Source organism: Stegostoma tigrinum, chromosome 19 (assembly GCF_030684315.1).
Source record: "Stegostoma tigrinum isolate sSteTig4 chromosome 19, sSteTig4.hap1, whole genome shotgun sequence".
NCBI lineage: Eukaryota > Metazoa > Chordata > Chondrichthyes > Orectolobiformes > Stegostomatidae > Stegostoma > Stegostoma tigrinum.
Window position 1 is genome coordinate 883,142 of NC_081372.1, and position 144,179 is coordinate 1,027,320.

General features: G+C 46.6%; 2 protein-coding genes across 3 annotated transcripts in view; both read left to right on the top strand.

The window, feature by feature from the left end:
• The first annotated feature begins 4,520 nt into the window (after positions 1-4,520).
• On the top strand, positions 4,521-95,105 carry mmp24 (matrix metallopeptidase 24). Of its 2 annotated transcripts, none has more exons than XM_059652668.1 (10): positions 4,521-4,781; positions 58,546-58,694; positions 62,879-62,995; positions 64,183-64,487; positions 70,095-70,256; positions 71,154-71,368; positions 74,139-74,277; positions 84,301-84,451; positions 85,323-85,438; positions 89,196-95,105. In XM_059652668.1, the coding sequence occupies exons 1-10, from the start codon at positions 4,641-4,643 to the stop codon at positions 89,531-89,533; spliced, it is 1,833 nt and encodes a 610-aa protein (XP_059508651.1). In that variant the 5' UTR covers positions 4,521-4,640; the 3' UTR covers positions 89,534-95,105. The 2 variants fall into 2 exon arrangements, with proteins under 2 accessions (XP_059508651.1, XP_059508652.1); XM_059652669.1 differs by lacking the exon at positions 4,521-4,781 and adding an exon at positions 5,636-5,933.
• A 41,991-nt stretch (positions 95,106-137,096) lies between these two features.
• eif6 (eukaryotic translation initiation factor 6) overlaps positions 137,097-144,179 on the top strand; it is a 61,109-nt gene continuing 54,026 nt past the window's right edge. Inside the window, exon 1 of the mRNA XM_059652670.1 lies at positions 137,097-137,260. Within this exon, the coding sequence (XP_059508653.1) occupies positions 137,154-137,260 (107 nt within the window). The 5' untranslated portion in view covers positions 137,097-137,153. The remainder of the gene's footprint in view (positions 137,261-144,179) is intronic.

Below are 144,179 nucleotides of genomic sequence, written 5' to 3' on the forward strand. Positions count from 1 at the left end.
GTTACTAAGTTTGCAGATGACACAAAGGCATTTGGAGGGACAGGTCATGTTGAGAAAGTGAGGAGGCTGCAGAAGGACTTGGACAGACTAGGGGAGCAGGCAAAGAAGGTGACAGATGGAATATAACGTGGGAAAGTATGTGGTTATGGACTTTGGTAAAAAGAATAGAGGCACAGACTAATTTCTAAACAGGGGAAGGCTTCGGAAATCTGGTGTACAAAGGGACATGGGAGCCCTGGTTCAGGGTTCTCTTTAGTTTAACATGCAGGTTCAGTTGGGAGTTAGGAAGGCGAATACTATGTTAACATTTATTTCAAGAGGACTAGAATACAAGAGCAGAGAATGTACTGCTGAGGTGTATAAGGCTGTGGTCAGATTGCATTTGGAATATTGTGAACAGTTTTGGGCCCCGTCCCTATGGAAGGATGCTCTGAAATTGGACGGGGTCCAGAGCAGGTTTACAAGAATGATCCTGGGGATGACGGGCTTGTCATAGGAGGAACAGTTGAGGTCACTGGGTCTGTACTCGATGGAGTTTAGAAGGATGAGGGAAGGATCTGACTGAAATATTCAGGATATTGAGAAACCTGGGTAAAGTGGATGTGGAGAAGATGTTTCCACTCAAGGAGAGACTAGGAGCTGAGGGTTCGGCCATGGAGTGAAGGGACAGGATGTTAGAACTGAGATGAGGAGGAATTTCTTCAGCCAGAAGGTGGAGAATCTGAGGAGCTCATTCCAGCAGAGAGCTGTGAGGACCAAGTCACTGACTGTATTTAAGAAAGAGATAGATAGAAAAACAGAAATTGCTAGAGAAACTCAGCAGGCCTGGTAGCATCTGTGGAGAGAAAACAAAGTTAATGTCTTAGGTCCAATGACCCTTCCTCAGGACAGTTCTGAAGGGACTGGGTTGTCTTGGATTGGGGTTTCGGGTTGTCTGGGATTGGGGTTGGTGTTGTCTGGGATTGGGGGTTGGGGTTGTCTGGGATTGGGGGTTGGGGTTGTCTGGGATTGGGGACTGGGGTTGTCTGGGAATGGGGGTTGGGGTTGTCTGGGATTGGGGACTGGGGTTGTCTGGGAATGGGGGATGGGGTTGTCTGGGAATGGGGGTTGGGGTTGTCTGGGAATGGGGGTTGGAGTTGTCTGGGATTAAGGTTTAGGAAGTTTGGGATTTATTTAATTCACAGGAACATGCTGAGAGAACACAGATCTCACTAAAAATGTCGATAATCTCAGTTTGAGAAATTACGGCAGAAAAAAAAGCAGCAAAAACCGGCCATTCAGCCCATCCAGTCTGCTCCACCAGAGTACCGGGAATTCTAAACAAGAAATTAACCAAAGAACTGCGGATATTGGAGAGGAATGTTCACTGGACTCGAAACGGTAACTCTGTTTCTCTCTCCACAGAAAGGCTGCAAGCCCCTGCTGAGTTTCTCCAGCACCTTCCGATTTGGTTCCTTTGCTGAATGCTGCAGGGAATCACAAGGAAAACCCCAATTTCATCAATTTTCTGATTCTCGGTAAATAATTGAATCTTTCACAAAATTCCTCCTCCGCCCGCTGCTTGTTGAATCCAAATCAAACCAAATTTTCAACTTTGGAGGAAACTCGGAGCGAAAACACGGACCGGGGCCCGGGCTGAGGGGCTATTACCCCCTTCCGCCCCTTCACCCACGCCCCACCACCGCCCCCCCACCCGCCTCCCCGGCCCTCACCCTGGTCCCCGGGAAGAGCCGGGAGCGAAGTCCGGGGCGGAATGAGAACAGTTCCCCAGGGTCAGGGGAGACTTCAACAAGACCGCGAGGCACAGAGAGAGAGAGAGGGACAGAGAGAGAGATAGGGACAGGGAGAGAGAGAGAGAGATAGGGACAGAGAGGGAGAGAGGGACAGAGAGAGAGAGGGACAGAGAGGGAGAGAGGGACAGAGAGGGAGAGAGAGATAGGGACAGAGAGAGGAACAGAGAGAGATAGGGACAGAGAGAGGGACAGAGAGAAAGAGATAGGGACAGAAAGAGAGAGAGACATGAACAGAGAGAGAGAGATAGGGACAGAGGGAGAGAGAGAGAGATAGAGATAGGGACAGAGAAAGAGACAGGGACAAAGAGAGAGGTAGGGACAGAGAGAGAGAGAGATAGGGACAGAGAGATAGATAGGGGCAGAAAGAGAGAGAGATAGGGACAGACAAAGAGAAAGAGAGAGAGAGAGACAGGGACAGAGGGAGAGAGAGAGATAGAGATAGGGACAGAGAAAGAGACAGGGACAAAGAGAGAGGTAGGGACAGAGAGAGAGAGATAGGGACAGAGAGATAGATAGGGACAGAAAGAGAGAGAGATAGGGACAGACAAAGAGAAAGAGAGAGAGAGACAGGGACAGAGGGAGAGAGAGAGAGAGAGGGATAGAGATAGGGACAGAGAGAGAGATAGGGACAGAGACAGGGAGAGAGAGAGACAGGGACAGAGAGAGGGAGACATAAGGACAGAGAGATAGGGACAGAGAGAGGGGGAAGGATAGGGACAGAGAGAGGGAGAGGAGAGATAGAGACAGAGAGAGGGGGAAGGATAGGGACAGAGAGAGGGAGAAGGATAGGGACAGAGAGAGGGGGAAGGATAGGGACAGAGAGATGGAGAAGGATAGGGACAGAGAGAGGGAGAAGGATAGGGACAGAGAGATGGAGAGGAGAGATAGGGACAGAGAGAGGGAGAAGGATAGGGACAGAGAGATGGAGAGGAGAGATAGGGACAGAGAGAGGGAGAAGGATAGGGACAGAGAGGGGGAAGGATAGGGACAGAGAGAGGGAGAAGGATAGAGACAGAGAGAGGGGGAAGGATAGGGACAGAGAGATGGAGATAGGGACAGACAGAGGGAGGGAGAAAGAGAGGCAGTGACAAGGAAAGCCCGGAGTGAAGGGCTCTGAAGCTGAGATGGGGAGAGACAGAGAGAAGGGCTGAGAGAGAGCGTGGACAAACAGAGCTTGGCAGTGAGAGAGCCAGAGAGAGAGGGAGTGTGGAGAAGTGACAGGGAGCGAGGGAGTGTGGCAGTGACAGATGGATTGAGAAGGGGGTGTGGGGAAGTGACAGGGAGATAGAGAAGGGGTGTGTGGGGAAGTGACAGGGAGAGAGGGAGTGTGGCAGTGACAGAGAGATAGAGAAGGGGATGTGGGGCAGTGACAGGGATAGAGGGAATGTGGCAGTGACAGAGAGATAGAGAGAGAGAGAGAAGGGGCAGTGACAGGGATAGAGGGAGTGTGGCAGTGGCAGTGACAGAGAGATAGAGAGAGAGAGAGAGAAGGGGCAGTGACAGGGATAGAGGGAGTGTGGCAGTGACAGAGAGATAGAGAGAGAGAGAAGGGGCAGTGACAGGGATAGAGGGAGTGTGGCAGTGACAGAGAGATAGATAGAGAGAGAGAGAAGGGGCAGTGACAGGGATAGAGGGAGTGTGGCAGTGACAGAGAGATAGAGAGAGAGAGAAGGGGCAGTGACAGGGATAGAGGGAGTGTGGCAGTGACAGAGAGATAGAGAGAGAGAGAGAAGGGGCAGTGACAGGGATAGAGGGAGTGTCGCAGTGACAGAGAGATAGAGAGAAAGAGAGGGAGTGTGGCAGTGACAGAGAGAGAGAGGGAGAGAAGGGGCATTTGACAGGGATAGAGGGAGTGTGGCAGTGACAGAGAGAGAGAGGGAGAGAAGGGGCATTTGACAGGGATAGAGGGAGTGTGGCAGTGACAGAGAGAGAGGGAGAGAAGTGGCAGTGACAGGGATAGAGGGAGTGTGGCAGTGACAGAGAGATAGAGAGAGAGAGAGAAGGGGCAGTGACAGGGATAGAGGGAGTGTGGCAGTGACAGAGAGATAGAGAGAGAGAGAAGGGGCAGTGACAGGGATAGAGGGAGTGTGGCAGTGACAGAGAGATAGAGAGAAGGGGCAGTGACAGGGATAGTGGGAGTGTGGCAGTGACAGAGAGAGAGGGAGAGAAGGGGCATTTGACAGGGATAGAGGGAGTGTGGCAGTGACAGAGAGAGGGAGAGAGAGAAGGGGCAGTGACAGGGATAGAGGAAATGTGGCAGTGACAGAGATAGAAAGAGGGAGAGAGAGAAGGGGCAGTGACAGGGATAGAGGAAATGTGGCAGTGACAGAGAGATAGAAAGAGAGGGAGCGAAGGGCCAGTGACAGGGGTAGACGGAGTGTGGCAGTGACAGAGAGATAGAGAGAGAGAGAGAAGGGGCAGTGACAGGGATAGACGGAGTGTGGCAGTGACAGAGAGAGAGGGAGGGAGAGAAGTGACAGGGATAGAGGGAGTGTGGCAGTGACAGAGAGATAGAGAGAAAGAGAGGGAGTGTGGCAGTGACAGAGAGAGAGAGGGAGAGAAAGGGCAGTGACAGGGATAGAGGGAGTGTGGCAGTGACAGAGAGAGAGAAAGGGGGAGAAGGGGCAGTGACAGGGATAGAGCGAGTGTGGCAGTGACAGAGAGAGGGAGAGAAGGGGCAGTGACAGGGGCGGAGGGTTGGGAGGCTGGGGGTCTCTGGGGATGGTCTCCTGGAGCTCAGACACGGAGACAGTCTCGCTTTAAGACGGAGAGAGTTTGCGCAGAGCCGGAGCCGGAGCTGGAGCGGCGGAGCCAGATTCTGCGGAGCCGGAGCCGGAGCCCGGGGCGATGGCAGGAGCCGGGGATCCGAGGAGGAGAAGCCGGGGCCGGGGTAGAGGGGGCCCGCTGTTCTCCTGGAGAACCTGCTACTTACAGGCGCTGCTCTGGCTGCTGTCTGTCTGCGGGGAGGAAAGGACCTTCATTGTAGAGGTACGGCCCTGGCCATCATTCTGAATCCGTCCCTCCCTTCCCACCCTCATCCCTCCATCCTCACTCCTACACCCTCATCCCGCCATCCTCACTCCACCCCCTCATCCCTCCATCCTCATCCCGCCATCCTCATCCCTCCATTCTCACTCATCCATCCTCATCCCTCCATCCTCACTGCTCCACCCTCATCCCTCCATCCTCACTCCTACACCCTCATCCTCCATTCTCACTCCTACACCCTCATCCCTTCATCCTCACTCCACCCCTCATCCCTTCATCCTCACTCTACCCCTCATCCCTCCATTCTCACTCCTCCACCCTCACTCCACACCCTTCCCCTCACTCTGAGCGTCCATCCTTGCCCCCATCCACACTCCCAGCCCTACCCCCACTCAACCCCTCATCCCCATCCTTATCCCTTCACCCTCATTGCCCCCACCCTGACCCCTATCCCTCCCCTCTCTGCCCCCTGTCACCCATCCCCACCCTCACCGGCCCCTCTTTAACCCCCATCCTCTCCATCGCTCCCCCCCGCATTCCCTGATCCCATCAGCACAACCCTCCCCCCTGTTATTCCCAGCAGCGGTGGGAGCTGTGAGACCAGGGTGCGTATGTGTGTTGGGTGGGGGCGGAACATGTAGATCCCGGGCCCGGGGCTGCAGTCTCTCGGGAAATAGCTGCTGATTCTCCGCCTTTGATCGAATCCATTCACCCAGCGGCTATAAATAGCAGGAAGAGTGATGGGCCGGACGGGCGGGGGGTGGGGTGATGTCTGCAGATGATTCTGCACAATTTAATGCTCTTTTACACGGCGATGTGTTCAATGTGGCGGTTCTGTGAATGAATGGTGCGAGTGTGTGAGCTGGTTACAAAAACACCAGCCTCAAATTCCTGTTTATCATCCGGCGCTGAAACTGGATCTAGCCGTCCAACTGATCACAGATCCCTACCTGATCCCTGCCCATTGCAATGGATCCCCCAGTTTAGTGGGAAGCTGCTGGTTTGGGTTCGTGCAGTTCTACAATAGCTGGCCCTGAGGTACTCAGCGAGAGAGAATGCTTTAATGTCCCCATGTTGTACAATAGCCGCATGTTGGAGTGTGTGTAATGACGCTGGGCCTGGAGGGGAAGCGCCCGGGTAGGCGGCTGCGAGGTAAGTGCCATCTGACCCTGTCTGCAATGATGCCTGTGTGTGTTCACCCAACTTCAGGCCTGACCCTCTCAGGCCCAATGGTGATGAATGTTGTCCTGGTGACGAATTGATGGGAGTGCCTTTGTGTGGGGTGGGGGTTGGGGGGGAGTGTGAATAGAGCAGACACATGAACCTCCTTTGTACTTTGAAAAACTTCCAAATCCAAGACCATTTCCATCTAGAAGGACCAACAGCAGCAGATACATGGGAACACCACCTCCTAAAAGTTCCCCTCCAAGTCAGGATGGTCCCTCCAAGTCACTCACCATCCTGACTTGGAAATATATCACCGTTCCTTCACTGTCACTGGGTCAAAATGTTAGAATTCTCTCCCGAAGGTCATTGTGGGTCAACCTGTAGCACACAGACTGCTCACCACCATCTTCTCAAGAGTAATTAGGGACAAGCAATAAATACTGGCCTAGCCAGCGACATTCACATCCTGTGAATGACTGAAGAAAACACCAGGACCCGATGGTATTGGAATTGATTGTCACCCCCTCCCTCAGACTGTTTTCAGTCTTCGATATTGTTACCCACTCAGTCCTCCTCCGCCTCAGTCTTTTTGGCTGAGACTGCTTTCCTTTACTTTCAGTCACAGCTTTCCAATTACTCCAAAGAGGTCTCCAAACATAGCTTCGATTCTTGCACAGGTGATCCTTCAAAGATTACTCTGGATTTCAGCTTCCTTCATGACACAAAGTCCCCAGCAACAGCATCTTTAGACATTGAGACACACTGCACCTGTACACTGACCACACCCGCTTCTATCCCTTCGGTAGCAGTTTCTCTGTTGTTTTAGTGAATCTGGTTTCACATTGACCACCATGCTCTCTCCAGCCACAAACTCAGTATCTGTGGCACAGATTCCTTGACCACTTTCTGAGGGAGAACTGATGCTGCTTCAGCTTTCCTATTGTTGAACTTTCACTGATGCTTTTAGTATCTACAGATCTTGATTCTTCCAACATTTTACCAGACAATTCTTATTTAGTTCACAAGATCATTGCTGCCCAAATCCAGTCCTGTTCCCTTTACCCTCCTCCAATTAATCTGCTGCGCTTTGTCTTCCCCTCCTGTACCTCATATGAGCTGATGTAATTAATGGTTTTCTCTCTCCAGCTATTGGCCCTCTCTCCTTTAAATCTGTCATCACCCACTGCTCTGTAATTCACACAGTGATGTCCCATTCCCCTTCTCCAAAATCTTTTGATGTGTTGTTGGCTCCCAAATCTACCTCCATCTTTCCCAAACGCCAAGAATTCTTCCAACAGGTCTCTGCTCTGACTTAATACTCTTCTCAAAATCACAAATGAGCTCCTGTGTGACTATCACAATGGGCCCACCTGCCCTCTATGTCCTCCTCCTTGTCTGCAACATTTGACAAGATTGACACTATCCATCCTCTTCACGGCCATCCAAGTGAGCGTGATATCACCCAGTTCCTTTCTTACCTGCCCAGCTGTAGCCGGAGAATCACTTGCAATGATTTCTCTTCTTGTTCCCACACTGTTACCTCTGTTCCCCAAGGATCTATCCTTGATCCCTCCTATTTCTCATCCAAATCCCAACCCTGTGACTTCACCCAAATTCAGTGTTAGTTTTCACAGGTACACTGACAATCTCCAGTTCGGCCTCATCACCACCTCTCTCATTCTTCCACTGTCTGGGAGCTGTCACATTGGTTAGCTGTTATTTGTTTGAGCAAATATTTTTCAAAATTAAATATTGGGAAAACTGAAACTCGTGGCTTTGGTCTCCACAGGAAACTCTGTTTCTTGCTACAGACTCCATCCTTCTCCCTGGTAAATGTTTAGGCTGGAGTAGGGTGTCATTTTTGACTTGTAAGATGAGCTTCCAATCATATGTTCACTTCTAAGACTGCTAAATGAGTAACTGTCCCCACTCCCACCAATTTCATGTCATCTGCTTAAAGTCCTTTTGAAGCCTTTATCCCCTCTGAATGTGTCCACAACCTAGCTGGTCTCAACCTGTTATCCAAACCTTTGTTCCTTTTTTTTACTATCTGCCTTTCCCCTCTTACCCCACATTCACACCCAGTTAAGTAATAACTCAATTACAAAATCCTGCTTCTTTTTCTCCCAGTCTTTCCAGGGCCTGACCCCTCCATCTCTGACATCTCCTGCAGTTCCACTAGCCTCCCAGATCACAGTGCTCCTTTAATTCCAACCTTTTTCACTCTTCCCAATTTTAACCCACCCATTGAGTGACATTCCTTCAGTTACCTGAGACTCAGCTCCTGAATCCTGATCCCTCAGACTCTCCTTCCTTCTCCAAGATGATCCTAAAAGCTTGCACCTTTGACCAAACCTTCAGTTATCTGAGTTAACGTTTCCGGTCTGGTGGCCCTTCCTCTGAGGAAAGCTCACCGGATCCAAAACGTTAACTTGTTTTCTCCTCCACAGATGCTGCCAGACCTGCTGAGCTTTTCCAGCAACTTTGATTTTGTTCCTGATTTACAGCATCCTCAGTTCTTTTGGTTTTTCTACTGTTATCTGACCTAGTTTTGCTAAATAATTCCTGATCTATTCTCCCTTTCTGCTCCTTTAAAGCACTTTAGGAAATTGTGTAATGTTAAAGGAACATGAGTAGATTGTTTAGCTGTTTGAGCCTGTTCTGCTATTTGAGATCATGGCTGATCATTTGCCCAAAAACAATACCTATCCCCATATCCCTTACCTATCAGTAACCAGAAAGCTCTTGCACTCCGTGTGAAATGTACTTGCTGCTCCATATTCTCTGTGGTAGAGATTCCAAACATTCACCGACCTCTGAGTGAGGATGTGCCTCTACATCTGAACCTTAAATAACTTGCTTGCATTCCAAGAATATGTCCCTGGTTCTGCAAGCCACAGCCGAGAGAAACAGCCCTTTTACATGTACTCTACCTTTTCATCTCATTTTTCTAAACTCCAAAGAATCCAGGCCCAATCTACCCAATCTCTCTTCAGCGGACTGTCCAAACCTTCCCAGGAATCATTCACATTATCCCCTGCTCTACTCTGTCTGTGGCAAGTCCATCCTACATCAGACAAAGGAACCAGAACTGGGCACAGTGTTCTGGGTGCCTTCTAACCAGTGTTCCATCCAACTGAAGCAAGACTTTATTGTGTTAGCCTTCACAGCAGAAGACACCAGCAGCGTACCAAAACCTTGAGAGTTGGGGGAAGAAGTGAGTGTAGTGGCCATCACTGGGGAAGCTGAAAGGTCTGAAGGTGGATAAGTCACTCAGACCACTCAGAGTACACCCCAGAGTTCTGATGGAGAAAGCTGAGGAGTGTGTGGAGGCATTGGTGATCTTTCAGGAACCACTGGAGTTCGGAAGTACTGGAAAATGACTAATGTAACCACCAGTTTAAGCAGGAAAGACAGGAAGTTATTGGCCAGTTAGCCTGACATCAATCACTGGGAAGATTTTAGAGTCCCAGTATGAGACTGTGGGGTACTTGGAAGTGCGCGGTAAAATAGGGCTGAGTCAGCGCAGCTTTGTCAAGGGGAGGTCATACCTGACAAATGCTTTAGAATTCTTTGAGGAGTTTCAATGGTACAACTTTGAAGGGAGTACAGGAGTAGAGGGACCTCAGGTCTCACATGTATGATTCTCTGAATGTGGCCAGGCAATTTAAAACAATTGTTAAGAAGGTTTATAGGATCCTTGGGTTTATAAATCGAGGCATAAAGTATAAACACAAGGACAAATCAATGGCAGGTGCAGGATAATTTGGATAAATGTGAGGTTATTGCCTTTGGAAGCAAAAATAAGGTGGCAGATTACTAGCTGAATGGCTGTAAATTGGGAGAAGGGAGGGTGCAGTGGGACCTAGGTGTCCTTGTGCAGTCACTGAAGGTAGGCATGCAGGTGCAGCAGGGGGTAAAGAAGGCAAACGGTATGTTGGCCTTCGTTGCGAGAGGTTTCGGTACAGGAACAGGGATGTGTTGTTGCTGTTATACAGAGCCTTGTGAGGCCACACCTAGAATATTGTGTGCAGTTTCAGTCTCCTTTTCTGAGGAAGGGTGCTCTTGTTCTTGACGGAGTGCAGCAAAGGTTTACCAGGCTAATTCCAGCCATGGGGGGACTGATGTATGAGGAGAGATTGACCCAGTTAGGATAACCAAGTGTGGAGCTGGATGAACACAGCAGGCCAAGCAGCATCTCAGGAGCAAAAAAAGCTGACGTTTCGGGCCTAGACCCTTCATCAGAGACAGGGATGGGGAGAGGGAACTGGAATAAATAGGGAGAGAGGGGGAACCGGACCGAAGATGGAGAGAAAAGAAGATAAGTGGAGAGGAGAGTATAGGTGGGGAGGGGATAGGTCAGTCTGGAGAGGACGGACAGGTCAAGGAGGTGGGATGAGGTTAGTAGGTAGGAAATGGAGGTGCAGCTTGAGGTGGGAGGAGGGGATAGATGAGAGGAAGAAAGGGCCAGGGAGGCGGGGATGAGCTGGGCTGGTTTTGGGATGCAGTGGGGGAGGGGGAGATTTTGAAGCTTGTGAAGTCCACATTGATACCATTGGGCTGCAGGGTTCCCAAGCGGAATATGAGTTGCTGTTCCTGCAACCTTCGGGTGGCATCATTGTGGCACTGCAGGAGGCCCACGATGGACATGTCGTCTAAGAAATGGGAGGGGGAGTTAAAATGGTTTGCGACTGGGAGGTGCAGTTGTTTATTGCGAACCGAGCTGAGTTGTTCTACAAAGCAGTCTCGAAGCCTCTGCTTGGTTTCCCCAATGTAGAGGAAGCCACACCAGGTACAGTGGATACAATATACCACATTGGCAGATGTGCAGGTGAACATCTGCTTAATATGGAAAGTCATCTTGGGGCCTGGGATGCGGGTGAGGAAGGAGGTGTGGGGGCAAGTTACAGGGGAGGATGCCAGGTGTGGTGGGGTTGGAGGGGAGTGTGGAGCGGACAAGAGAGTCACGGAGAGAGTGGTCTCTCCGGAAAGCAGACAGGGGTGGGGATGGAAAAATGTCTTGGGTGGTGGGGTCAGATTGTAGACGGCAGAAATGTTGGAGGATGATGCGTTGTATCCGGAAGTTGGTGGGGTGGTATGTGAGGACAAGGGGGATCCTCTTGGGGCAGTTGTGGTGGGGGCGGGGTGTGAGGGATGTGTTGCGGGAAATGCGGGAGACGCGGTCAAGGGCGTTCTCGACCAATGCGGGAGGAAGTTGCAGTCCTTGAAGAACGTGGACATCTGGGACATGCGAGAGTGGAATGCCTCAACCTGGGAGCAGATGCGGTGGAGGCGAAGGAATTGGGAATAGGGAATGGAATTTTTGCAGGAGGGTGGGTGGGAGGAGGTGTATTCTAGGTAGCTGTGGGAGTCGGTGGGCTTGAAGTGGACATCAATTTCTAGCTGGTTACCTGAGATGGAAACAGAGAGGTCCAGGAAGGTGAGGGATGTGTTGGAGATGGCCCAGGTGAACTTGAGGTTGGGGTGGAAGGTGTTGGTGAAGTGGATGAACTGTTCGAGCTCCTCTGGGGAGCAAGAGGCGGCGCCAAGACAGTCATCAATGTAACGGAGAGTTGGGGTTTGGGGCCAGTGTAGGTGCAGAAGAGGGACTGTTCCACGTAACCTACAAAGAGGCAGGCATTGCTTGGTCCCATGGGGGTAACCATGGCCACCCCCTTTGTCTTTGCAGGAACAGCAACACATATCCCGCTTGTGAACCCTGCAGCCCAATGGTATCAATGTGGACTTCACAAGCTTCAAAATCTCCCTCTCCCCCACTGCATCCCAAAACCAGCCCAGCTTGTCTCCTCCCCCCACTGCATCCCAAAACCAGCCCAGCTCGTCCCCGCGTCCCTAACCTGTTCTTCCTCTCACCCATCCCCTCCTCCCACCTTAAGCCGCACCTCCATTTCCTACCTACTAACCTGATCCCGCCTCCTTGACCTGTCCATCCTCCCTGGACTGACCTATCGCCTCCCTACCTCCCCATCTATACTCTCCGCTCCACCTATCTTCTTTTCTCTCCATCTTCGGTCCGCCTCCCCCTCTCTCCCTATTTATTTCAGAACCCTCTCCCCATCTCCCTCTCTGATGAAGGGTCTAGGTCCGAAACGTCAGCTTTTGTGCTCCTGAGATGCTGCTTGGCCTGCTGTGTTCATCCAGCTCCACACTTTGTTATCTTGGATTCTCCAGCATCTGCAGTTCCCATTAACTTTGACCCAGTTAGGATTGTTTTCACCGGAGTTTAGACAAATGAGGGGGATCTCAGAGACACTTATAAATTTCTAACAGGACTGGACAGGGTAGCTGCGGAGAGGATGTTTCTGATGGTGGGTGTGTCCAGAACCAGGGGTCACAATGTGACGATTCAGGGTAAACCATTTAGGACGGAGGTGAGGAGACATTTCTTCACCCAAAGAGTGGTGAGTCTTTGGGATTCATTACCACAGGAATATATTCAAGAATGGCTAGATATAGCATGTGATGATGAATGGGATCAAAGGCTATGGGGAGAAAGCAGAATTAGGCTATTGGGTTGGACAATCAGGAATGATCGTGAAGCGTGGCAGAACAGGCTCGAAGGGCTGAATGGTCGCCTCCTGCTCCCATCTTCTATGTTTCTATGTTTAAGTGATGCTACAACTCTTCAAATCATTGGTCAGATCTCATTTGGAGTATTGTGTTCAGTTCTGGGACTTTATTTAAGGAAGAATGTTGAAGTCCTAAAGAAAATGCACAGGAGATTTACTAGAATGAAACCAGTGATGAGGGATTTTAGATACAAGGAAAGATTAGAGAGATTGGGCATATTCTCCTTGGAGCAGAGAAGATTAAGGGGTGATTTTATTAAGGTGTTCAAAATTATGAACAATATTGACAGGGTAGAGAAGGATACTCTATTTCCACCAGTTGGTATATCAGTAACGAAGGATCACAAGTTTAATATTGACAGCAAGAGAGTTAGGAGTGAGATGAGGAGAAACTTGTTTACTCGGAGAGGTGTTTGCATTTGGAATGCGCTGCCTGGGAGAGTGGTGGAGGCGGATTCCATAGGAGGGCTCAAAAGAGCAGGGTACATATTTGAAAGTGATAAAGTTGGAGGGCTACGGAGATAGGGCAGGAGAATGGGAGGAGTTGAGTAGCTCTTTTGGGAGTCAGTATAGAACAATGGGTCAAATGGCCTCCTTCCATACTGTAAAATTCTATGATTCTAAAAGGATGGGTTTCATCACAAGGAACAAAGTGTAGATATCAGTGGCTTTCTTTACCGGTAAGTTGTGGAGTGCGACAGTGGTCATTTTGGGACCTCAGCTACTTATGATCTCCCCCAATAACTCAGACAAATGGACTGAGTGAATGGGAGCTACATTTACCAATGACCTTGAGATTTTGAAAAGGCCACAAGGAGCCTGCAAAGAAATATTAGATAGATTGAGCGACTGGACAAAATGTTGCAGATGGTTTGTAACATGGGTAAGTGTGAATGTCCTCACTTTGGCAGGATCAGTAGAGACACAGGAGACTATTTAAATAGAGAGAGAATTCAGAACTTGGTTAGTGTCGGAGGTACAGAGGAATCTGGTGTCACAAGAAGTTAGTATGCAGATGTAGCAGATGGTTAGGAAGACAAATGGGATGTTGTCAATTATTGCAAAGAGAGTGGAATATAAAAGTAAGGCACTTTTGGTGAGACCGCATCTGGTGTGCCATGTATGGTTACGGTTTCATTTGAAAATCTGTATAATTACTTTCTGTGCAGTTTGGAGAAGGTTCATGTGGCTCATTCCTGGGCCGAAGGGCTTGTGTTGTGAAGAATATTTGAACTGGCTAACGGCCTGTATCTGCTGGAGTTTAGAAAAATAAGGAGTGGATTTTATTGTAACATGTAAGGTGCTGAAAGGACAGGACCAGATGGATGTCTGGATCCTGTAGGGGAGGTTCAAAACAGGACAGACAGTTCAAGACTAAGGAACTCCCCTTTTAAGGCTGAGGTGAGAATGCTAGTTTTTTTTATCTCAAAGCGTTGTTGCTCAGTGGAGTTCTCTTCCTCAGAAGGCACATATAGTCAAAACCAAGTTGGAATGATTCTTGGAAAACGCCCTGTTGGCAGCATCTGCGAAGAAAAATCAGAGTTAACATTTTGGGTCCAGTGACCCTTCCTCAGGAAAGAGGAGCTGAGGCCACAACCAGTTTGGCCATGATCTTATTAAATAGCAGAACAGGGCCAGAGGGCTGAATGGCCATCTCCTGCTCCTGAGCCTGATGTTCATGTACATGTGACACAGTCCAGCTACATATTACAAACACAGGTTACACCTTGGTCACGATGGCTAGCAGTTAGCAGCCACAGTGCTACAGTTGCCAGCCTCAGTGATCCCAATAACAAAACAGAAATCATCTGTTTTTCCTCCACTCCTGATTGGGAACATATGATTGAATATTTGTCCCTGAACAGATTCCCAGCTGTTTCCCAGCAAACAGCTGGGAATCTGAGCCTAGTCCTGGACATGAGGAGTGGAATCCAGGAACTGCTAGGAGCCTGTGGGAACAGAGTCCAGTGGAATCTGGATCAGAATTCTACTCCCCCTCATTCACCCCAATTCCAAACCGCACCCCCCCCCCCATCACCCGCTGTCACCCCCACTCCCTACAAACGCAACGAGAGCCAAACAAGGCACCACCGGCTCAAGCATTCTCCCGTTCCCGGCTCCTCGATTTATGATGTCCAACTCCTTGTGGGGTTTTTAAACACTTGATCAACTTGTCTCCACCCATTTTCTCCTCTCTCCATCTTCGGTCCGTCTCCCCCTCCCTTCCTATTTCTCTCCCCATCCCCCTCTCTGATGAAGGGTCTAGGTCTGAAACGTCAGCTTTCCTGCTCCTCTGATGCTGCTTGGCCTGCTGTGCTCATCCAGCTCCACACCTTGTTATCTCGACTAGTCATCTTAAATGGTTTTAGTGAAACATCCCACCATTAGCTCCCTATTCCTATTTTATAAATGTAATATTTATTTTATATTGTCTCATTTTTCCAGCCAAAATTAATGCGTTTCTCTCTGTTACATGTTCCCAACAGTGTGTCTGTCCATGTCACCAGCCTGTTTGATTTCCCCTGCTGTCTGCTCCTCGCCTCCTCACAGTTTACTACAAATCACAGTTGCATATCATTTGCAAATTTTGACTTTTCCCTGTACAATACAGTACAGACGAAGCCCTGCAGCCCATCGAGTCTGTACCACCAAAAATATACAACAATATACAATAGTCTCTTAATCCAAACTGTTAACATCTTTTCTCCCCCAGTGCTCTACACATACACCCCCCTCCAATATTGCATAAGTACTGCCCCCTCCCTACTGCACTTCAGCTCTGATGAAGAATCATCTAGATTTGAAACGTTAGATTGCTCTGACCCCATGGATGCAGCCTGACCCACTGTGATCTCCAGCATTTATTGCTTCCAGTACAGATTCCAGCATTTGCAGTAATTTGCTCCTACTAGTCTCACTTTCCTGCCCTAGGGCCCGTGGCCTCAAATATGGTGATGTTTCAAGTGCTTATCCAAGTACATTTCAAAAGGTTGTGAGACTTCCTGCCTCAGCTTCCCTTTGAGGCAGTGCATTCCAGTGCACACTGCTCTCTGAGTGAAAAAGGTTTTCCACAAAACCCCCCTAAACCTCCTGCCTTTTTCCTTAAAAGTAAGTTTCATTGTTATTGGCCCTTCAACTAAGGGACATATTTGCTTTCTGTCCACCCTGTCCATGCCGCTCATAATCCTGTACACCTCTCTCAAATTCCCTCTCTCTTCCAAAGAAAACAGCCCCATTTTTTCCAGACTCTTTTCATTGCTAAGCTGCTTCAAACCAGATAACATCCTGGAGAATCTCTTCTGTATCTACTCCAGTGCAATCACATCCTTCCTATAGTGTGGTCACCAGAACTGATGACAGTTCTCCAACTGTGGCCTAACCCAGGTTTTGTACAGCTCCAACAAAACCCCCCCCCCTGCTCTTCTAATCTGTAGCTTCATTGATAAAAGTAAGTGTTCTATAAGACTTCTTAACCACCCTATTAGCACCTTCGGGGATATATTGACAAGCACCCATGAGTCAAACAGTCTTACAGCGCAGAGACGGAACTTTGCAGTCCAACCAATCCATGCTAACCATGTTCCCGAACTAAACTAGTCCCACCTGCCTGCGCTTGGCCCACATAACCACGCACCCCCCCCCACACAACAAACATTTCCTATTCATGAATTTTCCAAATGTCTTTTAGACGTTGTAACTATATCTGCATCCACCACTTCCTCAGGCAGTTCATTCCACACACGAAGCACTTTCTGTGTGTAAAAATAAACTGCCCCTCATGTCCTTTTTAAATCTTTCTCCCCTCACCTTAAAAATATGCTCCCCTGGTTTCGAACTCCACTACTCTAGAGAAAAGACCCTTGTCATTCCCGTCTTCTATGCCCCTCATGATATTATAAACCTCAATAGAGTCACCCCTCAACCTCCTATCCCTCTGTTCCTCTGGGCTTCCTAATGTCTTACCATTCATTAGGCCATTAAATAGAGAGAAATCGCAGAAAGCTGCAACACAATGGGACTTTGGGGGGAATTGTGCACAGAACAGAGAAAGCTAGTGCATAGGTGAAGCAGGTAATCAGGAAGGTAAAGGTTATGAACAAAATGATCAGAGGTATAGAGAGAGTGGTCACCCAAAGACTTTTTCCTAGAGTAGAGGTAGCGATTATGAGGGGGCATAGTTTTAAAGTGAGTGGAGTCAGAGGTAGGTTCTTTACTCAGAGAGTGGTCGGGCCGTGGAATGCATTGCCAGAGACAGTAGTGGCGTCGGCCTCATTAGGGGCATTTAAGCTGCAATTAGATAGGCATATGGATGATAGTATAAGGTAGGGGTGGAGGTTAGATAGACCTTAGGTTTAGGGTAAAAGTTCGGCACATCATGGGCCGAAGGGCCTGGACTGTGCTGTACTATGAACATCAGCCCTTATTTCAAGGCAGGTGGTGTGTAAGAGTAGGGAAGTCTTACTGCAACTGTCCAAGGTGCTTGTGAGTCCCAATTCTGGAGCACTGTGAGCAGTTTTTAAGGAAAGATATCATTTGGAGGCAGTTCAGAGAAGTTTCACTAGGATGATACCGGATACGGAGAAATTGTCCTATGAGTGAAGGTTTGACAGGTTGGTACTCTACTCACTGGAGTTTAAAGAATGAGAGATAATCTCAGTCCAAACATGTTGGATTCTTAAGGGGCTTGACAGGGTAAATGCTGTGAGGATGCTTCCCCTCCATGGGAGACCCTAGGACCAGAGGACATAGTCTCATAATAAAGGGGCCCCAATTTCAGACGAGATGAGGAAGCATTTCCTCTCTCAGAGAGTTGTGAATCTGTGGAACTCCTTGCCACAGAGAGCTGTGGGGGCAGGGACCCTGTGTCTATTTAAGGCTGAGATAGTTAAGATTCTTGATCAGTCGGGGAATCAAGGGTTATGGGGAAAGGACAAGAACATGAATGTGAGGAATGTTGGATCAGCCATGATCCGATTGAATGGCAAAGCAGGCTCAAGGGGCTGGATGGTCCCCTCCTGCTCCTGTTTCTTATGGTCTTATGGAGTTGTTATGTTGCCGTAATTGTACCCGATCAGCGGATGCTCTCTCATTAGAGAGAGACAGCTGGTGGTTGTTTAACCTGAGGGTCACCATGCCTCAGGCAAAGTGAGAGGTTGAGAAGGGGAGTGCTTTGTGGTGACCTCATATGGTGATGACCACTGAAACCACATTGTTGGCATCACACTCCAACACAAACCAACCTTCCAACCAACTGACTAAATGGAGTATTCCTTCGTCATGTTCCTTTTCCCAAAGTGCATCACCTCACATTTATCACAGTTAAATTCTCTCTGCCACTCATCAGCCCATCTAACTAACCTACCTATATCCTTCTGTAACCTCACACCTCTCCCATTTGTTGTCCTCCCCTGTGGCCAGAGATGATTTAAAACTTTGGATTAGGGCCCCTGTAATTTCCTCCCTTGTCTGTCATATCAATCTGTGATACAGCTGGGGATCTGTCCATTTTTAAATCCGCCAAAATCTCCAACTCCTTCTTACTTCTAATATCAATCTGCTCAAGAACCCCTCAGTCCCTCTTCCTGAATTCTGTCCCTACATTCTCCTCCAAAGTGAAGACAGATGGGGAAGTATTTGTTTAACACTGTACCAATATCCTCTGGCTCCACCCCCAGATTGCCCCTTTATCTCTAAGGGGCCTATGCTTTCCCTGGTTATCCTCTTCCCTTTCACTTACTTACAGAATATCTTGGGATTCTCCCTAATCTTACCTGCCAGTGTTTTCTCTTGCCCCCTCTTTACTTCTAATTACTGTCCTAAGGACCTCCCACTGCCCTCCCCTACTTCCTATACTCCTGTAGGACCTCCATGGATTTGCTCCCTTTGTATCTGTTACACCCGTCTCTCTTCACCTTCTTTTCCAATCCTGAATATTCCTTGACATCCAGGGTTCTCTGTGCTTGTTCTTCCTGCATTTCACCCTGAAGGGAACCTGCTGGACTTGTACTGTCATCAATTCTTTACTCAGAGAGTGGGTAGGGACATGGAACGCCCTGCCTGCCAATGTAGTTAACTCAGCCACATTAGGGGCATTTAAACAGTCCTTGGATAAGCATATGGATGATGACGGGATAGTGTAGGGGGAGGGTCTTAGATTAGTTCACAGGTCATAGAACATAGAACATTACAGCACAGTACAGGCCCTTCGGCCCTCGATGTTGTGCCGACCTATCATACCGATCTGAAGCCCATCTAACCTACACTATTCCATGTACGTCCATATGCTTGTCCAATGATGACTTAAATGTACCTAAAGTTGGCGAATCTACTACCGTTGCAGGCAAAGCGTTCCATTCCCATACTACTCTCTGAGTAAAGAAACTACCTCTGACATCTGTCCTATATCTTTCACCCCTCAATTTAAAGCTATGCCCCCTTGTGCTCGCCGTCACCATCCAAGGAAAAAGGCTCTCCCTATCCACCCTATCTAACCCTCTGATTATTTTATATGTTTCAATTAAGTCACCTTATATGTCTCAATTAAGTCAGGCCAGTGCAACATGGAGGGCCAAAGGGCCTGTTCTGCGCTGTATTGTTCTATGTTCTATGTAGTTCCTTCTTGAATGCTCCCCGCTGTTGTGTGGATTTACCCTCAGGTAGCTGTTCCCAGTCTGGCCAGACCCTGCCTTATTTTAATAAAATCTGCCTTTCCCCAATCCTAAACCCTTTTTTTGCAGACCAGCTTTCTCCTTTTCCATAACAACCCTAAAGCACACAGTTTTCTCGTCACTTTCACTAAAATGCTCACCCCGCTGCTGCTTTAAAACACCAGTGTGGCTTCCCCCCGCAGAATGAGGTTCAGCACTGCACTGTCCCTCGTTGGACCAGCTACACATTGATAGGAAAAGCTTTCCTGAATACATTTCAAGGAATCTGTTCCCTCTAAACCCTTCACACCGTAACTATACCAGTTACTGTTGGGGAAGTTGATAGCACCTAATATAATTAACCGAATGAGATAGAAGGGTCCCAGCCGAAAACGTCAGCTTTCCTGACCCTTTGATGCTGCCTGGCCTGCTGTGTTCATCTAGCTCCACACATTGTTACCTCGGATTCTCCAGCATCGGCAGTTCCTACTGTCTCTTCCACCCACAGAGCCTCACTTGATAACCCTCATAAGATATCTTCCCTCCTTACTGCAGTAACCGATTCCTCAATTAATACTGTGTCACCACCAGCTCTTTGACACCCTCACCAATGATCCTCTACCCTGGAATGTTAAGTTTCCAGTCCTCACCCTCCCTCAAACACGTCTCTGTGATGGCAGCAACATCTCAATTCCGAGTGTTAATCCACACCTTTAACTCCTCAGTTTTATCTCTAATACTCCTCACATTAGAGTCTGTCTAGCCTCACCTTACTGTCTGGAAACCCAACTTGGCTGAACTCCCTCTGCCTTGGTTCCTTTCCCAAGTTATAACTAATTCCAGGTTATTGATGTATATCAAAAAGAGTAGTGGACACAAAACAGAACCTGGGGAGCATTACTGTGAACCTTTCTCCCACCTGAGGAACAGTCATTCACTGCTTGTTGCTTCCTTCTTCAGATTTCTGTGCCGTTGCAGTCCTTCCATTTTGAAAATCAATCTGATTTGTTGTTCTTTGTTGGTTTGGAAGTCTATAAAGACAACACTGAGCACAGTCGCCTCACCAATTCTCTCCATTTCTTCAGCACAGTATTGCACCTTATTTGTCGAGTTCCAGTAAACACACTAGCTTTCACTTATTAGGATATTTCTCCAAACAACAATGATGTTATCCCCCAGATTAATGTCTCTCAGACATTTCCCGCCCATTGACATCGGATACAACAACACAAAAGCAAAACATTGAAGATGCTGGAAGGCAGCGAGTCCAGATGTGGAGAGAGAAACTGCTAGTTATCTGCTTGACAGTAACCTTTAATCAGAAACAATTAATATTAGGCCAACTAGGCACTAGTTAAGAATCAACCTGCCTGGTTTTAAAATTTAAACAAAGCCTGGAAGTTAACTGTCAGTAATCAATAATTGGTGCATCCTCCACAGCAACATTTCCACTGATCAAAGCCTATCTAAAGGGAGGTGGTTGCAGGCCTGGAAGATGTATTTGGAGGAATCTTGCTGAGTTGCTGTGGTGTGTTTTCTAACTAGTTCTTTGTTTCATTGCTCAGACCTATGAGTGTGTAGTTGGGAATATCTATATAGTGCAAACAATGAGTACATAGTACATAGTTCCCTAGTTGGGACATCATGATGAGGTTATACAGAACATTGGTAAGGTGTCTTCTGGAGGACTGTGTGCAGTTCTGGTCACCCTACTGTAGGAAGGATATTACTAAATTGCAGAGGGTTCAGAAAAGATTTGTAAGGGTGTTGCTGGGAATGGAAGGTTTGAGTCATAACAATAGGCTGGGGCTTGTTTTTTACTGAAGCACAGGAGGTTGAGGGGCGACTTTATAGAGATTTATAACATCATGAGGGAATAGATAAGGTGACGAGCAAGGGTCTTTTCCTTAGGGTAGGGGTGTCCAAAACCAGAGGACATATTTTTAAGGTGAAAGGAGAAAGATTTAAAAATGACCTGAGGGGCATTTCTTTCACACAAAGAGTGGTTAGTATGTGGCATGAACTGCCATGGGAGCTATGGATGTGTGCTCAGTTACAATGTTTGAATAAGTACATGAATAAGAAAGGTTTGGAGAGATATCGGCCAAATGCAGGCAACTGGGAGTAATTTACATTTGTGAACATGGTTGGCATGGACTGGTTGGATTTCAAGGTCTGTTTCTGTGCTATATGACTCTATCTCTCTGCTGCTACTGAGCGTCAGTGGGGGGAGGGGGTGGAATGTTTGTGGATGCGGTGCCAATCAAGCGGCTACTTTGTCCTGGATGGTGTCAGGCTTCTTGGATGTTGGAGCTGCACCCATCCCAGCAAGTGGGGAGTATTCTATCACACTCCTGACTTGTTCCTTGTAGATGGTGGACAGGCTTTGGGGAGTCAGGAGGTGAGTTACTCGCCGCAGTATTCCCTGCTTCTGGCCTGCTCTTGCAACCACTGTGTTTATGTGGTGAGTCCAGTTGAGTTTCTGGTCAATGATAGCCCCCAGGATGTTGACAGTGTGGGACACAGTTATGGTAACACCATCAAATGTCAAGGGACGATGGTTAGATTGTCTCTTGTTGGTGATAGTCACAGCCTGGCATTTGTGTGGTGTGAATGTCACTTGCCACTTGTCAGCCCAAGCCTGGATATTGTCCAGATTTTATGATAGGACAGTGATTAACTGGATTAGATTTGACCTGCTTTTTGTGTACTGGACAATTTTCCACATTGTCGGGTAGATCCCAGTGTTGTAACTGTACTGGAACAGCTTGGCTAGGGGAGCGGCAAGTTCTGGAGCACAAGTCTTCAGGACTATTGCTGGAATGTTGTCAGGGCCACACCTTTGCAGTATCCAGTGTCTCCAACTGTTTCTTAATAGCACATGGAGTGAAAAGAGGACAGGTATAAGTAATGATGAGACCCTGTGGAGGAGGCCAAGATGGATCATTCACATGACACCTCATGGTGCATGGGTATTGCTGAATGGGCCAGCATTTATTGCCTGTCCCTATAGTTTCCCTTGAGAAGGTGGGGGTGAGATGCCTTCTTGAAACACTGCAGCCTATGTGCTGTGGGTAGATCCATAATGACCTGACCCAGTGACAGATTGTGCTGGAGCACAATTCTGCTGCTGTTGATGGCCCACAGCATTGCATGGATGCCCAGTGTTGAGTTGCTAGCTCTGTTCAAAGTCTGTCCCATGTAGCACAGTGGTAGTGCCACATGACAGAACAGAGGTTATTCTCAATATGAAGGCGGGACTTTGTCTGCAGCTTTCACACTTACTGTTACATGGACAGGTGCATCTGCAGATGGCAGATTGGCAAAGATGACTAGCAGCTATGTCCTTTAGGACTGGGCACTTATGTTGTTGCTGGGTGGACTATAAATTTTCACGTATGATTTTTTACGCGTTTGTCTCTAACAAGAAAGTGTAAAGTTTTCAGTGTGTTATTAATTCTACTGTCTATTTTGTTCCATAACACACAAGAGCAGAGTAGGCCAATCAGCTCTCTCCTATGATTGTGTGGAACTTGGTAGCCATCTGCTAATATTAGCCTAATCTTCTCTTGTTACGCCCAGAGCCTCAAATGGCTTTGGTTAGGCCCCATCTGGAGTCAGATGTGAGGCCTTATTCCCCGTAGAGTCTGTCAGGCCCCAGTGCAGCGATTACATTGGAGTCACACTGAGCTCCCTTGTTTGTTTTAAGAGGTCTAGGATTCAGGAGCAGGACGTACTGCTGAGGCTCTGGTCCGATAGCATTTTGGAATACTGTGAGCAGTTTTGGGCTCTGTATCTAAGAAAGGGTGTGCTGACATTGGAGTGAGTCCAGATGAGGCTTATAAGAATCACCCCAGAGATGAAGGGCTTGTCACGTGAGGAGCTGTTGAGAACTCTGGGCCTGTACTCGATGGAGTTTAGGTGGATGAGGTGGGGATCTGATAGAAACTTACAGAATACTGAGAGGCCTGGATAGAGTGGACATGGAGAAGATGTCTTTATTAGCAGGAGAGGCTAGGACCCAATGGCACAGCCTCAGAATGAAGGGACAACCCTTTAGAACCAAGATGAGGAATTAGGTCTTAATGCTGCAGAGAGCTCTGGAGGCCATGTTGTTGAGTGTATTTAGGACCGAGATAGACAGATACTTGATTAGTAAGGGGATCAAGGGCTACAGGGAGAAGGCAGGAGAATGGGTCGGAGAAACATATCAGCCATGACCAAATGGTGGAACAGACTCAATGGGCTGAATGGTCTAATTCTGTTCCTGTATCTTATGGTCTTGTGGTGTTTCAGTTATTTGGACTTGAATGTAGGGAATGTGTTTCCAGACAGTAAAAAAACACCCAGTTGGTGCTATTGGGATAATGGTCAAATGCAGGAAAATATTGGTGACTGGCCAGGTAGCAAATGGGATTCAACCTGGAGAAATGTAACATGATGCATCTGGGGAGGTCAAACAGTGTGATGAAGTACAGAAAGCAAATGGAAGAATACTGAGAGGTGTACAGGAAGTACACGACTAAGGAAAGATTAGAAAAGCTGAAGCAGTCTTATTTAGGAGAGAGAAGGCAGAGGGGAGAACAAAGTGAAGTATGTACCAGTCAGGCAAATGGAGTGTATGAGAGAGCAGGCTACCCCTTGCTGGGGTGGGGGCGTGGTCTGCCTGACGTGGACTGAGGTAGAAAATAGCAGGGAGCCTGCTTCATGCCCCTTTCCCCCCCACCCCAGCAACACCAAACACCCAAACCACTTCATAGCCAATAACAACCTCTCTGGGGTGTAGTCACTGTTGTGAGTGGATAAAGGCTGGCTGCTAATGGTGCATAGCAAGATCCCAATAACAACAATGTGAATACCAGATTAACATGTATATTTCTTAATTAACTGACAAATAGTCACAAGGGAAAACAGCTCACCATTTCAAATTGTTACAAAGGGACCAAATACATTCACCTGCCACAGAGTAATATCTCACCTGAAAGGCAACACACCTGACAGTATGGCGCTCCCTCAGCACTGACCCTCCGACAGTGCGGTGCTCCCTCAGTACTGGCCCTCCGACAGTGCGGTGCTCCCTCAGTACTGGCCCTCCGACAGTGTGGTGGTCCCTGAGTACTGACCCTCCGACAGTGTGGCACTCCCTTGGCACTGACCCTCCGACAGTGCGGTGCTCCCTCAGCACTGACCCTCTGACAGTGCCCACTCCCTCAGCACTGACCCGCCAACAGTGCCCACTCCCTCAGCACTGACCCTCCGACAGTGCGGTGCTCCCTCAGCACTGACCCTCCGACAGTGCGGTGCTCCCTCAGCACTGACCCTCCGACAGTGCGGCGCTCCCTCAGCACTGACCCTCCGACAGTGTGGCACTCCCTCAGCATTGACCCTCCGACAGTGTGGCACTGACCCTCCGACAGTGCGGCGCTCCCTCAGCAGTGACCCTCCGACAGTGCGGTGCTCCCTCAGCACTGACCTTCCGACAGTGCAGCGCTCCCTCAGCACTGACCCTCTGAAAGTGCGGCGCTCCCTCAGCACTGACCGTCCGACAGTGCGGCGCTCCCACAGTACTGACCCTCCGGCAGTGCCCACTCCCTCAGCACTGACCCTCTGACAGTGCGGCACTCCCTCAGCACTGACCCTCCGACAGTGCGGCGCTCCCTCAGCACTGACCTTCCGACAGTGCAGCGCTCCCTCAGCACTGACCCTCTGACAGTGTGGCGCTCCCTCAGCACTGACCATCCGACAGTGCGGCACTCCCGCAACAGTGACCCTCCGACAGTGGCCACTCCCTCAGCACTGCTCTTCCGACAGTGCAGCGCTCCCTTAGCACCGACCCTGCGACAGTGCGGCACTCCCTCAGCACTGACCCTCCGACAGTGCGGCGCTCCCTGGTAGCCAAATTTGCAGATGGTGGAATGGTCGTTTGGAAAGTATGTTGCGTCGAGGCCATAAGGAGGAAACAAACAGACCCTGAGAGATTGTGTAAGTTGACAGAACTCTAACTAATGGAGTATAATGTGGGAAATGTGAAGTTGTTCAAGATGATTATAAAAATCGAATATATTTAAATGGAGAATGATTGCAGAATTCTGAGATACAGAAGCATCTAGGAATTCTCGTGCATGCGTTGCTAAAACAGTTGTACAGAAGTACAGCAAATAATCAAGAAGTTTAATGCAATGCTGCCCTTTATTCTGAGATGAATTGAACATTCAAGGATGGTATGTTTCACTTATACAGGGCTTTGGTGGGACCACATTGTAAATACTATGCAGTTTTGATCTCCTTATTTAAGGGACATTGTAAATGGATTAGAGGCAGCCCAGAGGGAGTTTACTGGATTGATCCCTGGCATGCATGAGTTGTCTGATGAGGAAAGGTTGGACGTACTGGACTTGTTTCCCCTGGAGTTTCAAAGAGCGAGGGGTGACTGGATTGAAGTGTGTAAGATCCTAAATGGTCTTCACAGGATGGATGTGGGAAGGATGTTTCCTCGTTGGGGGAGTCAGTCCAGAACCGGGGTTGCAGGGAGTGCTGTTTTAAAATTAGGGTCGCTTTTCAGGACAGAGATGAGGAGAATGTTTGTCTGAGACACATGCAACTTGGGAGCTCTCTACCTCAGAAGGGCCATGGAGATGGGCCATTGAATATTTTCGAGATGGAGGCAGATAGATTCCTGTTATTCAGGGAAGTGAGTTAAGATGGGAGTGCGGAATTCAAAACTCAAACAGATCAGCCATGATCTTTTTAATGGCAGGCCAGCCTGAAGGGGCCGAATGGCCTACTCCTCCTTGTTTCATCCTGAAGCTTGGCGCTCGTGGAACTACCTTTCCCAAACTGAGAGGAGCAACATTTATACACGTGCAACAAGTTACATGTAATATTTTGACGGAGACACTGACCTCGGGTAACCTTTACAAAAATCTGACACACTAAAAATAAAGCATTGTCCCAGCTGCTGCCTGTGAGCTCAGGTATGGACGTGCCTCAGTAGATTTCATGAGGAATAGATAACCAGGAGTGACTGAGAGTCTGGAAACTCTGGCTCAGACTCTGTTTTCACTCACTGAGTTTGTCACTAACAGAGCTGTCAACATCAGTAACATCACATTCTCACTGCCTTCCTCAACAGCTGACGTCATGGAGTAAAATCTATTTCACCAAATAACAATGCTGTGTCCATTTTTAACAACAAATGCACCCAAAACAGCATCAAAGCAAAATGCTGCAGATGCCAGAAATCTGGAAATCGATGTCAGAAATCGATGCCAGAAATTGATGCTGAAAATGTTGGAAATATTCAGCAGGTCAAAGAACATCTGCAGAAGCAGAGACAGAGCTAGTGGTTCAGGTCTGTAGCCTCTCACTAGGACTAGGGAAAGGGAAGGCTTACAATGAAGTGAAAGGCAAACAGTACAATGGCAAGAGGGTGATGGGCATCGATGACACTAACAGGACAGGTCGGGGGACAGTGTGGCAGGCCATCTCAAGAGGGTTAGATTTATCTCAAGAGGGTTGGAATATAAAAGCAGCAATGTGCTTCTGAGGCTTTATAAGGCTCTAGTTAGGCCCCATTTAGAATACTGTGTCCAATTTTGGGCCCCAACACCTCAGGAAGGACATACTAGCCCTGGAGCATGTCCAGCAGAGATTCACACGGATGATCCCTGGAATGGTAGGTTTAATGTATGATGAATGGCTAAGGATCCTGGGATTGTATTCATTAGAGTTTAGAAGGTGGAGGGGAGATCTAATAGAAACTTACAAGATAATGTATGGTTTAGAAGGGGTGGACGCTGTGAAGTTGTTTCCGTTAGGCAGGGAGACTGGGACCCGTGGGCACAGCCTTAAAATTAGAGGGGGTAAATTTAGAACTGAAATGAGACGACATTTCTTCAGCCAGAGAGTGGTGGAATGGTGGAATTCATTGCCACGGAGTGCAGTGGAGGGCGGGACGTTGGATGCCTTCAAGGCAGAGATCAACAAATTCTTGATCTCAAAAGGAATCAAGGGCTACGGGGAGAGTGCAGGGAAGTGGAGTTGAAATGCCCATCAGCCATGATTTAAATGGCAGAGTGGACTCGATGGGCCGAATGGCCTTCCTTCCACTCCTATGTCTTATGGTCTTATGGCATGGACTGACAGCAGGGTCAGTGCTCACAATGAGGAGATTAAGTCCCAAATGGGTGATCAGTTAGTGAACACCTCTGTCCAATTGTTGCAACTCTGAAGCTTCAGGCCCTAGTTATTTTCATTGTCTAACCCGGTCCTTTGTCAGCAACACCGTGCAATGCTCCTCACATCCTCTGCATCAACACCAACACCAGCAATTTTAGCCTCTAACTTCAGGCTCCTCCTTTTTTAGGACAGCTTCTCCCATTTGCACCTCCTTGAAACCAATCTTTTGTTTTTGACCTGTTCCCTGACCTTCCTCTTTTTCCATGCATTCCCTTTCATTATTTAATCTATCCTACCTTAATTCCACCTTCTCTTTCCCTGCAGACACTGATAACTTTTGGAAAACAAAGGTATTCCAGAAATTCTTTCAGTGATAATGGGAACTGCAGATGCTGGAGAATCCAAGATAACAAAGTGTGAAGCTGGATGAACACAGCAGGCCAAGCAGCATCGCAGGAGCTGAGATGCTGCTTGGCCTGCTGTGTTCATCCAGCTTCACACTTTGTTACCTTATTCCAGAAATTTGATGGGAGGAAAACTGTTCGATGGGATTTTACTCATTTAAACCTTGACTTAAACAAAGCAACTGAAAGCAGCAGCATTTAAATATTTCAGAAAAGTCGAAGGTTGTTTGAAGCAAAAAAAGGAAAGTTCATTTTAAATAGTTAATGAATCAAAGATACACCTCACATAGTTACAAGAACTTGTTACTTTCTGCACAACTATGGGAAAATGGCAATTTGACAATTTCTCAGTTCTTCCTACTCATCTGCTTCTGTGCAGGATACATCCCTTCCTGCTGGATTGTCTCAGATCCTGAGCCTCATTCAGAAGCAGCTGTATTCCATATAAAGATCCAGATACTCTTAAAACTGACAAGGTCCATGCCTGTACACCCTCTCTCATTGAGTTGTAACAGCCTTGATGGCACAGAATCACCAGAGGGTCCCTTTTCTCACCCCTCTCAATAGATCCAGTGATCACTGACAAAAGCTGCAACGTGTGCTAATGATCCACAAAACATTTTCCTTCCTGTCATCAGCTCAATGGCTGGTGCTCAAAATGGAATTGGGCAGAGTACAGGCCCAACATATTCCCTTTCGGGTGAAATGTCGGAGCAACAAGCCCAGAGAACCCTGGATGTTCAGGAATATTCAGGACTGGATATCATGGAGAAGAGAGGCTTATACAAGGGGAACAGGGGCTCTAATGGAGTTGGAGAGGAAACTTAAGCAATGAATCGGAGAACATGAGAAACATGGGTGAGGAGGATTAGGGAAAATTCGAAGATGTTCTGTCAATAAATCAAGGGGAAGAGGATAACCACAGCAAAAGCATGACCCATTAGGGACCAAAGGGACAATCTGTGCATGTACCTCTGAACAATATTGGTAGGGTCCATCCAGCTTCACTTTGGAAAAGGAGGATATAGGTACAGAATTCCGGAAGACAGACTGAGGGGTTCTTGAGCAGTTTAACGTGGGGATTGGGGTGGTAATGGAGGTTTTGGTAAGGCTTGAAACTGGACAAATCCCCAAATCTGGATGTGTTGTACCCCGGGTTGCTGTGGAGACAAGAGAGGAAGTCACTGGGACCCTGACCAATATTGTTAATTCCTGTGTGGATGCAGGGGATTGTTGGGGTGGGGGAGGGTGTCAGAGGACTGGAAAGGTGACTAATGTGATTCCACTTTCAACTACAGCACTGTAGAGAAAGCACGGAAATTACAGACCAGTGAGCAGGGAAACTATTGAAGACAGCTGTGAAAGAAAGGCAGCGTTTGATTAGGAATAGTCAGCATGGCTTTGTCACTGGGAGATGATGACCAAGAAATTTCATAGAATATTTCAGGGTGTTGACCAGGTGTGTAGGTGAGGGCGGAGCGGTTGATAAAGTTTATATGGATTTCAGCAAAGCCTTTGACAAGGTCCCACATGGGAGGCTGACACGGAAGGTAAGAGCTCATGCAATCCAGGGTAATTTAGCAAGTTGGATCCAGAACTAACTTAGTGATAGGAGACTGGTCACGCTGGAGGAGGTGCAGAGGAGATTCACCAGGATGTTACCTGGGATGGAATAGTTTAGCGATGAAGAGAGTCTGGATAAGCTCAGGTTGTTCTCTTTGGAGCAGAGAAAGTTGAGAGAGGACCTGATAGAGGTTTATAAGAATATGGCAGGGGGTGGCACGGTGGCTCAGTGATTAGCACTGCAGCCTCACAGCACCAGGGACCCAGGTTCAATTCCAGCCTCAGGCAACTGTCTGTGTGGAGTTTGCATATTCTCCCCGTGTCTGCATGGGTTTCCTCCCACAGTCCAAAGATGTTCAGGGTAGGTGGATTGGCCGTGCTAAATTGTCTGTAGTGTTCAGGGAGGTGTAAATTAGGGGGATGGTTCTGGGTGGGATGCTCTCAGGGTCAGTGTGGACATGTTGGGGTGAAGGGCCTGTTTCCACACTGTAGGGATTCTATGTCTGTAATATGAGGATATGAACAGAGAAGATAGAAAGCAGATGTGCCTTTTAGTCAAGGGTGTTACTCAGAAGGGGCATAATTTTAAGGTGAAAGGCAAGAGATTTAGGGTGGATTTGAGGAAAGGATTGTTTCCTCAGGGGGCATGGGGGTCTGGAATGTACTCCCTGGGAGGGTAATTGTGGCAGAAACCTCATAACCTTTAAACAGTACTTGGATAAGAATTTGAAATTTCATAACATTAAAGGCTAGATGCCTTGTGCAGGGAAGTGGGACTAGTGTCAATTTGGAGTAGGTTTTTATTCAGTGCAGACTCGGTGGGTCGAAGGACCTCATCAGTACTGCATGATTCTGTGACCTGTTTAAAGACCGTGACCTATTCAAAACTGTCATCCAAAAAATGTTCCATTTGTTAAGAGCTTTGTTTTTCTCTTCAACAGTCATTCTGAGTATGTTCTGAATTAGCAAACAGAAAACACCAGCTGACCTAACCCCACTGTAGTTAGCATTCCGCTAACCCTTTGCTCCTTTGTGGTTTGTTCCAGTACAAAACACAGGTTCCTTGGGCATTTCCTGGAAGATAATGATGTCATTATCAGGAAGCTAATGAGCCAGGTTCCAGAATACTCCACAGTTTATTTTGGTCATGAAGGAGGCATTTCACAAAAGAAAATACAGGCTTTCCCCCGGTACAGCCCACTGCAAATATCCCCCCTTTGCTGAAAGGGGGTTGGTCTCTGACTAATTTATTGGGGTTCCATGTGAAAAACATGGATAATTGAGAACCTATTGATATGGTGTACCTGCATTTCCAGAAGGCATTTGATAAAGTGCCATATCAAAGGTGATTACACAGTGCAAGAGGTAATGGTTTGGGCTTCACTGGTTCGGAAGAGAATTGGTTCGTGAACAAGAAACACATAGGAAGGCGATATGGTGGGGTGATTGGCTTGTTGAGTTGTGATAACTGGAGTTGCCACAGCAATTAATGCTGGGTCCTCAGCTATTTGCAATCAATACCAGTGACCAGGATGAAAGGACTGAAAGCATGTTTGCTGAATTTGCTGACGACACAAAGACTGTTCGGAAAGTGAGATGTGAAGAGGACATAGGGACCCTATGGGGGTATGAAGAAGTTAACTGAGTTAAGAAAAAAATGGCAGATGGGATAAAATGTGAGAAAATGTGAACACTGCTGCAAAGAAAAGGAAAGGTCCAGACAAGTTAAATGGAGAGAGCTTGTGGGAACTTGTAGTAGAGAGGGCCCTGAAACTCTGACACATGAAGGTAAGATGCAAATTAGGAAGGGAAATGGAATTTTATTATGGGGAGGTGACAGCCTTGTGGTATTGTCACTGGGTTGCTAATCCAACGATCCACGTAATATTCTGGGGATCCAGGTCCAAGTCCTGAATATCTAGAATGAAGAGTCAAATGATGACCACGAACCCATCACCAATTGGCAAACAAAAACTAATTGTGTTCACTAATGCCCTTTAGGGAAGAAAACTGCCATCTTGGCCTGGTCTGGCCTGCTTGTGACTCCAGACCCACAGCAATGGGGTTGACCCTTAACTACCCTCCTGACGGTTAAGGATGGACAATAAATGCTGCCTAGCCAGTGATCCCCACATCAATGAGTAAAAAAAATTGAAAGGGGAATGATCAATAAAATTTGGAATGTTTTGCTTCAGCTGGACGAGGTGTTATTGGTTAGGAAAGGTCATAATTGCATTAGGAGCAGTTCAGAGAAGGTTTTACTGAACTGATTCCTGATTTTGTCTGGTTGGGGAGGAGGAGGCGTCTGTGAGAGAGACGGACTCTGTATGGATCGGAGCTGAGAAGAATGCTAGCGATATGACTGTGTCTGCTGCCCTTGTCCTTCTGGATGTAAGTGGTTATGAGTTTGGAAGGTGCTGTCTAAGGAACTTTGGTGAATTTCTGCAGTGCATCTTATAGCTGGTACACATATGTAGGCCACTTTGTCTAGGGTTAAAGATAGAGTGGGGACTTGTTGGGCAACGAGGTTGCAAATTGTATTGGTGTAAATTTCTGCTGATGCTCCTCAGTATCCCATACATGCTAGTCTTGAGTTACTAGATCTATCAGTGTCTGTTACTATCACTGAATCCCTCACAATAAAGCTAATTTGAATTCTGTTCCACAGTCAGCATCCTGAAGGTTCCCATGGAGCAGAAACTAGCTGGACAGTCACGATGTTTAAGAGCAGGCCACAGTCTGGCCATTCTGCTCTGAATGACTCACCTCCTAACCCTGTATCTTTTGCACTATCTACAAGGCACCGAGTCCTCCTGAAGTTTGGTGCAAAAAAAAATCTACAGCCCGAATTTGAAATGTAGAAATGAATTTAATGAAGGAATCAAGTTTTCACAAGGCTCCAGATTAGAGCAAACACAATATTAGAATAAACGGTGACAGTAAATAAATGAGTAACAATACTTGACAGCAGATGGAGTTCAATGTCAATCCACTTTAGATTCAAGAAACACTCTGTGCATGTTTTTTTCCCAGAATTGTTATGACGGTGCTTCGTGTTTAATATGTTGCAGTGAATTTGGAAGTATTTTGGAAAAACAGACTGGTTCAGGTTCCGCGGACACCTGGATCAGGTTGAAAAAGGAATTACTGTGATACCCTTCAACATTAAAACCTACCTTTTAAACAAGGCATTTCCTGGAAGTCATGTGACTTGTACTAGTAAATTGTTTTGTTGTAAACTCCTCATGGGGGAGTGTCTGGCATGGAGACATCTTGGAGACATTTGTATTTATCCAAAATAATCCGGGGGCAAAAGCCAGTGGGGGAGATGCGCAACTGATCATTCCTGTTTCTATAAAAACCCCTTTAGTAAGCTCAGGGTAAAATGAAGTTGTTCCTCTGGGAGAGTGATTAAAGGAGCTTCTTGAGATTGTAATTCCTGAGCAAGCTGTGTCTGCCATGAGTTCAGAGACAACTGCACATGCCCAATGATCTGCCTGTGTGCACAAAGGCAACATGAACACCCCATACCAATTCAATTTTCCCTTAAAGGGCTAAATTGCTTTGGCCAAAATGTTATTTTCAGGAAGCCAATCTCTGATGAAGCAGAGATAGTGGGAACTGGAGAATCTGAGAGAACAAGGTGGAGAGCTGGATGAACACAGCAGACCAAGCAACTTCAGAGCAGCAGGAAAGCTGACATTTCAGGTCTAGACCCTTCTTCAGACTCTTTTTCTGATGAAGGGTCTGGACGCGAAACAACAGCTTTCCTGCTCCTGAGATGCTGCTTGGCCTGCTGTGTTCATCCAGCTTCACATTCCTCAGATTCTCCAGCATCTGCAGTTCCCATTATCTCTGTTCCTTAAGTGTTGTTGGGCCAAAATCCTGTAACTCCCTCCCTAATAGCATTGTGTCGGTGTTCCTACCTTCCATGGACTATGACGGTCCAATAGATAGCTCCCCCCCACCTCGTGTGCTCTGATGTGATGCTGTGATTTTAGCTTCAAGTCAGACAGGTCAAGGAGAGGTCAAAGTGACACAGTTGATCAAACATTAATTCTAAACGTTGCTGTACATAATAATCACATTTGCACCAGGTTCTGATTTCTAGTTACATTTGATAGCTATTAAGCAAACTTCCACTTGTTGTTATGTCCATGTGTTTATCTGGGTCTTCCAGAAAGTTCTAATCTGGTGTAGCATAATCTTCTATAGAGAGTCAGTTCTAACTCCGTCCACACTGTGCTTTTTATACTGCGTGATGTGCAACTCCGTGACATTATCACAAGATATTCGAGATTCTGAAGTAATTACTCAACAGTGGAAGAGCAGGATAGTGGAGGGATAGGGACAGTGGTGATGGGAGAGAGTGGAGAGAGGGAATCAGGAAGTGTGGGTGATGGGAGAGTGTGGAGAGAGGGAATCAGGAAGGGGGGTGATGGGAGAGAGTGGAGAGAGGGAATCAGGAAGTGGTGGGTGATGGGAGAGTGTGGAGAGAGGGAATCAGGAAGGGGGGTGATGGGAGAGAGTGGAGAGAGGGAATCAGGAAGTGGGGTGATGGGAGAGTGTGGAGAGAGGGAATCAGGAAGGGGGGGTGATGGGAGAGTGTGGAGAGAGGGAATCAGGAAGGGGGGTGATGGGAGAGAGTGGAGAGAGGGAATCAGGAAGGGGGGGTGATGGGAGAGAGTGGAGAGAGGGAATCAGGAAGGGGGGTGATGGGAGAGTGTGGAGAGAGGGAATCAGGAAGGGGGGTGATGGGAGAGTGTGAAGAGAAGGAATCAGGAAGGGGGGTGATGGGAGAGAGTGGAGAGAGGGAATCAGGAAGGGGGGGTGATGGGAGAGAGTGGAGAGAGGGAATCAGGAAGTGGTGGGTGATGGGAGAGTGTGGAGAGAGGGAATCAGGAAGGGGGGTGATGGGAGAGAGTGGAGAGAGGGAATCAGGAAGGGTGGGTGATGGGAGAGAGTGGAGAGAGGGAATCAGGAAGTGGTGGGTGATTGGAGAGAGGGAATCAGGAAGGGGGGTGATGGGAGAGTGTGGAGAGAGGGAATCAGGAAGGGGGGTGATGGGAGAGTGTGAAGAGAAGGAATCTGGAAGGGGGGGTGATGGGAGAGTGTGGAGAGAGGGAATCAGGAAGGGGTGGTGATGGGAGAGTGTGGAGAGAGGGAATCAGGAAGTTGGGGGTGATGGGAGAGGAGCGAGTGGGAATCAGGAAGTTGGGGGTGATGGGAGAGTGGAGAGTGGGAATCAGGAAGTGGGGGTGATGGGAGAGTGTGGTGAGCGGGGGTCTGGGAGGGTGTGGCGAGGGGGTCTGGGAGGGGGGTGATGGGAGGGTGTGGTGAGGGTGTTGATGGGAGGGGGGTGATGTGAGGGTGTTGATGGGAGGGGGGTGATGGGAGGGTGCGGCGAGGGGGTTGATGGGAGGGGGTTGATGGAAGGGTGCGGCAGGGGGGTTGATGGAAGGGTGCGGCAGGGGGGTTGATGGGAGGGTGCGGCGGTGGGGTTGATGGGAGGGTGCGGCGAGGGGGAATGGGAAGGGGCTGATGGGAGGGTGCAGCGGGGGGGGCGATGGGAGGAGGTTGATGGGAAGGTGCGATAGGAGGGGGTTGATGGGAGGGTGCGGCGGGGGGGTTGATGGGAGGGTGCAGCGGGGGGGCGATGGGAGGGTGTTGATGGGAGGGTGCGACGGGGGGGTTTGATGGGAGGGAGTTGATGGGAGGGTGCGGCGGGGGGGTTGATAGGAGGGGGTTGATGGGCGGGTGCGGTGGGGTGGTTGATGGGAGGGTGCAGCGAGGGAGCGGTGATGAGACGGAGTGATGGGAGAGTGTGGGGAGAGGGGTGACAGGAGGGAGAGCACAGATGGCTATATCAGTGATTGGTCTATTTATTGACAGGTAGTAGTGGAATGTGGCTGTTGATTGTCATAAAACCCCACCTGGTTCACCACTGCCTTTTACGGAAGGAAACTGCTGTTCTTCCCAGTCTGGCTCACATGTGACTCCAGTCCCACAGTTAACTCTGCACTGCCCTCTGAAATTGCTGTGCGAGTCATAGAACATAGAACATAGAACATAGAACATAGAACATAGAACATAGAACAGTACAGCACAGAACAGGCCCTTCAGCCCACAATGTTGTGCCGACCATTGATCCTCATGGATGCACCCTCAAATTTCTGTGACCATATGCATGTCCAGCAGTCTCTTAAATGACCCCAATGACCTTGCTTCCACAACTGCTGCTGGCAACGCATTCCATGCTCTCACAACTCTCTGCGTAAAGAACCTGCCTCTGACATCCCCTCTATACTTTCCACCAACCAGCTTAAAACTATGACCCCTCGTGCTAGCCATTTCTGCCCTGGGAAATAGTCTCTGGCTATCGACTCTATCTATGCCTCTCATTATCTTGTATACCTCAATTAGGTCCCCTCTCCTCCTCCTTTTCTCCAATGAAAAGAGACCGAGCTCAGTCAACCTCTCTTCATAAGATAAGCCCTCCAGTCCAGGCAGCATCCTGGTAAACCTCCTCTGAACCCTCTCCAAAGCATCCACATCTTTCCTATAATAGGGCGCCCAGAACTGGACGCAGTATTCCAAGTGCGGTCTAACCAAAGTTTTATAGAGCTGCAACAAGATCTCACGACTCTTAAACTCAATCCCCCTGTTAATGAAAGCCAAAACACCATATGCTTTCTTAACAACCCTGTCCACTTGGGTGGCCATTTTAAGGGATCTATGTATCTGCACACCAAGATCCCTCTGTTCCTCCACGCTGCCAAGAATCCTATCCTTAATCCTGTACTCAGCTTTCAAATTCGACCTTCCAAAATGCATCACCTCGCATTTATCCAGGTTGAACTCCATCTGCCACCTCTCAGCCCATCTCTGCATCCTGTCAATGTCCCGCTGCAGCCTACAACAGCCCTCTACACTGTCAACGACACCTCCGACCTTTGTGTCGTCTGCAAACTTGCTGACCCATCCTTCAATTCCCTCGTCCAAGTCATTAATAAAAATTACAAACAGTAGAGGCCCAAGGACAGAGCCCTGTGGAACCCCACTCACCACTGACTTCCAGGCAGAATATTTTCCTTCTACTACCACTCGCTGTCTTCTGTTGGCCAGCCAATTCTGTATCCAAGCAGCTAAGTTCCCCTGTATCCCATTCCTCCTGACCTTCTGAATGAGCCTTCCATGGGGAACCTTATCAAATGCCTTACTGAAGTCCATATACACCACATCCACAGCTCGACCCTCATCAACCTTCCTAGTCACATCCTCAAAAAACTCGATAACGTTTGTAAGGCATGACCTACCCCTCACAAAGCCGTGTTGACTGTATTTGATCAAGCCATGCTCTTCCAGATGGTCATAAATCTTATCCCTCAGAATCCTTTCTAACACCTTGCAGACAACAGACGTGAGACTTACCGGTCTATAATTGCCGGGGATTTCCCTATTTCCTTTCTTGAAGAGAGGAATTACATTTGCCTCTCTCCAGTCCTCAGGTACGACTCCAGTGGAGAGCGAGGATGCAAAGATCTTCGCAAGTGGCGAAGCAATTGCATTTCTCGCTTCCCAAAGCAGCCGAGGACAAATCTGATCCGGGCCTGGCGACTTGTCAATCTTAATGTTTGACAAAATTTTCAGTACATCAGCTTCCTCTATCTCTATCCATTCCAGCATGCACACCTGCTCTTCAAAGGTTTCATTCACTACACAGGTCATTTCTTTCGTAAAGACAGAAGCAAAAAACTCATTTAGGGCTTCCCCTACCTCCTCAGGCTCCACACACAAGTTCCCTATGCTATCCCTGATCGGCCCTACTCTTTCTTTGACCATTCTCTTATTCCTCACGTAAGTGTAAAATGCCTTTGTGTTTTCCCGGATTCCTTCTGCCAAGCCTTTCTCGTGCCCCCTCCTGGCTCTCCTCAGACCATTTTTGAGCTCCTTCCTTGCCTGCATGTAATCCTCTCTAGCTGAACTTGACCCTAGCTTCCTCCACCTTATGTAAGCTACCTTCTTCCTTTTCACTAGAAGCTCCACCGCTCTCGTCATCCAAGGTTCCTTTATCTTACCCCGTCTTGCCTGTCTCAGAGGGACATATTTACTCATCACTCCCAACAACTGTTCCTTAAACCATCTCCACATGTCTATAGTTCCCTTTACATGGAACAACTGCTCCCAGTCCATGCTTCCTAACTCGTGTCTAATCGCATCATAGTTTCCTCTTCCCCAATTAAATATCCTCCCATTCTGCCTAATCCTCTCCTTCTCCATAGCTATGTAGAATGAGAGAGTGTTATGGTCACTATCACCAAAATGCTCTCCTACCACAAGATCTGATACCTGCCCCGGCTCGTTTCCGAGCACCAAGTCTAGAATGGCCTCTCCCCTCGTCGGCCTGTCAACGTACTGCGTTAGGAAACCCTCCTGAACACACCTTACAAAAACAGCTCCATTCAAATCTTCTGCTCGAAGGAGGTTCCAATCAATATTAGGAAAGTTAAAGTCACCCATTACAACAACCCTACTGCGTCCACACTTTTCCAAAATCTGTCGACCTATGCTTTCTACAATCTCCCTGCTGCTATTGGGGGGCCTGTAGTAAACCCCTAACGAGGTGACTACTCCCTTGCTGTTCCTAATTTCCACCCATACTGACTCAGTAGGCAGATCTTCCTCGACAATGGAAGCTTCTGTAGCTGTGATACCCTCTCTGATTAGTAGTGCTACACCCCCTCCTCTTTTTCCCCCCTCCCTATTCTTTTTAAATGTTCTAAACCCTGGAATATCCAGCAACCATTCCAGCCCATGAGAAACCCATGTCTCTGTTATGGCCACAACATCATAGCACCAGGTACTGATCCATGCTCTAAGTTCATCACTTTTATTCCTGATACTCCTTGCATTAAAGCAAACACACTTTAACCGATCCCTTGGTTCCTTCCCAGGAAAATCCTTCCCACTAGCTGGTCTACCTCTTGCTACTGCCTCACCTGCATCAACGCTCACCTCTGGTATACAGCTCAGGTTCCCACCCCCCTGCCATACTAGTTTAAACCCTCTCGAACTACTCGAGCAAACCTTCCACCCAGGACATTGGTCCCCTTCCAGTTCAGATGCAACCCGTCCTTCTTGTACAGGTCCCACCTTCCCCAGAAGGCATCCCAATTATCAACATATCTGAAACCCTCCCTCCTACACCAGCTGCGTAGCCACGTGTTCAGCTGCGCCCGCTCCCTGTTCCTCACCTCGCTATCTCGTGGCACCGGTAGTAAACCAGAGAACACTACTCTGTTCGTCCTGCTCTGCAGCTTCCATCCTAACTCCCTGAAATCACTTTTTATATCCTCAAACCTATTTCTGGCTATATCATTTGTGCCAATATGTAACACGATTTCTGGCTGTTCACCCTCCCCTTTCAGAACTTTATACACCCGATCGGAGACGTCCCGGACCCTGGCACCAGGGAGGCAACATACCTTCCGGGAATCCCGGGAGTCACTTAGGATCATAGAATCTCTACAGTGTGGAAACAAGCCCTACCCTATCCCTGTAACACCACATTTCCCATGGTCAGTCCACCTAGCCTGCACATCTTTGGACTCTGGGAGGAAACCGGAGCACCCGGAGGGAACCCACGCAGACACGGGGAGAATGTGCAAACTGCACACAGAGGCAGGAATCGAACCCGGGTCCCTGGCACTATGGGGCAGCAGTGTTAATGTGCAGGAGACAGTGACTGTGTCACAGTACATGGTGTGATGTGGCTGCAGCACACACCCACCTTCTCCTGGACACACAGTGATCAGCAATAATTGCTGGTCCAGACAATAATGCTCACATACAATAAGTTAATAAAATAAATCTTGTCTGACTATTGTGATTGAGTTTTTTGAAGTACCAGGAAGTTTGTGAGCTGGGTGATTGGCCAAGGCATGTGGATGTGCAAGGTTGGGTCAAAGGGCGGAATGGCCTATACCTGCTCCAGCTTCCCACGTTTATATGTTTCAGGATAAAGCCAAGATGAAAGGGACAGTGAGAGTTTGAGTCTTTTTCTGGGGTTTGTAATGAAATCTTTTCATCATATTAGTTTGGTGCAGTTACATAGTTTGTGTTCTTCCTGTTGATTGAATGCTTTGGTCTTTGTGTTAAAAGTGCACCAGCAGCTTCTTGTGAATGTGTTCAGTAACTGACCCCTCGGATAAAGCAGAAGAATGAAGTCATGTTCAGGCCTATCAAGCTGGGTTTCACTTTGCGATCAGACTTGTTCAGTTATTTCATCAGCTGGGATTGTATAAGGCGATGGTGAGACTATGCCTGGAATACTGTGTCCTGCTCTGGTCTCCTTACTTGAGGAAGGATGTTGTGGTACTGGAATGGGATGCAGAGGAGGTTCACCAGGTTAATTTCAGGGATGAAACGGTTTTTGTACAAGGCTGAATAGCTTGGGCTTGTACTCACTGGAGTACAGAAGAATGGGGGGCATCTGACTGAGGTGTATGAAGTACTTTAGGGGATTGATAAGGTGGACATTGAACAAGAAGGCATTGATATAGAGTGAGAGGTGTTAGATTGAAAACTGAGATGAGGAAAAACTACTTCTCTGAGACGGTTGTGAATCTGTGGAACTGACTGCCCCAGAGCGCAGTGGAGGCAGAATCAATCATAAACAAAAACAGAAGTTTCTGGAAAAGCTCAGCAGGTCTGGCAGCATCTGTGAAGGAAAAACCAGAGTTAATGTCTTGAATCGGGTGACCCTTCCTCAGAAACAACCCGACCCAACCTGAAACATTAACTCTGATTTTTCTTCACAGATGCTGCCAGACGTGCTGAGCTTTTCCAGCTTTTCCAAACTTTGTTTTTGTTCCTGATTTACAGCATCCGCAGTTCTTTCAGTTTTTATTCAGAAAGAATCAATCAACTGATTCAAGAAAGAACTCGATATGTTTCTGATGAAAAGCAGGATAAAGGGCAATAGGGAGCAGGCAGGAGAGTGGAATTAGGACCAGGATAATATCAGCCAAGATCATGTGAAGTGGCACAGTGAGCTCGAAAACTGAATTTCCTGCTCCTAGTTCCTATGCTCCTATGGTTGTAACAGCAAGCGCACAGACAGATCCCTGAAGACAGCATGCAGGTTGAAAAAGTGATTAAAAATCAAGTAATATACAGAACGAGTATTAAATATAAGAACAAAGTTCCATAACCCTTTCCAGATCTCTGGCTCTCCCCCTGGGAGAGTACTGTATCTTGTTCTCAGTTCCAGCAGTTTTGAACAAAACTGAAGAGAAAGCTCACAGGGACACAATGGTCACCTCAAATCCTGTGAAATTCACCGATTTGCTGAGTTAAAATAGTTTTGAACAGTTAAACATTTCTTTTGGTCATGGAATGGAACTGAGGAAATGGGTTACCAGGCAGCTTTACACCATTTCCGGCCGGAATATTTGCTCTGAAATCACTGGGTCTACAAAGCAAAAAGCCAGCTATTTTGCTTGGCCTTTTCTAAATGTAAGCATGTGATTAATGTAAATACAACACCAGGCAAATTAGCACAATCAAACCTCCAGGAATACCTCGAACCACAGTAACATCCCTCTGTCCCTGCCACAACTCTTGCCAAGTTCACAAAAAGAAGCACGGTGGCTCAGTGATTAGCACTGCAGCCTCACAGCACCAGGGACCCAGGTTCGATTCCATCCTCTGGTGACTGTCTGTGCGGAATTTGCACATCCTCCCCGTGACTGCGTGGGTTTCCTCCGGGTGCTCCGGTTTCCTCCCACAGTCCAAAGATGCGCAGGTTAGGGTGGATTGGCCATGCTAGATTGCCCCTGGTTTCCAGGGCTATACAGGCTGGGTGGGATGGCCATAGGAATGTAGGGTTACAGGGATGGGGCAAAGTTATTGGTCTGGGTGGGATGCTCTTCACAGGGTTGGTGTGACTCAGTGGGCCAAATGGCCTGCATCCACACAGTAGGGATTCTGTCCAATTCCGGGTCATTGTGATAGTGGCCAACTCTCCCTCCTTGTCCTACCTGTACACTTTGACCACGCCACCCTCTCCCTGGCACCCAGCTGCAGGATTGGGGGAGCGGGTACCATCACCCAGTTCCATTCTTATCTGTCCAACTGTAACCTCAGAGGCTTCTGCAATGGTTTCTCTTCCTGTGCCCACACTGTTACCTCTGATGTTCACCCAAGATCTACCCTCGATCCCTCCTGTTTCTCATCCTGCCCATCTAAAAACAGTGTTTTCCTTTATTAAAGATACTATACAAATCAAGTATATTGTTGTTACTTAGGTCAATTTTTGCAGGTTCCCTCTCTTGACTCCTCCAGCTGCTTTACTGACTGGGTTCTGGACAGAAACTGTCCTCCTTTATGAGCATAGAACCAATGTTGTGTTCAGTTAGTCACACATTTCTTTGTTCCCCATTATAAATTCACCTGTTTCTGACTGTAATGGGCCTACATTTGTCTTCACCAACCTTATCCTCCTCACATACCTTTAGAAACCTTTTTACAGTCAGTTTGTATGTTCCCCACAAATTTACACTCGAGCCGAATTCTAAATTGTTTCCAGTCATCAGGGCTGTTTTTTTGGGCTAAATGGTTTTCCTCATCCTTGAATCTGATACTATCTCTAATTCCCTTACCATCCATGGTTAGGCCAACTTTCCCACTTCTGTATGTTTAACTGCGTTTGGGATTGTTATCTCAGGCCTTTGGCTATGATTGGTTTGCTCATCATCACTATCCTCCTCTCAAAGCCTACTTTCTACCTTCACCGCCATCCTTTTCAGTCAAATTTCCTGTCCAATTGCCAACTTCTGAAGTTCAAACTCTGTCTCTCTCCCTTTCTTCTTTCTCTTTTTCAATTTTCTTCTGCGAAGGCAATTCTTTGCTTTTCCCTTTCCTCTGCTCTTAACCGTAATTCAAACTGTTTCAGTTTCCTGTTATGTTTAAGCTGCTTCATCTGCCATTGAATTCTTGTCATTTCCAAAGATTTTGATGGCATTTCCAGCAAATTTAAATGTCAAGTTATTGCTGTATGTACCTCCTTTTCTCACAAACAGAGGCAACCCCACATCCAGAGATAGCAGGAAGTGCAGATGCTAGAGAATCTGAGATAACAAGGTGTAGTGTTGGATGAACACGACAGGCCAAGCAGCATCAGAAGAGCAGGAAGACTGATGTTTCAGGCTGGGACCCTTCTTCAGAAAATCAACTTGACTGCCAATTCCAGTAGCTTTTCCTGGCTCACCTTGTGTAAAACTCACAATCACTTGGTCCACCCCCCGAAAACTCTTAGAGACAGAAAAACCAATTCCCACTTTTCATTTACCCAGTGACAAGCAGCTGAAATTAAATAGATTTTCCACTTTTACTGAAGTTTTATTTAAAAATCTAGGACATTAAGCCCCATGTCTATTTTAATCTGTAGGGACCTTTTCGTACCCAAAATCTGTTCAAATCTGTCCAAATCCCAGACGACAAGCCCCCAATCTGTTATAAAGTAGAGGTGGACCCCTCCGTCTGAGACCAAAACACCCAAAGAGAAATGCCTTGCCCTATAATCTGTAAAAGGAGTGTGAAAAGTGGTGTAACCTGCCTTTCAGCAACTTTTAATGATTAAATAAAATAAATCCCTGACATTCACCTTAAAATCATCACATACCAATTTATTTATCTAACAGTGAACAAATTAACTAAACTATTAACAAACCAAATAAACCCCTTCTAACTAGTAACTATTCCCAAATGAAACAAGATTTTAATGATATGCTGTTCCAAATGAAAAAAATAGAATTTAGTCTCTGGAAATTAAAGCCAGATGATACGTCTTCCAGAATGTTCGGTGCCTTCTCCGTCGGTTCTTCTATCAGGAATATTGATTAGTTGTGCCGTGGTTACCGTTGTTATTTAGATGGTGTTTTCTCTAAGACATAGAGGAGGCTGTAAGGGCCAGCGATTCTTTCTTCGGACCTGAGAGCTGTTAGTTCTGGTGGACGACAGCTGTGCTTTGTCCAACTGCCCCTTTCTTTATATAATCTTGATGTCATATGAATATTTCTTACAATAGGATCGGTCCTATGTTGTCAAAACCATCAGACTTAAATTTAATAGGTTTTTGGTATCTAAGTACCTGATACAAATTAATTGGCTAAATCAAAAGCCTGTTGCCTTGGTCAAAAAGAACTGCAGCTTGGCCCATTAGCTGTAGGGCATTTCGATACAAATGTTTTAATTCAGGTGCACTCCATGCACTTGCTGCTCATGGACATCCTTTTTAAGTTCCTAAGCACAGAAAAAGCACATCATCTTTTGAAGGGACCGTGCAATGCTTTCCACCCACGCCCACCCCCAGTGTTTTACAAACACCACATTCAAATTTCCAGCCTCGCGATCCACAAGTAGTCAACCCAACATCACAACGCCAGTGACTCCTTACTGAGGTTCAGGGGCCCAGCTCCTCCTAATGGGCTGTAAACAGAACAGTTTGTAACTGAAATCTCATGCCCTTCATATTTCAGTCCCTTTGATATAGAGACCAAAAGTTTTTACGCTTGAATTTTTTTAGAGGCTGTGAAATGACTGTTGTGTGTGTATTACCAAACCTCACATAGAGACACCCACACACCCATCTCCCCTCCCTGGGTCCCCTCATCTTCCTCACAAACTCACAAATAGACCACATGCTGGGAGGGAGCAGAGTGATGAGGCCTCACAGCTTTTAGTCACAGTAAACCCTGATTAGGAAAAGGACCACCAGTTACTGAGAGATTGAGGGTAATGCTGATTGAATATTCATTCCTCTCTCACAGCTCCTGAGGCAGCAGATTGCACACTTTTTAAATTACAGATTTGGAATGAATGTGGTTGTTAGTAATACTGCTCCTGATCCATGATTTTAACAGGAAATATGTCAAATACCAAAGTAACTGAGAGGCCATTCAGTCAGCCAGAACAAGAGTGAGCCTCACTGAAGCTGGAGAGGTTGTGAGAGAGTTATTGAGTGATAGTCTATGAGTCCATGTGGAGTGGTTTGGGGCAGAGGCACTGGGGGGAGAGCAGAGTCAACAGGAAACTGAGGTGATGGAGGGGTGGGGCTGGTGGGGGTTGGTAGGGCTGGTGGGGGTGGTGGAGCTGGTGGGGCTGATGGAGGTGGTGGGGCTGGTGGGGGCGGTGGGGCTGGTGGGGCTGTTGGAGGTGGTGGGAGCGGTGGGGCTGGTGGGGGTTTGTGGGGCTGGTGGGGGTTGGTGGAGGTGGTGGGGCTGGTCGGGGTTGGTGGGGCTGGTCGGGGTTGGTGGGGTTGGTGGAGCTGGTTGGGGCTGGTGGGGCTGGTGGAGGCGGTGGGGCTGGTGGAGGCGGTGGGCTGGTCAGGGCAGTGGGGCTGGTGGAGGTGGTGGGGCTGGTGGGGCTGGTGGAGGCAGTGGGGTTGGTGGGGCAGGTCGGGGTTGGTGGAGCTGGTCGGGGCTGGTGGAGGCGGTGGGGCTGGTGCAGCTGGTCGGGGCTGTTGGGGCTGGTGGGGGTGGTGGTGGCCCTGAGTGTTTGCTGCTCGCTGGGGGATCCTGTCTGTGGGAGCTGTCTGGGGGGGAGCACTGTCTGTAGGGCATACCCTGTGTGTGTGTGTCTGTGTGTGTCTGTGTGTGTGTGTGTGTGTGTGTGTGTGTGTGTGGCAGGTGGGGGTGGTGGGATGGGGTGGGGTGGGGAATTACCCTGTTGGGGGGGGTCCCTGTCTGGACGAAGGGGATCGAGCAGTTCCCAGCATCAGGCTGGGTGAGGAGCACTAAGTGACCGAGCTGTGAATACAGGGGTTTCTGTTCTATTTCTGTTTGTATTTGATTGTCGCTAACTATTCCAAAATAATTGATTTATAAACGTTGCGTGATTCTCTGTTTGTTTCATTTCAAATGTGAGAGCTGCTGGTTCATAAAAGGCAGGGTCAAATTGACATGCAGATTCCACTCATAAAAATATCAGAGCAAACTGACAATGTACAAAGCCACGGAATAATGTTTGCTCAGTGTGTGTGTGCACAGCTGTGATACAGAATAAATACAGAAGTTGCTGGAAAAACTCAGCAGGTCTGGCAGCATCTGTGAAGAAAAATCAGAGTTCACAACTCGGGTCTGGTGACCCTCCCTCAGTTCTGAAACATTAACTCTGGATTTTTTCTTCACAGATGCTGCCAGACCTGCTGAGCTTTTCCAGCAACTTCTGTTTTTGTTTGTGATTTACAGCATCCACAGGAGGTGATGGGAGGGAGGGGGTGAGAGGAGGTGATGGGAGGGAGGGGGTGAGAGGAGGTGATGGGAGGGAGGGGTGGGGGAGAGTTGGGGAAAGGATGTAGGAGGTGAGATGAGGTGATGGGGATGGGGAAGAGGAGGTGATGGGGAGGGGAGGGGGAGAGGAGGGGATGGGGAGGGGAGGGGGAGAGGAGGGGATGGGATGTATAGGGTGAGGTGATGGGGGAGGGGGAGAGGATGTGATGGGGAGGGGAGGGGGAGAGGAGGAGATGGGATGTATAGGGTGAGGTGATGGGAGGGAGGGGGAGAGGAGGTGATGGGGGGAGGGTGGGACTGTGAAGGTGAGGGTGACTGTTAGAGCCAAAATAAGCCACAGTGGGTCTTGTCACATGGAATGGCTCAAACAGCTTTTGCATGCACAGTAAGATCCCACAAACAAAAGCAAAATGGAACATGAACCAATCACTTATTCCTTATACAGACTGAGAAGGGACTTGAATCAAAGACAGTAGGAACTGCAGACGCTGGAGAATCTGAGATGACAAGGTGTGGAGCTGGATGAACACAGCAGGCCAAGCAGCGTGAGAGGAGCAGGAAAGCTGATGTTTCGGGCCTAGACCCTTCATCAGAAAAGGTTTGTGCTCCTGAGATGCTGTTTGGCCTGCCGTGTTCATCCAGCTCCACACTTTGTTATCTGAGAAAGGACTTGGGGTACGTTTCTATTTTGAAAACACCCTGTACCTTGTCAGTGGAGTAATGTTGAAGCGTAAGTTATTATTCAGATTAGATATCTGTTTTTGTCACAGTCACGGGATGTGGGCAGCGCTGGACTGTGGAATTTATTGCCCATTCCGACTCGCCCCTGGAGAGAGTGGCGGTGAGCTGCTGCCTTGAACTGCCGTAGCCTGTAGGATGTGGGTGATCCAGTCGGCGCCGTTTGCGATGACGGTGTGGGATTTGGATCACTGTTCGGTGATCACACTGAGATGTTTGTTTGGGGGTGAATATTGACTGAGGAGAACTGCCCTGCTTTTAATGTTGAATTATGGCTTCGTCTCAGAGGTTTTACTCTCTGCAACAGCACGATGCAAACCAGAGGGGCACTGTTACTTCAAAGCTCTTCCCTAATCTGCGGAAATCCCTCTGGGATTTTAGTTTACCTTTGGATATTGAAATAAAATCAATATCTATTTTCTCATTTTATTACCGCATTGAATTTACAAAGAAAAAGGCAAGAAGCAAATTTGATGTTATTGGAATTCTGTGAGAATTTGTTTCTCTTTCCAAGACGGAGGTAAAAATAATCCTGAATACTGCTTTATCCCTTTTCCATCGGTGTTTGTTGTAAATCTCTTGATGACTGAAACACAAAGAGCTTCAAGCAAGTGTTTTTATTTTCAGTGAATGTTCATGTCGTGTACAACCAAACAACTAAAAATAATCTGATTGTGAAGATATCTGCTGTAAACGCGGCATCGATTCGAGCCCCTCTGGAGATGTCCTTTCTCAAGGTCATTCCCTCTCAGAGGCGACGGATGTTGGGAGGAGCTGCTAAGATCTGCTTTTGGTGAATTCTGCTGCAGGGGAGATGCAGCTAATACATGCAGACTCTCTCACACACTCTCTCTCTCACACACACACTCTCTCTCACACTCACACACTCTCTCTCACACACTCTCCCACTCTCTCACATTCTGTCTCTCACACTCTCTCTCTCTCACACACACACTCTCCTTCACACACTCTCTCACACTCACACACACTCTCTCTCACACTCTCTCTCTCTCTCACACACACACTCTCTCTCTCACACACTGTCTCACACACTCTCTCTCACACACTCACAAACTGTCTGACACACTCTCTCACACAGTCTCTCAGACTCTCTCTCACACACACTCTCTCACACTCTCTCCCACACACTCTCTCACACACTCTCTCACACACACACTCTCTCTTTCTCTCACACACTGTCTCTCACACTCTCTCTCATACACACTCTCTCTCACACTCTCTCTCACACACTCTCTAACACACACTCTCACACTCTCTCTCACACACTCTCTAACACACACTCTCACACTCTCTCTCTCACACACTCTCTATCTCACACACTCACTCTCTCTCACACACTCTCTCACACTCTCTCTCTCACACACTCTCTCTCTCATTCTCTCTCACACTCACTCTCTCACACACTCTCTCACACACTCACACACTCTCTCTCACACACTCTCTCTCACACACGCTCTCTCTCTCACACACACACACTCTCTCTCTCACACACGCTCTCTCTCTCACACACGCTCTCCCTCTCACACACGCTCTCCCTCTCACACACACACTCTCTCTCACACGCTGTCTCTCTCTCACACACACACTCTCTCTCTCACGCGCACACTCTCACACACGGTCTCTCTCTCACACACACTCTCTCTCACACACACTCTCTCTCTCACACACAGGCTCTCTCTCTCTCTCACACACACACACACACACACACACACAGGCTCTCTCTCTCACACACACGCACACAGGCTCTCTCTCACACACACGCACACAAGCTGTCTCTCTCACACACACACAGGGTGTCTCTGTCTCACTCTCACACACAGGCTCCCTCTCACACACACACAGGGACCCTCTCTCACACACACACACAGGTTCTGTCTCTCACACACACAGGCTCACTCTGTCTCACTCACACACAGGCTCCCTCACTCTCTCTCGCGCGCGCACACACACAGGCTCTCTCTCTCTCTCACACACTCACACACACACTTTATCTATTTCTCTCTCTCACACACACACACTTACACACAGGCTCTCTATCTCTCTCACATACACACACAGGCTCTCTCTCTCTCTCCCTCCCTCTCTCACACACACACACACACTCTCTCTCTCACTCTCACACACTCTCTCTCTCACAGACTCTCTCTCACACACACTCTCTCTCACACACACTCTCTCTCACACACACAGGCTCTCTCTAGCACACACACACACACACACACACAGGCTGTCTCTATCTCACACACACACACAGGCTCCCTCTCTCTCTCTCACACACACACAGGCTCTCTCTCTCACACACACACACACACACACACGCAGGCTCTCTCTCGCACACACACACACACAGGCTGTCTCTGTCTCACTCACACACACAGGCTGTCTCTCACACACACACACACACACACAGGCTCTCTCTCACACACATACAGGCTCTCCCTCTTACACACACACACACACACACACACACAGGCTCTTTCTCTCACACACACAGGCTCTCGCTCTCTCACACACACAGGCTCTCTCTCTCACACACACACACAGGCTCTCTCTCTCTCACACACACACACACACACACACAGGCTCTCTCTCACACACAAACAGGCTCTCCCTCACACACACACACACACAGGCTCTCTCTCACACACACACAGGCTCTCGCTCTCTCACACACACAGGCTCTCTCTCTCACACACACACACAGGCTCTCTCTCTCACACACACACACACACACACAGGCTCTCTCTCTCACACACACAGGCTCTCGCTCTCTCACACACACAGGCTCTCGCTCTCTCACACACACAGGCTCTCTGTCTCACACACACACAGGCTCTCTCTTGCACACACACACACACACACGCGAGTTCACACAGAAACAAAAACAGAAATGCTGGAAAATGTCAGCAGATCTAGCAGTATCTTTTGAAAAAACACAGAGTTAATGTTGTGGGTCTTCAGTTCTGAAGAATGATTGCTGGACTCTAAACATTAGCTCTCCTTTCTCTCCAAAGATGCTGCCAGACGTGCTGAGCTTTTCCTGCAGTTTCTGGTTATATTTCTGACTTCCAGCACTGGCAGTTCTCTTTTTGGTTTAGTGTCAACTTCCCACAGAGACTGAGGCTTGGACTGAGTTGAAGAGGAACTTCTTCACCCACAGGATTGTGAATCTGTGGAATTCCCTGCCCAGTGAAGCAGCTGAGACTAACTCTTTGAATGTTTGAAAGACAAAGATAGATAATTTTTTGAACAGTAAAGGAATTACGGGTTATGGTGAGCTGGCAGGTAAATGGAGCTGAGTCCGTGAAAAGATCAGCCATGATCTTATTGAATGGCGGAGCAGGCTCAAGGGGCCGAATGGCCAACAATTTCTTATGTTCACTTAACCTGTCGGTATCCCTTATGCAGACATGGTGTTATCCTCACCACTTACATTCCCAGTACATTCATTTTCCTCATCCAAGTGTAAATTGTAAAGAATTGTGATTGCAGCACTGATCCATGTGGCTGACCATTAGTTATGGGTAGCCATCCTGAAAATAACCCCATTCATCCCAACTCTCTCTCTCCTATTGATGAGCCAATCCTGTAGCCTTGTTAATATACCTAATGGCACAGGCTTGTCTCTAATTAGATGGTACCCTATCAAACACCTTGTGAAAATCCAAATAAATTACATCCACTGCTCCCCCGCCTTTCTCTGTCCATTAGCTCCTCAAAGAAAGCAGAGTTTGAAGGAGCTGTGGGTGGCTGGGTGTGTTTTTGGGCAGAGACTGGAGGCAAAGCTACCACCATGCGGCTGCCTGTTTCTATTGAGTATTTGTCTTTGTGTGATTTTTGTTGAAATGGTGTTTGTTGGAGGTAGGACCTGAAGATAGCTGCATTCAGGCAGCAATCAACTGAGAAAATTATTTTGCGATTTAGAAGTTGCAGCTGTAGAAAGAATTGATAAATTCAGTAAAAATACAACCCGATGAAAGGCAGTAAGTAGAGGAATTCCAAACCTCTATTGATCTAAGGATGACCTGAGATGTTGGTGTGAATTAAAAGGAGCATAATGGGTGAAGTTTGATATCGCTGTGAGATATTTGAGAAATATGGAGCTGTGCATGCCTCAATCCTGGGCTGGGGAGTGGGATTATTGTCCGTCAGCAGAGGGAGAGGGAGAATTTCAATGCTCCCCATCAGCACCTTGCACTTACTGCCAGCATCCTGTAGTTACAGTCAGGCAGCTGAGAGGTTGTGACTGTATCTTCAGGAGAAATCTAGCTCTCGGTCTGATCCACACATGCTGCCATGTCTCTCTGTTGCAGTCTGTCAGAATAATACCATCTGGAGAGAGGTTGAACTGAAAATTAATGTAAATGTGATGCAATAAATTGATCTGTATTTCCATAGCAATTTACTGAATGCTGGGAGTTCTCACACAGAGGGCTGAACGTAGGTAATTGTGGTCACCCCCTCGGGCTACAGTCTGTGTTTTCATGTTCAGCACTGGGCTGCAGTGTCACTGCCAGCTTGTTGGTACCTGGGTGATTGTGAAAACCCACTGTTACAGACAGCCCAGAGAATCTGCTCCAGAAGCAGCAAACACAGAAATCCAGCCCAGCTAGTGTGGCTTCTGTTGTAACACAAATACTACCTTCGGTTAGTACAGATGTGGTGACAGGCCACTCTGGAAATCACAACAGAATTAGGCAAAGTTGGCATAAATTGATGAAAGAGAATTGGTGTTTGTGAAATCCATGGGGCTGTTTTTAAGTTTGTAAATAACAGCAGAACAGATGATGGGGGTGGGGCAATGGATTTAAATCTTCAAAAAGCATTGGAAAATATGACACACACGAGAGGATGTGACACAACATCAGAGAGTGCGGTGCTGGGGGGAATAGGTGAGCATCGATTAGAGGATTGATTAAAGTGCACCAAACCCAGCAGAGGAATAAATAGGACATTTCTCTACATCCAAACCAAACACAGTCACACTGGAGAAACTCAGCAGGTCTGGCAGTATCTGTGGAGAGAGAAACAGAGTTAATGTTTGGAGCCTGGAGACCATTTTTAACGTTTTTGGACTATAGCGGTTGGAGTACTGTAACCACCCACATTCTGTTCGTCATGTTTACAGTGAGTGGGTGGGGTAAAACGACAGGCTCCAAATAGTTGAGATCCCAACACTAATTGCTGAGGCACTGCACAGGTTCCAAGCTGAAAAAGTGACACTGATACCGACACCTTGTTTCTTGTTAAACCAATCCTTTACCCCCTTCACCAGTCTGGAGTGAGTTGACCCCCGAGACCTCCATTTCCTGGTGATATATGTCTAGGATGGGAGGAAGCTGCAAGGAGGACTCAAAGTTTGCAAAGGGATTACAGCCTTATCCACTTATAAAGCCACTTTCAGGGAGCTATGGACTTGTATCCAAGATTTCTCTGTATATCAGTGCTCCTATGTGTCCTGCCATTTACTGTGTAATTTCCTCTATGTGTTTGACCTCCCAAAATGCCTCACCTTGTCGGAAGTAAACTCTATCTGCCATTTCTCTGCCCGACTTCTTCAATTAATCTATATCCTGCTGTACCCTTTGACAACCTCAATATCTACAACTCCACCAATTTTAACATCATCAGCAAATTTACTGCAACTCCTTTTTGTCTTCCCATTGAGTCTTTAATCCTTTATAACTCAGCCATCTCCAGCTGCTTCATCAATGGCCTTCCCTCCATCATAAGGTCAGAAGTGGGATGTTTGCCAATGATTACACAGTGTTCAGCACCATTCACAACTCCTCAGATACTGAAGCAGTCCATGTTCACATGCAACAAGATCTGGACAATATCCAGGCTTGGGCTGATAATTAACATTTGTGCTACAGAAATGCCATATAATGTCCATCTCCAATAAGAGAGAATCCTGACCATCACCCCATAACATTCAAAGGTGTTAACATCACTGAATCTTTCAGAATCAACATCTTGAGGGTTACGAATGATCAGAAACTGAACTGGACTCACCACATTAACACAGCGGCTACAAGAGCAGGTCAGAAGCTGGGAATACTGTGGTGAGTAACCCTCAGTCCCTGACCCCCCCCCCCCCCCCCCCCCCACCCCAAGCGTGTCCACCATCTGCAAGGCACAAGTCAGAAGTCTGATGGAATACTCCTCATTTGCGTGGTTGAGTACAGCTCCCACAACATCTAAAAAGCTCAACATCATCCTGGTCAAAGCAGCCCATCTGACCAGTGCCACACCCACAAGCATCCATTCCCACCAGCCCTGACGCTCAGTAACAGTAATGTATACCATCTACAAGGTGCACTGAGGAAATTCACCAAGGCTTCTTTGACAGCACCTTCCAAAGCCATGTGTGTGTGTGTGTGTGTGTGACAGAGAGAGTGTATGCACGTGTGCGAATTAGTGTGTTTGAATGTGTGTGTGTGTGTGTGTGTGTGTGTGTGACAGAGAGAGTGTATGCACGTGTGCGAATTAGTGTGTTTGAATGTGTGTGTGACAGAGACAGTGTATGCACGTGTGAGAATTAGTATGTTTGAATGTGTGTGTGTGTGACAGAGAGAGTGTATGCACGTGTGAGAATGAGTGGAATGTGACCTTGATGTCAAGGACAGTCACACTCACCTCACCTCTGGAATTGTCTAATAATGTCTAGAGTTGAGCTCAAAGCATGCACCAGTGATAAAATAATCATTATGGGTCCAACAGGTTTATTTGAAAGCACAAGCTTTCAGAGCCTTGCTCATCCTCTAGGTGTTAGTGAGAGAGATGGTATCAGACACAGAATTTATAAGTATAAGATCTAGGGATGTACTAAACAAACCTAAGAGGCTGTTAAATCTTTCAGCAGTTAGAAGGTTTTAACTGATTAAGATGTATATATAAATCCTGAATTCCTTACAAGCCACTGTCCCGAGAGAACTAAAGGTTTTTATCAGTGTAAAAAAATCCTTTAATCCTTGGTATCCATGAGGACGGCCTCAATTGGGATCTACAGGTGACCCCACCACACTATACACTCTCACACACACACACACACGCACATTCAAACACACTAATTCTCACACGTGCATACATATACGTACACCCTCTCTCTCACACGCACGCACACACTGTCTCCCCTAACCCCCACACATGCACACACACACACACATTCACACACACTCATTCTCACACGTGCATACACTCTCTGTCTCACACACACACACACACATTCAAACACACTAATTCTCACACGTGCATACACTCTCTCTGTCACACACACACACACACGCACACACACACCCCGCACACACACACCCCACACACACACATTCAAACACACTAATTCTCACACGTGCATACACTCTCTCTGTCACACACACACACCACACACATTCAAACACACTAATTCTCACACGTGCATACACTCTCTCTGTCTCACACACACACACTAATTCTCACACATGCATACACTCTGTCACACACACACATTCTCACACATGCATACACTCTCTCCCCAACCCCCCCCCACACACACACGCACACTCTGTCTCCCCTAACTGCGCATGCACACACACACACTCTCACACGTACATACACTCTCTCTGTCTCACACACACACACATTCTCTCCCCTAACCCCCGCCCCACACACACACACTCACACTCTCTCTCCCCTAACCCCCCCCACACACATACACACACTCTCTCCCCCCCACACACACACACTCTCTCCCCTAACCACCACCCCCCCCCCACACACACACACACACACACACACACACACACATTGTCGGGTGGATGCCAGTGCTGTACTGGAACAGCTTGGCTCAGAGAGCGGCAAGTTCTGAAGCACAAGCCTTCAGTTCTGTTGCTGAGATGTTGCCAGGCCTTTGCAATATTCAGTGCCTGCAACCATTTTTTTGGAAATTGGTTGTAGTATAACTAGGTTTTTGGAGACTATTCTTACGACTGTAGAGTGAGTTTCCAGCAATGATCAATGGAGATTTATAAAACTTGCATCTTCTTTTGTGACATTATTGTTGTCGATCAATATTAACCTCCAAGTTTTGCAGCATGTGCCTGGTTTGTGAAGTCAAAGTTTCCAGTTTGCTTTTGTTATTCAGTCAGAATCTGGCTTTGGAAGTGGAATTACAGAGAGGAGAGGGACAACCTTATCATAGAGTAGCAACAAAATCCATCCATTTTATCAGGTGAAAGAAATAGGAGGGGGAATAGCCCCTGAAGCCTGCCCCAACACTCTGTAAAATTATTGCAGATCTGCCACAGTCCTGAAAATTCTACTTACTTTCTTAAAAAGTGCTTCTAATCTGTGTGACAGTAAACTCAGCTGTGCAAGGGCTTATTAACCATGATTTCAGAACTGTGTGCAAGCTATAATTTAAGAGACTTGATTTGAGTTCTGCTGTTCATCAGTTTCTATGCAGTTGTCACCTGGGCTTGTCCTGCAATGTTCCTGCTGCTGTCTCCTTTCCAGAGTGACCCAGCAGGGCACAGATCCTTGGGGATGCAGACAGGTGCAGTTTGCTGCCTGTGTACAGGAGGACATTGTAGAAGCCAGTATTTTTGATAGGCTCGGGGACTGTTCGGGGGAATTAGCTAGTGCTGTCTTCACAGGGGCACAGTAAAAATGTAATAAAGATGCTCTGACACTTGCCTTGAAGCAGAGCAGTATTGATAGTAACAACTGAAAGAAATGGGCAACCCCAATCCTTCACAGTGGCAGTGACTGTCCATCAAACTGCATCATGCTTTGATTCTAAACATCTTCATGATGAGGTGGCAGCAGCAGAAAAAGGAGGAAAGGGACCAATTGCTATGCTCTGGTTCCCTGGGCATTGTGGGACATCCAGTCCCATGTGACCAACCATCAATGACACAGATTGTCTGCTTGCCAAGCTCTGTGATTGGTTCTCAGGCAACTGAACCCATTGGGTACAAGTGAAGAAGGCAAAGCGAAACCTTCCAACGTCTCCCAGCTCATCAGCTCACTCTGTCCTCCACAGTAAGCATCATGTTAAGGCTGAAAAAGTCCCATTTATTTTTTGTACAACTGTTGCTGCAAGCTGCGATTTGTAACTGGTAAGCCAGAGACCAGACGAAGTCTATAATTAAGAATGGAGTAACTGAGCACCTTGAAAATTTCCAGCTGATGAGGGAGAGCCAGCATGGACAGCTGGGTCATGTCTGATGAATCTCTTTGAAGTTTTTGAAGAGGTGACTAACTGGACAGCGAATATCTACAGATATTGCCGATATGGCTTTTTAGAACACGTTTGACAAAACCCCACTTCCAAGTCTGTTAACTGTGGTAAAAGCCCACAGGATTGAGGGCAGATTCCTGAAGTGGCCGGGGGCAGAAAGTAGGGATAATGGGTAGGGATTCAAATTGGCAGGATGTGACCAGTGATATCCCACTTGGATCTGTGTCAGGGCCCTAATTATTTCCATTATTTAATAACGACTTGGATAATGGCATTTTAATGTCATATATCCAAAGTTAGATAGCATTATAGACATAGAACATAGAACACAGAAAAGTACAGCACAGTACAGGCCCTTCGGCCCACGATGTTGTGCTGTGGAATAATCCTAATCGAAAAATAAAATAACCTAACCTACATTCCCCTCAGTTCACTGCTGTCCATGTGCATGTCCAGCGGTCGCTTAAATGTCACTAATGACTCTGCTTCCACGACTACCACTGGCAAACTATTCCATGTGCTCACAACTCTCTGGGTGAAGAACCTCCCTCTGACGTCTCCTCTATACCTTCCTCCTAACACCTTAAAACTATGACCCCTCGTGGCAGTCAATCCTGCCCTGGGGAAAAGTCTCTGGCTATCGACTCTATCCATGCCTCTCATTACCTTGTACACCTCGATCAGGTCACCTCTCTTCCTCCTGCTCTCCAGAGAGAAAAGGTCGAGCTCAGTCAACCTCTCCTCGTAAGACAAGCCCTCCAGTCCAGGCAGCATCCTGGTAAAACTCCTTTGCACCCTCTCCAAAGCCTCCACATCTTTCCTATAATAGGCCAACCAGAACCGGACACAATATTCCAGTGTGGTCTCACCAGGGTTTTGTAGAGCTGCAGCATAACCTCGCGGCTCTTAAACTTGATCCCCCTGTTAATGAAAGCCAAAAAACCATATGCTTTCTTAACAACCTTATCCACCTGGGTGGCAACTTTGAGGGTGCTATGCACTTGAACACCAAGATCCTGCTGTTCCTCCACACTGCCGAGAATCCTGCCTTTAATCCTATATTCAGCATTAAGTTCGATCTTCCAAAATGCATCACTTTGCACTTATCCACGTTGAACTCCATCTGCCATTTCTCAGCCCAGCTCTGCATTCTGTCAATGTCTCACTGAAGCCTGCAATAGCCCTTGATGCTATCAATGGCACCTCCAACCTTTGTGTCATCAGCAAACATACTAACCCACCCCTCAACCTCCTCATCCAAGTCATTATAAAAACTACAAAGAGCAGAGGCCCAAGAACAGAGCCCTACAGGACAGCACTCAGCACTGACCTCCAGGCAGAATACTTACCATCTACAACCACTCTCTGCCTCCTGTCAGCCAACCAATTCTGAATCCAGACAGCCAAATCACCCTGTATCCCATACCTCCTGACTTTATGAATGAGCCTGCCGTGGGGAACCTTATCAAATGCCTTGCTGAAGTCCATGTACACCACATGCACTGCTCGACCCTCGTCAACCTGTCTCGTGACCTCCTCAAAAAAACTCAATAAGATTTGTGAGGCATGACCTGCCCCTCTCAAAGCCATGCTGACTCCCTTTAATCACGCTATGCTTTTCCAAATAGTCATAAATCCTATCCCTCAGAATTGTTTCCAAAACCTTGCTGACCACAGAGGTAAGACTGACTGGTCTATAATTTCCAGGGATTTCCCTATTCCCTTTCTTGAAAAGAGGAACAACATTTGCCTCCCTCCAATCTTCAGGTATGACTCCGGTGGAGAGTGAGGAAGCAAAGATTTTCACCAGCGGCTTAGCAACCTCCTTTCTTGCTTCCCCAAATTCCCCACTCAGCACAGCTTCCTCCCCGCAGTAAAGTCAATGTATATTACAATGTCAGTGATGGCTCATGTTCGGGGTAATGTGCTGCCATAATCCTCCTCCGTTCCCTTTTAAACTAAAACTGAAACAGCAGAGACTTGAGCAGCCCTCTCTATTAGCATCCTGAGGGGAAGCTGCACATGGGTGTGCATCATCATCAGCAGATAGTAACATTTTGTATCAGCGATAATGGGAACTGCAGATGCTGGAGAATTCAGGATAACAAAGTGTGGAGCTGGATGAACACAGCAGCATCTTAGGAACACAAAAGCTGACGTTTTGGGCCTAGACCCGTCATCAGATAAGCTTTGAGCTGTACATTGCAGCCTGGTACAACAGAGAGCACTGAGCACACCAACTGTACCTATTGATCTGGACACCCCAATCACTCAATTACAACTCATCAAAAAACATAGAGGAATAACACAGTACCAGGAAGGGACATTATGTTCATCACTGCCTCTCCCAGTCATTCTGTTCCCTGGTCACATTATTTAATGAAGCTCTCCCTTCACTAGTTCACAATAATCAGGGTTGAAACAGTATGCCACAGCTCCCATGAACACCTGGGCCTCCCATTGCTGCCCATCTCGCCTTTAGCTCAGTCCGGTTGTAATCATTGCAGAGTGAGAGAGGGAGGGAGGGAGACAGGGAGGGGGAGGAGAATGAGGAAGGGAGAGGGAGAATGAGGAAGGGGGAGAGAGGGAGAGGGAGGGAGGGACAGAGGCAGAATGAGGGAGGGAGGGTAAGGGAGGGAGGGAGAGTGGGAGGGAGAGGGAGGCAGGGAGAGAGAGAGTGGGAGCGGAAGAGGGAGAGTGAGGGAGAGAGCGTGAGAGGGAGGGAGGGAGGGAGAGAGAGCAAGTGCCAGCATGAGACTGGGCTGGCCTGAGCAGGTCCTCGTTCCATCTCACTGATTCACTGCCTGGAGCCCACGCTGTCCTGAGCTTTAGGACTGGATGCTGTACAGTTCAGGAGCTACCTGACTAAAGGATTCAACCTCTGCTCCTTGTCTCCAGTTCTCATAACAACAATGTTGAGATAACGTTTGTTCTCTCTTTCCAGAATTGGTTGAAGACCTATGGATATTTTCTGCCGGGTGATATCCGCACATCATCTGTACGATCTGCTCACTCTATGCAAACTGCTATCGCGGCAATGCAGCGATTCTACAGGCTCCCAGTCACTGGAGTGCTAGACGAGACCACAGTGGAGTAAGTCTGACTGAGCTCCTCCTTGACTAGTTCTGGCAATGTTCACACAGATGGTATGAGGACAGCACTGAGTTTGGGATTGAGCTCTGCTGCTTGAGGCACAGACACGACAGAAAATGGCAAATTGGGGCGAGGCAAAAAAGAGATGCTGCTGGGCCCGCTGTGTTCATCCAGCCTCACATTTTATTATCTTGGCTGCATTGTGTTGTTTGTATGAAAGATCCTGAACTGCATTGACCCATTGGATAGGCTTTTTATTCTAAGAATACAGGAAGTGACATAGGAACAGGGATATCTTGGTGGTTCAGTGGTTAGCACTGCTGCCTCATAGTGCCAGGAACCCAGGTTCAATTCCACCCTCAGGAGACTGAGGTGGGACTAATTTAGTTTGGGATTATGTCCAGCGTGGAATGGTTGGACTGAAGGGTTAGTTTGCATGCTGTGTGACTCTGATTGTCTGTGTGGAGTTTTCACGTTCTCTCCATGAGTGGGTGGGCTTTCTCCCACAGTCCGAAGATGTGCAGGTTAGGGGGGATTAGCCATGGGAAAGGCACAGTTACAGGGATGTGATTAGGGTGGGGGGTGGGGGTATGGTGGTCAGATGGGCAGTGTGGACTCAATGTGTCAAACGGCCTGCTCCCACACTGAAGGGATTCTATTCTACAATAAGAGGAGGCCATTCAGCCCCTTGAGCTGGTTCCACCAATCAATAAGACCATGGCTGATCTGTGGCCTAACTCTATAGACCTGTCCTTGGCCCACATCCCTTAATATCTTTGTGAACAAAACATTATCCCAGATTTAAAATTAACAACAGATCGAGTGTCTATTGCCATTTGTTCATTTCAAGGACAAAGAGTGAAAAATGAAGGGACTGAACTAGAAGCAACTTAATTCAGTAAACTGACACATTGTGGTTCTAGACATAATAAAGATAGGGACCTCCTTGTCCTAACTTTCCACCCGACCAGCCTCTGCATCCAGTGTATCATCCTCAAACACTTCTGCCAATTCCAATTAGACCCCACCACTCAGAACATCTTCCACTGCGCGCACGCACACACACACACCTACCTCCCAATCCCCAGCCTTCCACAAGGACCATTCCCTTTGCTACACCTTAGTTCATGCCATGTGCCACACTCCCCACCAACCACTCCAGTACCTTCCCCTGTAACTGTAAAAGATGCAACATTTGTCCACGCACCACCTTCCTCCCTCCTTCCAAGTGAGACAGAGTTCACCCTCATCTCCTCCAAACTAGCCTACTGTATTCGATGCTCCCGATGTGGCCTTCTCTACATTGGTGAGATCAAACGTAAACTTGGTGACCAGTTTGCTGAACATCTCTGCCTGGCCTGTAATGGCCAACCTAACCTCTGGTCACCGTCCATTTCAACTCCAAATCCCGCTCCCCCTTGACGTGTCCGTCCTCAGCCTCCTCCAGTATCGCAGTGACCAGGAACTCACATTTGAAGAACAATGCCTTATCTTCCACCTGGGCACCCTACAGCCCGGAGGACTGGGCATTGAGTTCTCCAATTTGAAATAACCTTCCCACCCCATGGCCTGGCTTCCCTTCCAACCCCACCTCCTCCCTTCCATTCCACCTTCTGACCCTCCCTCCCAACCACCGACCGCATTCATCCCTCGCATCGACCAACCACCACCATTCCTCCTCCACTCCTTCCCCACTCCCCCTTTATCTGCAGCTCACCCTACCCCACATCCAGCCCTGAAGGAGGGAAATACCCAAAACATTGACGGCTCCTTTCCTCCCGATGCTGCCTGGTTTGCTGTAATCTTCCAGCCTCCTGTTTGTCTACCGTGTGGTTCTAAATGAGTGGAACAGAAAGCTGACCCTTGGGATTGGCAAGGTGGTGTTGGCCATACACACACAAAGGCCATTCAGCCCACTATGCCAGTGCTGGGTTTTGGGAAGAGCTATTGGATTCGTTTCACTACCCCCCAGTCTTTCCCCGTAGACATGCACAATTTTCTCTATGTAATTTCCTTTTCAAGCCATCCTGACTGCCCTTTCAGATCAGAACTCACTGTCTCTGCTTTCCAGAGAACAGTCCCACCGTCCTCAGTCTCTCTCTGTAGTTGAAATAGCTTATTCCTGGTTCCATTCCGGTAAAATCCTCCACGCAGCCTTTTGGAAGCCCTAACACCTTTACTAATTCAACACTGGCCTAACCAAGGTTTGTAATGGTTTAACATTATGTTGTAGTTTTTCTTAATCAATACCTCTCTTTAGAAATAGGAGGATCCCATAATCATTTTTCACAATTTTCTCAACTTGTCCTTCCACCCTCAAACATTCGAGTACATTCACCTCCTGGTCCCCGCTCCTGCTCCATCTTTACAATTGTAACGTTTGGTTTATATTGTCTCTGTCATGCAACCAAAACAAATCCCTTTGCATTTCTCTCTGTTAATTCCACCTGCTGTGTCTGTCCCTTACACCATCCTGTTTGTGTCCCCTGGAGTCTGGTACTCTCCTCCTCACTGCTTACTGCATTTCAGACTTGTATACTAACTACAAACTGTGAAATGATGCCTCATACTTCCAAACCCAGGCAAACCTATGAAAACAAGCAGCAAGACTAACACCAGCTTCTGATACATCAGTTTTGCTCATCAGTCCAATCACAGAATCTCTAAATGGCTAGGAGCTCATTCCATCCACAGTGTCTGCACCACCTCTTGAGTTTGGTGTGATACTATTACTCTATTATCAAACATGTTTTGATTGTCAGCCTCAGTTCCTTCATCATCCTCCTTTGCAGCATCATAAAAACTGATTTTTTTTCCCTGATTTCACTCTTAATAACTGCCTCATAACCTCCAAGCAGTCAGTGGGCTCCAATTCCAAAAGCTTTTCTTCTTCTTCCGATTGTTCCTGATCAAATCTTAACATTTACTTCTCCAGAGCCTAGCCAGTGATACCTCACAGGAACAAATACAAATAAATAATCAAATATGAACTGGGTGGCAGAATTCCCAGTGGGTGAACACAAAGCACAATAAAGGAGCAAGTTCTACAGATAATTAGATGAGAAAAAATTGAAACTGAAATAAGTTCTGTCTTAATTGCACTGCCCACAACTGCAGGATGTTCCACAGTCTGTCACAATCAATAAGAAGGATTTTGAAACACAGCTGCTGTTATAGGAAGCTTTAAAAATTATAAAAGCTTTCTTATTAAGATCTACCATTTGCCACAACACCCGTTCCACATTCCCCTTCTGTTGCAGCAACATTCTCTGCTTGACATTCTTTTGTCTAGAAAAAGGAAATTTAGAGAGAAAATGAGAAAGGATTAGTTCTGGATATTAAAATTGTAATAGAGTAAGATTTTATGCATGTCAAAAATGAAAGGATGGTGAGGTGGAGTATTTAGAATCGTTTTTATTGCACGCCTGGGATATGGATTTCACTGGCTGAGTCAGCATTTATTGCCCATCCCCAATCGTAAAAAGTCAAATCTATTACTGTGGGTCTGGAGTCACATGTAGGTGAGGGCAGAGGATGTCTTTTCCCAAAGGAAATTTGTCGCCCAGATCGAGGTTTTTACTTCAATGATTACTTGAGCAAACTTTTTAATTCCTGATTTTTGTTAAATTCAAATATCATCATCTTTCTTGGAGGGATTTGATCATCCCTGTCCCTGCCTTCCACAGACCACCAGCATGGGATGCTGGATTACTGTGAGTAGTTACCACAATCAACTGCATTGGTTGACAGAAAGTTAAACAAATATTTGTAGTGAGGCAGATAGAGTGATGACTGGGATAGCAGAGCTGACAGATGCAGTGGACTGAATGGCCTCCTGAGCTGCATATGAGAGTAAACATTTGTCTGATATTAAATCACAGGAGATTTCTCAAACATTGCAGCCTTCCTGCACTGACAACCCCCGACTCATTCCTTAAACTGGAAACCAACACATTTCAACAAACTGAGTGGGTGGGAGGGTGGGGGCTCCTGGACTCCTCAGGGTGAGGGGGGTCACTATGATAGGCTCTGCCAGGAGCTGAGGGGAAGGGGTGAAGGTTACAGACAGCCCCTCCGTCAGGATTGAGAGAGGAATTTGTTTGAGGTGTTGGTTTGGAAAGCAGTGAGTTGATCCGAGTTGGACGGGCACTATTCCAGCACTAACTTCCCTTTCTCGCTGTTAGATGGATGAAGAAGCCACGATGTGGTGTCCCTGATCAGCCTCGGGTCACTCGCAGACAGAGGAGTAAACGCTATGCACTCACCGGCCAGAAATGGAGGCAGAAACACATCACCTACAGGTACAGCTCCCCCACCACCTCCCACCCCCCTCACTACCACCTCCCCCCTCCCCCACCACCACCCACCCCCCTCCCCCACCTCCACCCCCTCACCCACCCACCTCACTACCTCCACCCCCCTCACAACCCCTCCCACCCCCCTCACTATCTCCACCCACCCCCCCAACAGCAACACCGATCCCCCTCACTACCTCCACCCACCTCCCCGCCTCCACCCACCCCCCTCACTACCTGCACCCACCCCCCCACCACCACCACCCACCCCCTCACCACCTCCACCCACCCCCTCACTACCTCCACCCACCCCCTCACTACCTCCACCCACCCCCTCACTACCTCCACCTGCCCCCTCACTACCTCCACCACCCTCACTCCCTCCACCCAACCCCCACCACCACCCACCCCCCTCATTGCCTCCACCCACCTCCCCCACCACCACCCACCCCCCTCATTGCCTCCACCCACCTCCCCCACCACCACCCACCCCTCTCACTACCTCCAGCCACCTCCCCCACCACCACCACCCAACCACCTCCATCCACCCACCTCCCCCACCACCACCCACCCACTTCCCCTACCTCCACCCACCCAACCACCACACACCACCTCAACCCACCCACCTGACACAACCCGTCCATCTTCTCTCCCACCTATCTGCCCATCCCATCCCACTGACCAATCCCCACCACTGCCTGCCAGCACTTACCTATCACCATTCCCATCTACCTTCCCCACCCCCACCCCCTCTCTCTATTTACTTCCCAGCTCCCTTCCCTCTCCCCATTTCTGAAGAAGAGTCCTGACCCGGAACATCAGCCTTCCTGCTCCCCTGACGCTGCTTGGCCTGCTGTGTTTCACCAGCTCCACACTGTGTTGTCTCTGAAGCCTTTATCTGCACAGGTCAGAGCTCTCCCTGCCTATTGGCCAATGATGTCTTTTGCTGAGTCAGCTGTATGTATGGACGGATTAACTTAATTTTGGTAATAGCTAACGATTGGTCAGGGATTACAAAAATATTCTTTAAAGTGTCGGCCGAGTTGTGAGCTCCCAGTTGGTATTGTGGCCGGTGGGGTGCTGTGGCTGGATGATCGTTGCTGGACTGGGTTAATGATGCTGGAATCAGTTTTGTGAACAGTTAGTTTTTAAAAATCAGCTTGCAATGAATCTCTCGTTCCTCTCTCGAACAGCATTCACAACTATACCCCGAAGGTGGGAGAGTATGAAACTCGGAGAGCCATTCGCCGAGCGTTCGATGTCTGGCAGAAGGTCACTCCGTTGACCTTTGAGGAAATTCCTTACCATGAGATTAAGAGCAACAGGAAGGAAGCAGACATTATGATTTTCTTTGCCTCTGGTTTCCATGGTGACAGTTCCCCGTTTGATGGAGAAGGTGGATTCTTGGCACATGCTTACTTCCCTGGGCCAGGAATTGGAGGTGATACTCATTTTGACTCGGATGAACCCTGGACATTGGGCAATTCCAACCACGATGGTAAGCACTCATCCATTTAACGCTTTGTTACACTGAGTGATTGTGTTTGAACGATGGTTTCAAGAAGAGAAAACATCAAATTCTGCACCTAATGATGCAATAAACCCATTGTGAAGGCTTTCATTGGGCTTTGTCTTCACCACAGGATTTTAAAAAATTAATTTTCTTTCATGGGAAAACACAGGAAGCTGCAGTTCCTTCGTCATGAGCATGATTGAGTCAAGTGTAAGAGAGCAGACTGAGGAACATAGATTCATAATGTAGTGGAGAGTTGGCCCAGCATTAGCTAAAGCTCAGACTCGATGCCAAGGTTTGGAGCAGTGAGAGGGCAATGAGATGTGTTTTGTTCATTAAAAACAAATTTTCTTTTGATACTTCCAGCCAGTCCCATGTGGTGGAACACCAGAATAAAGGAATTACAGGTTTCAGAAACTTGGGAATATGTTTTCCAGTCCAGATCCTCATTCCTGCCTCCCATCGCTTGCAAACTCAATAATAGTTTCAATACTTATCTCAAAATTCGATTCTAAAAATTTCAATCAATCTTGACAGATTGAGAGATAGCCTGTGATTGAGTTACAAGTTCACAGCAGCAAGCGAGTACGCTGATCCAAACCTCCTCGACCACTCCTGTGAGAGCCAGTGCCAGTTCTCTCCACCCTCTGGGTCAAAACATTCCTGACTGGGTTTATTTACCAAAGTGTGAAGCTGGATGAACAGAGCAGGCCAAGCAGCATCTCAGGAGCTCCTGAGATGCTACTTGGCCTGCTCTGTTCATCCAGCTTCACATTTTGTTATCTTGGATTCTCTAGCATCTGCAGTTCCCATTATCTCTGGGTTTATATATCACTGTCTTGTCGCGATGTCTTCAAGCTTAATACTCCTTTTCTCTGCATCTTCTGTATCTAACCTGTCTGTAATTTAAAGGACCTTATTAAGACCGTAAGAAACAGGAGCAGGAGGGAACCATCCAGCCCCTTGAGCCTGCTTTGCCATTCAATCGGATCATGGCTGATCCAACATTCCTCACATTCATTTTCCTGTCCTTTCCCCATAACCCTTGATTCCCCGACTGATCAAGAATCTTAACTATCTCAGCCTTAACTAGACACAGGGTCCCTGCCCCCACAGCTCTCTGTGGCAATGAGTTTCACAGATTCACAACTCTCTGAGAAAGGAAATTCTTCCTCATCTCAGTCTGAAATTGGAGCCCCTTTATTATGAGACTATGTCCTCTGGTCCTAGAGTCTCCCATGGAGGGGAAACATCCTCACAGCATTTACCCTGTCAAGCCCCTTAAGAATCCAACATGTTTGGACTGAGATTATCTCTCATTCTTTAAACTCCAGTGAGTAGAGTACCAACCTGTCAAACCTTCACTCATAGGACAATCCCTCCGTACCCGGTATCATCCTAGTGAAACTTCTCTGAACTGCCTCCAATGAAGTGATATCTTTCCGTAAATAAGGGACCAATTGCCCACAGTGCTCCAGATGTAGCCTCACCAGCACCTTGTACAGTTGCAGTCAGAGCTGCATACTCTAATACGCCCCCCGCCTTGAAATAAGGGCCACTATTCCATTACCCTTCCTGATTACCTGCTGCCCTGGTGTGCTAGCTTTCTGCGTTTCATGCACAAGTGCCCCCCCTCCCAAAAGTCCCTTTGTTTTGCAGATTTCTGTAGTTTCTCTTCATTTAAATAATCCTCTTCTTTTGTTTTCCTTTCCAAAATGAACAACTTCGTGTTTTCCCACATTATATTATATTTGCAAACTTTTTGCTCACTCTCTCAACCTATCAATTTCTCTGTAAGCTGTCTGTATCCCTCTCACAACCTGACTTTCCATGTGTTTTATGACCTTTCTAAATTTGGCTGCAGTACATTCACTTCCTTCCTCCAACTTACTAATACATATATTGCAAACAGTTGTAGTCCCAGCACTTAACCCAGGTGGATCGCTCTGGTTAGAGCAATCAAGCTGAGAAAGAGCCCCTTCTGCCCACTCACCAATCAGTCCAGGAGCAGGTCGTCACGATTGGGAGAGAGTCTCATATTTCGAGGGGCTTTGGTCATGATCAGGACATTGCCAATTATTCACAAGCTCCAAATCAAATCTGTTTCAATAACGTGGAGTTTGGAGAGTTGAAGATCGACTTGGTCCTCGTTAGTGCAGGTCAGGGCATGGGCCTGGGATCTGCATTGTTACTGTGTGTCTGTGTGGGCGTGTGTCTGTGTGGGCCTGGGATCTGCATTGGTACTGTGTGTCTGTGTGGGCGCGTGTCTGTGTGGGCGTGTGTCCTGCATTGGTGGCACGTGTCTGTGTGGGCGCGTGTCTGTGTGGGCACAAGAATGCCTGTGTGAGTTTGTGAGGGTGTGTGCATGCAGGTACCTGTGTGAGCGTGTGTGCGCGCGCACCTGTGTATATGCATGTGCGGGCGGGCGTGCACGCACACACGTACCTCTCTGTATGTGTGTGTGCGGTCATGCGAGGGTTTTAGGTTTTCCTGTGAGTGGGGTTGGTTGGGGCTCCATGTGGGCGTGGACGGGTCCCTATGGGGTGAGTGGGTCCCCTCTGTGTGGGGAGGGGTGGCATGAGGGTCCCCTGTGTGGAGGGGTTGTGAGGTTATGTGTGGGGGTGAGAGTAAGTGTCTCCTATGTTGGGGGGGTGTGGTGTGTGAGGGTCTCCTATGTGTGTGGGGGGGTGGTTTGTTATGGTCGCCTGTGTGGGGGGAGGAGCTGTGAGGGGTCTCCTGTGTTGGGGGGGATGTGTGTAAGGATCTCCTGTTTTGGGGGGGGGTTGTGGTGTGTAAGGATCTCCGGTGTGTGTCAGGGGCGGTTTGTTACGGTCTCCTGTGTTGGGGGATTGAGCTGTGAGGGTTCCCTGTGTGTGAGGGGTGTGTGTAAGGATCTCGTGTGGGGTTGGGGGTTTAGTGGGATTGGTGGGGGCTCCATGTGGACGTGGGTGGGTCCCTGTGGGAGTGAGTGGGCCTCCTCTGTGTGGGGAGGGGTGACATGAGGGTCCCCTGTTGGGAGGGATTGTGAGGGTCTCCTGTGTGTGTGGGGGGGATGGTTTGTTACAGTCTCCTATATGGAGGGTGGAGCTGTGAAGCGGGTGTATAGGGGTCTCCTGTGTTGGGGGGGAGGTGTGTAAGGGCCTCCTGTGTGTGGGGGAGGGAGGTGCAGCAGCGTAAGAGTCCCCTGTGTGGGTGTGCATGGCGGTGTGAGGATCTCCTGTGTGGGTGACAGTGTGAGGGCCCCTGTGTGGGTGGGTGTGTCCCCTGTGTGGGTGGGGTTGTGAGGGCCCCCTGTGTGGGTGGGAGTCCCCCTGTGGGGGTGGGGGGTGCCCCGTGGGGGTGGTGATGCTCCAAGAGGGGGGGGGGTGAGGCTCCAATGGGGGGGGTGAGGCTCCAATGCGGGGGGGGTGAGGCTCCAATGGAGGGGGGTGAGGCTCCAATGGAGGGGGGTGAGGCTCCAATGGAGGGGTGGTGAGGCTCCAATGGAGGGGTGGTGAGGCTGCAATGGAGGGGGTTGTGAGGCTCCAATGGGGGAGGTGTGAGGCTCCAATGGGGGGGGTGTGAAGCTCCAATGGGGGGGGGGTGATGCTCCAATGGTGGGGGGTGATGCTTCCCATTTCTTGCTGCATTTATTGTTAACCTCAGCTGCTCCTCTGATGATGTCATCGTCACTCCCAGCTTCAACAAAAAACATTCCATAAACACATTAACAGAACGACTGAGAGAAACAGGGATTGAAATGCGACCAGAATTTGGAGCAGCGATTTGGGGTTTGCTTTTAGAGAGACAGAGAGGAATAATGCTGAGTGACATCACCATTAAGGGTCTCCTGTGTGTGGGGGAGGGAGGGGCAGCAGGGTAAGAGTCCCTGTGTGGGGGCGGGGGTGATGTGAAGGTCCCCAGTGTGGGTGGGGGCGGAGGGGCAGCATGGTGAGGGTCTCCTGTGTGGGTGGCGGTGTGAGGGTCTCCTGTGTGGGTGGGAGTTTGAGGATCCCCTGTGTGGATGGCGGTGTGAGGATCCCCTGTGTGGATGGCGGTGTGAGGATCCCCTGTGTGGCCTGGGCCCCAGCTGGGGATCCACCGAAACACACTGCTCTGTATCGAGGGAGGGCCCCCACTGGGCCCTCAGTACACACTGGGACTGAGCTTGACACTAGTAACAGAATACACACACACCACCAACACAATCACACTTTTCAGGCACTGTGTGTCTGCTTTATCCACTGAGCCCATCTATCTGTCTGAGCCCTATCTCCTCTCTTCAAGTGTTTGGTTTTGTCTCATTTGCCCACATTGTGTCAGGCTGATCAGGAGCTGGCCTGGCAGAGACAGTGAGCTGCTGTCTTGTTTGTGTGATGATGCCAGGCAGAGTGAGTCACACACAGTCTCAGGTGTGTGTCTCTGACTGGGAGATACCTGGGGACTTGACATGCTGCCACTGTACTGGAGGAAGATGAGGTCAGGATTTATTTCTGTTGTGATGTTTGTGTTTCCCTTTCTCTTTCTTCCTGCCTGGAAAACAGCAGACAACAGGCTGACACTAAATCCATTTCCCCCAGTCCTCCTGACACTCGCTGCAAACCCCTTCATTGGTCTGAATCCACCCTGATCACCACAAGGAGCTTTTAGTTTTAACCATTTCTTACTGAACCAATCCTGGTAAATGTGTATAATCTTCTTCACATCTTCTGCTTGTTTTTTCTACTGATCATTCAGTCTTGTTCCTTTCTAACTCCAGCTGCCCTTTATCAATCGAGACAGCTTCAGGTCAATGACCTTTCAACCAAATTGTTAGAGATGGAACAGATTTTCAGCAAGCTGGAAATAGGGAGATGGAGATGGAAGGTCTGCAATAGGCTAGATACCAAGTCAATTAAATACCAGAACAGGGGCTACATGCATGAGAAAAGGGGAATGTGAATGGACAGGTCAAAACCAAAAGACAAGTTTCAAGGAGGTGAATCATCAACAAAAGCTGCTGTTCTAAAAATAAAGGAACCCCAGGTTAGAGCCTGAAGTTGTTGGTGTTGGTGCTGAGTGCTGCAGTGTGATCCTGGTCAAGGAAACCGTGGGAGTGAGGTCAATTAAACTGGGACAGCACCAGAGGACCATGGTCACCCTCACAGACCAGGCAGGAATGTTCCCCAGGACGACCTTCCTCAGCTGCAGACAGTCATGTGGAGGAGGCCGGATAGTGAGCAGCCAACGAAATGAAAGTAGCCATACATCATTGTTGCACCCAGAAAGGAGAGTTTGTATCAGTGATAATAGGAACTGCAGATGCTGGAGAATCCAAGATAACAAAGTGTGGAGCTGGATGAACACAGCAGGCCAAGCAGCATCTCAGGAGCACAAAAGCTGACATTTCGGGCCTAGACCCTTCATCAGGGTCTAGGCCCGAAACGTCAGCTTTTGTGCTCCTGAGATGCTGCTTGGCCTGCTGTGTTTATCCAGCTCCACACTTTGTTATCAAGGAGAGTTTGTAGTCTTGGGCAGTGAGAAGGTTTGTCACTGTTTTGCAGAGCCCATCCTTCTGAAGGGTTGGAGACATTTGGAAACTGATGAATTCTCGGACTTGTCTTTTGTCGACAGGAAATGACCTGTTCCTGGTGGCGGTGCATGAATTAGGCCACGCCCTAGGCCTGGAACATTCCAATGATCCCAGTGCGATCATGGCTCCCTTTTATCAGTACATGGATACTGAAAACTTCAAACTACCACAGGATGATCTACAGGGCATTCAGAAGATTTACGGTTTGTACTGTAAACATTCACCTTTCGATTTCTCTCCATCAGTCTGAATTAAAGCACTTACAAAAACAGAATTTGCTGATAAAGCTCAACAGGTCTGGCAGCATCTGTGAAGAAAAGTAGAGTTAATGTTTTGGTTTTGATGACCCAGCAACTTCTGTTTATGTTCTTGATTTACAGCATCCCCAGTTCTTTTGTTTTTTAATTTGGTTTGAAGCACTTTCCCAGAGTGTCATGTACCACCCTGTAGCTGTGGAGCACTGTCCCACTGACCAAGGAAAGCATCTCACTGGCACTGTCCTCCAGTGTGACTCGTTTCAACAGTGACACATGTAGTCTATGGATCGCAATGTGTGACCATGTTACAGACGCAGGATTTGCAGAGACTTAGTCTATTTCTGAACTTGATACTCTGACAATTTCTCTCCACCTGAGAATGCCTTCCCTTTGTAAATCACTGTCTCTCTGTTGCCCAGCTGTCCTCCTTCACTGTAACACCATGTGTCAGACTTGCCCACAAATAAACTGGAGAAGAAGGAGGCCCACTGGGCCTGTTCTGTGTATGTTCATGAGGTCGGATTAATTAACTCTTGAATAACTACAGTCTGAAGGGGGAAGGATTAGGAGCACACCATTTCTGATTAGGCAAGGGACAGGGGAGTCTGTGGGGGTGGGGAGCGGTGCCTGATAGCTCCTGAATTTCCATTGGGAGCCCCGTCTTCAGCTTCAAACCCCCTGCAGCTGCTCCAATCTTATTCTCCTGCTTGGAAGTTGAAATTCAGCAGTTGCTGGGGTGAGGTTACAGGAATTGGATTTGGGGTTTTGCTCTGGGTTTGTACAGACAGACAGATGGTAATGTATTTCCATTGCAGCAATGAATCTCTGTCTCATCATCACCAGGTCCACCGACTGAAATCCTGGAACCTACGAGACCCCTGCCAACCATCTCCGCTCGCAGGATTCACTCCACCTCTGAAAGGAAACACGACCGACAATCCCGACCCCCTCGACCCCCTTCTGGGGAGAGACCTTCCTACCCTGGCTCCAAACCCAACATCTGCGATGGGCATTTCAACACAGTGGCTTTGTTCCGAGGGGAAATGTTTGTCTTCAAGGTAAATGCTCTGAAATAGTCATGAGTTTTAAAAACAAAGTAGGAATCTCAGGCAACCAGCTTGTAACTGATGTCCATTTCAAGCCCACCGACTCCCACAGCTACCTAGAATACACCTCCTCCCACCCACCCTCCTGCAAAAATTCCATCCCCTATTCCCAATTCCTCCGCCTCCGCCGCATCTGCTCCCACGATAAGACATTCCACTCCCGCACATCCCAGATGTCCAAGTTCTTTAAGGACCGCAACTTTCCCCCCACGGTGATCGAGAACGCCCTTGACCGCGTCTCCCGCATTTCCCGCGACACATCCCTCACACCCCGCCCCCGCCACAACCGCCCCAAGAGGATCCCCGTCGTTCTCACACACCACCCTACCAACCTCCGGATACAACGCATTATCCTCCGACACTTCCGCCATTTACAATCCGACCCCACCACCCAAGACATTTTTCCATCCCCTCCCCTGTCTGCTTTCCGGAGAGACCACTCTCTCCGTGACTCCCTTGTTCGCTCCACACTGCCCTCCAACCCCACCACACCCGGCACCTTCCCCTGCAACCGCAGGAAATGCTACACTTGTCCCCACACCTCCTCTCTCACCCCCATCCCAGGCCCCAAGATGACATTCCACATTAAGCAGAGGTTCACCTGCACATCTGCCAATGTGGTATACTGCATCCACTGTATCCGGTGCAGCTTCCTCTACATTGGGGAAACCAAGCGGAGGCTTGGGGACCGCTTTGCAGAACACCTCCGCTCAGTTCGCAACAAACAACTGCACCTCCCAGTCGCAAACCATTTCCACTCCCCCTCCCATTCTCTTGATGACATGTCCATCATGGGCCTCCTGCACTGCCACAATGATGCCACCCGAAGGTTGCAGGAACAGCAACTCATATTCCGCCTGGGAACCCTGCAGCCATATGGTATCAATGTGGACTCCACCAGTTTCAAAATCTCCCCTTCCCCTACTGCATCCCTAAACCAGCCCAGTTCGTCCCCTCCCCCCACTGCACCACACAACCAGCCCAGCTCTTCCCCCCCACCCACTGCATCCCAAAACCAGTCCAACCTGTCTCTGCCTCCCTAACCGGCTCTTCCTCTCACCCATCCCTTCCTCCCACCCCCAAGCCGCACCCCCAGCTACCTACTAACCTCATCCCACCTCCTTGACCTGTCCGTCTTCCCTGGACTGACCTATCCCCTCCCTACCTCCCCACCTACACTCTCTCCACCTATCTTCTTTACTCTCCATCTTCGGTCCGCCTCCCCCTCTCTCCCTATTTATTCCAGTTCCCTCCCCCCATCCCCCTCTCTGATGAAGGGTCTAGGCCCGAAACGTCAGCTTTTGTGCTCCTGAGATGCTGCTTGGCCTGCTGTGTTCATCCAGCCTCACATTTTATTATCTAGGAATTTTTGTTCAGGTCATTATTTGGACTGTCAGTTTGGAACGTGCTGGCAATCCAGCCCCACTATCCCACCATTAGTGAGGCTTCAATCACCAAAATAGCCCATGGTTTCTCTTTTGTCCCACAGTCCAGGAGAAGAGATCTTAACCAGGCTGCTTTACTGAGCCCAGAATAATCATTTTGTTAAAACATCAATCTTATTCTTCAAACAAGTGGCTAACTTTGAAAATTCAACCTGGAATTAGAACTATATCAACTTACTTTCACACAGGCACCCCGTCACAACATAAAAACACAAGTTTCCGCAGGGACAGTTTGTTGTTTAGAAAAAGGTGCAAAAAGGGAACAAGTAACGCTCTTGGCCATGGGTCTGGAAACAAAGGATAAAATAAATGTAGCAGCTTTACCACATCCCAGCCTCCTGCTGATGCTTGCTGTCAACTGGAGATAAATACCCAGTTCTGATTCCAACCAGCTCGGGTTTGAGTTTCTAGAATGTGATCACAGTCCAGCTTCTCAGGTTTTAGCGGGTGGACAGAAAGATATTGAAAACTTCTTCATATTCCCAGAAACCTCTGGTGAGAGCAGGATTTTGAGATTCCAGCAGCTTCAGGAGGGTCCTCCTTACTCTGACCCCCAGGGGTCTGTAACAAAATGTCTAAATCCAGACTGAGTTACTCACAACCATTAGAGTTCAGGCCCTCAACTTGCACTTTTGCAGTAATTAAGACGGTAAACCATCTCTATCTCCTTGACAGCTTTGCTTTGCTGTTCCTCCAAATTATCTTGATTTCCAGTAAACAACAGGACACTTTAAATTAATGGCTTCATTTCTAAGAAATCACATGAAACTAATTTCAATCCCACAAATGTCCAAACAGTTAAAAAAAATCTCCCTGTCTTTTTTCATATAATCCTTAAAGATGCATTCCCAACACCAACTGCAGACATTCAGGGTGTATGAGACAAAAATGGAGCAGCAGACATTGGCTGCACCTCTCGAGAGGAGTATCCACAGCTCCTGCCTTGAATTTGCTGCAATTTCAGATGAAATTGAAAATGTGAACTGTTCCTGAGTGAAGGAGTAAATGTTGAACAGCTGAAGAGTGGATGAAGTGTTTAAAGTGGGTAAGAACCAAAGTGGTGGACCTGGCACTGGAGCTGGAATTGGAAAGGGTTGGTTTTATTGATGGTGCTGGGGTAGGAATGGGATTGAGCTGAGCTGTTCCCAGTGCAGAGACTTGTGCCCAGGTCTGTGCATAGACTCTGACAGTGTGTCCAAACCAAGTCAAAGGTCATTGAGGGAAACATCCTCGAGGCTTTCTGAACACTTGGCTATAACAGTCATTTCTTTTCACAGGATCGTTGGTTCTGGCGCCTTCGCAATAATCGTGTGCAGGAGGGTTACCCGATGCAGATCGAGCAATTCTGGAAAGGACTCCCAACCCGTATCGATGCAGCATATGAAAGATCAGATGGAAAATTTGTTTTCTTTAAAGGTGAGATTGATTCATCACCATTAAATCGAAATATAATGATAATGCTGAGGCTACCTCACAGCGCCAGGGACCTGGGTTTGATTCCACCTTCGGGTGACTGTCTGTGTGGAGTTTGCACATTCTCCCTGTGTCCGTCTGGGTTTCCTCTGGGTGCTCTGGTTTCCTCCCACAGTCGAAAGATGTGCATGCTAGGTGGATTGGCCGTGCTAAATTGTCCCGTAGTGCCCAGGGATGTTTAGGTTAGCCATGGGAAATGCAGGGTTACAGGGATAGGGTAGGGGATGGGTCTGGGTCTTGGTGGGATGATCTTTAGAGGGTCAGTGTAGATTTGTTGGGCCGAATGGCCTGTTTCTGCAATGTAGAGATTCTATTCTAAAAACATTGGTCCATTGTATCGGTCGGTCTGCGCGGGATCACTGTTCCAGTCTTAGCAATAGTAATTGAGAGCTGGAATAGTGAAGATTCTGAAGATCTACAGTATTATCTGAGAAATGAAGAAAACTAATGTGAATGCAGGATGATTAACATGAAATAGAAGCAGAGGGAGATAGCGAAGAGCAGAGTATTTTCTGATTCATTCCTCAGAAAACAGTTTGCTGGAGGCTTACTCCACTCAGAGTCACTGCCATGTTACTGCCTGCTTCCTGAAGACTGGATCGCCTTTGCCTGTAGGAGGACTATACTTCAAATTCTTCGCTGCTTCCATTTTCACTGACACCAGCTCAAATGTAACTCAGTACAGTGACCTGAGACTTAGTGAATGTGGGGCCTGGACAAGTAACAAGCCCAATATTTGGGGACAGCCATTTTGATGGAAGAGTTGACCATTGACCCAGGCAAAGATAATAATTGGGGAATTCCCAGGCTGCTGGGACAAAGAATGACTTGTGCACTCACTGAGATATGATGTCCAAACCTGGTCTTCACTAATCAACGATGAGCCAGGCCAGATACACAGGAGCAGAATTAAGCCATTCAGCCCTTCAAATCTTCTGTACTTTTCAATCATGGCTGATATATTTCTCAACTTCACCCTGATGTTTTCTCCCCATAACCCTTGATCCCCTTACTAATCAAGACCCTATCTACCTCTGTCTTAAACACACTCAGTGACTTGGCTTTCACAGCCCTCTGCAGCAATGAGTTCCACAGATTTACCACCCTCTGGCTGAAGAAATTCCTCCTCATCTCACTTCTAAAGGATGTCCCTTCACTCTGAGGCTGTACCCTTGGATCCTAGTCTCTCCTCTGAGTGGTAACATCTTCTCCACATCCACTGTATACAGGGCTCTCAATACTCTGTAAGTTTCAATCAGATCCCCGTCATCCTGCTAAACTCCATTGAGTACAGACCCAGAGTGCTCACATCTCCTCCCATGACAAGTTCTTCACCCCAGGGATCTTTCTTTGAAACCTCATGTGGACCCCCTCCAATGCCAGCACGTTCTTCCTTACATCTGGGGCCCAAAATTGCTCACAATATTCCGAACATGGTCTGACCACAGCCTTATACAGCCTCTGCAGTACATCTCTGCTCATGTATTCCAGCCCACTTAAAGTGAATGCTAACGTTGCTTTGCCTTCCTAACTGCATGTTAACCTTAAGAGAATTCTGAACCCAGGCTCCTAAGTCCTTTTGAGTTTCAGATTTCCGAAGCCTTTCCCTGTGTAGAAAATATTCTGTGCCTCTAGTCTTTTTGCCAAAGTCCATAACCTCACACTTTCCCACATTATATTCCATCTGCCACTTTCCTTGCCTGCTCCTCTAGCCTGTCCAAGTCCTTCTGCAGCCTCCTCACTTCCTCGACATGACCTGTCCCTCCAACTGTCTTTGTGTCATCTGCAAACTTAGTAACAATGCTGTCGTTCCTTTATCCAGATCATTGTGTGTACAGTGAATAATTCTGGTCCCAACACAGACCCCTGTGGAGCTCCACCAGTCACTGGCTTCCATCCTGAAAAAGACCCCTCTAAACCCACTCCCTGCCTTCTGCCAGTCAGCCAATCCTCTATCCATACCAGTACCTTACCCCTAACACCATGGGCTCTTGTCTTATTTAGTAACCTCCTGTGGCACCTTGTCAAGGACCTTCTGGAAATCCAAATAGATCATATCCACTGCCTCTCCGTTGTCTAACTTGTTCATCATCTCCTCGGAGAATTCTAACAGATTTGTCAGGCATGGCCTCCCCTTGTCAAAGCCGTGCTGACTCAGCCCTGTTTCACCAAGCACTTCCAAATACATTGCAAACTCATCCTTATTAAGTACTCTAAAACCTGAACAACAACAATGGAAGGTGGGCCAGCGGCCTATAGTTTCCTGTCTTCTGCCTCCTTCTCTCTTGAACAGAGGTGTGACATCAGCCATTTTCCAGTCCTCTGGCAACTTTCCTCCCCGTCTCCAGTGATTCCTGAAAGATTACCACCAACGCCTCTACAATTCGCTCAGCGATCCCCTTCAGAACCCTGGGGTGTAGTCCATCTGGTCCAGGTGGTTTATCCACCTTCAGACCTTTCAATTTCCACAGAACCTTCTCCTCAGTGATGGCGACTACGCACCTCTGCCCCCCCCCCCGACTCGCATAAAGTTCTGGTATGTTGCTGGTGCCTTCCCCTGTGAAAACTGATGCAAAGTTCCTCTTCAGTTCCTCCACCATTTCTGTGTTCCCCATTGCAACTTCTCCAGCCCCATTCTCCAGTGGTACAATGCCTAGTCTTGTCTCTCTTACCTTTTAAATAGCGAAAAAAAGACTTGTTCGATCTCGTTTTATGTTACTAGCTCCTTCAAGTCTTATTTCATTTTCTCTGCTTATTGCTTATTTTATTTATACTCTGCTGGTTTTTAAAAGCTTCCCAATCCTCTGGTTTCCCATTAATCTTCACCATATTGGATGCTTTCTCTTTTGCTTTTACATTGTCCTTGGCCTCCCTTGTCAGCCATGGTTCCCTCATCCTCCCCATCCACAAGTGTGTTTCTCACTCCTTGGGATGAATTGCTGCTGTTCCTCCCGAATTACCCCCAGAAACTCCTGGCATTGCTGTTTCACCATCTTTCCTGCCAGGCTCCCCTTCCAACCAACTCTGACCAGCTCCTCCCTCATGTCTTTGTAGTTACAAATTGTAATACAGTTACATCTGATTCCAGCTTCTCCCTCTCAAACTGCAGGGCCAATTCTCTTGTATTATGATCATCAACCCCTGGGTATCCTTCACCTTTGGCTTCCTAATCAAGTTTATTTCATTACACATCACCAAATCCAGAACTGCCTGTTCCCAAGTGGGCTCTACCACAAGCTGCTCAAAAAACATTTTGTAGACATTTCATGAGTTCCTTTTTTCCTGAGATCTGCTACCAACCTGATTTTCCCAGTTTACCTGTGTATTAAAGTCCCCATTATTATTGTAAGATCTTTTCTGATATACCTTTTCTATCTCCTGAATTAATTTCTTCCCAAATCCTGACTATTGATAGGAGGCTGTACACCACTTCCATCAGGGTCTTTTTCCCTTTGGGCTCCTTGTCTTTACCTGCACAGCATCTGTATCACTTCTTGCTATTGAATTAATTTAATTTCTTACTAACAAGGCAACTCCAACCCCTGCCCATCTGCCTGGCCTTTCAATAGAACATGTACCCTGTGGATATTTAGTTCCCAGCTCTGACACCCTTGCAGCCACATCTCTGTTAATTTTAATGTCTACTACATGCTCATTTACCTTCTTTTGTATATTACATGTATTTAAGTACAACACCCACAGTCCTCTGACTGCCTCCTCAAACCCCTTCTCTGCTGTGCTTTATGGTTAGATTCCTAGATAATAAAATGTGAGGCTGGATGAACACAGCAGGCCAAGCAGCATCTCAGGAGCACAAAAGCTGACATTTCGGGCCTGGACCCTTCATCAGAGAGGGGGATGGGGAGAGGGAACTGGAATAAATAGGGAGAGAGGGGGAGGCGGACCGAAGATGGAGAGTAAAGAAGATAGGTGGAGAGAGTATAGGTGGGGAGGTAGGGAGGGAATAGGTCAGTCCAGGGAAGAGGGACAGGTCGAGGAGGTGGAATGAGGTTAGTAGGTAGCTGGGGGTGCGGCTTGGGGTGGGAGGAAGGGATGGGTGAGAGGAAGAACCGGTTAGGGAGGCAGAGACAGGTTGGACTGGTTTTGGGATGCAGTGGGTGGGGGGGAAGAGCTGGGCTGGTAGTGTGGTGCAGTGGGGGGAGGGGACGAACTGGGCTGGTTTAGGGATGCAGTAGGGGAAGGGGAGATTTTGAAACTGGTGAAGTCCACATTGATACCATATGGCTGCAGGGTTCCCAGGCGGAATATGAGTTGCTGTTCCTGCAACCTTCGGGTGGCATCATTGTGGCAGTGCAGGAGGCCCATGATGGACATGTCATCTAGAGAATGGGAGGTGGAGTGGAAATGGTTTGTGACTGGGAGGTGCAGTTGTTTGTTGCGAACTGAGCGGAGGTGTTCTGCAAAGCGGTCCCCAAGCTTCCGCTCAGTTCGCAACAAACAACTGCATCTCCCAGTCGCAAACCATTCCCACTCCCCCTCCCATTCTCTAGATGACATGTCCATCATGGGCCTCCTGCACTGCCACAATGATGCCACCCGAAGGTTGCAGGAACAGCAACTCATATTCCGCCTGGGAACCCTGCAGCCATATGGTATCAATGTGGACTCCACCAGCTTCAAAATCTCCCCTTCCCCTACTGCATCCCTAAACCAGCCCAGTTCATCCCCTCCCCCCACTGCACCACACAACCAGCCCAGCTCTTCCCCCCCACCCACTGCATCCCAAAACCAGTCCAACCTGTCTCTGCCTCCCTAACCGGTTCTTCCTCTCACCCATCCCTTCCTCCCACCCCAAGCTGCACCCCCAGCTACCTACTAACCTCATCCCACCTCCTTGACCTGTCCGTCTTCCCTGGACTGACCTATCCCCTCCCTACCTCCCCACCTATACTCTCTCCACCTATCTGCTGTACTCTCCATCTTCGATCCGCCTCCCCCTCTCTCCCTATTTATTCCAGTTCCCTCTCCCCATCCCCCTCTCTGATGAAGGGTCTAGGCCCGAAATGTCAGCTTTTGTGCTCCTGAGATGCTGCTTGGCCTGCTGTGTTCATCCAGCCTCACATTTTATTATCTTGGAATTCTCCAGCATCTGCAGTTCCCATTATCTCTGATACTATGGTTAGATTCCTGATGCTTCCCAAATTCTCCATCCTATTACCAGTTCTGGAAACTTTAATAACCTCTGCTGAGCACTTTCTCCTTTAGATTAGATGAGATTCCCTACAGTGTGGAAACAGGCCCTTTGGCCCAACAAGTCCACACTGCCCCTTGGAGCATCCCACCCAGATCCATCCCCCTATAACCCACACACCCCTGAACACTACGGGCAATTTCCCATGGCCGATCCACCTAGCCTGCACATCTTTGGACGGTGGGAGGAAACCGGAGCACCTGCAGGAAACCCACGCAGACACAGGGAGAATGTGCAAACTCCACACAGACAGCCCAAGGCTGGAATCGAACCGTGGTCCCTGGTGCTGTGAGGCTGCAGTGCTAACCACTGAGCCACCGTGCCACCCGCTTCTTCCATAATTTTCCATGCCACTGAACTTAGTGGTGCACTTTATCCTGTTTTGGTTCCAAACCCTTCCTTAGATTTTTGAATATTTGTAGTTGAGATACACTGCTCCTTATTGTCTGTGCAAAGGCCAGTTCCCGTAAAGCCTCTCAGACCTGTGTATGGGGCTGTGGGAGAGTACACGTGTGTCTGTGTGTACGTGTGGGTGTGTAGTGTGAGTGTAGTGTAAGTGTGTCTGCGTGTATGTGGGTGTGTAGTGTGGGTGTGTCGTGTGGGCGTGTCTGTGTGTATGTGGGTGTGTCTGTGTGGGCGTGAGCGTGTCTGTGTGTATGTGGGTGTGTCGTGTGGGTGTGTCTGTATATACATGGGTGTGTAGTGTAGGTGTGTCTGTGTGTATGTGGGTGTGTAGGGTGGGTGTGTCTGTGTATACATGGGTGTGTATGTGGGTGTGTAGTGTGGGTGTGTCTGTGTGTATGACACTACAGACACATACACAGGCACGCCCACACTACACACCCACGTACACACACACCCACCCTACACACCCACATACACACAGACACACCCACATACACACAGACACGCCCACATGACACACCCACATACACACAGACATGCCCACACTACACACCCACGTACACACAGACACACCACCCTACACACCCACATACACACCCATATACACAGACACGCCCACATGACACACCCACATACACACAGACACGCCCACACTACACATCCACATACACACTACACACCCACGTACACAGACACGCCCACACTACGCACCCACGTACACACAGGCACGCCCACACTGCGCACCCACACAGACACGCCCACACTGCGCACCCACACAGACACGCCCACACTGCGCACCCACGTACACACAGACACGCCCACACTGCGCGCCCACATACACACAGACACGCCCACACTGCGCACCCACATACACACAGACACACCTACACTACACACTATTGTGTACAGTATGTAAATAGTCCAACTCGGGAAGGGGCCATACTGGGCCTGGTGTTGGGGAATGAGCTCGACCAGGTGGTTGAAGTTTCAGTGGGGGATTACTTTGGGAATAGTGATCACAATTCCGGAAGTTTCAGAATACTCATGGACAAAGACGAGAGTGGTCCTAAAGGAAGAGTGCTGAACCGGGGGAAGGCCAACGATCGCAAAATTCAGCACGAGCTGGGGAATGTGGATTGGGAGCAGCTGTTTGAGGGTAAATCCACATTTGATATGTGGGAGGCTTTTAAAGAGAGGTGATTGAAGTACAGAACAGACATGTCCCTGTGAAAATGAGGGAGAGAAAGGGCAAGATTAGGGAACCATGGATGACAGGTGAAATTGTGAGACTAGCAAAAAGAGGAAAAAGGAAGCATACATAAGGTCTAGGCAACTGAAAACAGACGAAGCTTTGGAAGAATATTGGGAAAGTGGACCAAAGTGTGGAGCTGGATGAACACAGCAGGCCAAGCAGCATCTTAGGAGCATAAAAGCTGATGTTTCAGGCCTAGACCCTTCATCAGAAAAGGGGGAGGGGGAGAGGGTTCTGAAATAAATAGGGAGAGAGGGGAAGGCGGAATGAAGATGGATAGAGGAGAAGATAGGTGGAGAGGAGACAGACAAGTTAAAGAGGCGGGGATGGAGCCTGTAGAGGTGAATGTAGGTGGGGAGGTAGGGAGGGGATGTCAGTCCGTGGAGGATGGACAGGTCAAGGGGGAGGGATGAGGTTAGTAGAAAGGAAATGGGGTGTGGCTTGAGGTGGGAGGAGGGGATAAGTGAGAGGAAGAACAGGTTAGGGAGGTGGGGACGAGCTGGGCTGGTTTTGGGATGCAGTAGCAGGAGGGGAGATTTTGAAGCTTGTGAAGTCCACATTGATACCATTGGGCTGCAGGGTTCCCAAGCGGAATATCAGTTGCTGTTCCTGCAACCTTCAGATGGTATCATTGTGGCACTGCAGGAGGCCCATGATGGACATGTCCTCTGAGGAATGGGAGGCGCAGTTGAAATGGTTTGCGACTGGGAGGTGCAGTTGTTTATTGCGAACCGAGCGGAGGTGTTCTGCAAAACGGTCCCCAAGCCTCCACTTGGTTTCCCCAATATAGAGGAAGCCACACCGGGTACAGCGGATGCAGTATACCACATTGGCAATGAGGAATTAAGAGAGCTAAAAGGGGTCATGAAATATCTTTAGCAAACAGGGTTAAGGAACATCCCAAAGCCTTTTATTCGTACATAAGGAGCAAGAGGGTAACGAGAGAAAGGGTTGGCCCACTCAAGGGCAAAGGAGGGAAGTTATGTGAGCAGTCAGAAAATGAGTGAGATTCTTAATGAGTACTTTGCATCAGTATTCACCTAGGAGAGGGACATGACGGATGTTGAGGTGAGGGATAGATGTTTAATTACTGTAGGTCAAGTCAGCATAAGGAGGAGGGGGCGTGTTGGGCATTCTAAAAAGCATTAGGGTGGGCAGGTCCCCAGGTCCTGATGGGATCTATCCCAGGTTACTGAGGGAAACGAGAGAGGAAATAGCCGGGGCCTTAACAGATAGCTTTGCAGCATCCTTAAACACGGGTGAGGTCCCGGAAGACTGGAGACTTGCTAATGTTGTCCCCTTGTTTAAAAAGGGTAGCAAGGATAATCCAGGTAATTATCGACAGGTGAGCCTGACGTCAGTGGTGGGGAAGTTGCTGGAGAAGATACTGAGGGATAGGATCTATTTACATTTGGAAGAAAATGGGCTTGTTAGTGAGAGGTGGCATGGTTCTGTGCAGGGAAGGTCATGTCTTACCAACTTGATGGAATTCTTTGAGGACGTGACAAAGTTGATTGATGACGGAAAGACTGTACATGTCACATATATGGACTTCAGTAAGGCGTTCGATAAGGTTCCCCATGGTAGGCTGATGGAGAAATGAAGTCACATGGGATCCAGGGTGTGCTAGCTAGATGGATAGAGAACTGGCTGGGCAACAGGAGGCAGACAGTTGTAGTGGAAGGGAGTTTCTCAAATTGGAGATCTGTGATGTTCCACAGGAATCTGTGCTGGGACCACTGTTGTTTGTGATATATGTAAATGATCTGGAGGAAGGTATAGCTGGTCTGATCAGCAAGTTTGCAGATGACACTAAGATTGGTGGAGTAGCAAATAGTGAAGGGGACTGTCAGAGATTACAGCACAATACAGATAGATTGGAGAGTTGGGCAGATAAATGGCAGATGGAGTTCAATCCGGGCAAATGTGAGGTGATGCATTTTGGAAGATTCAATTCAAGAGCGAACTATACGGTAAATGGTAAAGTCCTGGGGAAAATTGATGAACAGAGATCTGGTTGTTCAGGTCCATTGTACCCTGAAGGTGGCAACGCAGGTCAATAGGGTGGTCAAGAAGGCATACGGCATGCTTTTCTTCATTGGGTGGGGTATTCAGTACAAGAGTTGGCAGGTCATATTACAGTTGTATAGGACTTTGGTTCGGCCACATATAGAGTACTGTGTACATTTCTGGTCGCCACATTACCAAAAGGATGTGGATGCTTTAGAGAGGGTGCAGAGGAGGTTAATCAGGATGTTGCCTGGTATGGAGGGTGCTAGCTATGAAGAGAGGTTGAGTAGATTAGGATTATTTTCATTGGAAAGATGGAGATTGGGGGGGGGCCTGATTGAGGTCTACAAAATCATGTGGGGCATAGACAGGGTGGATAGCAAGAAGTTTTTTCCCAGATTGGGGGACTCAATTACTAGGGGTGATGAGTTCAAAGTGAGAGGAGGAAAGTTTAGGGGAGATATGCGTGGAAAGTTCTTTACACAGAGGGTGGTGGGCGCCTGGAACGCGTTGCCAGCGGAGGTGGTAGAAGCAGCATGATAGTGCCATTTAAGATGTATCTGGACAGGTACATGAATGGGCAGGGGGCAGAGGGATACAGATCCTGGGAAAATAGACAACAGGTTTAGACAGAGGATCTGGATCGGTGTTGGCTTGGAGGGCACATTCTCCAAATCCAATTGGGAATAGGATGGGAGTGGCTGGACCTGACCAGGGTCAATGACAGAATACAGACAAAGCGTAGAGAGAAGAGAAGAAACTCCACAAAGGAACAGAGTATTCTGAGGGTGCAGTTCCAACAGCATGTCTCAGACATGTGTCTCATAGCCATACCTCAACCAGCAGCTGAGGTGATGCATGGTTATAGTCCAACATTTGAACTCTCTCTTGATTCACTGACCAATGGGCACTGAGGCCAACTGTGGAATCTCCCTGAGTCAGAAGGTAAGGGTGTTTCACCGCACTTGCACTGCACCGGCTTTCCTTTTTGTTAGATTGTAAACAAGGGATTAACCCATTATTGAAACAGCTTTGTTCCGCTCTCACTAAGATGAATGATCTAACGTTCGGTGTTCCTGGTTTACAGGAGATAAGTATTGGGTGTTCAAGGAGGTTACAGCTGAACCTGGATATCCTCATGGGTTGGTGCAGTTAGGGAAAGGACTTCCTCGAGAAGGAATTGACATGGCTCTGCGCTGGGAACCTGTGGGAAAAACCTACTTCTTCAAAGGAAACAAGTAATCTTAATTTGTTTGTGTTTTGTAACAACAATATTGTAACTATGCGGTTCAAAACTGTGAGATGCACGTCGGTGTTTAGTTTTCATGGTGAATAGTCCTGTTTCATTTTTCATCTCTGCTTGACTCAACTGTTCGCAACCTTGACTGAGGCAGAAGGTTAAAATTGAAAGTTTAATTGGGGATCTGAGCTCCGCTGACAGTCTGTCCCATGCAGCACTGACAGACAGCTGCTGTACCCCATGTGGAATCCCAGTTCTGCCTGACCCAATACTGCAGAGCAGACAGCTCCCCCCAGTATCAAGGCCAATCCTCCACCTCCAATGAAAACCGTCAACATCACTTCTCATTGCTGTATGTGTCATCTTACTCAGCACAGTGTGGATGGGCAGGGAACTGTCATTTACTGTAAGCTTCATCCTGGGAGAAACGGGCTGAGATTCCTGAGAAGATGCTATGCGAGTGCAGCTTTGCCTTCAATCCATTTGAAGCCGTTCATGGGATTTCAGTTCTCTGAACAGACAAGGGCATCGCAGCCTGGCCAGCATTCACTGCCCATTCCTAGTTTACAGAATCCCTACAGCGTGGAAGAGGCCATTTGGCCCATCAATCCTGTACCAAGCCCCCAAAGAGCATCCCATGCAGACCCTTTAGGGAAGGAATCCACCATCCTTACCTGGTCTGGCCTACATGTGACTCCAGACCCACAGTGATTTAGTTCACACATACAGGTAATAAATGCTGGGCCTAGCCAGTGATGATCTCATCCTGTGAATGAATTTTTTTAAAAAAGTAACCTCTCAACATCAGGGGTTTGTTGTGTGTGTGTGACAGGTGACAGACGGTGAGATGATGATGTTTTGTTTCACAGGTACTGGAGGTATAACGAAGAGAAGCAAGCGTCAGACCCTGGCTACCCAAAACCCATCACCATCTGGAAAGGAATTCCCGAGGCACCTCAGGGTGCCTTTGTGAGCAAGGAAGGAAGTGAGTATGTAGCAGAGAAACTGGAGTGTTCTACCAGTCAGTGGGTTGGTTACAGGAACCTGTTGGGCAACTACCTGGAAATCCTAATGTCCAATTCCACCGGGCTCCACTATGGCATTGAATTCCAGAAACTGGTCATTTTGTCACTGGCACCAGGAGGAAAACAAACAGATTGCCATGAAAACACAGAGGGCAGGCGTGTCAGTGAGGGTCAGTACGTGATAAACTGTCAGTCTTTCAAGTAGCAGGATTTGATTCAATCACATCTGTCTGTCTCAGAGTAAGGCCTTGAGGCATTCTGCAGAAAGGAGAGGTGCAGAGGGATTCTGCCTGCCATTGATTGTTGCACTCGGGACTCTATTGTTAAAGAAACAACAGATGTACCCTCCATCCCTTCATTGGAGCGAAGAAGGATGAGAGGTGACTCGATAGAGGTGTACAAGATGGTGAGAGGCACAGATAGAGTGGGTAGTCAGAGACTTTTTCCCAGGGTGGAAATGATTATTACGAGGGAGCATAATTTTAAGGTGAGAACTAAAAGAACTGCGGATGCTGTAGATCAGGTGAGGTGTTTCCACTTGGGGACCCTACAGCCCTCCACACTCAATATTGAGTTCAATAATTTTAGGGCCTAAACTGGCCCATGTCCCAGCCCCCCACCCCACACATTTGGCCTTGTTACCACATAGTCTTCCCCTACACTCCCCCTGTTGTTAGTCACTACCAGTCCCCATTAACAACTATTCATCCTCCCAGCCTGATCATTAGCAACTCCTTTGTCTGTCCAAGTGTCTTTCTCTCTCTTTGGGCTCTATCCTATCGTTTACTCCCCACCCCACCCACCTCCCTATTTTCTGCATATAAACTGATGTTTTCCCAGCCACCATCAGTTCTGAGGAGGGGTCACCAGACTTGAAAAGTTAACTCTTTTTTTCTCCTCCACAGATGCTGTTAGACCTGCTGAGCTTTTCCAGCAACTTTGTTTTTGTTCATAATTTTATGGTGATTGGAGGAAGGTACGGGGGATATGTCAGAGATAGGTTCTTCACACGTGGAATGCACTGCGGCAGTGGTCATGGAGTCAGGTACATTAGAGACTTTGAAGCGACTCTTGGATAGGTACATGGAGAATAGTAAAATGTACGGTATGCAGGGTAGTTTGATCTGAGTAGGATGATAGGTCAGCACAACATTGTGAGCCAAAGGGCCTGTTCTGTGCTGTACTGTTCTATGTTCTACCTGTTCACTCCAGAGCTCAACCGGCTCGATCAGGGAAATTACAAACAAATGCAAAAATTGTACAGAAGTTAGTGAGGGACTTGTATAAACTGGTCCAGGAACATTGCAAAGGGTAGAGACGGAGAGTGCTTTTGAAGTTTGTTCAGGAGAATTTACTAAATCATAATTTTTCTAATCCAATGAGAAGATGGAAATTTCTGTATCTGTTTCCAGACAATGAGGTACATCAGTGTCTTTTTGGAGGTTGAAGGGCCAAACTGCTGGGGCATGGGGGCCGGTGATCACTGTATCATAGAGATGGCTACAGAAAAGAACAAGTGCGATCTGCAGTAAAAATAATGAAGAGAAGAAACGCCAACTTCATTAGGAGTGGGACAGGATCTGACCCAAATCAAAAAATAACCCAAAGAACTGTGGATGTTGGAAATCAGAACCAAAAGCAGATCTTGCTCCACGTACTCAGCAGGTCTGGCAGCATCTGTGAAGAGAAAGCAGAGTTAATGTTTCAGGTTCTGTGACCCTTCCTCAGAACTGGAATCAAAAGTTAGTAGCAAAACTATAGCTGAGAAATGGACTGCATTTAAAGAAGAAACAGCTTGAGTAGTTAAGAACTATTCTCACCAGTGTTGTGAATTAGACCAAATACTCTTTAAATATATCAAGGCAGTAGCCTAGACCTTAAGAGATAACACAGTGTGGAGCTGGAGGAACACAACAGGCCAGGCAGCATCAGAGGAGCAAGAAAGCTGATGTTTCGGGTTGGGGCCTTTCTTTCATCTTCCAGCTTTTAGCTGGAACTGGGGAAGGATTAATAGCTTCCACGTCCAGCTTCAAAACCCCAGCAACTGCTACTGAAAGCTAAACTAAAACCCTGGTTCTGTGGGAGACTGATTCTACCCATTCATGCTGCTTCTACTGTTACAGCTTTTTAAAGAACCCAAGGCCTCACAAGCGGTTTACTTTATTAGCTTAGAACAAATGACCCAGTACCTCTGTCTCACGCCTCTTCATAAAAAATAAACAGGACAAAATGCACCTCTTAAAGTCATAGTATTGTCACATTGGGAGAAAGTTAAAACAAACAAAATCAGAGCTTTGTAACAGACAGTGCAGAAAAAAATTCAGTAAATCATTCTAGGGAGGAGGTCCTTCCATTACATGGATTGGAAACGCTGCAAGTGCCCTACAAATTGTTTGAAGATGTAACAAGCAGGATAGATAAAGGGGAAACAGTGGATGTAATATATTTGGATTTTCAGATGTTTGATAAGGTACAACACATTAAGCTACTTACTAAAAGCCCATATTGTTGGATATAGTATATAAACATGCATAGAGGATTGTTTTCTATTAGTTACCAAAGAGTTGGGATAAGTTGGGGGGGGGGGGGTGCATTTTCAGTAGAGTGCTGCAGGAATCAGTGCTGGAGCTGCAGTTATTTAGAGTAGATATTAATGACTTGGACGAATGAAGTGAATGTACAAATCACCAAGTTTGTGGATGACAACGTGTGGAACTGGATAAACACAGCAGGCCAAGCAGCATCTTAGGAGCACAAAAGCTGACGTTTCGGGTCTGGACCCTTCATCAGAAAAGGGGGAGGGGGAGAGAGTTCTGAAATAAATAAGGAGCGAGGGGAAGGCAGATCGAAGATGGATAGAGGAGAAGATAGGTGGAGAGGAGACAGACAAGTTAAAGGGTTTAAACTGAAGCTGAGTCATTAAGTATGTTCAAGGTTGTGACATATTTTTATTCAGTAAGGGGATCGAGAGCTACGGAGGAAAAGGCAGGAAAGTTGAGTTGAGGATTATCATGTCAGCCACAATCTGACTGAATGGTGGAGCAGACTCGATGGGCTGAATGGCCTACTGCTGCTCCTATGTCTTATAGTCTCATCTTGTCTTTAGAGAAATTTAAGAGGAGATTTTTATAGAGCTTTTAATATCATCAGGGACCTAAACACAGTAGGCAGGCTGTTCTCATTGGTGTAAGAGTTGAAGTCAAGAGAGCACAGACTGATTGGCCAAAGAATCTCTCTATGGTTAGAGTGTCTGTGCTGCCAGAGTGTGCCGAACACAGATTCAATTGTAGCTTCCAAAAGGTAACCTTAATTGTTAATTCTCTGAAGGAAAATGCCATTGGTGAGTGGGAGATGATGAGTAGGTGGCACTGTGCAGTGAACCAGCATGACTCCAGGCTGAATGGCTTCCTTCTGTATTGCAATGTGGTTCTATGGTAATAAGAACCAAATTCATGGCAATGATCCAGAGAAACATTCAGAAACTGAGACTGTTTTACTCAATGTGCCTGTGCAACCACTTGGCTCCAGCAATCCAGGGCTAATCCACCTGGCCACCCATTGCATTCGGTCTTGTACCTTCATCTCCTTTGTTCTTGACCGCAACCAATCCTTAAAGCAAAACTTTCTATATTTCAAACAGCATTAAAAAGTACAGGCTGCAGATGTAAAGATCTTCCTATCAGTTTAACTTTCTTTCTTTCTTTCCTTTTCAATAAGCGTACACGTATTTTTACAAAGGAAAACAGTACTGGAAATTTGACAATCAGAAGTTGCTTGTGGAGCCTGGGTATCCGCGCTCCATTGTCAAGGACTGGATGGGATGCAATCACAAAGATGTCAACACGAGCAAAGACCGTCGTCGGCCAAATGACGATGTAGACATCATGGTCCAGATCAATGACGTCCCCAGCACAGTAAATGCCATCGCTGTAGTCATCCCTTGTATCCTGTCCCTCTGTATCCTGGTGTTGGTTTACACCATCTTTCAGTTCAAGCAGAAAGGCTCACAGCAGAACCTGGTGTCCTGCAAACGCTCAGTGCAAGAGTGGGTCTGAAGATCCGGGCACAATAGGACAGGCGTTTTTAAAATGTCATTGGTTCAAACGAGGGCTATTTGTGAATGAGGCAGGAATCTTCCAACCGTGGGAAAGATGATTTGACAGCCTAGAATCTCTGAACCTTGGAGTATTTGTGGTGTTTCTACCGACTGAACAAGGGAACCGAAAGGGAACTGGGAGACTCCTGCAACACACACGTTACTACAATGCCTCATTCATGTTTTTGGTGTGCCATTCTGTGTAGGCCCAGTCTGTGTGCGTACTTTAACACATGGATAGACCTTCCGTAGTGAAGAGGGAAAACCGCACAGGAGAAATGAGGATAAACTCCATCTCTTTAATTCTTCATTCTGCAAATCAACATCTTCAGTGGAGTTGAAAGTTTTCTTGTTTGGGATAGAGCTACACCACAAAATAATCCTGGAAAACTAATAACATCAAAGGAAGAAATGTTGAATAAGAAAAGATTTTGCTGGTCATGATGAGAGACCATATAATGCTACTTGAACAGAGATTTTGAGTCTTAAAACAAGAGTGTAATTTCATTACACATTAACTGGAACAATAGGTAAAAGCGAAAATGTGGATTTGTGAATCCACAGGGGATTTTAAAAATTTCAATGTATTTTGAAATAAGTGGGGGCCAAAATATCTACAATAGTTAACAGCCTTAAAACATTTTCTTTTGTTAGTTGTTTGGTCAAGTCTTTGAATGTCAACATTAATGAGTCTTTGTGAACCTTCATCAGTATGTCATTATAAAACTGTGACTATGGCAACAAGAGGCCTGATTACATTCAGGACTAGGCCCTAGCATGCAAAGCAGTCAGTGTTAGCAATACCTGTCCAGTGTACTGGTAGATCCAGATCCAGATGGTGCCACACATCCAGTGTCCTCAAGTCATTGAACAAACAGAAGTGCCATTTGATGGTCCCACAAGGAAGCTGGAGGAGTTATCACCCGAAAGAAAGAACAATGACTTGAAAATGACCAGGATTTGGTGGCTGAACTAAATCGCAGTATTATTATACCGTTACCACTTAGTCTTTGTGAAAACTGACTGAGTGACTGATTAGTCAGTTAATGACATAATCTAGATAGAGCTTTTAAACTGCATTTCAGATGAAGCTGATTTGCCAGTTGTTAAAAGTTTGTGTAGTCGAGCTGCTCTTGCTATTGACTGTCAGTCACAATGCTGCCCCATTGCACTGAATCTGGTAGATGTAAATGCTTTGAAAGAGGTTTGCAATAGGACATTAATTGAAAGCATAGTAAAAAGTTCTGATGTACAGTTAATCTTTTACTAAACAGGTTTGCCATTTCATAAAGTTTTTTTTAAATCTTGTCTTACAATATTTGGGAAATTGATGAAATGACATTTAACATCAGATATTTTAGAGTTTGTTTTTTGACCAAAATTCCAATTGACCCATCTGAACTTGGTCATGCAGTTATAGACAGTGTTTCTTTGGGACTGGGAAGTTTCAGTTTCCAGCAGCAGAAATAGGTTATGACTGACTTCTCTCACCCAACAACAGTAATGTGCTTAGTGGATAAAATGACTGGCCAATAAACCATGTTGCTGACTAATGACTATTTTATCATAGCAGTCAGTGTTACTTGCCTCCATTTGAAATTTCCTATACCCACAGACTCCACGTGCAACAATGGTATTTTATTTGGGTTTTTAGCAGCTACAGTTTGAGAAGAGCCAGCTATTTTGTCAGAGGTAGCCAAGATTATTATTCATCATTTCATGTCTCCTGACAATATTGTCCAATGGTTTAAAATCTGTATTGATTCTTTAATTGAGTTTTTAAGTATCTCCCCACAAAACTGATACAAACACAGACAAAACCATGGGTCAAAGATGTCCGTTGATTTTTCTAAGTTTTTGGGATGAAGTTATGGATCTTCTTATGAAAATGTTTAAGATAATTGTCTACATGAAAACGAATTGTACGAATATATTGTTACTACAGTCGGGTATATGTGACAGTGACTGGATTAGAGAGAGTCTTGCTGCATTGAAACTGCGACCATCAATAAGTACTTGGGAGGTTTAAATAATAACCAATTGTCATTTATTTTGTAAATGTTCTCCCATTTCCCTGGCCTTTTTGTCTTCCTCTAGAGACTGTACTGTATCAGTAAATATTTTAGCAGCTAGACAAGGGACCATTTTCAATTATTGCTGTCCTGATGGTCAAGAGGAACAATCAATATTTCTGTAACTTCTCAATTAATTTAAGAATTATTTTTGCATCAATTGATTTCTTTATTGGTTTTGAGTGCTCCAGCGACCCTGATATAGAGACTTTCTCTGGTTGTTTTACACAGACCAGCCTTCAGGTGTTACACAATATATCCAGGTGGTTGTCAGCTGTAGCTGATTTTAAATTGCAAATTGTTAAATTTTTAAGTGCTTATGTTGTTAATTCCATTCCTGTTCATTTGTGGTACGGTTTCTGTTTCAACATTCCACACTGTAACATCCATTTTCACACTCAACGTGGCTGCCAAAGCTGCTGTATCAATCAAAACGGTGGTCAGCCTAAAGTTTGTCTGTGTTGAAAAGATCTGATTAATCACTAATGCTCAATGCAATCTAATGTTTTGTGCTCCAGTGGAAATATTGAGTGTTTGAGCTGAGCCTAAGGCTTACACAGATGTAAAAGATGATGTAGGAATTCTTTGCAAAAGTTTAACAAAAGTCATGGAAAGTTTCATTTAAGATTGTCATGTTTTTATTCCCTCAACTTTCCAGTTGTTATTATCATGTAATAGTTATGCAAAGTTTCCTTTGAGAGGAAATGAAAACTTAGATATTTTGGAGTTCATTTATTGTGTAATTTGAGTAATTTACTTTGCCAATGGAGGAGAATCCGAGCTGAGCCCAAGACATCCTGTTTGTTCCGAACAGGCACCTGGCTAAATCCACTCCCCAATCCCACCAACCCCTCCCCCACCCTAAACTCATGTTCAGACATTGTCAAATAAAACTCAGGAACCTGCTACTCCAAGAATTGGTGGTGTTAGACTGGCCAGCAACACCTTTAAGAACTTAGCCTCAGCAACAGGACCAGTTGAGAGATTGTTAAATCAAATGAAATCCTTGCATTTATTTATTAATACAGTACAAAAGCAAGGGAGTTATTGCTATACTTTTATAAACCTCTAGTTAGGCTGCAATTGGAAAACTGTATCTACTTCTAATTGCGGACACTACACTTTTGGGAAGATGAAAATGTCTTAGAGACTTGAATGAGGGACTTCAGTTAATGAGATGAGACTGGAGAAGCTGGAACTGATCTCCACAGAACAAAGATGATTAAAGGTCAATTTAATTTACTATTTATTCAAAGGGTTTTGAGATAATAAATTTAGGAAGATAACTAACCAGAGGGACAAAGATTGAAGCCGATTGAGAAAATGCCAGAGGAGACATGAGGATAACTTACTTTATGTGGCTAGATGTTATGATCCGGAATATTCTGCCTGAAAGAACAATGGTAACAGATTCAATCAGAACTTCCAAAAGGGGAATTGGATAAAAACCAGATTAGGAAACATTTCAGACATATGGGGAAAAGCAACATGGAATGCGATTAATTGGATAGTACTGCCACAGAAACATAAATGAACTCATTAATGTAGCACCTTCTAATATAGGAAACTTCCTCATGGCTTTTCAAAGACATAGTAGATAAAAACAGATAGCCAACTAAAGACCTGGGTAGAGAAGAAGAGGTTTATGGAGAAATGCTTGTGTTTAGGATTGTTGGTAACTGAAGGCATGGTCATTATGTAGGGATTCACAGATTAGGTTGTTTCAGAGATTAAAACTGGAGAAGTACATAGATTTCAGGGAAGTGTGGGACATAGAGTGGCTGTAAACAGAAGAGAAGAATTTTACAATTGTAATTAATAAAGCATGAGGGTTTCAGCACCAGACAGTGATTGGTAGCTGGGGATGTGGGGGAACAGGTGACCTGAGAGAAGGGAAAAGTCAGGCATTTGGTCAGAATGGGGGAGATGTGGAGTTAGAACATCAGCTCAGGGTTGAATGGGACAGAGGCTGTGAACAGTGGTTCAACTTGATTCACAATCTGTGATGTTACTAGAACCCACTAATAAATCTGTGGCAGAACTTCTACAATAGGATATAACCATATTCATGCTATTATCTGAACAGGTTTTAAAAAAATTAAATGAAATTCCCTTTTTCATTTTGGTGTAAAGATTGGCTCCTCAACTTTCTGCTCTCAATATCCTTTTATTTCTGGGTAAATGTTGTTTGGCAAGATGCAGTTTTCAGTGTCAAACTGAGCTCTTTCTTTCACTTTGAGCCTGTCAAACTGTTACTTGCTCTGAAAGTGCTTGGATTAAGGAGATTAAAGTTAGTACTGGTTCACTCTTTGTTTCAGGATTTACATTTTTACTGATATGAAAGACAGACTGACTACAGGCAGTTCACAATCTATACTGACTGTGCAAAAATCAGGACAGGCAACAAAAATTCCACGGTACAATTTTAAAGGGGTGAATGTACTCAAATCTTTACAGGTGATAACACAACACAAATTGAGAAGGCCGTTTAAAAAAGCAGATTGGTTCTCTGACTTTATTAAATGAGCGCTGGAGTACAAAAATTAGGAGAATTTTTTTTCGAACCGTATAGGCTCCAGCTGGAATTTTGTATCCACTTCTTGTACTGCATTTCAGGAATGATGTCATGGCCCTCAATAGCAGGAATGGGGACAGCAGTTATGTGGAAGGATGGAAAAGCTGAGATTGTACTCCTTTGAACAAAACTATTTAAGGAGATTAAAGATAGGTATTTAGATTGTATTTATTACTACCTTATTTTGGTATACAGTAAATCCTCATAAAGTAATGGTGGCATTTGTGAAATTGTGACCTTAAATGGGATTAATCAGTGAGTCTCACAGACATCCATGTTAAAGCCAGCACTGGGTTCCTTCAGACATTTCTCACCTGGAGGAAAGAATGTAAAACTTGAACTGCTATGCTACAGATGCACAGCACTGTGCATTCTCAGCTAAAATAACTTACAAGATAAAGTACATCACTGAATAAAAAAGGAATACATTAAAAACTGCCAAACTGATACAAAATGTTGAAGCTTTTTGTCACATTCTTCATATTCATTAAGACGATACACAACCTATATATTAAGAGTAACAGCATAAGCCATGTGCTGTTTCAAAATCATTATCTTATTTCCAACATACTCCTCAAAGAAGCTATTGACATTTGAAGTATGTCACTTTATAACAGAGATTGAAATGTGCGACTGGTGTCCAATTCTGTGTTCATTGAAATCATGAACTTAGAAACTTGGTTGAGTTCAGTTTCCATGATACCATGTGCACCCACATAGCTGAGGCTGCCACATGATCCCCTTTGGACCCAGCACTTGCTAACAAATCGTTGGTTACCTTGACAAGCAAAACTGCGATGATTGACCTCTCAATCCTTACATATTTCTGATTTAAATGTTTGCAATATTTGAATCTGCAGTAGCATCAAAGAATTTCTTTACCTTAATAAACTCCACGATGTTCTCAAATCTCCCAATGAGATGGAGCAATCGAATGGCCTCTCTTTCCTCAATGTGTTAGTTGGAGAGGCGATGGCCTCGTGGTATTATCGCTAGACTATTAAGCTGGAGACCCAGATTGTATTCCAGGGACCCAGGTTTGAATCCCGCCACGGCAGACGGTGGAATTTGAATTCAATAAAAATATCTGGAATTAAGAATCTAATAATGACTGTGAATCCATTGTCGATTGTCAGAAAAATCCATCTGGTTCACTAATGCCCTTTCGGGAAGGAAACTGCCATCCTTACCTGGTCTGGCCTATATGTGAACCCAAGCCCACAGTAGTGTGGTTGATTCTTAACTGCCCTCCAGGCAATAAATGCCACCTAGCCAGTGAAGTCTTCATCCGTGAATTAATAAAGGAAAGAAACAGTTTAGGAATCTGGAAATGAGTTCTATCTGTATATTGTCTGCTGAAAGCCTATGTTATAAAGTCATACAGCATAGAAACAGACCCTTCAGCCCACCATGTCTATGCTGACCAAGAAACACCAGGCTACACTAATCCCATTTACCTGCACTTGAATTCGTAGCCTACTGTGCCCTGGCATTTTAAGTGCTCATCCAGATGCTTCTTAAATGTTGTGAGTATCCACTTCGATCACCTTCTCAGGCAGTGTGTCTCCCCTAGTTCCACCACCCTCCAGGAGAAAAATACTTTTCTCACATCTTCTCTAAACTATGTTCTGGACACATCTGCCATGGGGAAGAGATTCTCATGATCTACTCTGTCTATGCCTCTTATAAAATTATAATCTTCAATCAGAGCCCCCTTAGCCTTCTTTGCTCCAGGGAAACAAATTCATCCTATGGTCTCTCCTTACATCAGTCTTTAGGGAAGGAAACTGCCATTCTTACCTAGTCTGGCCTACATGTGACTCCAGACCCACAGCAATGTGGTTGGATCTTAACTGCCCTCTGGGCAATTAATGCTGGACTAGCCAGCAATGTCCTCATCCCATGAATGAATAAAGGAGTCTTTTCATCCCAGGCAATGTCCTGGTGAATCTGCTCTGCATCCACTCCAGTGTGATTATGTCCTTCTGATTTTGTGGTGACCAGAATTGCACACAGTACTCCATCTGTGGCCTAATCAATGTTTTATTGATTAACACCTCCTTACTCCTGTATTCTATGCCCTAGCTAATGAAGACAAGCATCCTGTATGCCACCTACACCACCCTGTCTACCTGTACTGGCATCTTTAGGGATCTATGGACTTATACACCAAGGTCCCTTTGTTCCTCAGTACTGCCTAGGCACCTACCATTCATTGACCTGGTCTGGTCTACACGTGACTCCAGACCCATAGCATATTTCCCTTATTAGACCTCCCGAAATACATCACCTCGCATTTATCTGGAGTAAATTCCATCTGCCATTGCTGTGCCCACTTTACCAATATCAGACTGTGGCCTGAGACCATCCTCTTAAGCATCTACATTCACATTGAAATCATTAATACAGATGACAAACAGCAAAGGGCCCAGCACCGATCCCTATGGTGCACCACTAGTCACAGGCTTCCAATTACAAAAACAACTCTGCATCATCACTCTTTGCTTCCTAATTGTAAAGCAACTTTACGTCCAGTTTGTCAACTTGCTTTGGATCCCATGGACTATTACCTTTTGGACCATGTGGGACCTTGTCAAAGGCCTCACTGAAGCCCATGTAAACCACATTCACTGCACTACCCTCATCAATATATTTAGTCGTCTTTTCAAAAAACTCAATTAGTCAGATAGGATCTCCCTCAACAAAGAACAAAGAAACCTACAACACAGGAACAGGCCCTTCAGCCCTCCAAGCCTGTGCCGACCAAGATCCTCCGTCTAACCTGTCATCTATATTCTAACAGTCTGTGCCCATTTGCTCCCTGCCCATCCATGTATCTGTCCAAATATATCTTAAAAGACACTAACGTGTCTGCGTCTACCACCTCCGCTGGCAACGCGTTCCAGGCACCCACCACCCTCTGTGTAAAGAACTTTCCACGCATATCTCCCTTAAACTTTCCTCCTCTCACTTTGAACTCATGACCCCTAGTAATTGAGTCCCCCACTCTGGGAAAAGGCTTCTTGCTATCCACTCTGTCTATACCCCTCATGATTTTGTTGACTCAATCAGGTCCCCCCTCAATCTCCGTCTTTCTAATGAAAATAATCCTAATCTATTCAACCTCTCTTCATAGTTAGCACCCTCCATACCAGGCAACATCCTGGTGAACCCCCTCTGCACCCTCTCCAAAGCATCCACATCCTTTTGGTGATGTGGCGACCAGAACTGTACACAGTACTCCAAATGTGGCCAAACCAAAGTCCTGTACAACTGCAACATGACCTGCCAACTCTTGTACTCAGTACCCTGCCCATTGAAGGAAAGCATGCCATATGCCTTTTTGACCACCCCATTGACCTGCATTGTCATCTTCAGGGAACAATGGACCTGAACACCCAGATCTCTCTGTTCATCAATTTTCCCAAGGACTTTTCCATTTACTGTAAAGTTCACCCTTGAATTTGATCTTCCAAAATGCATCGCCTCGCATTTTCCCGGATTGAACTCCATCTGCCATTTATCTGCCCAACTCTCCAGTCTATCTATATTCTGCTGTAATCTCTGACAGTCCCCTTCACTGTCAGCTACTCCAACAATCTCAGTGTCATCAGCAAACTTGCTGATCAGACCACCTATACCTTCCTCCAGATCATTTACATATATCACAAACAACAGTGGTCCCAGCACAGATCCCTGTGGAACACCACTGGTCACAGGTCTCCAATTTGAGAAACCCCCTTCTACTACTACCCTCTGTCTCCTGTTGCCTAGCCAGTTTTGTATCCATCTAGCTACCACACCCTGGACCCCATGTGACTTCACTTTCTCCATCAGCCTGCCATGGGGAACCTTATCAAACGCCTTACTGAAGTCCATGTAAATGACATCTACAGCCTTTCCCTCATCAATCCACTTTGTCACGTCCTCAAAGAATTCTATTAAGTTGTTAAGACATGACCTTCCCTGCACAAAACCATGTTGCCTATCACTGACAAGCCCATTTTCTTCCAAAAGGCAATAGATCCTATCCCTCAGTATCTTTTCCAGTAGCTTCCCTACCACTGACATCAGGCTCATCGGTCGATAATTACCGGGATTATCCTTGCTGCCCTTCTTAAACAAGGGGACAACAAATCAATGCCTGCTTTTCCAAGTGTTAATTAATCCTGTCCTTCAGAATTTTTCCTAATAATTTCCCTACTACTGACACCTGACTAGCTGTTCTGTAATTACCTGACTTATCCCTGCTGCCTTTCTTGAACAAAGGAACCATAGTTGGGCCAAAGGGCCTGTTTCCACACTGTCAGGAATCTAATCTAATCTATTATCCAGTTATCTGCTCTTTACCCTTGGCCAGTAAGGTATTAAAAATCTCTACCAGGGTACCAGCATTTTCCTCCCTTGCCTTCCATAGCAGCCTGAGATATGTCACATCAGGCCCTGGGGATTTATGCAACCTAATGCCTGCCAAAATATCTAATACCTCCTCCTTATTAATGGCAGGGCTGTTAAGAAGGCATACAGTGTTTTAGCTATTATTAATAGAGGGATCGAGTTCCGGAACCAAGAGGTTATGATGAAGCTGTACAAAACTCTGGTGCGGCCACACTTGGAATATTGCGTACAGCTCTGGTCACCGCATTATAAGAAGTATGTGGAAGCTTTGGAAAGAGTGCAGAGGAAATTTACTAGGATGTTGACTGGTCTGGAGGGAAGGTCTTACGAAGAAAGGCTGAGGGACTTGAGGCTGTTTTCATTAGAGAGAAGAAGGTTGAGAGGTGACTTAATTGAAACATATAAAATAATCAGAGGATTAGATAGGGTGGATAGGGAGAGCCTTTTTCCCAGGATGGTGACGGCGATCACGAGTGGGCATAGCTTTAAATTGAGGGGTGAAAGATATAGTACGGATGTCAGAGGTAGTTTCTTTACTCAGAGAGTAGTAAGGGAATGGAATGCTTTGCCTGCAACGGTAGTAGATTCGCCAACTTTAGGTACATTTAAGTCGTCATTGGATAAGCATATGGACGTACATGGAATAGTGTAGGTTAGATGGGCTTGAGATCGGTATGACAGGTCGGCACAACATCGAGGGCCGAAGGGCCTGTACTGTGCTGTAATGTTCTATGTTCTATGTTAATATGTTCTAGAACCTCATCATCTGAACTGAAATCCCTGGCTATAATGTCTTTCTCCTTTGTCAATGGAGATCAGAAGTATTCACTTAAGTTCTCACTCATGTCCTCTGGCTCCATGCCCAGATTACCCCTTTGGTCTAATAGATCCCACTCTTTCCCTGATAATTCTCTTAATGTACTTACAAATAGCCTTGGGGTTTCCCTTTATCCCAAATGCCAAAGATATTTTGTGGTCTGTCTTTTCCCTCCTAATTTCCTTTCAAAGACTGCACCCCCCCCCCCCCCCCCCCCAGCCATGTCCTGGGGACCTGGGTTCAAATCCCACCGTGGCAATAAAAATAAATACATTTTGTATTAAGAGCCTAATGATGACCATGAATCCCATGGTGAATTGGCAGGAGTAATCCACTGAGTTCACTAATGCCCCTTAGGGAAGGAAATCTGCCATCTTCACCTGGTCTGGTCTACACGTGACTCCAGACCCATAGCAATGTGGTTGGCTCTTAACTACCCTCTGGGCAATTCAGAATGGCCAATAAACGCTAGATAGCAATGCCCACATCCTATGAACGAATTTTTAAAAATGTGCTGTGCCTGAAACCAGTATTTCCTCATCAAGAAACATTTGTTTTCCTATACTCTCACGTGCTACAAGATCCATCTTATCAGTGACCTTCTGCACAGGACTGTGGCTATCCGCTCACTGTGTACATTTGATGTAGAGACTGGGCATATCAGGACTGTCCTATGTGATCAAATCATCAGTCACTGTACATGGTGAAAACTCAAGAGCCTATGTCCACTACTTTTGACACTGAGCTCTGCCCAGTCTATCTCAGATTACCCTGGAAGGGGAAGATGCCTCAAGAGTTGGAACAGCGGTCCAAGCAAGCTGTGTTAGCTGTGATTGCACAGTAAACCACCGGTGGTTTTCTCCAGCAGCAGGATACTGGTGTCAAGCCAAAAGAGATATTTTCCCACCACACAGTGAGTGGTGTGAGTTGAATCTCAGTGATGGTATGATGGCAGCTGTGTAGGCCATAGGTCCTGTCAGCTGGCTGACCATTATCAAACAACAGATCCTGTGGACCATTCACAGTAAACCAGTCATGCTCAACCAGACACTATTTGCAAACCTCTGAAATGTATATCCACCACAAGATGTGATACTGCTATTGGGAGCAGTTTATTAACCAATCTGGGCTCTGCTTAGAGTTATACTGGAACCAATTTAAGACCATCAGTAAATCAGTGGGATGTATCTGAGCCTGTCAGAAGCTAAATATATGAAAACACAGGACACTGATTTAGTTAGGCAAAAAGAATTTGTAAATAATTGCACCTTTTTCATAAATAAAGGTCATGGGGACAATCAATTTCTGCTGTATCCCCTTGGGGACACAGTGACCAATCAGAATCTAAATGCACATACTGAGGTTAATGATTGACAGTTAACTACTCTCCATGCCAATGATGGCTCAACCAATCAACACCTTCTTCTCATGCTGGATAAAATGTTCATTTTTACACATCTATTTCTGTGTCCTCATTCTGTTAAGTACAAGACAAAAAGCTTCAACTTCATGCCTCCTTTTAGCAATGTTTAAGTTCTGAATTACCAGGCATTTATGAACACATAAGCATTAAAAGTACACACTACATAGTACTGTATGTTTAGACAAACTAGGCTCCATCTAGTGACAAAAACAAAAAGGGTGACCGGACCCAAAGCGTTAACTCTGACCTTTTCTCTACAGATGCTGCCAGACCTGTTGAGCTTTTCCAGCAACTTCTGCTTTAGCTCCTGATTTATGGAATCCACAGTTCTTTTGATTTCCATCTAGTGACACTAGCTGTTCAGTGCAGGTAAGAGCTAAAATGCTAGGATGACCAGCACTGACCAGCTCCTATCACGAACCTAAGCCCAGCACGTCAGAGTGAGCTCAGGAGTGGAGCCAGCAGGCAGAAGAGGAGCCCCAGGATCTAAGGTAAGGCAGAAGCCAGGAGGCAAGGCCTGGTGAAGTAACACTAGAGAGCAAATTCCAAGAGAGACGGAATGCCAAGGACAGGAGACTGAGGGGCAAGGCAGGAGGGAGGGGATGTAGGGAGCCAGAGGGCAGCAGGGAGGAAGAGAGATTTGGGGCCAAAACAGAAATGGCAGAGGAGAGTTTGTGAGAGTGTACAGCTCACAGAAGAGGATTCTGTCACAAGGTGACACCAGTGGCATTCAATGAATATACTGCCATGACTTCATGAATAACATTCAGCAGTTAGTGTACAATTGGGATGTATTGGCCAAGTGGTATTATCACTCGACTGTTAATCTAAAGTCCCAAGTAATGTTCTGGGAACAAAAACAGAAGTTACTGGAAAAGCTCAGCAGGTCTGGCACCATCTATGAAGAAAAAAATCAGAGTTAACATTTTAGATCGAGTGACCCTTCCCCAGATCTGTTCTGAGGAAGGGTCACCGGACCCGAAACATTAAATCTGCTTTTTCCTTCACAGATGCTGCTAGACCTGCTGAGCTTTTCCAGTAACTTCTGTTTTTGTTCCTGATTTACAGCATCTGCTGTTCTTTTGGTTTTAATGTTCTGGGGACATGGGTTCGAATCCTGCCAATGACAGGTGGTGGAATTCGAATTCAATAAATGTCTGGAATTAAGAGTCTAATGATCACCATGAAACCACTGTTGAAAAACCCATCAGATTCACTAATATCCTTCAGGGAAGGAAACTGCCATCCTTACTCCAGACCCACAGGGATGGTTAATAAAAAGGCTGGGCCTAGCCAGTGATACCCACATCACATGAATGAGCCTAAAAAAATGATTTTTAATTAACAATAACCACAGATGGCTGCATTGAGAACTCACTTAAAATCCAGAGGATCAAAAAGAATGTGAAGATGAGAGGGGTAACACAGTGGCTCAGCACTTTGCACTGCTACCACACAGCACCAGGGACCTGGGTTCGATTCCAGCCTCCAGTGACGATCTGTCTGCAGTTTGCACATTCTCCCCGTGTCTGTGTTGGTTTTCTGCCGCATGCTCCAGTTTCCTGCCACAGTCCCAAGATGTGCAGGTTAGGTGGACTGGCCTTGCTAAATTGTCCATTGTGTTCCGGGATCTGCTTATTGGGTGTGTCAACCCTGAGAAATTCAGGGTTACAGGAGGATGGTAGGGGGATGGGTCTGGGTGGGATGCTCTAAGGGACAGTGTGGACTTGTTGGGCCAAAGGACCTGTTTCCATATTGTTTGGATTCAATGAGTACAGCATGCACAGGAAAGTTAGTTTTACCTCAGGACTAAGTATACCTCTCAAAATGATAACTAGGGACAAAATTAATAGTTACTTGGGCAAATGCAGGTTAATTGAGGAAAGTAGCATCTCAGGAGCACAAAAGCTGACGTTTTGGGCATAGACCCTTCATCAGATAGGGGGATGGGGTGAGAGTTCTGGAATAAATAGGGAGCGAGGGGGAGGCGGACCGAAGATGGAGAGAAAAGAAGACGGGCGGAGAGGAGAGTATAGGTGGGGAGGTAGGGAGGGGATAGGTCAGTCCAGGGAAGACGGACAGGTCAAGGAGGCAGGTTAAGCTGGTAGGTAGGAAATGGAAGTGCGGCTTGAGGTGGAAGGGATGGGTGAGAGGAAGAACAGGTTAGGGAGGCAGAGACAGGCTGTGCTGGTTTTGGGATGCAGTGGGGGGAGGGGATCAGCTGGGCTGGTTGTGTGATGCAGTTGGGGGGAGGAGATGAACTGGGCTGGTTTTGGGATGCGGTGGGGGAAGGAGAGATTTTGAAGCTGGTGAAGTCCACATTGATACCATTGGGCTGCAGGGTTCCCAAGCGAAATATGAGTTGCTGTTTCTGCAACATTCGGTTGGCATCATTGTGGCAGTGCAGGAGGCCCATGATGGACATGTCATCTAAAGAATGGGAGGGGGAGTTAAAATGGTTCGCGATTGGGGGGTGCAGTTGTTTATTGCGAACCGAGCGGAGGTGTTCTGCAAAGTGGTCCCCAAGCCTCCACTTGGTTTCCCCGATGTAGAGAAAGCCACAACGGGTACAATGGATACAGTATGCCACATTGGCAGATGTGCAGGTGAACCTCTGCTTAATGTGGAATGTCATCTTGGGGCCTGGGATGGGGGTGAGGGAGGAAGTGTGGGGGCAAGTGTAGCATTTCCTGCGGTTGCAGGGGAAGGTGCCGGGTGTGGTGGGGTTGGAGGGCAGTGTGGAGCGAACAAGGGAGTCACTGAGAGAATGGTCTCTCCGGAAAGCAGACAGGGGTGAGGATGGAAAAATGTCTTGGGTGGTGGGGTCGGATTGTAGATGGCGGAAGTGTCGGAGGATGATGCGTTGTATCTGGAGGTTGGTGGGGTGGTGTGTGAGAACGAGGGGGATCCTCTTTGGGCGGTTGTGGCGTTGGCGGGGTGTGAGGGATGTGTTGCGGGAAATGCGGGAGACGCGGTGAAGGGCGTTCTCGACCACTGTGGGGGGAAAGTTGTGGTCCTTGAAGAACTTGGACATCTGGGATGTGCAGGAGTGGAATGCCTCATCCTGAGAGCAGATGCGGCGGAGGTGGAGGAATTGGGAATAGGGGATGGAATTTTTACAGGAGAGTGGCTGGGAGGAGTTGTATTCTAGGTAGCTGTGGGAGTCGCTGGGCTTGAAATGGACATCAGTTACAAGCCCCCGCCACAACTGCCCAAAGAGGATCCCCCTCGTTCTCACACACCATCCCACCAACCTCCGGATACAACACATCATCCTCCGACACTTCCGCCATCTACAATCCGACCCCACCACCCAAGACATTTTTCCATCCCCACCCCTGTCTGCCTTCCGGAGAGACCACTCTCTCCGTGACTCCCTTGTTTGCTCCACACTGCCCTCCAACTCCACCATACCCGGCACCTTCCCCTGCAACCGCAGGAAGTGCTATACTTGCCCCCACACCTCCTCCCTCACCCCCATCCCAGGCCCCAAGATACTTTCCATATTAAGCAGAGGTTCACCTGCACATCTGCCAATGTGGTATACTGTATCCATTGTACCTGGTGTGGCTTCCTCTACATTGGGGAAACCAAGCGGAGGCTTGGGGACCACTTTGCAGAACACCTCCGCTCAGTTCGCAATAAACAACTGCACCTCCCAGTCGCAAACCATTTCCACTCCCCCTCCCATTCTTTAGATGGCATGTCCATCATGGGCGTCCTGCAGTGCCACAATGATGCCACCCGAAGGTTGCAGGAGCAGCAACTCATATTCCGCTTGGGAACCCTGCAGCCCAATGGTATCAATGTGGACTTCACCAGCTTCAAAATCTCTCCTTCCCCCACCGCATCCCAAAACCAGCCCAGTTCATCTCCTCCCCCCACTGCATCACACAACCAGCCCAGCTGATCCCCTCCCCCCACTGCATTCCAAAACCAGCCCAGCCTGTCTCTGCCTCCCTAACCTGTTCTTCCTCTCACCATCCCTTCCTCCCACCTCAAGCCGCACCTCCATTTCCTACCTACTAACCTCATCCCACCTCCTTGACCTGTCCGTCTTCCCTGGACTGACCTATCCCCTTCCTACCTCCCCACCTATACTCTCCTCTCCACCTATCTTCTTTTCTCTCCATCTTCGGTCCCCTCCCCCTCGCTCCCTATTTATTTTAGAACCCTCTCCCCATCCCCCTCTCTGATGAAGGGTCTAGGCCCGAAACGTCAGCTTTTGTGCTCCTGAGATGCTGCTTGGCCTGCTGTGTTCATCCAGCTTCACACTTTATTATCTTGGATTCTCCAGCATCTGCAGTTCCCATTATCTCTAATTGAGGAAAGCAGCATGATTTGTTGAGACCAAGCTGTATATAAGTAACTTGGGAGTTGTTTTGCTTTGAAGAGGTAGTGAATAGGTTGGTCAGAGTAATACTGGAGGTTAGTATTGAACATAGACCTCCACAAGGCATTTGACAAAATACTGCATAACAAATTTAAAGTTTATGGAATAGAAGACACAGTAACGATCTTGGTGCAAAATTGACTCTGTGACAGAAAACAGAGTAACAGTAAATGTAATTTTGGGCTGCAGGATGGTATGTAGCAGAGCTCCCAAAGAATTGGTGTTACAACTTTTGCTTTTCCTGATTATACACCAGACTCAGTCACGATGTGCAGCTGACACAAAGACTGGAAGCACTGAGAACACGAAGCAGGACTGTGGAGGAGATGGACAATGTAGGGAGAGTCCAGAACAAAAACATATAGCCTTCATATCAGAGCCAGGCCATTCACTAGACCTCCCACAAAGTGGAATCTCTGTTTCCCAACATGCAGCTGAGACCAATTATACATTTCAAAACTGAGATTGAAAGATTGTTGTCAATTAAAGGTGATCAAGGATTACAGAATCAAGATGAGTAAATGGAGTTATGAGACATCCACCTTGATTTATTTGAATGACAGAAGATGTTGAAGGATTTGAACAGCCTGCTCCTTCTCCTCCTGTGTTCGTTTCTGGTTTGGTTTAAAGGGGATCAAGGGTTATGGGGAGAAGGCAGGAGAATGGGATTGATAAACATATCAGCCATGATCAAGTGACAGAGTAGACTTGATGGGCCAAAAGACCTAATTCTGTTCCTATATGTTATGGTCTCATGGTCTAAATCCCCGATGGAATAGAATCCGTTTTCACAGGGAAACAGCAGATCATTCCATTCAAATGACAATTAAACAATGCTGCAAGCTACCACCTCATTTATTGATGAATGATATAATGCTATTAGAGATCACACAGTTATTAATTATAAGCAATGACATTGTTGAAAATGACACTGAGGCTCCACTCATCTTCCCTGAGTCATCTGTGAAGTCTCCTCTTTATGGACAGATTGGTGGAAGGCATTAATGCTGTGATATAATGGTGTCCAAACTTAATCCACTGCTGACGTTTATAGGTTGCACTCTCACTTCCTGACTCACCCTCGCCTTGACTCCTGTTGCATCCCAAGGCTCAGTACCAGTTCGTGCAAGTTATCATGAAACGCATGTCATCCACCATCTTGTGCCCGATGGGTATCTGGGGAATACTGCCAGGTTCAGGTTGGCCTGGTGAACTGAGGGCAGCAGCTGTTTCTGAGGTAGTCCTCTCCATTTCTGTACTCTGTGTCCCCTGGCTCTGGTTGGTGGCTGGTTTGTTTTCATTGCTCTGCTCTCCGCCCATTGGCTGTTGAGGAATTATGTCAAGTCACAATGTTAGTTAAACTCAGTAAACCAGCCAGTCACTGAGGATACCCTCTCTTCCCACCGACACCAGCGCACAATGGTCCTCACATCCTGGATGACAGCTTTGAAACTATTTCTTCAGGTTTCCCACTCAAAAGCACAAGGCTAGCTCATAACAGATAGTTGGTGAAGGGGCAATAAGGAAGCACTTTGCTCTCCTTAGCCCACAGCACTGCAGGAAAGACATTTACCTGCGAGACTCGTAGTTCTCAGTTCTTTTTACCTACCAGGTTTCCCTAGGATCACAAAATCACGTCTAGATACAAGTTTCCCAATCTGCCATAACCAGCCCGAGCCTCATACCATTATAGTTTCTTCTATTTAGATTCAGGTTCTCAGTCTCAGAATCAACCATGTCACTCTCTATCTTGGTAATGAATTCTATTGCATTATGGTCACTTATCTCCCAGGGCCTTGCACAACTGGATTGTCAATCATTCCTTTCACATTAACCAATATCCAGCTGGAAGAACCTGTTCTATGGTTGGCTCCTCAATGTATTGGTCCAGAAAACCATCCATATACATTCCAGAAATTTCTCCTGTATGGTATTGTGACTATTTTGATTTATCAAAACTATATGCGCATTAATGTCAACTATCATCACAGATGTCCTACTTTTGCATGCATCTCTAATTTCTTGTTTAATGCCATTCATAACATTTTGGGGTCCATATACACCTCCCACTAATTTTTTTTGCCACGTGGTATTTCTCAGCAGTACCCATTCTGATTCCACATTGAAGTTAATATCCTTCCTCAATATTGCATTAATTTCCTATTAAACCAGCAAGGCAACTCTACCACCATTTCCTTTCTGTCTGTCCTTCCAATATAGTGAATATCCCTGCATGTTCAGTTCCCATCACTGATTACCCTGCAACTATGTCTCCACAATCCTGACTATATTATCACTATTTTCATCCACTGCACAATTAATTCAGCTGTGCATTAAGGCACAAAATGTCCTATTCCTGTTTTTTTTTCACTGTGTCCCTGCTTGATCCTGGTCCTTAATTTCTCAGCCTGTTACTTTGCTTATTCCCCTTTCTGACTTCTGTTCTACGCCTTGATTCCCTTCCTCTGACTCCTTGCATCAGGCCCTTCCCCCTGCCTTTTTGGTTTCAAGCCTCCCCAACCAGTGTAATAAATATTCTTACAGGACATCAGTTCCAGTTTGTGCCATCCAATTTGTACTGGTCCAGAACTGGTCCCAACATCCCCAGGAATCTGAAACCCTCCCACTCCATACCATCTCTTTATCCACATGTTCATCTGATAAATCCTGCTAGTTCTCCTCTGACCAGCATGTGGCACAGATACTAATCCTGTGGTCTCTATTTTCAAGGTCTTACTTTTCAAATTACCTTCCGACTCACGATTTTACTCTGCTTTTAGGGCCTTATCCTTTTTTTCACCTGCGTCATTTGTACTCATGTGTACCATGAGCACTAGCTGTTCACTCTCCCCCTCTGGGATGTCCTATACCTGCTCCGACACATCCGTGACCCTATCACCAAGGAGGTAACATACCAACCTGGAGTCTTGTTTGCAGCCACAGAAACACCTTTCTATTCCCCTTACAACTGAACCTTTTGCGCTCTCACCTTCTTCTTCACTCCCCAAAAGCAGAACAAACAGCGGTGCCATGAATTTGGCTGTTGCTGTTTTCCCCTGAGGGGCCATTCCCTTTGACAGTATCCAACATTGGAATACCTGCTTCAAAAACAGAAATTGTGGGAAATCTCAGCAGGTCTGGCAGCATCTGTGGAGAGAAATCAGAATTCTCATGTTTAGGTCCAGTGATTTTTCCTAAAAGGATTTCTCTTCACAGACGTTGCCAGACCTGCTCAGCTTTTCCAGCAACTTCTGTTTTTGTGTCTGATTTACAGTATCTGTAGTTCTTTCAATTTTTATTAGGTAGATTTGTTTGACAGGGGAATAGCCATGGAGAGAGCACCCCCACTCCCTGCCTTCCTATTCCCCTCCAGCTGTGGAGTGAGCACCTCTCAGCACGTACTCCCCATGATCCACTCCTCCCCGTGGATACCCCAGAGTGAGCCCAGCCACTACTCCAGCTCCGAAACCCAGAGCTCCCAGGTGCTGTAGCTGGAGACATGTCCTGCCCACATGCTGGTTCCAGGCACTGCAAATGTACCCGATTCCCACAGACAGCAGGAGGGGCACATACTACGGGCTTAAACCCACCTGCAATGACTGACTCCTTTAAATTAAATCTTTTGGAAGATGCTTAATATTAAAAATTCTGGCTCCCTTATTCCCTGGTCATCGTAACTATGTACAAAAAGCAAAAAGCACCTCTTCCTCTATGCAGTGCATTTCTACTGTGCTCCAAATTCCCAAAAAGATTTTGGCTGTGTCTCACTCAGGATTTACTCTCTCCCATTCGATAAATTCTTCAGTAATAGTGTTTAATATCTCCCCTGTGCCAAACATCAAGCTAACTGGCTTAAGGTTTCTGAATGCTTGTCTTCTTCCCTTTTTGAATGAAGGAATCACATATACAATTTTTTTTCTTCTAATGGAATCTTCCTCAAAGAGACTCATACACCATGGAAACAGACCGTTCAATCCAACCAATCCATGCCAACCATAATCCTGAACTAAACTAGTTCCATTTGCCCGCACTTGGCCTATATCGTCCAAATATTTCTTATTCACGTATTTATCGAAATGTCTTTTACATGTTGTAACTGCACCCAAATCTAACACTTCCTCCGAAAGTTCATTCCACACATGAACCACTCTGTGTGTAAAAAAAAATTGTCCCTCCCATGTTCTTTTTAAATCTTTTTCCTCTGGACCATAAAAGTATGCCCCCGGTCTTGAAATCCCCCACTTAAGGAAAAGGCATCTCATCTATACCCCTCGTTATTTTTTATAAACTTCTATAAAGGTCACCTCTCAACTTCCTACACTCCAGTGAAAAAAAGTCCCAGCCTCTCCTTAAAACTCAAACCCTCCATTCTCATCAAAATTCTGATAAATCTCTTCTGAACCCTCTCCAGCCTAATAATATCCTTCCTCTAACATGGCAATCAGAGCTACACACAATATTCCAAAAGAAGGAATAAAAGAATGACGAAAGTAAGATTAGGCCCAGTCAAGGATAGTAGTGGTAAGTTGTGTGTGGAGTCAGATGAGATAGGGGAAGCGCTAAATAAATATTTTTCAACAGTATTCACTCTAGAAAACGACAATGTTGTCGAGGAGAATACTGAGATACAGGCTACTAGACTAGGTGGGATTGAGGTTCACAAGGAAGAGGTATTAGAAATCCTTCAGAGGGTGAAGATAGACAAGTCCCCTGGGCCGGATGGGATTTATCCTCGGATCCTCTGGGAAGCCAGGGAGGAGATTGCCGAGCCTTTGGCATTGATCTTTAACTCGTCATTGTCTACAGGAATAGTGCCAGATGACTGGAGGATAGCAAATGTGGTTCCCCTGTTCAAGAAGGGGAGTAGAGACAACCCTGGTAATTATAGACCAGTGAACCTGACCTCAATTGTTGGTAAAGTGTTAGAAAAGGTTATAAGGGATAGGATTTATAATCATCTAGAAAAGAATAAATTGATTAGGGATAGTCAGCACGGTTTTGTGAAGGGAAGATCATGCCTCACAAACCTTATTGAGTTCTTTGAGAAGGTGACCACACAGGTAGATGAGAGTAAACCTGTTGATGTGGTGTATATGGATTTCAGCAAGGTGTTCGATAAGGTTCCCCACAATAGGCTATTGTACAAAATGCGGAGGAATGGGATTGTGGGAGATATAGCAGTTTGGATCGGAAATTAGCTTGTTGAAAGAAGACAGAGGGTGGTAGTTGATGGGAAATGTTCATCCTGGAGACCAGTTACTAGTGGTGTACTGCAAGGGTCGGTGTTGGGTCCACTGCTGTTTGTCATTTTTATAAATGACCTGGATGAGGGTGCAGAAGGATGGGTTAGTAAATTTGCAGACGACACTAAGGTCGGTGGAGTTGTGGATAGTGACGAAGGATGCTGTAGGTTGCAGAGAGACATAGATAAGCTGTAGAGCTGGGTTGAGAGGTGGCAAATGGAGTTTAATGCAGACAAGTGTGAGGTGATGCACTTTGGTAGGAGTAACCAGAAGGCAAAGTACAGGGCTAATGGTAAGATTCTTAGTAGTGTAGATGAGCAGAGAGATCTTGGTGTCCATGTATACAGATCCTTGAAAGTTGCCACCCAGGTTGACAGGGCTGTTAAGAAGGCATACAGTGTTTTAGCTTTTATTAATAGAGGGATCGAGTTCCGGAACCAAGAGGTTATGCTACAGCTGTACAAAACTCTGGTGCGGCCGCACTTGGAGCATTGCGTACAGTTCTGGTCAAAGCATTATAAGAAGGATGTGGAGCTTTGGAAAGGGTGCAGAGGAGATTTACTAGGATGTTGCCTGGTCTGGAGGGAAGGTCTTATGAGGAAAGGCTGAGGGACTTGAGGCTGTTTTCATTAGAGAGAAGAAGGTTGAGAGGTGACTTAATTGAAACATATAAAATAATCAGAGGGTTAGATAGGGTGGATAGGGAGAGCCTTTTTCCCAGGATGGTGACGGCAAGCACGAGGGGGCATAGCTTTAAATTGAGGGGTGAAAGATATAGGACAGATGTCAGAGGTAGTTTCTTTACTCAGAGAGTAGTAAGGGAATGGAACGCTTTGCCTGCAACGGTAGTAGATTCGCCAACTTTAGGTACATTTAAGTCGTCATTGGATAAGCATATGGACGTACATGGAATAGTGTAGGTTAGATGGGCTTGAGATCGGTATGACAGGTCGGCACAACATCGAGGGTCGAAGGGCCTGTACTGTGCTATAATGTTCTATGTTCTAAGCCTCAAAGTCCTGTGCAACTTCAAAATAACCATCCCAACTCCTTTACTCAATGGTGTGGGCAATGAAGGCAAGTAAGCTGAATGCCTTCTTAAACACCATATCTATATACAATGCAAACTTCAAAGAATAATGAACCACTAAGTCTCTCTGTTCTTGAACACTATGCAAGGCCCTACTTTTAAATGTATAAGCCCTGCCCTTGTTTATTTTACCAAAATGCAATGCCTCACACTTATCCAAATTCAACTCTGCCACTCTTCAGCCCATTGACCCAACTGATCAAGATCTCACTGTAATCTTAATACAACCTTCTTCACTGTCCCACTATACATTAACCATGTCTCCTATATTCTCATCTAAATCATTTATATAAATGACAAACAAAAGTGGACCCATCACCAATCCCTGTGTAACACAGCTGGTCATAGTCCTCCAGCCTGAGAAACAACTATCCATCATCACTATCTGTCACCAGTCGTTAAGCCAAATATGTTTCCAACTGGCAAGCTCACCTTGAATCCCACGTGATCTAACTTTACTAATTAGTCTACCATGCAGAACCTTGTCAAACGCTTTACTAAAGTCCAGGTAATCAATGTCTACTGCTCTGCCCTTATCAATTTTCTTGGTTACATCCTCAAAAAATTCAATCAAGTTTGTGAGACACAATTTCCCTCATACAAAACCACACTATCTCTAATCATTCCTTGCCTCTCCAAATGCATATAAATCCTGTCTTTCAGAATTACTTCCAACAACTGACCCACTAACAAAGTCAGACCCACAGGTCTACAGTTCCAGACTTCTCCTTACATCCCTTCTTAAAAAGACATAACATTAACCATTCTCCAGTCCTCTGGCACCTCACCTGTATTTATAGATACAAGTATTTCTGCAAGGGGCCTCTGCAATTTCCTCCCCAACTTTCCACAAAGTCCTGGGATACATTAGACCAGGTCCTGGAGATGTACCCATCTTTATATTTCCAAGACCTCCAGCACTTCCTCTACTGTAATGTGAACTGTTTTCAAAACATCAATATTTCCCTGATAATAGTTCAGTTCTGCTATCTATCCAGCTATCTCTCCTAACTTCTATGGTTCAACACAAGATGACCTTGTTGATCTTTAAGGGACCCTACTCTCTCTCTAGTTGCTCTCTTGCTCTTAATGTACTTGTCGGATCTCTTTGGATTATCCTTAACTTTATTTTCCACAGCTATCTCATATCCTCTCTCTGCCTTCCTGATCTCCTCTCAAGAATACCCCTACAGTCTTTATACTGTTCAAGAGATTCACTTCAACCCATTTGTTTATATCTAATGTATAATTCTTTTTTATTCTTGACTAGAAATTCAATAAATGTAGGGGAATTTGAAAAATTATCACGTACATCCCTCAACCCAAATTAATTAACGGCTGTCTATGTTATTATGGTTTGTGGGACCATGTTTCCTAACCCAGGGCATCAAGACCAACTGAAAGATAATCAATGCTGCTCCCCTAAGATGAAACAGATCACAGACTGAGGACTGAAGATGGGTCTGAATATTGTAGTCTGTCTGGCCCAGCTCCAAGTGGATAAAGGCAGTGAGGAGCCAAGATCATACTCTACACTAACAACTGAGAGGCTGTGGATGTGGACAGAGTTATCCCCAGCTTGAACATCTGCTCGGATGAGAAACTTCCAGACACAATCAGAATCTGACTGCAGCTTGAGGCGGGTTTTTCCAGGGAAGTATTGCAGTAATTTTGTTCCTCTGATGGAATGATGTAATCTATTCCCCAGAGCAGTTCTTCAGTAACTTGAGTTGCCATTTACTGGAACCGAAAGCTTTCTCGTACAATACATCAAACTAACTGTCCACATCGTGCCTGACATCCTCGAAACAGAATCTAAAACACGGGCATTGATTTTGAAGCAGGTTTTTCTTTTATTCTACTCTTCTCTTTGGGATGAGGACAATTACTAAGCTTTAGATCCACAAGTTTTGGTGTAACAAAAGCAAAAAGCCATGGAAGCAAGAAATCTAAAATCAAAATGGAAAGTATTGGAGAAACTCAGCAGGTCTGGCAGAATGTGCCGAGAGAGAAATTTTGAGTTTGATACGACTCTTCTTCAGAACAGACTTCAGGCAGGCCAGACTTGAATTGTTAATTCTGTTTCTGTCTTCAGAGATGCATCTCGACCTGGTGAGTTCCTCCAGCATTTTCAGATTTTCTGTAATGTTGAGACAGTGTGAGGGTAGACTGAGGCTTCAGTTCTGCTATCTATCCAGCTATCGATATCTCTTCACAGGGGTCAGGATTATAGTGGGGAGCAGAAAGCCCATCTAATCAAAATTCCAGCATGCACATATTCAGCCCTCTTGCGGTTATCGTGAGAGAGACTGCAAACAAAGTATGAAATCGCAGTCAATTTTCTGCCAGATTTAGTTCGAAAGTCACTAGAATCTAGGTCAGCGCTGTCTGAAACCAGATTACAGACAGGAGAGATTTCATTCTGGAGTCGAGTTTATTCTCAGATGCTAGAGATAAAAAGACAATGTTTAACCAGCTGCACAGCCAAATCATCTCATTCCAGCTCTCCTCAATCAGCCAAAACAATGCCTTATGTCAAAAATCACACCCCATCAGGTTATATTCCAACAGCTTTATTTGAAGACACAAGCTTTAGGAGTCTTGGTCCTTCTTCAGGTGTCACAGAGAGTGGCATCAGACACAGAACCCAAGGTGATCTCAGGTCAGGCAATGCACTTTAGGTGTGAGACCTTTTCAGAATCTGGCCGTATATTAACTTGTAGTCAAACTGGTTTTATTTCCAAAGTAGGAATTTATAAAATGTCACATTGTCTGTCTACAAATTGTGTGCTTTTTGAACAAAATTGAATGTACCTGCGATTACAAATCATTGTACAGAGTACCCCCAGCTTCTGTTGTGACATTATAGATTTCTTAGAGAAACTCAGCACCCATGGACCAATCAAAGTCGGAACACGCCTCATCACAATGGACGTTTCAGCATTCTATACCAGCATTCCCCATGATGACAGTATCGCTGCAATAACCTCAGTACCGCCAATTGTCAATTTCCAGACACCATCCTACAACTCATCCGCTTCATCTTCGACCACAATATCTTCATCTTCAATAACCAGTTCTTCATCCAGACACACGGAACAGCCCTGGGGACCGGATTTGCTCCCTAATATGCCAATATTTTCATGCACAGGTTTGAACGAGACTTCTTTGCTCTAGAACCTCCAACCAACACTAGACACCAGATACGTTGAGATAACAAGGTGGAGAGCTGGATGAACACAGCAGGCTAAGCAGCATCACAGGAGCAGGAAAGCTGATGTTTGGGGTCTAGACCCTTCTTTCCTGCTCCTCTGATGCTGCTTGGCCTGCTGTGTTCATCCAGCTCTATACCTTGTTATCTCAGATTCTCCAGCATTGACAGTTTCTATTATCTCTGTAACACCAGATACATTATTGGCATTCTCTTCCATTGGACTCATGCCAAGGAATCACTGAACACCACATTCCCCCATCAGACTTACCATGGACTACTCTTTAGAATCAGCCTTATACTTGGGCACACATCTCCATCAGCACGGTCATCTCAGTACCTCTACCCCAAGCCCACCGATAACCTCACGATGCTGCACTTCTCCAGCTTCCACCCTAAACATATTAAAACAGCCATCCCCTGTGGACAAGCCCTTCGCATGCACATGATCCACTTGGAGGAACACAGCAGACACCTGAAGGTGATGAAGGATACCCTCATAGGAACAGCATATGATGCTCAACTCATCGATCGCCAGTTCCAATGTGCCACAACGAAAACCGTAATGATCTCTTCAGAAGACAGACATAGGATATATCTGATAGGGTGCCCTTTGTCATCCAGTACTTCCCGGGACCAGAGAAACTAAGCCGTGTTCTTCACAACCTTCAACCCATTATCAATAATGATGAGCACCTCGCCAAGATCTTCCCTACGCCTCCACTTCTCGCCTTCAAACAACCACCAAACCTTAAACAGACTATTATTCACAGCAAACTACCCAGCCTTCAGGACAACATTGACTCCAATATCACATAACCCTGTCATGGTACCCTCTGCAAGACATGTCGTATCTTCGCCATGGACACTACCATCACACATGGAAACACTACCCACCACGTACACGGCAGATATTCATGTGACTCGGCCAACGTTGTCTATCCCAAAGGCGCTGCAGGCAAGGATGCCTCGAGGCATGAAACATTGGCAAAGGCATGAAACATTGGCAAAAGCATGCAGACACTACAACAATAGATAAATGGACACTGCGCAACAAATGCCAAGTAGGGATGTTCCCTCCCAGTGGGGAAGCACTTCAGGGATCAAGGATATTCGGCCTCGGATAAGCGTCCTTCAAGGTGGACTTTAGGATACACAACGCAGAGGCTCAGCAGAGGCTGATTGCCAGGTTTGGTCTCCATGATGATGGCCTCATTTGTGTTCACGTAGAACTACAGGTGACCCCACCACACTTCACACTCTCTCACACACATACTCACGCAGACCCTCTCTCATATATGCACTCTCTCACACATGCACATGCACTCTCTCTCTCAAACACATATACATACACACACACACACTCTCTCTCTCACATACTCTGACTGAGACACACACACACACACACACACACACACACACACATTCTCCCTCATATGCACACACACGCTCTCTCAAGCACGTACACACATATACATATTCTCACAAACACACTGTCTCGCTCACACACACACCACACATACACAACCCTCTCTGTATGCCTCACACACACACACACACACTCTCTCTTTCTCACATACTCTGACTGAGACACACACACACACACACACACACACACACACACACACACACACACACACACACACACACACGAATCTACGGGGTAAATTTATATTTGCAGATTTGTAATTGCAGTATCTTATTTAAAAAGCATACAATTTGTAGATAGTCAATGTGGCATTTTATAAATTCCTACTTTGGAAATAAAACCAGTTTGACTCCAAGTTAATAAACAACCAGCTTGTAAACAATGCCTCACACCTAAAATGCATTGTCTGACCTGAGATGTCATCTCTGGTTTACCGATAAAACCTTTGGTTATCTTGGGGCAGTGAATTGAAAGAAATTCCGGTATTTGCACATTAATCCTTCATAACTGATTAAAGATTTAACAGCCATCTTAGATTTGTTCACTACATTTGCATCAACTCTTATGACCCTTTGATCTTTTTGCTTATAAACTGCACTTTGGTAAAAAGAATACAGGCATGGACTATTTTCTAAATGGTGAGAAAGGTCGCAAAGCAGAAGTACAAAGGGATCTGGGAGTGTTGGTCCAGGATTCTCTAAAGGTTAACTTGCAGGTAGAGTCCATAATTAAGAAAGCGAATGTAATGTTGTCGTTTATCTCAAGAGGGTTGGAATATAAAAGCAGCGCTGTGCTTCTGAGGCTTTATAAGGCTCTAGTTAGGCCCCATTTAGAATACTGTGTCCAATTTTGGGCCCGCACCTCAGGAAGGACATACTAGCCCTGGAGCGTGTCCAGCGGAGATTCACACAGATGATCCCTGGAATGGTAGGTTTAACGTATGATGAATGGCTAAGGATTCTGGGATTGTATTCATTAGAGTTTAGAGGGTTGAGGGGAGATCTAATAGAAACTTACAAGAAAATGTATGGCTTAGAAAGGGTGGATGCTGGGAAGTTGTTTCTGTTAGGCGGGGAGACTAGGACCCATGGGCACAGCCTTAGAACTAGAGGGGGTAAATTTAAACCGGAAATGAGGAGACATTTCTTCAGCCAGAGTGTGGTGGGCTTGTGGAATTCGTTACCACAGAGCACAATGGAGGCCGGGACGTTAAAGGCAGGGATCAATAAATTCTTGATCTCACAAGGAATCGAGAGCGCAGGGAAGTGGAGTTGAAATGCCCATCAGCAATGATTAAATGGACAATTGTACTCGATGGGCCAAATGGCCTTACTTCTGCTCCTATATCTTATGGTCTTATGGTCTAAATTCCGTGTCTGATGTGACCTCAATCACCGACACCCGAAGGAGTGAGACTACAAAAGTTTGTGTTTTCAGATAAACCTGTTGAACTATAACCTGGTGCCATGTGATTTTTGACCTTGTCCACCCCAGTCCTTCCACATAATGCCTTATATGACAGCTATAAGCTCGCAGTTTGCTAACAAATTATATCAAACCTTCAACAGAAAAGCTACATTGAACACCATGCCAAAAATATTTGTTTCTCAGCTTTTGTCTGCTGCTGTCAATATCGCTAGGACTACAGCTATCAACAGACTATATTGATATTCATCCTCATGCAGTCCCTTTTCTCTCCAAAATGGAATGACTATCTGGCTCAGTGAGCACCAGTCACTCTTCCTAGTGTCCAGTTCAATGAGGACTGGTCACTGGAAAATCTAGTTCAACAGGCACGGGTCACTCTCTCTGAAGTCCAGAGATAGTAGGAACTGCAGATGCTGGAGAACCTGAGAAAACAAAGTGTGGAGGTGGATGAACACAGCAGGCCAAGCAGCATCAGAGGAGCAGGAAAGCTGACATTTCGGGCCGAGACCCTTCTTCAGAAATGACCGGTCTGTCTCCTCTTCACCTATCTTCTCCTCTATCCATCTTCTGTCCGCATCCCCCTCTCTCCCTATTTATTTGAATCCCCTTCCCCTCCATTTCTGAAGCAGGGTCTAGGCCCGAAATGTCAGCCTTTCTGCTCCTCTGATGCTGCTTGGCCTGCTGTGTTCATTCAGCTCTACACTTTATTCTCTCTGAAGTCCAGTTCAGTGGGTGCTGGTCAGCCTCTCAGACAATTCTGAAGTGGCAACAGTCATTTGGAAGGTTGGTCATATTTTTATGGATCCCTCCTTGGGCATCTGTCTGTGCAGAGTTTGCAGATTCTCCCCATGACTGCGTGGGTTTCCTCTGGGTGCTCCGGTTTCCTCCCACAGTCCAAAGATGTGCAGTCTAGGTGGATTGGCCATGCTAAATTGCCCATAGTGTTCAGGGTGAGTGCTGTGGCAAAATACTTAGGGTGGACAAAAAGGTCTATTTTAGCTGCAGCCAGTCTGGATAGGCTGACATTAATGTAACACAAAATGATGAACTATCAGAGATAAATGGGATATATTCTAGGACAGGTCATATACATAAGACTCGTGTTCCATTGAGTTGCAAAGATTAAGGGATAATCTAATTTAAGTGTTTAAGAACTACGATGTTGTGGCCATTACAGAAACTTGGGTAACTCAGGGACAGGAATGATTGTTAGAAGTTCTGGATTTAGGTGCTTTGAAGAGAAATAGGGAGGGTGGTAAAAGAGGCGGTGGAGCAGGATTGCCAGTCAGGGCTAGTGTAGCAGCTACTGAAAGGCAGTTCGAGAATGATAGGTCTACACACAGTCAGTTTGGCTTGAGGTCAGGAATAAGAAGGGAGCAATCACTTTGTTTGGGTTTTTTTTAAGACCCCTGATAGTTGCAGAGAAGTGGAGGAGCGGATTGGGAGGCAGGTACTGGGAATGTGCAGAAGTCACAGGGTTGTAGTCATGGGTGACTTCAACTTTCCAAATATTGATTGGAAACATTTTAGTTGTAATAGTTGAGATGGAGTGGATTTTGTCCAGTGTGTTCAGGAAGGATTCCTGACACAGTATGTAGATAGACCAACATGAGGAGAGGTCACTTTGGATTTGGTGCTTGGCAATGAACCGGGCCAAGTGTGAGACCTGTTGGTAGGAGAGCATTTTGGTAGCAGCAATCATAACTCTGTTACTTTTACAGTAGTCATGGAAAAGGGTAGGTACATACAGCAGGGTAAGGTTTATAACTGGGGGAAGGGTTATTATAATTCTGTTAGGCAAGAACTGGGTAGCAAAATGGGAACAGATGCTGTCAGGGAACAGCACTGTAGAAATGTGGAGATTGTTGAAGGAATGCATACTGCGTGTGCTCGATATGTTTGTCCTGAGCACACAGGGGAGATGTGGTCGATTGAGGGAGCTTTGGTCCTCGAGAGAGGTCGAACGCCTGGTTAACAGGAAGAAGGATGCTTATGTAAGGTTTAGGAAACAAGGAACGGAAAAGGCTCTGGGGGATACAAGTTAGCCAGGAGGGAGCTGAAGAAAGGGCTATAAGGGGGGGGCATAAGGAATAAGAGAATGACCAGAGAAAGGGTTGGGCCGATCAAGGATTGTAAAGGGAATTTGTGCAAGAAGCCTAAAGAGATAGGAGAGGTCTTTAATGAATATTTTTCTTCAGTATTCACAACTGAGAGGGACCTATTTGTAGGGGAGGACAGTGTGAAACAGGCTGGTAGGTGAGAGGGGGTGGATGTTACTAAGGAAGATGTATGAGGAATTTGAAGATGGATATGTCACTCGGGCCTGATGGGATTTATCCAAGGATTCCATGGGAAGCGATGGTAGAGATCGCAGGGCCCTTGGCAATGATCTTTTCGTCCTCACTGTCCACAGGTATAGTGCCGGAAGATTGGAGAGAGGCAAAAGTCATTCCCTTGTTCAAAAAAGGGAATAGGGATAACCCTGGAAATTACAGGCCAGTTTGTCTTACATAAGTGGTGGACAAATTATTGGAAAGGGCTCTGAGAGATAGGATTTATGAATACTTGGATAGGCACAGTTCGATTCGCAATAGTCAGCATGGATTTGAGGGGCAGATCATGTCTCACGAACCTTACTGAATTCTTTGAAGAGGTGGCCAAACACATGGATTAACATAGAGCAGTGGATGTGGTATACATGGATTTAAGTAAGGCATTTGATAAAGTTCCCCATGGTAGGTTCATGCAGAAGGTAAAGAGGCATGGAATAGCGGGAAATGTGGCAGATTGGGTTCAGAACTGGCTGACCCTTAGAAGACAAAGGGTGGCAGTGGATGGAAAATATTCAACATGGTGCTCAGTTACAAGTGGTGTACCACAAGGATCTGTTCTGGGTCCTCTTCTATTTGTGATTTTTGTAAATGATCTGGATGAAGGAGTGGAAGGGTGGATTAGTAAGTTCGTGGATAATATGAAGGTGGGTCGTGTTGTGGACAGTGCGGAGGGCTGTTCTAGGTTACAAAGGGACATTGATAGGTTGCAGAGCTGGGCTAAAAAGTGGCAGATGGAGTTTAACCCTGAAAAGTGTGAGGTGATTCATTTTGGAAGAACAAACTTGAAAACAGAATACAGGGTTAACGGAAAGATTCTGGGCAGTGTGGAGGAGCAGAGGGATCTTTGGGTTCATGTCCACAGTTCACTGAAAGCTTCCACCTGGGTGGATAGAGTTGTTAAGAAGGTGTATGGTGTGTTAGCTTTCATTAACAGAGGGATTGAATTCAAGAGCCATGAGGTTATGCTCCAGCTATACAAAACCCTGGTTCGGCCACATCTGGAGTACTGTGTCCAGTTCTGGTCGCATCATTACAAGGAAGGTGTGGACGCGTTGGAAAAGGTGCAGAGGAGATTTACCAGGATGTTGCCTGGAATTGAGGCAAGGTCTTACGAGGAAAGGTTGAGAGAGCTAGGGCTTTTCTCTTTAGAACGACAAAGGATGAGAGGTGACTTGATAGAGGTGTACAAAATGATTGGAGGTATAAAGAGAGTGGACTGCCAGAGACTTTTTCCTAGAGTGGAGGTAGCTATTACCAGGGGACATTGTTTTAGAGTGGAGGTAGATATAGGGGAGACATCAGAGGTAGGTTCTTTACCCAGAGAGTGGTAGGGACTTGGAATGCGATGCCGGAGAGGGTAGTGGAGTTATTTGGGGCATTTAAGCAGCTATTAGATAGGCATATGGATGACAGTATTAGCTAAGGGTGGAGGTTAGATAGACCTTAGGGTGAAAGTTCGGCACAACATTGTGGGCCGAAGGGCCTGTTCTGTGTTCTGAAGAATTTGACAGGATGGACAGAGATTTGTTTATGTGTGCGTTTGTGTATCTGTGTGTCTACGTGTGTGATGTAGGGATGTTTGTGTGGGTGGGAGAGTGAGAGAGGGGTGATGAAGCACTTCTTTACATGCAAGGGAATGGAATTCTGGAAGTCTCTCCCTAAAACCCTACTGAGGCTGGGTGTCAAAAGAATTCCAGAGTTTGGGGTCCAAACAGCGTAAGGCTTGACTGTCAAAGGAAGAGCAGGTAAAATGAGGAACGCTGAAGTGCCAGAATCAGAGGGATACATATATTGTATGAGATTATGATGCTTGAGATGCCAGCAAGGTGCAATGCTAAGAGGGATTTGTTTGTCGTAGAACTGTTCAACAGGGAACCAATGTAGATTAGTGAATACTTTCCTGGCCACTCCATCAAGCTTCTCTCTCTTCAAGACTACGTCTGTCTCCTTTACTATTTTACCAGGTTTTGAATCCTTTACAAGTTTGGAAATTGTGCCTTGCACCAAGTCTGAATCACTAATATTTATTAAAAACAGCAGGACTGTGAAGTCCAGTGTATATTCCCCTTCCTCTGGTCACTAAAACAGTCAATGACACAATGGTTCCTTTCTTAATTCTTCAAATAATTTTGTGCCAGTCAGACGGCCAATATTATTACAATGACTTCAGCTACGCTGCAATTCCCTGTCATATTAATCAAACATTTCGTTCTCCTTTAGTAATCCGTGATTGCCCAAGTGAGTAATTTTAGAGTACAGCACAAAATTTCAGCTTTCAGATGACACACAATAGTAGCAACTGGTGAGGAAGGCACGAACAGACTGTCTGAGCACAGGGACAGATGGGAAGACAGATGGCAGCTGAAATTGAAGATGATGCAGTATGAACTCAGGGATTTGGGACTGTAGAACCTAAGTGCTGCAAGACTGTCAAATGGTACTGACCCTCCAGCCATTAGTCATCTCCTCAGCACTGACGCTCCGAAAGTGCCGCACTCCCTCAGCACTGACCCTCCGACAGTGCGGCGTTCCCTCAGCACTGACCCTCCGACAGTGCCGCACTCTCTCAGCACTGACCCTCCAACAGTGCGGCGCTGCCTCAGCACTGACCCTCCGACAATGCCCACTCCCTCAGCACTGACCCTCCGACAGTGCGGCGTTCCCTCAGCACTGACCCTCCAACAGTGCGGCGCTCCCTCAGCACTGACCCTCCGAAAGTGCCGCACTCCCTCAGCACTGACCCTCCGACAGTGCGGCGTTCCCTCAGCACTGACCCTCCGACAATGCCCATTCCCTCAGCACTGACCCTCCGACAGTGCGGTGTTCCCTCAGCACTGACCCTCCAACAGTGCGGCGCTCCCTCAGCACTGAACCTCCGAAAGTGCCGCACTCCCTCAGCACTGACGCTCCGACAGTGCCGCACTCCCTCAGCACTGACCCTCCAACAGTGCGGCGCTCCCTCAGCACTGACCCTCCGACAATGCAAACTCCCTCAGCACTGACCCTCCGACAGTGCAGCGTTCCCTCAGCACTGACCCTCCGACAGTGCGGCGCTCCCTCAGCACTGACCGTCCAACAGTGCGGCGCTCCCTCAGCACTGACCCTCCGACAGTGCGGCGTTCCCTCAGCACTGACCCTCCGAAAGTGCCGCACTCCCTCAGCACTGACGCTCCGACAGTGCCGCACTCCCTCAGCACTGACCCTCCAACAGTGCGGCGCTCCCTCAGCACTGACCCTCCGACAGTGCGGCGTTCCCTCAGCACTGACCCTCCGAAAGTGCCGCACTCCCTCAGCACTGACCCTCCGACAGTGCGGCGTTCCCTCAGCACTGACCCTCCGAAAGTGCCGCACTCCCTCAGCATTGACGCTCCGACAGTGCGGCGCTCCCTCAGCACTCACCCTCCAACAGTGCGGCGCTCCCTCAGCACTCACCCTCCAACAGTGCGGCGCTCCCTCAGCACTCACCCTCCAACAGTGCGGCGCTCCCTCAGCACTGACCCTCCAACAGTGCCGCACTCCCTCAGCACTGACCCTCCGACAGTGCGGCGCTCCCTCAGCACTGACCCTCCGACAGTGCTGCGCTCCCTCAGCGCTGACCCTCTGACAGTGCAGTGCTCCCTTAGCACTGACGCACCAAAGTGCACCGCACCCTCAGTACTGACCCTCCAACAGTGTGGCACTCTCCCAGCACTGATCCTTTGAAAGCGCCTGCTCCCTCAGCATTGACCTTCTAACAGCACATCACTCCCTCCGCACTGAATGCCCGACAGTGCAGTGCTCCCTTAGACAGTGTGGCACTCCCTCAGTACTGACTCTCTGACAGTGCAGTGCTCCCTTAGCACTGACCTTTAAACAGTGTGGCACTCCCTCAGCACTGACTCTGACAGTGTGGCACTCCCTCAGCACTGACTCTCTGACAGTGTGGCACTCCCTCAGCACTGAATGTCTGACAGTGCGGCACTCCCTCAGCACTGAATGTCTGACAGTGCGGCACTCCCTCAGCACTGAATGTCTGACAGTGCGGCACTCCCTCAGCACTGACCCACCTCCAACCTCTCTTTATAGCTAATACATTCCAATCCAGGCACATTCCTGGTAAACTTCTTTTGTAACCTCTCCAAAACCTCCACATTTTCTTTACAGTGTGGTGACTGCACACAATACTTCAGCTGTGGCCTGTTTTATACAGCTGCAACATGATTCACCGACTTTTATATTCAATGCCCTGATTAATGAAGGCAAGCATACCATACAGTTTCTATACTGCCTTATCCACTTGTGTTGCCTTTCAGGGAGCCATGGGCTTGCACCCAAGATCCCTCTGTATATCAGTGCTCCTAAGGGGCCTGCCATTTACTGTATACTTTCCTCTTGCAATTGACCTCCCAAACTGCATCACCTCTCACACGTCTGGATTAAACACCATCTACCATTTCAGTGCCAAACTTTCCAACCAATCTATATCCTGCTGTGTCCTTTGATGACCTTCCTCAAAATCCAGAACTCCACCAATTTTTGTGTAGTCTGCAAACTTACTAATCAGATCACCTACATTTTCATTAAAATCATTTCTCCATTTCTGCAAGACACCCAACAGAGGTGTCAGCACTGATCCTTGTAGAACACCATTTGTCACAGACCTCCAGTCAGAAAAACACCTCTCCACAACTACCCTCTCTATCTTCTATGACTAAGCCAATTTTGACTACAACTTCCAACTCACTGTGGATCCCATGTGACTTAATCTTCTGACTGAGCGTACCATGACGGGTTTTGTCACAAGCTGGCAAAGTCCATATAAACTACATCGACTGCCCAACCTTTGTAATCATCTTCATGACCTCCTCAAAAAACTCAATTAAATTTGTGAGATAAGACCACCCTGCACAAATCCATTCTGACAATTCCTGATAAGTCTATATTTTTCCAAATTCTGGTCCTTAAGAATCCTGTCCAATTATTTTCCTATGACTGATGTAAGGCTCACTGGCCTATAATTTCCTGGATTATCTGTGTTGTCTTTCTTAAACAAAGGAATAACACTGGCTATTAACAAAGTGTGAAGCTGGATGAACACACCAGGCCAAGCAGCATCTCAGGAGCACAAAAGCTGACGTTTCAGGCCTAGACCCTGATGAAGCCTCTAGGCCCGAAATGTCAGCTTTTGTGCTCCTGAGATGCTGCTTGGCCTGCTGTGTTCATCCAGCTCCACACTTTATTATCTCAGACTCTCCAGCATCTGCAGTTCCCATTATATCTGAACACTGGCTATTCTCCAGTTTTCTGGGACCTTGCCCATGGTTAAAGAGCCTCCGTCAAGGCCCCAGCAATCTCCTCTCTGCCTCCCTCAGTATACTGGAATAGATCTGATCAGGTCCAACTACCTGTGTTTTTCAAGACACCCAATACCACCACCACCACCTTAATATCAACATGCCCCAGAATATCAATATACCCCTCCCTAACCTGAACATTATCCATGTCCTTCTCCTTGGTGAATACCAATGTGAAGTTTTCATTAAGGACCTCACTTACCTTCTTGATCCATGGATAAATTCCTCCTTTGTTCTTGACTGAATCTACCCTAACCATAGCTACCCACTTGCTCCTAATATACATATAAAATGTGTTGCGATATTCCTTAATCCTACTTACCAAGGACACGTCATGCCCCCTTTTGCCCCTCCTAATTCCTTGTATAAGTATGAAATAACTCCTCGCGGACAGTATCTCATCACAAAGTCACCCTTTATTTACACAAGCATAGTACTCAACACTGGTCTGGTTTCCTCAGAGCCGGTTCTCAGAGTAAACAGAACCTCTGATACTACTATATATATATTTGTAGGCCAGGGCTCGCTGATTGAACCAGGTTAACAGCATCAATCAGGGAACTCATATTCTGTGAGGTCCAGCTGGCTGACCTTGTTACAAACACTACAAAGTACTTTTCTCCTTCCTTTAAATTGCTCAAGGGCCTTATCTTATTTCTGTTTCCTAAACCGCAGATATCCTTCCCTTTATTTTTTTACTAAACTTTCAATATCTCTTGTCACCCAGGGTTCCCAAATCTTGCCTCCTTATCTTTCATCCTCACAGGAACAGGTCCCGAATTCTGATCAATTGGCCTTTAAAGGACTCTCACATGTCCAGTGGTGATTTACTCTCAAACAGCCGCACCCAATCTAAATTCTCCAGTTCCTGCCTAATACTGTTGTAATCAGCCTTGTCCCAATTTAACCCGAGAATTACTCTTATCCTTATCCATAACTATCTTAAAACTTACGGGGCGGCACGGTGGCTCAGTGGTTAGCACTTCAGCCTCACAGCGCCAGGGACACAGGTTTGATTCCACCCTCGAGCGACTATCTGTTTGGAGTTTGCACATTCTCCGTGTCTGCATGGGTTTCCTCCAGGTGCTCCGGTTTCTTCCCACAGCCCATGTACAGGTTAGGCAGACTGGCCATGCTAAATTGCCCCCAGTATCCAGAAATGTGGATTAGCCATGGGAAGTGCAGGTTACCGGGACAGGGAAAGGGTTGGGTGTGGATGTGATGTTCTTCAGGGGGTCAGTGTGAGCTCAGTGGGCTGAATGGCCTGCTTCCATATCGTAGGGAATTCTATTCTATAATTATGATCACTGTTCCCAAGATGGACCCCCACTGAAATCTTGATCAGTTGGTCAGCCTCATTCCCCAGTAATGAGGCCTATTTTGATCCTTTCCCCAGTTGGACTACATACACATTTTTTCAAGGAACTCTCGTGGGTGCACCAACAAATTCTACCCTATCTAAGGCCCTGGTGCTAAGGGAGCCCCTTTAAGTATTGGGGAAATTAAAATCACTCACTACCACAAGCCTGTTGATTTTTCATATTTTCATAATCTGCTTACATGTCTGTTCCTCTAATTCCTGCTGGCTACTGAGAGGCCTATAGTATAACCCAGTCGATGAGCCCTCCAAGATGCCCTCTCTCACTACATCTGTGACATTCTCCTTAATCAATAATGCAACTTCTCCATCCCTTTAACATCCCTCTCTATCACTCTAAAAAATCTAAACGCTAGGACATTGAGCTGCCAGTCCTGTCCTTCTCTCAACTAAGTTTCAGTAATGGATACAACATCATAGTTCTACAACATCGTATCCCATCTACTAATCCAGGCTCTAGGTTCATCTGCCTTATCTGTTATACTTGCATTGAAATAAATAAACTCAGACTGCCAGTCCTACTGTGCGTATTAACCTGGCCCTGCCTGTTCATCCTATTTGACTTAACCTATACTTTCTCCTCAATCACTCCAGCATTCACGATTGGATGTGGCAGGACTGCAAAACTTAGATCTGATCTGTTGGTTGTGGGATCACTTTGTTATGTCTATCAGTTGTTGCTTTTGCTGTTTGGCGTGTAAGTAGTCCTGTTTGGTGGCTACACCAGATTGACGCCTCATTTTTAGGTCTGCCTGGTGCTACTCCTGGCATACCCTCCTGCACTGTCTATTGAGTCAGGGTTGATCTCCTACTTGATGGTAATGGTGGAGTGTGGGATGTGCTGGCCTTAAGGTTATGGTATGATCCTGCACCTTATGGATGCCCAGACTTAATTTGTAGATGTGTCTGAAGTCTTTCCTATTTAGCACAGTGATAGTGACACACAACTTGATGGAGGATATTTATTCATCTTGATACTATCTTCAACAGATATGTTTGTGGTATGCAAATTGATGAGGATGAGGTCAAGTATGTTTTTTCCCTCACCACCTGATGCAGACTCAATCTAGCAGCTATATCCTTTAGGACCCGACCAGCTCGATCAATAGTACTGCTGCTGAGCTACTCTTGGTGGTGGACATTGAGAGCCCCCACCCAGAGGACATTTCTGCACCCTTGCCACTTTCAGTGCCTCCTCCATTTGTTGATCAACATGGAAGACTGGTTTATTAGCTGAGGAGGAGTGAGGAGGCTGCACATGGTGATCAGCAGGATGTTTCATTACTCGTGTTGATTTGAAGCTATGAGAATTCAGGGGGTCCTGAGTCAATGTTGAGAACTCCCAGGATCACCCCCCTCTCGACCGTATCCCACTACCCTAGTGAGACAGCTCTCCCAATTTAGGCTTTTGCTTCCAGCTGTAGGTAAAGAGGACTCAGTAAGATTGGCAGGGCTGAGAATGCTATGGTTTCTGGTGCTCAGATTAATGCCAACTTGTCCATCCGGTTTCATTTATTTGACACTTTTTAGCGGTTGATACAACACTGCCGTTTCAGAGGCCAGTTAAGAGTCAACCACATTCCTGTGGATCTGGAGTCACATTAAGGACAGACCAGGTAAGGATGGCAGATTTCCTTCCCTAAAGGATAGTAGTAAACCAGATTTTATTGAAAGGTAATATACACTATTCAACCCACTTCCCCCAACAACCCTCAGACTTCAAATAACTTAAGTTAGTCGGTTAGCAAATGCATGGCATCATTTATTCAGTTATTTGAACTGAGAGTTCATTTTTGTCCCAGATTATTGTCTCTAAAGGTTTGCCGTCCAGTGACAAACTGTTTGCTGCTTTATCTCTCTCTTTCTCATCTTTGTTTTAACAGACTGTGACATTTCAGATATTGATCCTCCAGCCTCACCTTCACATCCAAGGAGAATTCAAAGATTTTGGCCTGAGCCTCTCCAGTTTCCACCCTCACTTCCCTAAGTAACCAAGAAAACATTTCTGTGTAGGCCAAGTGACTTCTGGGTTTGCAATGCTTTAGTGAAATTAATTTTTCATCAGTAACCAATCTCCAAAATTCTACCCATTGGTTTTCAAGCAATTCAATATAATAAATATCGCAATGAGGGAGAAGTTATTTTCTAATGCTTTAGCGCATATTTCTTTCCAGAAGTTTGACACTGAAATATTAATGATACCACAGACACAGAGTGTTTTCTTCATGTTCTGTTGACTTTATATGTCTTTCAAGCTCAACATCAATTCCAACATCCTATTGATTTTTGATGTGTCTGTTCTCAAACATACAACTGATCTTACAAAAGTCAAAATTCTTGACAACAACAATGGGAAAACCAATGGAGGCTGTAATATGAGATACAGTAAATATACACTTAGAGAAAACTAAATCAACACTAGACAGTCCACGTAGTTTTGTTTCTGAAGAAAGGTCCCAAACCTAAGCATCAACTTTCCTGCTCGTCTGATGCTGCCTGGCCTGCTGTGTTCCTCCAGCCCCACATCGTGTCATCTCTGACTCCAGCATCCACAGTTCTTGCTATCTCTGATGGCTTTGTCACTGGCAAGTCATATCTGACAAATTTGATTGAGTTTTTTGATGAGGTAACATGGGCAGTGGATGGGAGTAGTACCATGGATGTTGAGTATTTGGATTTTTAGGGAGTATTTGATACAATGCCACTTGCCGATTGGTGAGCAAATTAGAAATGTTTGGGATCGATGGGTCATTGGCAGCATGGATTAGAAGTTGGCTAAAAGACAGGAAACAGAGGATGGGTATGGATGGATATTTCAGAGATTGGAGACTAGTTGCGAGTGGTGTTCCCCAGGGATCAGTGACGGGACTCTTGTTTCCGATGATTTATATAAACGATTTCAAGACGGGTGTTGTGGGCAAAAATCTCTAAATTTGCAGAAGATACTACGCTAGAGAAAGCAGTGATTTGTAAGGATGATGCTGAGTGACTTCAGATGGCCATTGACAAGTTTGTCAAATGGAGAGACACCTGGCAGATGTAATCCAATGCAAAGAAATGTGAGCGAATTCATTTCGGTAGAAGAAACATGGAGAGACATTACAGGCTCAAGAATACAACTTTGAGGGGAGTATGGGGGCAATGGAGTTCAAGGGTTCACATGTATGATTTTGTGAAGGTGGCCAGTCAAGTTGAAACAGTTGTTAAGAAAACTTATAGAGTCCTTGGTTTTATAAATAGAGGCATAAAATATAAAAACCAGGAAGAGATGCTACACCTTCCCAAATCATTAGTCAGACCACATTTGCAGTATTGTGTTCTGTTCTCAGCACCTTATTTAAGTAAGAATGTTAAAGTCATGAAGGGAATGCAGAGGAGATTGCACTTGTTCTCCTTGGACTCAACAAGACTAATATCCTGGGTGGGAAATTCGCTAGTGCTATTCGGGTGGATTTAAACTAGCTCAGAAGGGAGATAGGAAACTGAGGTGTAGTCTTAGTACACAGGAGGATGAGCGTAGGGAGGACATGGTCAGGACCTCACTGTCACAGGACTGTGCTGGCAGACAGCAAGCTGGATTGAAGTGTGTCTACTTTAATGCCAGGAGTATCCGGAATAAGGTAGGTGAGCTTGCAGCTTGGATACGTACCTGGGACTTTCAATGTTGTGGCCATTTTGGAGACATGGATAGAGCAGGGTCAGGAATGGATGTTGCAGGTTCCAGGGTTTAGATCTTTCATTAAGGTCAAGGATGGTGGTAAAAGAGGGGGAGGTGTGGCTTTGTTGGTCAAGGACAGTATAACGGCGGCTGAAAGAACCTTTGAGGACTCGTCTACTCTGGTGGTTATGGGCTGAGGTTGCCGAGGAAGGTTTATCGACTGAGTCAGTATGGGTGGAAGTTAGGAACAGCAAGGGAGTGGTTACCTCACTGGGGGTTTTCTACAGACCTCCAAATAGCAATAGGGAGATCGAAGAACTCATTGGCTGGCAGATTGTTGAAAAGTGCAAATGTAGCAGGGTTGTTGTTAAGGATGACTTCAACTTTCCCAATATAGATTGGAACCTCCTTAGTGCAGATGGTTTGGATGGAGCTGTTTTTGTCAGGCGAGTTCAGGAGGGTTTCCTTACTCAGTATGCGGACAGGCCGACAAGGGGAGAGGCCATTTTGGATTTGGTGCTCGGCAATGACCCAGGACAGGTGTCAGATCTCGCGGAGGGAGAACACTTTGGCGACAGTGACCACAACAGCCTGACATTTACCATAGCCATGGAAAGGGAAAGGAGCAGTTACCAGGTGAAGATGTTTAACTGGGGAAAAGGAAACTATGACGCTATCAGACAGGAGTTGGGAAGTACAGATTGGGAGCAATTGTTCCACAGAAAGGGCACAGCAGACATGTGGAGGCTGTTTAAGGAGCAGTTGTTGCGAGTGATGCATAAATTTGTTACTCTGAGACAGGAAAGAAGGGGTAAGATTAAGGAGCCTTGGATGACGGGAACAGAGGTGTTTCTCGTCAAAAAGAAAAAGGCAGCGTATGTAAGGTGGAGGAAGCAAGGGTCTAGCACAGCTTTAGAGGATTACAGGCTTGCTTGGAAGGAGCTCAAAAGTGGACTGAGGAGGTCCAGGAGGGGGCACGAAAAAGGCTTGGCAGGAAGGATTAAGGAGAACCCGAAGGCGTTGTACTCATATGTGAGGAATAAGAGAATGATCAGGGAGAAGGTAGGACCAATCAGGGATAGCGTAGGGAACTCGTGCGTGGAGTCTGAGTAGATAGGGGAAGCCCGAAATGAGTTTTTTGCTTCGGTTTTCACTAAGGAAAGGGACCATGTTGGGAATGAGAACTTTGTGGAGCAGGAAAACAGGCTTGAACAGATCAAGATTGAGGAGATGATATGCTGGAAATTTTGGCAAACATTAAGATTGATAAGTCCCCAGGGCCAGACCAGATTTATCCTAGGTTGCTCCGGGAAGCGAGAAAGGAGGTTGCTAAGCCACTGGCGAAGATCTTTGCTTCCTCACTCTCCACGGGAGTCGTACCGGAAGATTGGAGGGAGGGAGGCAAATGTTGTTCCTCTTTTCAAGAAAGGGAATAGGGAAATCCCTGGAAATTACAGAGCAGTCAGTCTTACATCTGTGGTCAGCAAGGTTTTGGAAAGAATTCTGAGGGATAGGATTTATGACTATTTGGAAAAGCATAGCGTGATTAAAGGGATTCAGCATGGCTTTGTGAGGGGCAGGTCATGCCTCACAAACCTTATTGAGTTCTTTGAGGAAGTCACGAGACAGGTTGACGAGGGTCGAGCAGTGCATGTGGTGTACATGGACTTCAGCAAGGCATTTGATAAGGTTCCCCATGGCAGGCTCATTCATAAAGTCAGGAGGTATGGGATACAGGGCGATTTGGCTGTCTGGATTCAGAATTGGTTGGCTGACAGGAGGCAGAGAGTGGTTGTAGATGGTAAGTATTCTGCCTGGAGGTCAGTGCTGAGTGGTGTCCCGCAGGGCTCTGTTCTTGGGCCTCTGCTCTTTGTAGTTTTTATAAATGACTTGGATGAGGAGGTTGAGGGGTGGGTTAGTATGTTTGCTGATGACACAAAGATTGGAGGTGCCGTTGATAGTATCGAGGGCTATTGCAGGCTTCAACGAGACATTGACAGAATGCAGAGTTGGGCTGAGAAATGGCAGATGGAGTTCAACCTGGATAAATGCGAAGTGATGCATTTTGGAAGGTTGAACTTAAATGCTGAATATAGGATTAAAGGCAGGATTCTCGGCAGTGTGGAGGAACAGCGGGATCTTGGTGTTCAAGCGCATAGCACCCTCAAAGTTGCCACCCAGGTGGATAAGGTTGTTAAGAAAGCATATGGTGTTTTGGCTTTCATTAACAGGCGGATCGAGTTTAAGAGCCGCGAGGTTATGCTGCAGCTCTACAAAACCCTGGTGAGACCACACTTGGAATATTGTGTCCAGTTCTGGTCCCCCTATTATAGTAAAGATGTGGAGGCTTTGGAGAGGGTGCAAAGGAGGTTTACCAGGATGCTGCCTGGACTGGAGGGCTTGTCTTACGAGGAGAGGTTGACTGAGCTCGGACTTTTCTCTCTGGAGAGGAGGAGGAAGAGAGGTGACCTGATCGAGGTGTACAAGGTAATGAGAGGCATGGATAGAGTCGATAGCCAGAGACTTTTCCGCAGGGCAGGATTGACTGCCACAAGGGGTCATAGTTTTAAGGTGTTAGGAGGAAGGTATAGAGGAGACATCAGAGGGAGGTTCTTCACCCAGAGAGTTGTGAGCGCATGGAATAGTTTACCAGTGGTAGTCGTGGAAGCGGAGTCATTAGTGACATTTAAGCGACCGCTGGACATGCACATGGACAGCAGTGAATTGAGGGGAATGTAGGTTAAGTTATTTTATTTTTGGATTAGGAACATTCCATGGGACAACATCGTGGGCCGAAGGGCCTGTACTGTGCTGTACTTTTCTACGTTCTAAGGCTAAGAGGTGACCTTATTGTGGTGTTCAAAATTATGAACAATTTTGATGGGGTAAAGAAAAATATTGTTTCCACCAGTTGCTCTGACAGCAACTAGGGGTCACAACTTCAAGATTGTCAGCAAGAGAGTTAGAAGTGAGATGAGGAGAAACTTCTTTGTCAGGGAATTGTTCGGATTTGGAATGCGCTGCCTGGGAGAGAGGTAGAGGTGGATTGCATAGGAGGTTTCAAAAGAGAGCTGGATATATATTTGAAAGTGATGAAGTTAGAGGGTTACGGACATATGGCTGGAGAGTGGGATTAGCTGGATGGTCCTTTCAAAACATAATAGATCAAATGACCTCCTTCATTACTGTAAAATTCAAAAATTTAAAAGCAGAAACACTGGAAGCACAAGACGACAGGCTAATTTTTCTTGTGTGATCCTTCATTAGATCTCTCTAATAGGACACTTCTCAATATCTACTTCTAGCGAGTGGACAGAGGAATTTGCAGGGGGATTGGGCAGTAGGTTGGGATTGTGGGGTGTTAGAGAGAGAGGGTATTGGGATAGGGGCATTGAGATTGGGGGAGGGGAACCAGGATAAGGAGTGAAATGGGGATTGGGATGAGGAAGAATTTGGGTGTTTGGGGCTTGGTAGGGGATGACTGGGATTGTTGGGGGAGTGGGATGTGGAACTCACATTGAAGCTCCTTGTGCTTGTGTAGAGCTTCTGTTAGGCATCTTCAATCTCGTTCTTTGTGCCTACCACCTTACCAAGACCCAAAGCCTAGAGCGAGGGATAAAATAAGCATCAACTGCATGTTGCCATCACTATTCCACCTCCCCTCACCCAGCCCTATCCCTCCTCTATCTCACCTCCTTGACCTGACATAACCCCTGTCCACCTTCCTCCCCAGAGATAGGAACTGCAGATGCTGGAGAATCTGAGATAATAAGGTGTAGAGCTAGACCTGAAACGTCAACTTTCTTGCTCCTCTGATGCTGCTTGGCCTGTTGGGTTCATCCAGTTCTACATCCTGTTATCTCATCTTCCTCTCCACCCTTCCCACTGACCAAACCCCACTACCACCCACCTGCATCCACCTATCACCATCACACCTACCTTACCCCCAGCCCCACCTCTTCTCCCTCTATTAATTTCTCAGCTCCCTTTCCACTCCCGATTTCTGAGGAAGGGTCCTGGCCCGAAATGTCAGCTTTCCTGTTCCTATGATGCTGCCTGACCAGCATCTGCAGTTCTTGCTACCTCTGAGCTGCATGTGTCTCTATATTGATCTGTACTGAAAGCTATTGGTAAGTATTGCTCTTTACTGATAGCTATTGATCAAATGTTCGCTGGTAAAGGGACAACTGACAAGTGGAAGAAAAAGTGTGATAATGTTGAGTTCAGAGGCATTACGTTCTTGTTAGAGCAAAGGGTAAGGCTGATAAGATTATGGAACAATGGATGAATAAAGATATTGAGGTTCTAGACAAAAATAAGAAAGAATCATATATTAGATATGGACAACTCGGATCAAATGTATCTCTTGAAGAGCACAGAGAGTGTAGAACATTCTTAAAAAAGGGAGATCAGGAAGGCAAAGAGGGGATAAGAGACAGCCTTGGCAGATAAGGTTATAGATAATTCAAAGAGATTCTGTGTGTACATTAACAGCAAAAGGGATACAAGAGAGAAAATAGGCACCATTAAAGATCAACAAGTTTGCCTGCATGTTGAACCTCTGGTGATGGGAGAGACACTAAATGAACATTTCAGCCAGTTTCTCCTGTGAAGAAAGAAATATGTTGAGTAAATTGAAAGGTTTCAAGAAAGATTTACAAGGATGTTGCCAGGGTTGGAGGGTGGGGCTGAATAGGCTGGGGCTGTTTTTCCTGGATGTTGAGGAATGAGCTTATAGAGGCTTATAAAATCATGAGAGGCATAGATAGGGTTGAATAGGCAAGCTCTTTTCCTCAGGTTTGGGAGTCTAAAATTACAGGGCATAGGTCAAAGGTGAGAAGGGATAGATGTAAAAGGGACCTAAGGGGCAACTTTTTTCACACAGAGGGAGGTGCGTGTATGGAATGAACAGTCAGAAGAAGTGGTGGAGGCTGGTACAATTACACCATTTAAATGGTATCTGGATGGGTATGTGAATAGGAAGGGTTTAGAGAGATATAACCAAATGCTGGCAAATGGGACCAGATTAATTTAGGATATCCAGTCAGCATGAACATGTTGGACCAAAGGGTCTGTTTCCATGCTGTACATCTCTATGACTCTATAAATGGAGGTTACAGAACTCACGGAAGGCAGTTAGCATTACAGAACAGGAGGTTCTGAACTTTTAGAAAACCTCTCCTGTTCTGTAATGTTAACTGAATATACGTCCAGCACTTGATCAAGTGTATCCCAGGATATTGTGGGAAGTCAAGGAAAAATTTGCAGGGCCCCAACAGAAACATTTGCATCATGTATAACCACAGGTAAGGTGCTAGAGGACTGGAGAATGACTAATATTGTGCCTTTATTTAAGAAAGGCTTTAAGGAGAAGGCTGGGAACTCTTGAAGTGTGAGTCTGATGCTAGTGGTGGGTAAGTTGTTGGAGGTGATCCTGAAAGATAGGGTCCATATGCATTTGGAGAGGAAACAAAAATAATCAGGATAGACAGCATGGCTTTGAGTGAGGGAAATCCTGTCTGACAGGCTTAATTAATTTTTTTTGTGGAAGTGGCCCGAAAGATTGAGGAGATCAGAGGGATAGATGTTATTTACATGGGTTTTAGTAAAGACTTTGAAAAGGTTCCACAAGATAGGCTAGTTAGTAAAGTTAGATCACATGGGATTCAGGGAGACCTTTCCAATTGGATACAAAATTGACTTGATAGTAGGCGACAGAGTGGTGGTGGTGGTGGAAGGTTGTGGACGTAAGGTCTGTGACCAGCGGTGTTCCACAAGGATCAGTACTGGGTCCACTTTTTTGTTTGTCATTTATATAAACGGTTTGGATGAGAATATAGAAGGCATGATTGGTAAGTTTGCAGTTGACATCTAAATTGGTGGCATAATGGACAGTGAAGAAGATTATCTATGATTTCAGAGATCTTGCTCAATTGGGTCAATGGGTTGAGGAGTGGCAGATGGAGTTTAATTTGGATGAATGTGAGGTATGGTATTTTAAAAACCAAACAAGGGTGGGGCCCTGCGCAGTGCTTCAATTAGACACCTACGAATTCAGGTACTTAATTCTTTGAAATTTGCATCACAGGTAGACAGAGTGGTCAAAAAGTCATTTTACACACTTGTTTTATCAAGGTTTACAATATCATGGGCATAGATAAAGTGAATCACAAAGGTCTTTTCCCTAGGGTGGGGGGAGTTCAAGGCTAGGGGACAAATTTTAAAGGTGAGAGGAGAAGGCTTTAAAAAGGACATGGGGCATTTTTTTTAAAGAGTGGTCTGTGTGAAACGAGCTTCCAGAGGAGGTGGTGGATGCCCGTACAGTTTACAACATTTAGATAAGTACCTGAATCGGAAAGGTTTGGAGGGAGATGGGCCAAATGCAGGAGAATGGAACTAAGACAAAGTGTGGGGCTGGATGGTCACAGGAGGCCAAGCAGCATCTCGGGAGCCCCAAAGCTGGTGCTTCGGGCCTGGACCCTTTTCTGATGAAGGGCCCAGGCCTGAAACGTCAGGCTTCCTGCTGTGTCCATCCAGCCCCACACCGCGTTATCCAATCCTGATCTATAGCGGTAGGTAGTGAACTATACCTATGCCGATACACAGCGGCCGGTACCGGGCCTCGCTCGGTCGGGACTGATGTACCGCTCTTGCCCGACTCTCCAGCAGCTGGATCCGGGGGTTCCTCCGGCCGGAAGCTCTCTGCGTCTGTTTGTTTCGGGGCGGAGCCGATTGCGAGGAAGCGGAAGCGCGGCGCACGTTGCTGGACGACTCCAGTGTGACCCTTGACCTGGGGCGATGGCGGTCCGAGCATCCTTCGAGAATAACAACGAGGTCGGCTGCTTCGCCAAACTCACCAACACTTACTGCCTGGTGGCGGTGGGCGGCTCCGAGAACTTCTACGGGTGAGTGCGGGGGTGAGGGAGGGAGAGAGAGCCCCCTCCCCCGGAGGGACGGGACCGGGGCCTGTGGCCGGCGAGGCCTCGGGTGTGGGTTTGAAGCCTGTTACAGGCGCACAGAGGGGCGGGGGTGCAGGGCCGATGAAGGACCATAGAGGGTACATTAACACGTGGAGGCAGGGCGTATTGAATAAGTATCTCCGCAGTCTTAGAGAAAGAGCAGGATGCGGCCCAGCCGTGGCGACATTGGAGGAAACTGCCTCCAGGTAGTCCGTTGGTGCTTAAAGTACCTCAGCCAGATCGATGTTCCCCTTCCCTCATCCCCCCCCCCCCCCCGTCTGGGTGTACATGGAATGGTCTGCCCCAGAAGGCAGTGGAGGCCAACTCTCTGGATACTTTCAAGAAAGAAACAGATAGAGCCCTTAAAGATAGTGGAATCAAGGGTTATGGGGATAAGGCAGGAACAGGATACTGATTGTGGATGATCAGCCATGATCATAATGAATGGTGGTGCTGGCTCGAAGGGCCAAATGGCCTACTCCTGCACCAATTGTCTGTTGTCTCTCGAATGATTTCTGCCAGGCCTTGCCAAGCCTTGAGCCTGTACTGACCACAATGATGAAATGTATGGGAATGGTCAACATGCCTAAGCCCTAGCGAGTTTTGAGAAGATTTGTAGCGAGGTTGAGTTTCTAGATGTGAGTTTGCTCGCTGAGCTGGAAGGTTAGTTTTCAGACGTTTCGTCACCATTCTAGGTTACATCATCAGTGAGCCTCCGATGAAGCGCTGGTGTTATGTCCCGCTTTCTGTTTCTGTTTAGGTTTCCTAAAGCCCAAATGCCTAAGCCCTGTGAGCTGTGCTGAACTTTTATGATGAAGAGTCTAGGCCTGAAACATCAGCTTCTGTGCTGCTAAGATGCTGCTTGGCCTGCTGTGTTCATCCAGCTCCACACTTTATCTCGGATTCTCCAGCATCTCCAGTTCCTATTATCTCTGAACTTTTACTTTGGCTAGTTGTAGCCCATCTTGAAGAAGAGAGTGGATGAACTTGATGTTTGTTTTGATTATGTTGAAAAACTATCCTAAATAAGTTACAGTCTCTCCAGCTCTGGTCAAGGCATCTGCTTCTCCCCTTAGTGATGGCACTCACGTGAATGCTCCTTCTCCCGGTTCCTGACTCTATTAAACTTAAGGTCACGGTACACATGGAAATTATTGATTGACTAGATGTCTCAGTTTTGGCAAAAGAAAGCACAGGAGCAAAAGTTCTTTTTACGTTTCAAAATATATGACCCACAAAAAGCCAATACCCGAAAAACACTTTTGTGATTAATGAAGTCACGGTTAACTTGTTTCCATCACATATTTTACAATGCCTTTCACTGTTTCCCAGATCTCAATCTCCGATTTAAATTTAGCAATTGATGCAGGGCAATTTACAAAAGTGACCGGCATGTTTTTCCTTGTATGGTAGCTGCCAGCAGCCTGAAGTTGGAGATCTTGCATTCAATTACAATGAGCTGAACAGCTTGCTTCTGTGAAAGTCTATGATTCAGCGATTTTTTTTTTTTTTTTATAAAGAAAATTTGTTAGCTCAGTGATTTCAAGTATTTGAAGCTCCGAGTTAGCTGAGTGTTCCTTTGACAGGCTTGAAACCGTGTTTTTTTTTCCTCTCTTTATTCCCTTGTGGGACATGGGCATCGCTAGCTGGGCCAGCATTTATTGGTACGTCCCTAATTACCGTTGAAAAGATGTGATGAGCTACTGTCTTGAACTACTAGAGTCCTGTGTACTGTCAGTAGACTGACAGTGCAACTAGGGAGGGAGTTTCAGGATTTTGATTGTGGCCCTGAAGGAATAGCAAGATATTTCCATTTCAGAATGGTGAGTGGCTTGTAGGGGAACTTGAAGATGGTGGTATTTCTAATTATCCGCTGCCCTTGTCCTTCCAGATGGAACTCATCGTGTGTTTGGAAGGTGCTGTCTAGAGATCTTTGAATTGCTGCAGTGCATTTCATAAACAGTACACACTGCTGCCACTGAGCATTGGTGGAGGGACTGGATGTAGTGTGAATAAAATGAACTGCTTTGTCCTGGCTGGCCGCACTCATCCTTGTGATTAGTGGGGAATATTCCATCAGACTGAACTTGTAGTTTGTAGATAGTTGACAGGGTTTAGGGAGTCAGGTGAATTACCAGTAATCCTGGTCTCTGGCCTACTGTTGGAGCTACTTTATTTATATGGTACGTCCTGAGTTGTTTGGAACAGTGACGATAACGTTGTTGAATGTCTGTGGCCAATTTTTAAGATTAATTCATGGGATGTGTAAGTGGCTGGCCGTCCAGCATTTATTGCCCATTTCCAACTGTCTCTTATTAGAAGTAATCATTGCTTGGCATTTGTGTGGCGTGAATGTTGCTTGCCACTTTTCAAATCAATCCTGGATACTATCCATTTCTTGTTGCATTTCAAATGGACTTCTTCAGTATCTGAGGAGTCATAAATGGTTTTGAACATTGTGCAATCATCAGTGAACATCTCCACCTCTGACCTTATTGACAGAAGGTCATCGAACCACCTGAAGAAGATTGGGGCAGGACACTCCCTGAGCAACTCATGCAGAGATGTCCTGAAGCTGAGATGACTGACTTCCAACAACCACAACTGTCTTCCTATATGCCAGATAATACTCCAGCTAGCAGAGAGTTTTCTCCCGATCCCCACTCATTTCCAACTTTGCTAGGAGCCTTTGTCACACTCAATCAAATGCGGATTTGATGTCAAGAGGCTTTACATTCACCTCACATCTGGAATTCAGCTCTTTTGCCCATGTTTGAACCAAGGCTGTAATGAAGTCAGGAGCTGAGTGTCCCTGGCAGAACCAAATCTCGGCATCACTGAGAAGGTTCATGTTGACCTACTTGATTGTACTGTTGATAACATGATGGTCGAGAGTAGACTAGAATGGTAATTAGGTGGTTTGGACTTGCTATGTTCTTTGTGTGGAGGACGTACCTGAGCAATTTTTCACATTGTTGGGTGCATGCCAGTGTTGTACCTAATACTAGAACAGCTTGGCTAGGGGAGCAGCACATTCTGGAGCATAGGTCTTTAGTATGATTGCAGGAATGTTGGCAGGGCCCATAGCCTTTGTATTGTTCAGTGCCTCCAATTGTTAATTGATCTCACATGGAGTGAAACAAATTGGCGGAAGACTGTTCTGTGATGCTGGAGGACCACTGGAGGAGGTATTCCAGAATACATTAGGAAATGGCCCTGGAAATATTGGCTGCATTGGCGATCATCCTCCAAAATTCTACAGGCTCTGGAGCTGTTTTTTATTCACTTGAGGGTGTTACTTGCTGGATCAACATTTTATTACCCATCCCTAGTTGCCCAGAGGGCAGCCAAAAGTCAACTCTTGATTGTGGGCCTGGAGCCTCACTCAGGCCAGACCAGGTAAGGACAGCAGGTTCTTTCCTGAGCCACACTATTGAAACAGATCAATTCCTATAGACTGAATATTAACACATATATCTCAACAATTTGAGAGAGGGAAGGAACAGAATTCAAGACAAGTTAGCCTAGCACCAGAAGTGAAGAAAATACTCAAGTCTTATAAAAGCCAAAAGTCACATGATGCCAGGTTATAGTCCAACAGGTTTAGACCATAAGACATAGGAGTGGAAGTAAGGCCATTCAGTCCATCAAGTCCACTCTGCCATTTAAATCATGGCTGATGGGCATTTCATCTCCACTTCCCTGCACTCTCCCCGTAGCCCTTGATTCCTTTTGAGATCAAGAATTTGTCGATCTCTGCCTTGAAGGCATCCAGTGTCCTGGCCTCCACTGTACTCTGTGGCAATGAATTCCACAAGCCCACCACTCTCTGGCTGAAGAAGTCGTCTCATTTCAGTTTTAAATTTACCCCTCTAATTTTAAGGCTGTGCCCATGGGTCCTAGTCTCCCCGCCTAACGGAAACAACTTCCTAGCGTCCACCCCTTCTAAGCCATAAAGTTTGTTTGAAATCAGAGCTGCTTTGTCATTTGTCACCTACACTCCAAAAGCTTCTGATTTCAAATGAACCTGTTGGACTGTAAGAGCTAATAGGAACTGCAGATGCTGGAGAATCCAAGGATAACAAGGTGTAGAGCTGGATGAACACAGCAGGCCAAGCAGCATCCATCCCCAAACGCATCCCAAAATCAGCCCAGCTTGTCCCCGCCTCCCTAACCTGTTCTTCCTCTCACCTATCCCCTCCTCCCACCTCAAGCTGCACCCCCATTTCCTACCTCCTAACCTCATCCTGCCCCCTTGACTTGTCCTACCTCCCTGGACTGACCTATCTCTTCCCTACCTCCCCACCTACACTCACCTTTTTCTGGCTCCATCCCCGCCTCTTTGACCTGTCTGTCTCCTCTCCACCTATCTTCTCCTCCATCCATCTTCAATCTGCCTCCCCCTCTCTCCCTATTTATTTCAGAACTCCCTTCCCTTCCATTTCTGATGAAGGGTCTAGACCTGAAATGTCAGCCTTCCTGCAGTTAGGCTATAATCTGGTTTTGTGTGATTTTTTTTTTATCCACCCCAATGCAGTGTTGGCACCTCCACATTATAAAAGCCACAATAAAAGAACACGCGGAAAATATAAACGGATTAGACAAAGGCAGTGTGGGAATATGATAGGGAAATCGGGTTAACTGATTGAATGGAGACACCTAAGAATGGAATTTGTAGAGTAGATAGGGAGAAACTGTTGATGTGGTGTATTTGGATTTTGAGAAGGCTTTTGACAAGATCCCACTTGAGGCTAATGGGCAAAGTTAAAGCACCAGGGTGGGTGTGATATTCTGGCATGGATTGAGAATTCATTGACAAAATTGACCCAGAAGAAGAATAATTGTTCTTTTTCCAGGTGGTGAGTAATTGTGTACCACAGGGTTCAGTGTTTAGGCCCCAGCCATTCACTACATAATGACTTGAATGTGGGAACCAAATGTGATATTTCCAAGTTTGCTGATGAAACACGCCCTGGTGGGTGGGATTCTGAATTGTTAGCAGGATGCAAGAAGACTTCAAGTGATTTCGACAAGTAGTGATGATTCTGTGAACTGGCCTTCTGTTTTGAGTTTCAATGTCAAAGGTGGCTCAGTGGAGTTGAGGCATAGATAAGCCATGATTGACTGAGCATATAGCCTATTCGGCTTGAATGGCGTCCTCCTGCTTGTCATTCTTTAACAGTCTGAGCTGAGTTTGACCCCACGGAACAGAAGGTAAATCAAGACCTGATCTTTGTCATCAGAATTCATTGGAATTGTACATGTCCTGCCCTTTTGCAGCAGAGGCTGAGTGGAGTGTGAATTACTTCTGCTTCTTAAGACTGGTAGATAAACTGTGTGACTCTGTTCTTCTTTCCTCCAGCACTTGTTTCTGGACTCCCTAATTTTAAAAATATTTACCAAACAGTAGTATATTTGAGCAAGCTTCATTATCTAATGGCAGTATACTGTAGAGTCTGCCTGTGACCTATAGTGGTGACTCAGTGGTGCAGTGTGAGTCATCAGTAATCTGACTGCTCAGCCAGTCCAAACATTGCAGTCCTATTGCACATTGTATTGTTAATCTGGCAGATTCCATTTTATCCACCTGTTATTGCTGCTTGTGTCAGGATAACACCCCCAAATAGTGGATTTGTAGATGCTCATTTTCCTATTGGCACGGTGGCTCAGTGGTTAGCACTGCAGTCTCACAGCACCAGGGACCTGGGTTCAAATCCACCCTTGGACGACTGCCTGTGTGGAGTTTGCACACTCTCCCTGTGTCTGTGTGAGTTTCCTCCAGGTGCTCCATTTTCCTCCCACAGTCCAAAAATGTGCAGGTTAGGTGGATTGGCCATGCTAAATTGCCCGTAGTATTCAGGGGTGTGAGGGTTATAGGGGGATGGGTTTGGGTGGCATATATCAAGGGGCGGTATGGACTTGTTGGGCCAAAGGGCCTGTTTCCACACTGTAGGGAATCTAATCTAATTTAATCTATTCTGTTCAAACACAGGGCATTGCAGCTACAGAGAGAGGGCTCTGTGATTCGTATTTTCATAGATGGCTTGCTAAAACTGAGATTCCTGATTATTGGTGGGAGTTTTGCATGAACAGTAAACTGATTCTGGTGGAAAAAGCAGAACTGGGCAGAGAGCACATTCTCAAGTGGAAGATTGTGACCAACATGTCTTCAGGAGTTCTGTGCTTAACCTCTACTTCATCCTCTGCAGATGATCTGTATTTGGGAATGGAGGAAAGGCAAAACTGTGGGTTATGGCATTAGCTTGTGCATTGTGAGCATGTATGGGGCAGACAGGTGAAACTACAGTCAACACAATTGTTGCAGCTGACTCGGGTGGTGTACTGAAAATTGAGCCACACCGTTCTTAGAGTTGACACAATATGAAATTTTGAGTAACTATTAATTTGCCCTCATTTTACCTCACTGTCCCATTGAACTTACAGGAATGTGCACACAAGGATTTTTCATCAACAAAACAAATCATTATTTCACGGATTTGCTACAGTATGGAAGCAGGTCATTCAGCCTAATGAGTCCATACCAACCCTCCATAGTATTCCTTCCCTGTAACCCTGCATTTCCCATGGCCAATCCATGTAACCACATCTTTGGACTGTGGGAGAAAACCGGAGCACCCAGAGGGAAACCACACAAACGCCAGGAGAATGTGCAAACTCCACACAGTCACTTGACGGTGGAGCCCGATCTGCGTCTCTGGCACTGAGGTAGCAGTGCTAGCCACTGAGCCACCATGCTGCCGCCATTTATTGTAATCAAACTTCTTAATGAATGGCGGGAAAGAAAAATGAATTGCTAACCAGTAACTCAATAACTCTATCCCTTCTTGAATTCCCGAGCATATAC

What these genes read in the sequence shown, in the direction of transcription:
- mmp24 (XM_059652668.1), top strand. Translation starts at nt 4,641, where the DNA reads ATGGCAGGAGCCGGGGATCCGAGGAGGAGAAGCCGGGGCCGGGGTAGA. An exon ending in GGGCATTCAGAAGATTTACG is followed by an intron (nt 70,257 to 71,153) that starts GTTTGTACTGTA and finishes CATCATCACCAG; the next exon opens with GTCCACCGACTGAAATCCTG. An exon ending in CTTTGTGAGCAAGGAAGGAA is followed by an intron (nt 85,439 to 89,195) that starts GTGAGTATGTAG and finishes CTTTTCAATAAG; the next exon opens with CGTACACGTATTTTTACAAA.